Source organism: Fistularia commersonii, chromosome 29 (assembly GCF_037954325.1).
Source record: "Fistularia commersonii isolate RoL2024-O1a breed Wild chromosome 29, RoL_Fcom_v1.0, whole genome shotgun sequence".
Taxonomy (NCBI): domain Eukaryota; kingdom Metazoa; phylum Chordata; class Actinopteri; order Syngnathiformes; family Fistulariidae; genus Fistularia; species Fistularia commersonii.
In genome coordinates, this window is record NC_141312.1 from 6,837,561 (window position 1) to 6,958,375 (window position 120,815).

At 43.5% G+C, this 120,815-nt stretch overlaps 9 protein-coding genes and 2 non-coding genes across 15 annotated transcripts; 5 read left to right on the forward strand and 6 right to left on the reverse strand.

Moving 5' to 3' along the window:
* Positions 1-9,443: 9,443 nt before the first annotated feature.
* On the forward strand, positions 9,444-13,723 carry LOC147216862 (uncharacterized). The gene is made up of 2 exons (XM_086177349.1): positions 9,444-10,388; positions 11,795-13,723. The coding sequence occupies exons 1-2, from the start codon at positions 9,920-9,922 to the stop codon at positions 13,492-13,494; spliced, it is 2,169 nt and encodes a 722-aa protein (XP_086033475.1). The 5' UTR covers positions 9,444-9,919; the 3' UTR covers positions 13,495-13,723.
* A 102-nt stretch (positions 13,724-13,825) lies between these two features.
* trnas-gcu (transfer RNA serine (anticodon GCU)) lies at positions 13,826-13,907 on the reverse strand. Its single transcript has one exon. It is a non-coding gene; the product is annotated as a tRNA-Ser (tRNA).
* Positions 13,908-14,103: 196 nt separating this feature from the next.
* On the forward strand, positions 14,104-21,899 carry LOC147216864 (dipeptidyl peptidase 3-like). The gene is made up of 19 exons (XM_086177498.1): positions 14,104-14,204; positions 14,748-14,893; positions 15,450-15,594; positions 15,826-15,915; positions 16,138-16,275; positions 16,420-16,494; positions 16,601-16,691; positions 16,887-17,017; positions 17,229-17,359; positions 17,654-17,712; positions 18,106-18,300; positions 18,409-18,521; positions 18,605-18,697; positions 18,841-18,903; positions 19,016-19,140; positions 19,711-19,831; positions 20,103-20,282; positions 20,801-20,963; positions 21,190-21,899. The coding sequence occupies exons 2-19, from the start codon at positions 14,769-14,771 to the stop codon at positions 21,330-21,332; spliced, it is 2,181 nt and encodes a 726-aa protein (XP_086033624.1). The 5' UTR covers positions 14,104-14,204; positions 14,748-14,768; the 3' UTR covers positions 21,333-21,899.
* Positions 21,900-25,864: 3,965 nt separating this feature from the next.
* trnas-gcu (transfer RNA serine (anticodon GCU)) lies at positions 25,865-25,946 on the reverse strand. Its single transcript has one exon. It is a non-coding gene; the product is annotated as a tRNA-Ser (tRNA).
* Positions 25,947-26,854: 908 nt separating this feature from the next.
* On the forward strand, positions 26,855-34,558 carry LOC147216866 (dipeptidyl peptidase 3-like). The gene is made up of 19 exons (XM_086177499.1): positions 26,855-26,945; positions 27,487-27,632; positions 27,888-28,032; positions 28,136-28,225; positions 28,463-28,600; positions 28,755-28,829; positions 28,936-29,026; positions 29,220-29,350; positions 29,562-29,692; positions 29,858-29,916; positions 30,309-30,503; positions 30,612-30,724; positions 30,810-30,902; positions 31,044-31,106; positions 31,219-31,343; positions 31,893-32,013; positions 32,286-32,465; positions 33,216-33,378; positions 33,600-34,558. Exons 2-19 carry the CDS (start codon positions 27,508-27,510, stop codon positions 33,740-33,742), a joined length of 2,181 nt encoding a protein of 726 aa, XP_086033625.1. The 5' UTR covers positions 26,855-26,945; positions 27,487-27,507; the 3' UTR covers positions 33,743-34,558.
* On the reverse strand, positions 33,989-38,457 carry LOC147216867 (uncharacterized). Its single transcript, XM_086177500.1, has 6 exons — positions 38,278-38,457; positions 37,577-37,780; positions 37,333-37,447; positions 36,660-36,732; positions 36,388-36,479; positions 33,989-35,950 (listed from the first exon to the last, which is right to left on the reverse strand). The coding sequence occupies exons 2-6, from the start codon at positions 37,778-37,780 to the stop codon at positions 34,728-34,730; spliced, it is 1,707 nt and encodes a 568-aa protein (XP_086033626.1). The 5' UTR covers positions 38,278-38,457; the 3' UTR covers positions 33,989-34,727.
* Positions 38,458-38,837: 380 nt separating this feature from the next.
* On the forward strand, positions 38,838-46,918 carry LOC147216868 (uncharacterized). Of its 3 annotated transcripts, XM_086177506.1 has the most exons (9): positions 38,887-39,011; positions 39,569-39,751; positions 40,571-40,755; positions 41,545-41,724; positions 41,842-41,951; positions 42,186-42,467; positions 42,552-42,775; positions 43,649-44,059; positions 46,778-46,918. In XM_086177506.1, the coding sequence occupies exons 1-9, from the start codon at positions 38,998-39,000 to the stop codon at positions 46,779-46,781; spliced, it is 1,593 nt and encodes a 530-aa protein (XP_086033632.1). In that variant the 5' UTR covers positions 38,887-38,997; the 3' UTR covers positions 46,782-46,918. The 3 variants fall into 3 exon arrangements, with proteins under 3 accessions (XP_086033631.1, XP_086033632.1, XP_086033629.1); XM_086177505.1 differs by lacking the exon at positions 46,778-46,918 and having other exon boundaries at positions 38,838-38,912; positions 43,649-46,534; XM_086177503.1 differs by lacking the exon at positions 46,778-46,918 and having other exon boundaries at positions 43,649-46,534.
* A 5,149-nt stretch (positions 46,919-52,067) lies between these two features.
* On the reverse strand, positions 52,068-83,429 carry LOC147216869 (phosphatidylinositol-binding clathrin assembly protein-like). 2 transcript variants are annotated; one of them, XM_086177501.1, is made up of 19 exons: positions 82,938-83,344; positions 73,821-73,963; positions 69,450-69,525; positions 68,996-69,098; positions 68,485-68,578; positions 68,271-68,382; positions 67,202-67,308; positions 65,749-65,790; positions 63,742-63,827; positions 62,993-63,095; positions 60,362-60,495; positions 59,386-59,483; positions 59,081-59,194; positions 58,952-58,982; positions 58,698-58,839; positions 54,341-54,364; positions 53,892-53,948; positions 53,676-53,795; positions 52,068-52,592 (listed from the first exon to the last, which is right to left on the reverse strand). In XM_086177501.1, the coding sequence occupies exons 1-19, from the start codon at positions 83,065-83,067 to the stop codon at positions 52,578-52,580; spliced, it is 1,731 nt and encodes a 576-aa protein (XP_086033627.1). In that variant the 5' UTR covers positions 83,068-83,344; the 3' UTR covers positions 52,068-52,577. The 2 variants fall into 2 exon arrangements, with proteins under 2 accessions (XP_086033627.1, XP_086033628.1); XM_086177502.1 differs by lacking the exon at positions 65,749-65,790 and having other exon boundaries at positions 82,938-83,429.
* Positions 83,430-85,900: 2,471 nt separating this feature from the next.
* On the reverse strand, positions 85,901-90,682 carry LOC147216870 (ras-related protein Rab-38-like). The gene is made up of 4 exons (XM_086177510.1): positions 90,190-90,682; positions 89,599-89,729; positions 88,971-89,108; positions 85,901-87,704 (listed from the first exon to the last, which is right to left on the reverse strand). Exons 1-4 carry the CDS (start codon positions 90,380-90,382, stop codon positions 87,543-87,545), a joined length of 624 nt encoding a protein of 207 aa, XP_086033636.1. The 5' UTR covers positions 90,383-90,682; the 3' UTR covers positions 85,901-87,542.
* Positions 90,683-91,771: 1,089 nt separating this feature from the next.
* On the forward strand, positions 91,772-96,642 carry LOC147216871 (ras-related protein Rab-39B-like). 2 transcript variants are annotated; one of them, XM_086177509.1, is made up of 4 exons: positions 91,772-91,863; positions 93,906-94,132; positions 94,688-94,958; positions 95,100-96,642. In XM_086177509.1, the coding sequence occupies exons 2-4, from the start codon at positions 93,918-93,920 to the stop codon at positions 95,253-95,255; spliced, it is 642 nt and encodes a 213-aa protein (XP_086033635.1). In that variant the 5' UTR covers positions 91,772-91,863; positions 93,906-93,917; the 3' UTR covers positions 95,256-96,642. The 2 variants fall into 2 exon arrangements, with proteins under 2 accessions (XP_086033635.1, XP_086033634.1); XM_086177508.1 differs by lacking the exon at positions 91,772-91,863 and adding an exon at positions 92,259-92,536.
* Positions 96,643-98,701: 2,059 nt separating this feature from the next.
* Positions 98,702-114,927, reverse strand: slc7a3a (solute carrier family 7 member 3a). Its single transcript, XM_086177507.1, has 12 exons — positions 114,844-114,927; positions 107,092-107,707; positions 106,833-106,994; positions 106,136-106,313; positions 105,900-106,015; positions 105,098-105,320; positions 104,855-104,994; positions 104,343-104,445; positions 103,836-104,065; positions 103,551-103,717; positions 102,848-102,956; positions 98,702-102,731 (listed from the first exon to the last, which is right to left on the reverse strand). The coding sequence occupies exons 2-12, from the start codon at positions 107,456-107,458 to the stop codon at positions 102,580-102,582; spliced, it is 1,947 nt and encodes a 648-aa protein (XP_086033633.1). The 5' UTR covers positions 107,459-107,707; positions 114,844-114,927; the 3' UTR covers positions 98,702-102,579.
* Positions 114,928-120,815: the final 5,888 nt, after the last annotated feature.

Genomic DNA, 120,815 nt, shown 5'->3' on the forward strand with positions numbered 1-120,815 from the left:
TTCCACAGGAGGAAGCGGGAATTAAACCAGGAATATTCAGTTCCAAGGATGATCCATCAAACCCCCTGGGACTTGCAACCATTCACCTTCTCATTCACACGTCAAATAGAGATAAACAACCATTAACCCTGTCATTCATCATATAGAGACGTATCACCATCCATCTTCTCATTCAGTCTGAATGAGAACCTATTGCATGTTTTGGGATTTTTGGAGGAAACTATTCGTGCAGGCAGAAGGAGAACATGCAGGCATAAAAAAAAAAAAAAACCCACCCCCTCCGTTAGAATCAAACCTGGGACAAGCTTGCCGTGAGGTGGAAGCCACTGGCCTCAACGTCTAGTCAATCTAGTGTTGTTCAACGTCTCACCGGTCCAAAAAAAAAGAGGTGAGGCGATGTTTTGTTGTAAAGTGCAACTCCTTGTCTCTTGTGTAAATTTGCTCTTGTCAGTTACCTCGCCTTAGGTTACTAACTGATAATGAGTTCAGGGTTCAGCCTGGGCGACCGATCGGTTTAACTGTAAATCTTCAAAAAAAAAAAAAACATATTTTCTTCTGTTTCAGTTTCCAAGTATCTTAAAACCAAAAACAGCTGGACCCACCATCGGGAGAAACCATTTTAAGGGGAGAAATCCTTTCCACGTGTGGGTCAAAGGTCAGAAGTGAAAGGGCTCTGTGAATGGGCTGCTCAGGTGAAGTCAGGATCACCAAGTCACACTAACCATTCTGCTCATCTTTTTAACCTGTTTAGGTTAGTTATCTGAATATTTTTGTTTTTTTTTCTGCCGAAACCATCTCAAATAGCAGCTTAAAGGCGACATTATTATAGATCATAATATTCTGCAGTGTATGTTCCTTATTTTGCTCTCTTTTTTTCATTATCATGCGCAAACACAGTTTATTGCTATTTGTTCTAGCACCCGTCCAATGATTAACCACGCCAAGAATCTGTATATTCCATCATCTAATGGTCTATTTCACAACGTTGGCGGAATGCGAGACATAAAACTCGTGCGGTCCTTCATCATCTGTCTGTATTACCCCCAAAAAAAAGCACCACACTCATTCCAAACGGCCGAGCACAACAGAGAACAGTGTAACGTTGTGTGTTTTGGGCGCCGTTGGTTGCAAAACGTACCCGCTTTACCGTCGAGAAACAACATCTTTCCGCACTTCATTGGAATAAACTATTAATTACGGTAGGTGTTTCTGGATGCTGTGACAGGTCAAGTTTCGGCCTTGAGGTAATTCCTCCTGAAGTGCAGTTTAGCTTACAAACCAGACGGCGGCGCCAAAAACAAACTCCCACAGCCGCCGTACGTCTTGTTTAATTACACCCCCCCCAAAAAATGATGACTTTAATTATTGGATGCCTTTACCTTCCCATATTTCAAATACTCGAGTATCTTTATTTACCTCATAAATAATAGGAAAGCCCGTGTTTCAGGTGTTCCTCTTCCCCATGATGGACATCTTCCTCTGTAGCGCTAATCCCATCTGCTCCCCATCTTGTCCTCCGGGGATCCACGCACCAAATTAAAACCGAGCGACCTCGGTCCTGTTTTTTGGGGGAATTTCATAATAAATTTCCATTTTTCAAAGCGAATAGCCGTCAAGGAGACGTCCGCGCCGCTCGAACAGCGCAGACATTTCCTGCTATATTCCCAGCTGTATTGTAACTCAACACCCGGCACAAACACGGCGGAGACACGAGCCGATAAAAAAGCGTAAGAGCTTCTAAATAGCCGGCAAAAGGAAATGAAGTGGAGATGAGAAAGGGGTAAAGAAAGTTGGTTTTATTTCACCGCATGACAACGGAGCGGTGCGGGGAAATGGCAACCCGAAGCGAGCGGCGAGATAAAACAGCAGAGGGAACCGAAGGATCAGAGGGGAACATTTGGGCATCCAGTGGTTTGGTATGAATGCGGGTGAGGAGAGGAAAGGAGGGGTCACTCTGGGTCAACATTCGGGGGTCTCTGAGTCCAGATTAATGAGCTCTTTATCAAAACATCATTCTGAGCAGCCCCCGCCCCGAGGGGCAGTTAAGCGAACGACCCCTGCTGATAGAAACAGATGTCAAACTTACTCGCTGTTACTCTTGTGCCTCCTTCCTGCTCCCTGGCTTTCCACGCGAGCGCACATTACAGATGTTTTGTCTAGTCGATAAAGTCTTACGCTAAGATTTTTTTAAGAAAATGAGGGAAGGACTTGAACTTATTATATCTGTAATTATCCGTCGATGCCCAATGGGTTTTTATTGAGGGAAGGGGAATACTCCTCCGCAATTACCTGGAAATGCTTAACATTAGATTATGCCCTGTTTCCATGAAGTAACGGTTAAAACATTTTAACGGTAAAGGTTATCGTGGCCAGTGCTTCCACCTCACAAGGAGTCCGACTGAGGGCCTTTCTGCTTGGAGTCTGCATGTTCTCCTCGGAGTCCCAGATAGCCCAGATATGTGAATGAGAGGGTGAATGGTTGTATGTTTGTGTCATTTGTAAATTAATTTTTGTATGGTATGTGTTCTATACCAGTGGTCCCCAACGTTTTCACCAACGCTGACTGGTCAACACTTGACAGTTTCACTGCGGCGCTCTGACTCTTGACAGGTTGCTATCATAACATTTAAATCTTCTTTTGGCCTTTCCCTTCAGGGGTCGCCACAGCGAATCGACTTTCTCCATCTAACCCTATTCTCTGTATCCTTCTCTCTCACACCAACTACCTTCATATCTTCTCTCACGAACACGCCTTCCTCCTCTCCTTCTTTGACCTACAGTAGCCCAGTTTGTATTGGTACTTTGCAGATCCAATGGCGGTCGCTGTTAACCCGGGCCTTGACCAATCCGGTATGATCTGATCATCATGGTTGATTCGCATGTTTGGTTTTGGCAAAAGTTTTACGCCAGATTCCCTTCCTGACGCAATTTATCGGCCCGGGGAGACTTCGGCCAGTGCCGCCCCGAGGCTGCATTGCTATCGTAATGTTTAAATATCCCTTCAAAATAAGATTCAGAAATGCTGCAAATACATTTATAAAGATAATTGTATTTTCATGAACATTTCAAACATTTCAGATTATGGAGTCAATGTCAAGAAACCTTAATGGTGCATTCACATTTACTGATGTGGCCCTCAGTAATGTCTTCTGTCCTTTGTGTTCCTTTTTTTTCTTTCAAAATACTCCGGGGGTTTGTCTTTTAATCCCGGGTGCTTGGTCTCTAAGTGACAAAGCAGTTTTGACGTCTTCACCGCCTTGTTAGAGAGCCGGTCGCCGCATTTTATGCAGAGTGGGCTTGGTATGTGGGGATCATCTACCGGGATAAAACCATATTTCAAGTGGAATTCCTGGTATTATTATTAAAAGCTGTCTTTTTCTTGGAAGTAGGCCCTTCTCTCACTTGTAAAGCGTCTTTGAGTATCATGAAAAGCGCTATAGAAAACCTATGTATTATTATTATTATGACTATTCTCCTGTCTCTTCACTGGGTCTTTTCCCCTTTGCAAAGAGACTCTCCAAAGACGTCTGTTTCGGACTCATTTTGCTAGCTTGTGGGTTCAATTTTGGCGCACAAGTGACCCAGGCATCACCGGGAGAGTCATTTTTCAAAATAAAAGAACGTCCAGACTCAGATTATACATAAGCGGATATAATGAATTATTTCTTGTGCGGCCCGATACTAATCGATCCACGGACCGGTGCCGTTCCGCGGCCCGGGTGTTGGGGACCACGACGCGTGAATGACAGGGCGAATGGTTGCTTATCTCCGTGTGATGGATGAATAGTTGTATGTCTCTGTATAACGTAGGTGTCAAACTCAACAAATAATTTATATTTGGCCCGCGAAGCCCCACCATATAACAATACCACAAATCCCAGAATGCTCTGCTGTTTTTACTGCCGCAAAAATTACGGCAGAACTCATAAACGCCCTTTCCTCTGTTGACAGTAGTCGGCACGACCTTATGCTAACACTGGCGCTGTGATACCCCTCCAAAATATACGAAAGGCAGAAAACAGGAATAAATATCAATGTTGGCCCGCGACTTAGTCCCAGTTTTTAATTTGGGCCCACTGTGTATTTGAGTTTGACATCCCTGCTATATGACATGTGAATGCGATGGTGAATTTGTTGTTTGTCTCTATAAAACATGTGAGTGAGAGGATAAATGGTTGTGTATCTGTATATGTGCCCCCCCCTACACAAACACACACACACACCCTGAGTGCATGACAAATAGTATGGATAATGAATGAATGTTATCGTTTGATTCAAAGCCAAACTAAATAAGCTATTTTAATCAATCAATGATTAGTACAGTATGAGTAATGGATAATAAGCACGAAACACTGTTGCTTTACTTAGAAACTTGCATTTGCAGTAACAACAATTCCAGCCACGGGTCAAGATGTTAACATGAATTCCTGCATGATTACAGAAAGGCATTCGCAAACACCCCCCCCCCCCTCCATCCCTTAAAAAAAAACACAGACCTGGATCAAGATTATCACTGTTATTATCACAAATGTAATTTCCTAAACTGTTCGCACAATTAATAGCAAAACTGTCTGTTAAACAATTAATTGTACCGTACCGATTGACCGACGGCCGCACCTTTTTCGCAAAGTGACACACACGGTGCAATGAGCTGTTATTTATTTAAAAAAAAAAAAAAGTTTTAGTTTCAGTTTGCATTGTGGAAAGATCTTTGTTATCACTCCCCCTCTGCATCCCTGTCTTGAGCGATTCAGTCATAGCTGGAATCCCTCCAAGTCTCGGGCTACTGATTTTCTCCACTGGATCAAGTTGGTGGCAGATCTCGCAAGAAGCTTCCATATGACAAAAATGTACATCCTCTGTTTTTTTTTTTTTTATAATTTTTTGATTTTGTTTTTCTAATCACCCGGCCGTCCAAAAGCGCAGTCACTTTCCGAAGCTAGCGTGGGCATTTCAGATGAAGACAGCAGAATAAGAGAAGGGAAAGAAAAACACGTTATGTGAGTTTCCTGCACATTAACATTGTGGTCCGGGTTCCATATCCCTGTTGCTGATGCTGACTCAGAGAGTGCGATAATAATAACCAGTTTTAGAGCTGCAGTAAGTCTCAACGACGTTCAGACATGGGATATGAAGTTTTCAGTGCAGAATATGAGGAAATGGTGAAGATGATTTTTAGGCTTGTGTGGCAGCGCCTGCTTGTCTCTTCCTTTTTGTCAAGGCTTTGTGTCCCGTCTATTTTTTTTCGCCATCCTCTCCCTTCTCGCAAACCCCTGCGCCGTAAAAACATTTACCACATGAACAAATGCACCCACACACACACACACACACACATACATGGCTTTATCCCTGGAGAAGCATGAGTGTCATGAAACACACTACAAAAAAAATACAAAAAAAAAAAAGGATGATGTGTCTGCTTGTGTGCATGGCTCTGCTTCTGGAAAAGCTGATCCTATCATCTGGTAAAGGAATAATCTGTGCAGGAGTTATCCTCTCAGAGCTCTTTCCATCTCTCTTTCTCCCTCTCAGCACTTTTCGGGCCGTGACAGTTTTTCTGGTGTTTTTTTCTTTTTTTTTAAGCAGCGTTTCTCTTTGTCTGAGGTTTGTTTATACATGTGCAATGCTTTATGTGCGGCAAACACGCAGGAGTACAGCCAATCGTACCATCTTGTCACCTGATCCTTTTTTTTTCCCCCCGTTATTTCCACTCACTCACTCACTCACTCACTCGTGCAGTTTCCATCAAAATAAGATTTTTCCATATGGCTCCTCGCTGGAAATTCCGCAGCAGCTGTTCTCCCATCGCATTCAAAGTATCGATACTATCGTTTCCTGTCTTGTCGAAAAAGACGGGCATTTGAGCGGATGTGTCGATGTGGTCGGAATCGTAATCACCTCACGGTGTTTTACCGGTTTGCCGACAAACAAAACTTAATTTAGGAAAAAAAAATTCAAGAATTTTTCCACTGGAAGCGGCATCGGCGGATAATAGGAGGTTTTGTTTATGTTGGGCAGCTCCCACATGTGAACACGGGTGAAAATGAGCACGGAGGACCGGGGGCACGGCCAGGAGGCACACTCGACTTAGCTTTTCGTAGTTTACGAGGCTGAAGAAAACAGACACGATGAGATCAGATGAGATCTCTCCTCCGGCGAGCTCACAGTGAGAAAATGCCAAAAAAATTCAGTTTCTGAAACCGTAGACTTCAACTGGCCGGGACACCTTCTTTCTCGATTCGTCGTTTTGGACGGTCTCGCCGTCCAAAACGTAGCGAATATTTGTTGATAGTCTGGGTGTGGAAGGGCCTTCGCGGCTCCTTTGAAAGACGAAGCATATGGACCTTGTAGAAGAAGTGGATAAAAGTATCGTCTTTTTCCTCCACTCTTCAGAAATCACCAGGAATGCCTACATTTGACCACAAGGCCACAGCTAATTGCTTCAGTGTGTGTGTGTGTGCACGCGAGTGTGTGTGTGTGTGTGTGTATCAGACATAGGACACCGGTGGTCGGGAGAAACGAACAGCTGACGTGTCCCGCTGTATTTGATATGGCACAAACACCTCAAAAGGCCTGTGAGTCTGTACAGGATGGAACCAGTCTGCGATAAAGTCTGACCGCGGGGCTCGCGGCAGCCTCAAATACCTCCTCAAAACTCAAAACAAGATTTCTTTTAATATCAAAAACAGAGCACGGTTAGTCACAAATAACATCAGGACGGCTGTGGATTCCACTCACCGCCTGCATCTTTCATTGGAAATAGTAATAATTATGTCTGACTTATAAGTTTACACCAAGACAACCATCCTAACTATCATGAAGCCCGAGGGAGCGGTCAAGATTTGATGCATGACTTTTGCAGCGGCATTTAAAATAAAAGGAAGGACGCAGGTAAATCGGGATCTTTTTAAACCTCGCATCGCATCTCAAAGGGTGCGTTCCCCGTTGGGAGCGGCTCTCCGACGAAACCGATCAAGAAATGGCACGGTTGTGTTGAGCAGATGCTCGGAATGCGTGCGCTCGGGTCATTCCGTCTAACTCCGATGCGTTTTCCTTTCGAATCCCATCGTTTTGCCTGACGAGGCGGGAGCCGGCGATTAACCCGGCGGCGGCGTGCGAAGTGCTCAGATCTTATTTGCAAAGTCAAGGACAGCCGGCATGTTTCTAAAAACAGACTCTGCGGTTTCAGGCGGAATGGGGAGGAAGGTCCATTATTTTTTTTATTTATTTTTTTTTTGAGCGGGGGTTGGGGGGTTGGAAACTGAGCGTCAAAAATGCATGGGAGACGGCGACATGTGGCAATAGGTAGGAATCTAGAAAATAGACAGTGACCGATGACCAAGGTGAAATATAAAGTGAGGACCTCTGTGTATTCCATCAGACCGCTGCGGGTAACTGAAGAGAGTGACTTGAAGGAACTATAAGTAGATTAATGTCAAATGGGGAATTTAGGAGTGCGGGACAATGAAAAGGAGAAGTTTCGTCTGTTCTATCAATTGCATTCCTGGAATGTGTCTCTGGGGGGGCGGGGCTGCCCGGGCAGGAGGAGGGGTCAACCCGACTCGGTGATAGAATAAACAGCCCGAGTGTAGGAGGTTTGGGGTAAAAAGCGAGGGGTCTGGGAGACAGATTTTTTTGGACACGGGAGATAAAATAATGAGGCTTAAAGAGAAGCAGGGTGGAGGAGAGGAGCGGCGCGGATAAGATAAGGAAGAGGAGGGCAGAAAAAAAGCATACAGTGAGGGAGAGTAGGATAGAATAAGGGGAGGGGGGGTTAACGTGACAAGGAAAATGAGCAGGCAAGTGGAGAGAGAAGGATGGAGGTTTAGTCCAAGAAAAAGAAAGGAAGAAGTAGGAGGGATTGGGGGAGAGGAGAAGGTGGGGAGCAAGACCAGAAGGCTCTTTAGGTTCTCTGGGATCCTGAGGTTTTCTTTTTGTCCTCTCTATAGTTCTGATGGCTGTTACATAATTGGAAATTCTGCAGAATAGCATGATTGTATATATTCTATCTGCCAAGAGCAATAGGCCAAGGCTGCCTCTGACTCGTCTGCTGTGCAAAGACAGAACACAGATTAAGACGCGGCCGCAGGCTCTGATTAAAAAAAGAAAAAGAAAAAAAAATCCCTTGGACTTTCTTTGCTTATTATGGCAAAGATTCTATATGTCGCTGCAGCAGGAGGAGGGGGTCATCCCACTTGTTTTAATTTTGCATCGAAAAGTCGTCCCCCGCCAGAGGAGAAGGTACAGATGTGATGATAACGAAGCCAAGCCGGGTTGAAGAGGGACACACGCTGAGGAGGGGAGTGCTTTCGACTCCCGTCGCCTGGTTCGACAATCATCTCAGCATCTCAGCCTGTATTTATGTGGTGGGCCTTAATTTCTCATGCAGCTGTGGGTCCCCTTCAAATTGAAAGCATTCTCTCCATTAAGGCTTCAGGGTTTGATTGATCATTTTTGCCTCGTGCCACATTTTTCCATGGAAAAAAAAAAAAAAGAAAAAAAAAAACTAAACACTGGCTCAATGTGTCCCTGGCGAATGGATCATGCGATCGCTATGGGGGTACCCCAAGTGTACTCCTGAACCCCTGCTACTGAGAGGTCAGGCTGATGCACATCTGGCATTTCCTGTTTCCTCAAGTGGTAGCCTTATCCTCTCTCTCTCTCACACACACACACACACACACACACACACACACAAACTGAGGAGGCTCTACAGTCATATGTGCCCATGCAAAACTATTCATCAACAGCCAAACAATTAAGGACGCTCACACATTCATTCATAGTTCAGGTATTTCTTATGCTAAGGACTGTTAAACACTTCCAGGTGGTATAGGTTTGGAAGAAATCTGGGCAAAAAATTGGGGGGGGGGGGGGGGGGGGGGGTCAGAGGGTTGGAAAAAAAAAACATCTGTATATTTGCAGTTTAAAATGCAAACAAAGGATAGTTGGATAATAACGGGGTGGGGTGAGGAAAGAAGAGCAGGAAGATAGAAGGTGGAGGACAAAAAGATAGAATAAGATCAGCTGAAATCTTTGCATCGCACAGAGCTGACAAACACTTTCCACTCCTGTGGATGCTGTGCAGCTATTTGAAGCCTGTGTATGTGTGTGTGTGTGTGTGTGTCCAGAGCCATAGGCAAGATGGAGGACAGAATGGTGCCGTATGGTTTTCATAACTCTCTGAGGGATTTTGGTTCTGCACCCCCCCCTCGCACTCACCCACCCCCACACACACCCCTCACCCTCGCACACTCCCTCGCCCGTCAGCCTCTCCAGCTTTCCCTTATACACTCACACATTTTAACCAGCCCCCTCTTCCAAAAACACACTATTCTTTTTCCTCTACGTAGCATCCCCCCACTCCCATCCAACCCTTCCCCATCTTACTCTCTCTCTCTCTGTCGCTCTCTCTCTCTCTTTCGCTCTCCCTCTCTCAGTTGGAAACCCAGCTTTGCAGAGGCGAGATGAGATAAAGGAGAGACTTACCACCACTGTAATTCCCAACATTCATTTTACGGAATCTATTCAACCCTTTTGGACTCAGCTAAAAATTGCAGATTGCTCATTTCAACAATACTTACTTCTGGTCTTTACAGGAGCATTGGTGCACTTTATCATTGGACTTTGGACACATCTGGACTTTATAAGGGACTCCACTGGACTGTGGTGGTCACTGGGTTTGTTGGGCGTCTGACAGTGACACCTTGCCGATGAATGGAGTTGTGATTCGCCACTTCAGGATTAGTTTCGGGATGACACGCTTTTGAAAATCTAGACAAATGCGAGGTTATTTATTTAAAACAGGGCGGACAAGTTTGCTTACTAAGTAGCCGAACTAAGTGAATTCAGGTCAAACGGGAAGAGTTTATCTAGACAGTGGGGGTCTAAAATTGTTTTTTTTTGTTTTCGAAATTGAATGTGGACAGGTGGGTTTGAGCATTGGACTAGTCTGAATCTGATGTCTTGGTGGACAATGAAAGCCCTCAGGGTCAGAAGCAAATGCAGCATGAGTTTTCTGTGTGTTGTGTGGATGCTGATGGTGTTTCTGGCTCCTGGAAGTCAAGGCCAGAGACTGTCAGACACAGAGGGGGAGAAGTCAGTCAGTCCCCACATTTCAGACAAAGATGCAGTTTGCCATGAGGAGGGTTGCTATGCTGTCTTCCTCCAGAAGAGAACCTTCAGGGAAGCTGGGCGGAGCTGCCGGGAGCGAGGTGGCACCCTGGCAACCATGTATAACAGTGAGGCGGCGGGTGTGGTCCATGATCTGCTGTGGGCCATTGAGGCACAGGGGGGCAGACAACGGCTCCGAATCTGGATCGGGCTGCACAGGATGCCGCGCCAGTGTTCGTCCAGCAGACCGCTCCGAGGATTCGTCTGGGTCACAGGCAATTGCTCGCATCCTCACATTTGACCCTTGGCTAGTCGTAAAATTAAACATCATTATGTCATCCATGATGAACAAAGAGAAAAAAAAGACCCCCAACACTGATACCATCAGGCATTTCTTCGGTGAACTTCTAAATTAACTGTCTTTTTCGGTTAGTTTTAGCATAAAATACAGTGACAGATTACAATTGCGGGACATTTTAGTCTCAATGCTGAATTTGATCAAATCAGTGTCAATCGGTCCGTTCTGTTCATCTGTTTCAACTCGCAAGCCATATTGAAAATACCTAGCTCCTCACTGACATTCCAGGGGTATTTGATCAAAATGTGTTTAATAAGTAGAAACATAAAACCTGCACAGGCACGGGAGGAGCCACACTGGCATGATCGGATTATGGTACAAACGCCGTGCTGCTCCACAACGCCGTCTGACTTTCATTCGGGTTTCAGTCTCCAGAGACTGCACAGACTTGATGGTTATTACAGTGACTCCTTTTGTTTCAACGAGACAGGGCCGGCATGTCAAGGGAAGTTCAAACCCCTTTTCTACTTTGCTACTATTCAAAGTCTGGTTAAGTCATTACACAGATCTAACCTACTCAAAACCAGGTGGATTTTATCCACCGAGAATCTGGCTCGGCCGTATCACAACAATTTATTGTATTCTGGCAAACTAGAAGTAAAAGATTAGAAAAAAAAAAAGGTTATGTTTCAGTTGTAATTCCTGCCATTCTGATTTTACATTTAAACAAACAAAAATATCAGTATAAAGTCATGGTTTCTAAAACAACTTAAGGCTGTTTCTGTTAAAATAATCAGACAAACAATGAATTCAGTTTGTTGTGGAGAGGATGGAATTTACTGAGGAGAAAAATATTTTGGTTATTGTCAGCCAGAATATCCCAAAAGAACACCAAACTATAAAATTATACCATGTAATTACAACCCACATATATCAATGTAATAGAAATAGCCTAGTTTAGGGTGTTACACATAAACAGCTTTCAAATGGATGTCATCATTTTGATGATCATAAACTGCTAATTTTATTGCTACAAATGACTGAACTTTTGCTGAGGGAAGTAACAAAAGAGACAGCAGAATTGTTTTTCTTCAAAAAACAGACTTTGGCGACTACTAGTGGCCGCCCGGAGAAAGAAAGGTGTCCACGAGGCTGATTTCCATACATACCGTTTCATATTTATGTTCTCGAGAACTTTTGGCATCAGAATGATCGGTGATGATAACATAACAAGTTTAAATTTATATTGAAAAGCATTGCAATCGGCATGTAAAATGCTATTTCGGATTAGAACTCGAAGCAACAACAAGACCATTGCGCTTTTCATTTATCTTGTCCTTCTTTTCTCCCTCTTTCTTTCTTTCTTTCTTTGCCTTTCAACAGGAGACCAGGATGGCCAGTTCACCAACTGGCTCCGAGAGGACTTCCCCGGGTCTTGCGCGGCCCCCCGGTGCGTGGCCATGACTGTGCACACTTCTTTGAGCACGCAAGAGGGCAACAATTTCAAGTGGATCGATGGCTCCTGCGGGCTGGCTTTAGACGGATACGTGTGCCAATACAATTTTAAAGGCATCTGCCCGCCACTGAAGGATGAAGGTGGAGGCCCCCCCATTTATACAACCCCATTTCACCTCGTGAGCACCCAGCTGACTCACGTGCCCTATGGATCTGTAGCCGTTGTAAGATGCCCGGGGTATGGCTCAGAACTTGAGAACTCCGCCGAGCAGACGGTCATCTGCATGGAGAGAGATGACCAGACGGTGGGCTGGTCCAGAGACGGACCGCTATGCTCGGCCAACGCGGATACACAGAGCCAGGACTGGTGCAGCGGGAACCACAGATGTGAGCAGTTCTGTCAGAGCACGGACACTGACTACTACTGCTACTGCGCGGAGGGATTTACGCTTGGCGAGGACGGATACATGTGCAAGCCCGACCCCCTGAGCCAAACAGAACGTCCTGAGCTGTCCTCCGACTCCGCCGGCCCCCCCAATCAGCCCGAGGTCAAAAACGTCTGCGTGGAGATGGGCTGCGAGTACGACTGCGTGGAGACCACTCGGGGAATCCGCTGCACTTGTCCGCCCGGCTACCAAATGAGCCGAGACGGCCGCAAATGTTCCGACGTGGACGAATGTCAACAGCAACCGTGTCCGCAAGTCTGCGTCAACATCCCGGGCACCTTCCACTGTACGTGCCATCCGGGGTACCAGCCGGATAATGAAGGGGAGTGCGTGGACATTGATGAATGCCTAGACGAGGGCAGCTGTGAGGGTATCTGTGAAAACACAGTGGGGTCTTTCAGATGTCTTTGCAACCACGGGTACGAGCCGGGCTCCGGTGGCGAGTGCGTGGATGTCGACGAGTGTGTGGGGGAGTCGCCCTGCCAGCAGCAGTGTCTCAACTACAGGGGGGGTTACCAGTGTTACTGTGACAACGGCTACGACCTGCAAACCGATGGGCTCACCTGCCAGCCGTCGCATGACGATGAAGAGTATTCCACCCTGACTCCCGACCTCAGTGACCACATACCTGACTTGGACCCCGACCATGATAAACCCTGGTCCGGCTCATTCACCCCTCAACCAAACTATGAGCATGACACCAACTTTAACACGGACTGGATTACAGAAGCCCCTGAAGCCTATGGCCCGGGCAAAGGCGACGGCTCAGATAATCACCTCAACCAATGGGATGTCCAGTTACCCAGGCGATATCAGACCGCGCCGTCCCCGACCAAAAACGAAAGCACGGGTAACGAGATCGATCACGAGGCCGATCCTGAAACGCGGGAAACTGATGCGGCCAACGGGTCAGCGGCTGGAACAGGAGACGGATCTTCAGGTGGAGCCGAGGATGACGGCACCGCAGCGGAGGCGGGAGCCGGTAAACGGAAACATGACAAGAGCTGGCTGCTGGTGGCCCTTCTGGTGCCTCTGTGTGTGTTCCTCGTGGTGATGTTGGCTCTCGGGATCGTCTACTGCACTAGCTGTGCAGTTGACAAGACCCTGAGCTTTGCGGACTGTTATCGCTGGATACTCCCCACAACGCCTCCCGACAGAAGGAACAGCAAAACCGGAGCATGAACTCTTAAAGAAATAGCATTGCGCAGACATTTTTGTGCTAACAATTTTCCCTGTGGTGCTTTAGTGGTTTCTAAAAGTATTTGATTTTTTTTCCTGCCTAGCTCTGCCACTCATCAACCCAAACCCAGTACTTTCTGTTGTACGCCATTTGTAAATAATTCACTCTTGCGTCATATTTTTAAAAATTCAATAAAACCAATAAACTAACAAATGAGTTGTGGTTGTAAGACTAGTGTGTGGTGCACATATCAGTTGGTTTAATTAAGGGATGATGGGAAGGTCAATTTATAGATGTGTGTCTCATCTATTGAGTCTCTAATGAAAAGGACACCGACGAGGATGGGATTCGAACCCACGCGTGCAGAGCACAATGGATTAGCAGTCCATCGCCTTAACCACTCGGCCACCTCGTCTCCTCCTGCGCCCCGAGGAGCATCAGATCTCAATATCGCCATCGTCATGTTTCGTGTAAGAGAAACAAAAGTTTTGCATTTCAAATTTTTCTCTTCATCCCGAGGAGATGTGTCTGGACCGTCTGCCATTGAGGTTCACGATTGGTCGGTTTTTCTATTGGGCCAGGATATCTGATCTCTGATTGGCTGAGGGGCGGGTTTCGAGTGCGTATGCCGGAAGTGTTCAGCGTGAGGTGAGACTGCAATTTGACGTTCGCCGGTCACCCGAGTTGTTGACTATTTTCAGGTGTTAAGCCGGTAAGTTGACGTTCGCCTTTACAACCATTGGCAATGAAGGAACTGTGTATGACCTCATATTGGGTTCATATGCTCAATTTCAGTGAATCCTTACTGAAGCCGCGAGAAAATTTCAAAATGCTCCATTCAGTCATCCGTCGCCGGCTTAGCATGCCCGCTAGGAGCTAACGTTTCATCATACATTGAACTGAACAGTTTCAGTTTCTCCTGATCGTGCCTGAAAGTTGCCTTTCAACGACTGTAAGACTGAATGTTATCAGGCTGATAGATTGGCCAGTCATTAGGGCTGTACAGAGATTAATTTAGTTGTAAGATTAAGTCTAAGACTGCCTCCTCTGTTCAGAGAATTTTCCGAGTGCATAAACTATTTTCCTTTTTCATTTGTAACTGACACAGGTGTACATATACTGCACGACAATTAAACTTTATTTAAGTAGTAGTTAATTTTTTTCTGTTACCTGGGTTTCTTATTAACATCACTCATCTTTATTAATTCACTGATTCTCTTTGCTTTACTCTGTTAATTCAATTTCTTACCCGTAGGGCTAAACTTTCATAGTAAAGATGGTGGACTCACAGTACTACCTGCCTAATGACATTGGCATCTCTGCACTGGACTGTGGTGAAGCCTTCCGTTTGCTCACACCTAAAGAGAAGATGTACGCCCACTACCTGTCACGGGCTGCCTGGTATGTACCTTCTATAAGGAGCGGTAAAGATCATGAGCCATGCCAAGATGTTGAAGGTTAAACTAAATGCTTGTTGAAACGTTGCAGCTGATTTGGTCTCAGATTGTTTATTGAGAGGAAATTTCCTTGAACAATTTTTGTTTTTTCTCTGATACAATTTCTGATACCACCAAAGAGCTCCACTGAACGCCAACTGATACCACCAAAGAGCTCCACTGAACGCCACAGGAGGTCTTTCCTACCTGAGGCTATCAGACTTTTTAATTCCTCTTCCCTCAGCCGCAGGGAATCTTCAATCTTTGTAGTTACTGCTAACAGCTAAGACAATTTATATTTCATTATATTTCTTATTCTTCCTCCTTTCCACTATTGTCTATTACTGTTATGTTTTTACTTGAAACTCTGGCACAACAATTTCCTTCGGGATTAATAAAGTTGTTCTCATCTCATCTCTCATTTCACCTAAAATCCAGGATAATTATTGGAAATACACTCTTAGAGAGGCTTGATTTAAGTCGTAAAACCCTGCCGATCAATGTCAACTTGCGTCCCTTAGGTACGGAGGTCTTGCAGTACTGCTGCAGACATCACCAGAGTCAGCAAACATCTTTGTCTTGCTGCAGAGGATCTTCAGGAAGCAGACGCCTGCACAGCTGGAGCAAGTTGCCAAAGCAGCTGGACTGGACTCTGAGGAGTATCAGGTAGGTGAAATCATACTTAATCTGCTTTTGAATGCTGTTTGTGCCCCAACCTTTTGTGCACACACACACCCATAAGCTGAACATATTCTTTGCTGTGCGTGTGTGTGTGCGTGTGTGTATGCGCGTGAGTGTGCTTGTTTGTGTGCTTGTGTGTGTGCCTGTGTGCGTGCATGCACGCGCGCGTGCGCACGTGCGTGCGTGCGTGCGTGCGTGTGTGTGTGTGTCATATAGGCTTTCTTGGTATATACTGCCGGTCTATATGCCAACATGGGAAACTACAAGTCTTTTGGAGACACAAAGTTTATCCCAAATCTACCAAAGGTAAGAAGACTGCCCGTTTCACGAATTACAAATCCATTTTCACATGCATTATTAACCTGTTCTTGCCTTCATTTTATGAATAACAGAAAAATGTTTTATATGTAGAATAACAAAATTAGAATGAATAAAGATTCACCAAAATGGAAGTTATCCAAGTATATCTGTTTACGACAAATCCCCCACTATTAAAAGGTGTGAACATCTTCATCTTACATGATTTAGGACAAGTTTAAAGCTCTGGTTTGGGCCAGCCAGGCGTTTCAGGAGCAGCCCGCTGAGATGGAGGCTCTTTGGGACAGCTGCTCGTGTCCCCTCTACTCCCTGGATGAGAGGCAGAAACAGCTTGGTTTAGGTGACAAGGTGGGAGCTTGCAAACTTTCTTCATATTAGCTGCCTACTACACCAATGTGTCTTTGAGGAAGTCACAAGCCATCAAACCTGTCTCATCAAATGAGATCCTCCATTGCATTGCTTATGACATGTTTTGACTTTACTTTTCTTTAGGGAATTACTACCTACTTCTCAGGAAACTGCTGTCTTGAGGATGCAGAGCTGGCCCAGAAGTTTCTCGACTCCAAAGTAAGCCCATTCCAGTTTGATGGCTATACTCATATCTTTTTTTTTTACATTCATCTGCTTCCATCTGAGTCTCCTCGTTCTCAGCTGTGCTCATTTTACTTTCCAGAAAATGTCTGCTTACAACACCCGCCTGTTTAAGCGCAACATTGGAGACAAAACCTGCTATGAGGTGCGCTTAGCCTCAGCAGTTCAAAAAGGTAAGCATATGCATCAAAACATTTTTTAAATTAATACCAAATTAACAACTGTTTTGCATCACATGGTCATAATTTACGCCTTTTGGAATCACACATCGTAGTTTACTGTAAATAGATGTGAAGACAGATTTTATGCTGTTTTGTTTTTTTTATTACCCATGATGTCGTCAATTAAAGTGCACTGCTGCTCTCCAGACTGTGCTGCAGACGGGGAATGTGAATCACACTGTGGCTGCTTCCACTTTGATGACAAAGAATTCACGGTGAAAAGAGGAGACTATGCCCCTCTAATGGAGAAAGTCTGCTATTACCTCCAAAAGGCCAAGGTGAGAAAACCAGGCTGACAGCAGAGCATGTGAGCCAGTCTGTGTTCCTGCAGCAGCTTGAAAGCAGTACATGATCAAACACAAAGTAGTGTGAAGGTTCTGGTTTTCATTAAAATATCACAAAGACTACTGAAAACCTGTATACTCTCTGAGCCTTGAACAAATCTCTTTATCCCGAATAAATGTCTTGAAATGCCTCTATTTTACGCAGGCCTATGCTGCTAATGAGAACCAGGGGAAGATGCTGGAGGAGTACACGCGCAGCTTCACCTTTGGCTCAATTGAAGCCCATAAAGAGGGCTCACGTTATTGGATTAAAGACAAGGGACCAGTAGTTGAAAGGTAACTCAGTCATAATGTTGAGGTCATTCTTATGGCAGAATCCCTTCGTAAAAGCCAAGATTAACACATTATAAGGCGATCTAAACAATGTTATGTCTAAAACCAAAGTATTCATGACTTACCAGATCAGGTTATTCCACACATGTAATATCCCATCACATTTGCATCTTGACTTTGTTCTAATAAATCATCATTTCAAGACTTTGACCCATATCAACATGTTCTCATGTGAAACTGAGTGGTTGGTACTGTTGTATTGTTTGTAACTAACACCAACATTTCTCCATTCCTTAGTTATATAGGTTTCATTGAAAGCTACAGGGACCCCTTTGGCTCCAGAGGGGAATTCGAAGGTAAAATTAAAATGTTTTCATTTGCCTCTTACAGGTTTATGTATTTATTTCGAAAGAAGTTGCAAGAATGGACTGCATGTCCCACTCCAACAAAAGTAGTGCCACTTGTCTGAGACTGTCAGTTGTGCATGGATTGGTTGTGCGCTATTCGGCTGCGCTCATGTGTACAAATCATCCAGCTGCCACCCAAGCATATTACTCTCTCAAATTCATCTTCCTGCTTCCACATTTCACTTTACTTCTTTATTACACATATCAGTGAACACTACATATTTTGAGACTGTAATCAGTGCTTTCCTCTGCCATTCATGGTATTATGTTACTGCTTGTTAGTTACTTGTTAGTGTTATATCTTCTCAATGCCAGTCACGTATTGCATGGTGTCATCCCCAGGTTTTGTGGCAGTGGTGAACAAAGCAATGAGCGAGCGTTTTGCCAAGCTGGTGAACTCAGCAGAGGTCCTGCTTCCAGAGCTTCCTTGGCCAAATGAGTTTGAGAAGGACATTTTCCTCAAACCGGACTTCACATCCCTAGATGTCCTCACCTTTGCTGGGAGTGGAATTCCAGCTGGCATCAACATCCCCAATTGTATGTGGCCTAATCTGTGGATATCAAAAGCACAATCCAGTTGATTTGCTGTGGGTTGTCTACTTGGCTGTATTACATTGGATTACAATATGAGTGCTGTTTTTGCAGATGATGACATCAGGCAGTCAGAGGGCTTTAAGAATGTGTCTCTGGGAAATGTGCTGGCTGTAGCTTATGCGACACAAAAAGACAAACTTACTTTCCTGAAGGAAGAGGACAAAGTGAGTTGTGCAGGTCCTCCATAGCATTTTTGTCCTCCCTTTTGACAGGCTGCCATTAATTGTTTTGTGTGTTTTTGTTCAAGGATTCATTCATCAAGTGGAAGGGCCCATCGTTTGAGGTGCAGGTTGGACTCCATGAACTGTTGGGCCACGGCAGCGGCAAGCTGTTCATCCAGGTCAGTGAAACATCCCGCTGTTCTCATAGACATTTAGGTTGAAAATTACTTTAAGGGATTTTTAAATGTTGCTGATAGGTCCTCATTACACACTTATTTTAATAACAATGTATGCATGTTTCCATCTGTCATCTTAACCACAGGACGAAAACGGCAAGTTTAATTTTGACCAAAGCAAAGTGACCAACCCAGAAACTGGCGAGCTGGTGAGCCTGTGCAAAGTGTTGCTCTCAGGGTCCTGAATTGATGGTGACCTTTTAACGGCGTGTTCGATTGGTGAAGAAAACACTCTATTTATGGCATGAATGTGTCTTCTAGGTGTCCAGTTGGTACAAGGCCAATGAGACGTGGGACAGTAAGTTCACCACGATCGCCTCCTCATATGAAGAATGCCGCGCCGAGTGTGTTGGACTGAATCTTTGTCTCAGCAAGGAAGTACTTCGGTGGGTCACATATTGCTCTCCAACGCTATTGTGTTTTAAAGTTTCAGAAACATTATTTGTTTAACCCTTGTGTTTTCTACATAGAGGAACTCCTGTTTTAACATTCGCTGTGTTCCATTAACGTCATCTCATACAGTGCTTCAAAGGAAAACATTTGTCTTGCCATATTCTTCTGTCACCTTAGAGCATTGTGTAATTTTCTTCATATTAAAATTATCATGATGTTCAACAATAACAGCACACTTTTTAGATTGATATAAGCAATCGTGAAACAACTTGGGTAAAAAGAACCATTCCAGGTTCAATTAAGAAGGTGGTAAAATCAACTGAGCAACAATTAAATGGATTGGAAGTCATAATTTTATCTCCTGAGAGGAATCAAACAAAAATGACCTTGTTTAAGTCTGATTTTTTTTTTCTTTTTAATTGAAAATAATTTGTTTACTTAAATGGTAGAAGTGCAGTGTCCTGGAATCGCTTCAAATTGAAAATGGATAAAAGGTTTAGTTTATAGTCCCCTGTGCTTTATGTACTCAACTGGACACAGCGGTCGGTGTGCTTGTGTTTCAGTATTTTTGGACACGAGGGACAGGATGCTGAGGAGGTGGTGTATGTGAACTGGCTCAGCATGGTCCGAGCTGGCCTATTGGGCCTGGAGTTCTACACACCAGAAACCAAGAGCTGGAGACAGGTAATGTGTCATGGCCACAGCATTGGCTCTCAGAGAAGCGGTCGCTTTCTCTTTATTTGGACTGCGTCGTAACATGCAGTGATGAAACATAGCTATGGTTCAAATAGAAATATGGAGATACAAAGTGTTGTGTGCAGAGTGTTCAGCCAACACATCTTAGCTTCACAGTTGCACTTTGTCACCCTGTCGAGTTGTTTACATGAAAGCGAGTGTACATGTAAAGCATAATACAATTCCTGTCCTCATGTATTTATCTCTCTGTCTATCTCAGGCTCACATGCAGGCTCGTTTTGTGATCCTTCGCGTGCTGCTGGAGGCAGGGGAGGGTCTGGTCGGCCTGGAAGAAGAGACCGGACGTGACGGCAAGCCTGATGCCAGAATCACAGTAGACCGAAGCAAGATCCAAACTGTCGGCCAGAAGGCCATTCACAGATTCCTTTGTAAACTGCAGGTACATACTGTATACTTTCTTTATACAGTAAGAAAATATACAAATTATATATAATCTTTAACATACTGAATTGTTTGTACAACTGTAAAACATTTTCAAAATCCAATAACCTTGAAATGAACCTTCATAGTAAGTATCAAAAAAGAACAAAATGGATTTGATTTGAAAAAAAAAAAAAAATCTCAGAAAGATATATAATCCTTTGGCATTATGGATTGCATTTCCAAAATTGTAAATGTTATCTTACATATGTTGAAAAACATTTATATTGCTGCTGAGGGCAGGTGTCTGATGTCTCCAAACTGATTTACACTTAAAGAACACGGGTGCTGTGCAGCACTGAGCACATCGGCTCTCCCCTTTCCCTTCTGGAAAGAAAATTCTATGCTCCGACTCTTTTATATTTCAGGCAATTCCAACAGACCATAATAGTTTTGGTTATTCTCGTAAAACACTGTAGACATTTATTTTAGGTATCAATTCTCACCTGTTGCGGACCTGATTTTGCTCATTCCTAGGTGTTCAAGTCGACCGCAGATGTGGAAGGAGGCAGAGCTCTCTATGATGGCTACTCCACTGTCTCTGAAAATGGCCCTCACAACTTCCTGCGTCTCCGTGAGACGGTGCTGCTGCGAAAGGAAGCTCGCAAGATGTTCGTTCAGGCCAATACCAGAGTTGCAGGTCAGTCTTCATTCCTAAACTGACTTTTATAGCAACAGGAAACAGTCGCTAAAATACTCATTTGACAAAGTAATCAAATAAATAAGCGTCATGCATGTTGAGATTCCATAGACTGTAACTGTACATACACACGTGTTTAGATGTATGTACCGGTATATATACCACGAGAAGACATTTGCAATTATGGAGCTCATATTTGTTGTCCCTCTGATTCCTTGGTTTCCAGGGGAGAATGTTGAACTTGTGGAATATGAGGGCAGCGCGGCAGGTTTGATTCACTCCTTCACTGAGCGCTTCCAAGATGACTCAGAGCAGCTGGAGGCTGAACTTTTGAAGCTGAGCAAAGCAGATTCTCCCTGTTGGTGTTGACAGACATCTGCTCCTCTTGCTTCACGTGATGTCAAAATTCACACACACACACACACACACCCCCAGCAGAATCTCCCAGAACCTTTCCGATTTCATCTCTGTCTTTGATACTACTTGTTCTATCCTGCCTGACCTCGCTGCTGCACACACTGAACATCCCCACTCCCACTGTGGGACTCATGAAGGACAATCATACCTTCTCTTTTCTTTTCTGTGTTATCTTAAGTGGAGACAAATCACAGAGATCATCCCCACACTTACTAAAGGAAAATGTCTTTTTGACCATAGCTGCTAAAGGTTCCTGGGCAGAACACATCTATAAACTATTGATCAAAGAATCAAAGTTGTTGATTTTGTTTTTGTTTTCGACCGTTCAATAACTGCCATGTTGTCTTGACTTTGAGTCAAAAGCAAAATTGAATCCCCTTCTACTGTATTTCCATGTCCCAAATGTGTTATTGTCATTTTGCATCCTCTGTAGTGTAATCAATGTATCACAAAGACAGCTCCTCTGTTGGATAGTCTTATTTCACACTTCACCAGAAGATAAAACTACATTCAACACAACCCTTCGTTTACTTGTTTGTTGTTTATCTTTAAACATGTAAAAAAAACAAACAGACAAATAGTTTATATATTTTTATTTATAGGATCCTGCTTACCAATCCATTAATTACTTTTTTCCATTTAATTATTTCTATGAAAACAAATGTCCTTTTTACAAAACCTCTGCAATAGAAACAAATAAATAACTAAATACAATAGTATATTATACAACACATGCACAGGCCGGTTGTAAGTTGGGCCCGTTTCAGCTGAGAGTCGGACTCCGATTCACCGATTCTGTTCATAACTTTTATTGACAGAATTTCTTGGCATAGGTAGGGCGTCGAAGGGTACCGGTTTGGTGGCCACAGGATCGAGTCTCTGGTTTTTGCAGATGATGTGGTTCTATTGGCTTCATCAGGCCACGATCTCCAGCTCTCACTGAAACGGTCCGCAGCTCGGTGTGAAGCGGCCGGGATGAGGATCAGCACCTCCAAATCCAAGACCATGATGCTCAACCTGAAATGGGTTGAATGCCCAAACCGAGTCCGGGAAGAGGTCCTGCCCCAAGTGGAGGAGTTCAAATGTCTTGGGGTCTTGCTCACGAGTGAAGGAAGGATGGAGCAGGGGATCGACAGGTGGATCGGTGTGGTGTCAGCACCGATGTCGACTTTGTACCGGTCTGTCGTGGTAAAGAGGGAGCTGAGCCAAAAGGTGAAGCTCTCAATTTACAGATCTATCTACGCTCCCATCCTCACCTATGGTCACGAGCTGTGGGTAGTGACCAACAGAACAAGATCGTGGATACAAGCGGAATTTCCTCTGCAGGGTGGCCGGATTCTCCCTTAGAGGTAGGGTGAGAAGTTGGGTCATCTGGGAGGAGAAAAAAATATTTTTGTACATTTGTATGCAAATGTACGCACATTCAGATAATTTTAATTTAAATTTCCCCTTGAATTGTACCCCATTCCATCTCCAGTGAATAATTTCTGAATATTAATTGGAAACAAATGGTTTTATTTGTCTTTACTATTCTAATGCAGTTTGAAATCTAACTGGATCTGTGAGTTTTAGTATTTTTGATTGATGATCCTGATGCCCCACCATTATGAATGTATCATACGGTCCACTTTTGAAGAATGAATAATGAGTGTGACCTAGTTTCACAATTTCTGCCCCAGACTTCTGCACAGTAAGGATATAGGACATAATGATAGGATGGGATAAGAACTATTGAACGGAAAACTATATGGAGTGCTCGGTTTATGAATTTCAATTTTTGTCCACATGAACAGCAACACCTCCACTTGTTGCTCCTCCACTTTTGTTTCTCCAAATATATAAAGTAATATCCTTCCAGGTCAAAATCGTCCTTGTCTTGGTTGATCTGATTTTCAAATGTTGTGGATGGTTGAGAAAAAATGATTTAAGTACTGGTAGTCCTTGATGTGTGGTGACACTGTTCAGTCCTTTTTGATGTGGTGATACCGTCCCTCTGTGTAATGATGGCGGTCATTGCTGATATAGTTTTTGCCTGGGTCAATACATACTGTCAGCCGTGTATGGAAGTGAAAGCAGTTCCTGATTTTCATATTGACTAATCCACTCTGGATCAACTCTGGAGTTGTTCTTGTCACTATACATAGATGAGTGAGTTCCTTCAGTGTTCCCAGATGTTCAGTGCATTTTACTGTATTTTAAAATACCGACCTGATCATATTGATTTTTGTTACTTCTCCAGTTACCCATGCATCTCACTGCCAACACCTTTGCCTTGTCGGGTGTTTGCAGATTGCATTCCATGTACTCTGGTTTTTGCTTTATGTTTTCAAAATCTCACAATAACAGCAGAATTTTCATTGCTATTTCTCCTTGGTAAAGAGTCAAGCTTCAATATCATTACTCTGTAGTCAGGCAAGCCGCCAGACAAAGTGCTTTCACCCTCTCAACCAATGCCAGAATGTGTCCTTTTGGTACTTCTCATGGCAGAAACATCTTCAGTGAGAAGGGCAAGTGACTCCCTGTGGCGATGTGTGAGTCATGAATGAACTATTCAAAACTTGAGTCATTTTACTGACTCATGTCATGATTCCTTCATCTCTATTCACTTATTCACTTTCTGCTATTGCTACCAACCTAGGTTACTAGAAAAAACAAGAGACTAGATAGGTTGTCGCTGTTGTACGACAGCAATTCTAACTGCATTTGCATAAATCTTGTTTTCCTTTCAGCTTTTCCCTTCAGGGGTTGCAACAGTGAATCAACCTTGTCCATCTAACCCTATTACTATCTTCATATCCTCTCTCACTATGTCCATAAATCTTATCTTGAGTCTTCCTCTAGACCTCCTGCCTGGCAGCAGCTCCAATTCCAGCATCTGTCTACCAATATATTCACCTTCCCTCCTCTGTACATGACCCAACCATCTCAGTGTGTCTTCTCTGACCTTCTCTCCAAAACATCTAACATGTGCTGTCCTTCTGATGGACTCATTCCTGATCCCGGTCACTCCCAAAAAGAACCTCTACATCTTCATCTCTGCGACCTCCAGCTCTGCCTCCTGTCTCTATGTCATTGTCACTGTTTCTAGTCCATACAGTGGTGAGACCATCACTAGTCTCACTACTGTCTTGTACACCTTTCTTTTCTTTCTGGTTGATAGTCTTCAAACGTATAGTACCCCTGACACCTTTCTCAACCCAATTCCAACCTGCTTGATCCTGTTTCTTTACCTCTATTCCACACTCTCCAATGCTCTGGACTGTTGACCCTAAGTACTTGAAATTCTCCAATGTCTTGATCTCCACTCCCTGTAGCCTCACTGTTCCTACTGGGTTCCTCTCATTCACACTCATATATTCTGTCTTGCTGCAACTAACCTTCATTCCTCTCCTTTCTAGCACATACCTCCACCTCTCTAGATGTTCCTCCCCCTGTTCTCTGCTCTCACTGCAGATCACAATGTCATCTGCAAATATCATGGTCCATGCAGATTCCTGTCTAACCTCATCTGACAGCCTGTCCATCACCATTGCAAACAAGCAGGGGATCATAGCTGATCCCCACCATTGTATTGCCCAGTAGAAAGAGGAACAGCAATGTTTTGTTGTTTCAACTCATGTCCCCCTTTTCCTCTGTGCTATAACCTGTAAAAGAAAGAGTCAGAGTGCTCTCAGCTGTTCTTCCTATCAACAAAACAAATGATTCACTTGGTAGCTCGATTAACAAATTACTCAATAGCTCACTGAAGCTGTGTCCGCTCACAAAACAAACAAGTCACTCAATAGCTCAATGAACGATTCACTCAGTAGCCCAGAGTAGTCGCCCTAATAACGGGTGACTGACTCGGATGACTCAAAAACTGTATTCTCTTGGTGAACGATTTGTATAGATTCAAGTCCGTAAAGGGAATCAAGTTTCCCATCGGTTGGTAATGTCTTTAGCCTCTGATCAGATGAGAGGTGCCACCACCTTACAGGTGGGCCAGGCGATTGCTTTGGGGGCCTCAGGGCAGAACCTCGCCGTGCCCTTCCCGTTATGGCCGACCAACTTTGAACGACTGTGACACTGACAGTGTGAGATTTTTGTAATGAACTGTCATTGCATTGCAATAGGCAGACCAGAAGGTTGGTGCAGAACCCCCTAAAGGGGACCTCTGCCCGCCCCTTCAGTGTGCTATAGGTAAGCAAACAAGAGAGAGTGTTTATGCCAAAATGAAGAGGAGTTGTCTTTCGGGCAGTAAGAAAAGAAAAACAGGTGGAAGGTAAAAATTAAGACCGTGGTAAGTATCCCGGATAATACTGTAGTTAATTTAGCACAGAGCAGTGCTGTGTGTCCCACTGGTGTATTAAACAGACAAAGTGAGTTTCACATACTTTTTTCTAATAGTGGGGTACATTACAATTTCATAAAGGTCAATGTAGTTAACACGTGATGGGAAGGTCAAAGGTCTGTCTTATGTGTGGGGTGTCGTTTGAAAAGGACACCGACGAGGATGGGATTCGAACCCACGCGTGCAGAGCACAATGGATTAGCAGTCCATCGCCTTAACCACTCGGCCACCTCGTCTCCTCCTGCACCCCATAACCCCACATGAGTGTGCTATCCAAATGTATGGATCTTTTTTCTCTTACATTCAGCTTTCCCCGTGAAGGGTCGCAACAGCGAATCAACCTGCTCCATCCAACACTATTCTCTGTTTCTCCTCTCTCACACCAACTATCTTCATATCCTCTCTCACTATGTCCGTAAATCTGCTCTTTGGTCTTCTTCTAGATCTCCTCCCTGGCAGCAGCTCCAATTCCAGCATCCGTCTACCAATATATTCACTATCCCTCCTCTGTACATGACCCAACCATCGCAGTGTGTCTTCTCTGACCTTCTCTCCAAAACATCTAACATGTACTGTCTTGATGGATTCATTCCTGAACCACAACATCTTCATCTCTGCGACCTCCAGCTCTGCCTCCTGTCTTGTTGTCAATGTAACTGTTTCTAGTCCATACAGCATCGCTGGTCTCACCACTGTCTTGTACTTCTTTCCTTTCATTCTGGCTGATAGTCTTCTATCTCATAGTAGCCCAGACACTTTTCTCCACCTATTCCAACCTGCTTGAACCCGTCTCTTCACCTCTTTTCCGAACTCTCCACTGCTCTGCACTGTTGACCCCAAGTACCTGAAATTCTCCAACTTCTTGATCTGCTCTCCCTGTGGCCTCACTGTTCTTACTGGGTTCCTCCCATCCACACACATATATTCTGTCTTTCTGAGACAGAATATATCTGTCTAGATCTTCCAATTATCCGGATCATCATGTTTTATTTAAGACGAACAAAATGTTTAATTTTCATATAATTCTCTTAACCATCCCGAGGAGATGTGTCTGGACCATCTGGAATTGAGGTTCACGATTGGTCAGTTTTTCTATTGGGCCAGGATATCTGATCTCTGATTGGCTGTGGGGCGGGTCTCGAGCGCGTATGCAGGAAGTGTTCAGCGTGAGGTGAGACTGCAATTTGACGTTCGCCGGTCACCCGAGTTGTTGACTATTTCCAGGTGTTAAGCTGGTAAGTTGACGTTCGCCTTTACAACCATTGGCGATGAAGGAACTGTGTATGACCTCAAATTGGGTTAATTTGCTCAATTTCAGTGAATCCTTCCTGAAGCCGCGAGAAAATTTCAAAATGCTCCATTCAGTCCCCCGTCGCCGGTTTAGCTTGCCCGCTAGGAGCTAACGTTCCATCATACGTTGAACTGAACAGTTTAAGTTTCTCTTAATCGTGCCTGAAAGTTGTTTTCAATGACTGTAAGACTGAATGTTATCAGGCTTATAGATTGGCCAGCCATTAAGGCTGTACAGAGATTAATTTAGTTGTAAGATTAAGTCTAAGACTGCCTCCTCTGTTCAGAGAATTTTCCTAGTACATAAACTATTTTCCTTTTTTACTTGTAACTGAGACAGGTGTACATATACTGCACGACAACTACTCTTTATTTAAGTAGTAGTTATTCTTTTCTGTTGCCTCGGTTTCTTATTAACATCACTCATCTTTATTAATTCACTGATTCTCTTTGCTTGACTCTGTTAATTCAATTTCTCACCCGCAGGGCTAAATTTTCATCGTAAAAATGGTGGACTCGCAGTACTACCTGCCTAATGACATTGGCATCTCTGCACTGGACTGTGGTGAAGCCTTCCGTTTGCTCACACCTAAAGAGAAGATGTACGCCCACTACCTGTCACGGGCTGCCTGGTATGTGACATCTATAAGAAGCGGTAAAGGTCATAAGCTTCGCCAGCATCTAAGAGGTTATAGGTTATATTTATAGGTAAATGCTTATTAAAATAATGCAGCTGATTGCGTCTATAGATTGTTAATTAAGAGAAAATACCCTTGAACATTTTAGTTTTCATCAAAAATCCAGGATAGTTATTGGAAATACACTCAAAGAGAGGCTTGTTTCAAGTCATAAAACCCTGCCGATCAATGTCAACTTGTGTCCCTTAGGTACGGAGGTCTTGCAGTACTGCTGCAGACATCACCAGAGTCAGCAAACATCTTTGTCTTGCTGCAGAGGATCTTCAGGAAGCAGACGCCTGCACAGCTGGAGCAAGTTGCCAAAGCAGCTGGACTGGACTCTGAGGAGTACCAGGTAGGTGAAATCCTACTTGATCTGCTTTCGAATGCTGTTTATGCTCACATGTTTCATGCACACTCAAAAACACCTGTAAACTGACCATTTTCTTTGCTGACAGGCTTTCTTGGTATATACTGCTGGTCTATATGCCAACATGGGAAACTACAAATCGTTTGGAGACACAAAGTTTATCCCAAATCTACCAAAGGTAAGAAAGCTTCCCGTTTCACAAATGACAAATTCATTTTCACATGCATTGTTACGGTTGTTGTTCTTGACTTCATTTTATGAATGACAGAAAATGCCTGTTAAGCGGAGTAACAAAATTGAAATGAATAGATTTACCAAAATGGTTGTTGTCCAAGTATATTGTTTAAGATGTATGTTTAAGATGAATCCCCCTCTATTAAAAGGCGTGAACTTCTTCATCCATTGCATGATTTAGGACAAGTTTAAAGCTCTGGTTTGGGCCAGCCAAGCATTTCAGGAGCAGCCCGCTGAGATGGAGGCTCTTTGGGACAGCTGCTCGTGTCCCCTCTACTCCCTGGATGAGAGGCAGAAACAGCTTGGTTTAGGTGACAAGGTGGGAGCTTGCAAACTTTCTTCATATTAGCTACCTACTACACCAATGTGTCTTTGAGGAAGTCACAAGCCATCAAACCTGTTCCATCAAAGAAAGCAAAATGAGATCCTCCATTGCACTGCTTATGACATGTTGTGACTTTGCTTTTCTTTAGGGAATTACTACCTACTTCTCAGGAAACTGCTGTCTTGAGGATGCAGAGCTGGCCCAGAAGTTTCTCGACTCCAAAGTAAGCCCATTCCTGTTTGATGGCTATGATTGTATCTTTTTTTTTTACATTCATCTGCTTCCATCTGAGTCTCCTCATTCTCAGCTGTGCTCGTTTTACTTTCCAGAAAATGTCTGCTTACAACACCCGCCTGTTTAAGCGCAACATTGGAGACAAAACCTGCTATGAGGTGCGCTTAGCCTCAGCAGTTCAAAAAGGTAAGTATATGCGTCAAAACATTTTTTAAATTAATACCAAATTAACAACTGTTTTGCATCACATGGTCATCATTCACACCTTTTGGAATCACACATCATAGTTTACTGTAAATAGATGTGAAGACAGACTTTATGTTGTTTTGTTTTTTATTACCCATGATGTCGTCAACCAAAGTGCACTGCTGCTTTCCAGACTGTGCTGCAGACGGGGAATGTGAATCACACTGTGGCTGCTTCCACTTTGAAGACAAAGAATTCACGGTGAAAAGAGGAGACTATGCCCCTCTAATGGAGAAAGTCTGCTATTACCTCCAAAAGGCCAAGGTGAGAAAACCAGGCTGACAGCAGAGCATGTGAGCCAGTCTGTGTTCCTGCAGCAGCTTGAAAGCAGTACATGATCAAACACAAAGTAGTGTGAAGGTTCTGGTTTTCATTAAAATATCACAAAGACTACTGAAAACCTGTATACTCTCTGAGCCTTGAACAAATCTCTTTATCCCGAATAAATGTCTTGAAATGCCTCTATTTTACGCAGGCCTATGCTGCTAATGAGAACCAGGGGAAGATGCTGGAGGAGTACACGCGCAGCTTCACCTTTGGCTCAGTTGAAGCCCATAAAGAGGGCTCACGTTATTGGATTAAAGACAAGGGACCAGTAGTTGAAAGGTAACTCAGTCATAATGTTGAGGTCATTTTAGTCGCTTAATTAAGTGGTTGACACTCAGCATCCTCACACTGAAATGCACTAAAACAATGATCAACAGCTAGGTGCCTGCTATTACTATAAATAGCTTCACATGTTAACCCCCCCCCCCCCCCCCCCCCTCTCAGTTATATAGGTTTCATTGAGAGCTACAGGGACCCCTTTGGCTCCAGAGGGGAATTCGAAGGTAAGAACTCTTTTCTTTGGCCCTTTACAGGATTATGTATTCTCATGAAAACACAGTAATTATTCAACCCACATAACTAAGACAGTACAAAATGTCATCATGGTAATTTCCTCTCGTGTCAGAATGTATTCAGTGCCTAATTGTAACAACAGTAGTACTACTTGTCTGAGACTGTCAGTTTTGCATGGGTTGGTTTTACACTTACCAATACCCAGTGTACAAATCATCCAGCTTTCATTCTAATCAATTTATCTGTCGGCTTGTACATTTCACTGAACCATATATTCTACTTCTTTTTGTATTTTGCTGAGTAGCAGGGATCCAGTCAATGAATGCACATCATGTATACGTCTTATCAATGCAAGTCACGTCACATGTGGTGTCATCCCCAGGTTTCGTGGCAGTGGTGAACAAAGCAATGAGCGAGCGTTTCGCCAAGCTTGTGAACTCAGCAGAGGTCCTGCTTCCAGAGCTTCCTTGGCCAAATGAGTTTGAGAAGGACATTTTCCTCAAACCTGACTTCACATCCCTAGATGTCCTCACCTTTGCTGGGAGTGGAATTCCAGCTGGCATCAACATCCCCAATTGTATGTGGCCTAATCTGTGGATATCAAAAGCACAATCCAGCTGATTTGCTTTGGTTCTCTTCTTGGTTGTATTACATTGGATTACAATATGTGTGCTTCTTTGTGCAGATGACGACATCAGGCAATCAGAGGGCTTTAAGAATGTGTCTCTGGGAAATGTGCTGGCTGTAGCTTATGCGACACAAAAAGACAAACTTACTTTCCTGAAGGAAGAGGACAAAGTGAGTTGTGCAGCTCCTCCATAGCATTTTTGTCCTCCCTTTTGACAGGCTGCCATTTATTCTTTTGTGTGTTTTTTTGTTCAAGGATTCATTCATCAAGTGGAAGGGCCCATCGTTTGAGGTGCAGGTTGGACTCCATGAACTGTTGGGCCACGGCAGCGGCAAGCTGTTCATCCAGGTCAGTGAAACATCCCGCTGTTCTCATAGACATTTAGGTTGAAAATTACTTTAAGGGATTTTTAAATGTTGCTGATAGGTCCTCATTACACACTTATTTTAATAACAATGTATGTGTTTCCGTCTGTCATCTTAACCACAGGACGAAAACGGCAAGTTTAATTTTGACCAAAGCAAAGTGACCAACCCAGAAACTGGCGAGCTGGTGAGCCTGTGCAAAGTGTTGCTCTCAGGGTCCTGAATTGATGGTGACCTTTTAACGGAGTGTTCGATTGGTGAAGAAAACACTCTATTTATGGCATGAATGTGTCTTCTAGGTGTCCAGTTGGTACAAGGCCAATGAGACGTGGGACAGTAAGTTCACCACGATCGCCTCCTCATATGAAGAATGCCGCGCCGAGTGTGTCGGACTGAATCTGTGTCTCAGCAAGGAAGTACTTCGGTGGGTCACATATTGCTCTCCAACGCTATTGTGTTTTAAAGTTTTAGAAACATTTTTGTTTAACCCTTGTGTCTTCTACATAGAAGAATTCCTGTTTTAACATGCTCTGTGTTCCATCAACGTCATCTCACATACAGTACTCAGAAACATACATTCGTCTTGCCATATTCTTCTGGAACATTGTGTAATTTTAGATTTCTTCACATTAAAATTATCATGATGTTCAGCAATAACGGCAGACTGACACCTTTTAGATTAAAATAACCAATCATAAAGCAACCTGGGTAAAAAGAACCATTCCAGGTTCAAATAAGAAGGTAGCAAAATCAACTGAGCGACAACATAAAAAGGGGGCTTTTGAGTCATAACCTGTATCTACTGCTTTATCTACAAGGAGAAAATAGACAATGTTATGACTTTGTTAAAGTCGGCGACTTTTTTTATTGAAAATAATTTGTCTACTAAAATGGTAGAAGCGCAGTGTCCTTGGTTTATAGTCCCCTGTGCTTTATGTACTCTACTGGAAACAGCGGTGTGCTTGTGTTTCAGTATTTTTGGACACGAGGGACAGGATGCTGAGGAGGTGGTGTATGTGAACTGGCTCAGCATGGTCCGGGCTGGCCTATTGGGCCTGGAGTTCTACACACCAGAAACCAAGAGCTGGAGACAGGTAATGTGTCATGGCCACTGCATCGGCTCTCAGAGAAGCGGTCTCTTTCTCTTTATTTGGACTGCGCTGCAACATGCACTGATGAACCTGTAATTCAAACAGAACTTTCGGAGATACAAAGTGTTGTGTGCAGAGTGTTCAGCCAACAAATCTTAGCTTCACTGTTGCACTTTGTCACCCTGTCTCGCTGTTTACATGACAGCAAGTATACGTGTTAAGCATCATAAAATCCTTGTCCTCACGTATTTATGTCTCTGTCTTTGTCATCTCAGGCTCACATGCAGGCTCGTTTTGTGATCCTTCGTGTGCTGCTGGAGGCAGGGGAGGGTCTGGTGAGCCTGGAAGAAGAGATAGGACATGACAGCAAGCCTGATGCCAGAATCACAGTAGACCGAAGCAAGATCCAAACTGTCGGCAAGAAGGCCATCCAAAGATTCCTTTGTAAACTGCAGGTACATACTGTATATTTTCTAAAATATTGAACTGTGTGTACAAGCACACTATATTTGAAAAATAAAATACAGTAAGTTCTGGAAAATAACAAAATTGATGTCAATCCAAAATAAAATCCTGTGTCAAAATAGTTAGGAATTTAGAAATATAATGCAATATACCGTAATTTCCGGATGATAAGCTGCGGCTTTTTTCACGTAAACAACGATGCAGCTAATATATGGACTTTTTCGGGTGGGGGACACGAACGAGCTTCACACCGCTAAAATGTTTATCCTCGTCACATCAGACTGATGAAATGACCGGGAAATTCTGAGTCCGTTCAACTCCGACTCCGAGGAAGATGACTTTGACTGTTTCAGTGCGCAGCAGGAAGCCCGAGATAGCGATCGGCTAGCTGGTGCGGCTTATATTGAGGTGCGCTCAATAGCCCAGAAAGTACGGTATATCAATGTATTAGTTTCTGCAGAAGGCAGGTGACTGATGTCTACAAATTGATCGGCACTGCGCACCTTCCCCGCTCCCAACTTGGGAAAAAAAACACTCTGAAACATTGGAGCCAGCTCGAGCTTGCATCACAGGCACCAAGTAACTAGATAAAATAGATTACTTCTAAGCAGGGGACTGGTTTACATCTCAGGAAATTCCAACAGACTGTAATAGTTTGGCTACTTCTTGTAAAACACTGTAGACATTTATTTCAGGTATCAATTCTCACCTGTTGCGGACCTGATTTCGCTCATTCCTAGGTGTTCAAGTCGACCGCAGATGTGGAAGGAGGCAGAGCTCTCTATGATGGCTACTCCACTGTCTCTGAAAACGGCCCTCACAACTTCCTGCGTCTCCGTGAGACGGTGCTGCTGCGGAAGGAAGCTCGCAAGATGTTCGTTCAGGCCAATACCAGAGTTGCAGGTCAGTCTTCATTCCCAAAACTGACTTTTATAGCAACAGGAAACAGTCGCTAAAATACTCATTTGACAAAGTAATCAAATAAATATGCGTCATGCATGTTGAGGTTCCATAGACTGTAACTGTACATACGCACATCTTTAGATGAATGTATTTATCCCAAGAGGAGACATTTGCAGTGATGGAGCTCATTTTTGTTGTCCCTCTGATTCCTTGGTTTCCAGGGGAGAATGTTGAACTTGTGGAATATGAGGGCAGCGCGGCAGGTTTGATTCACTCCTTCACTGAGCGCTTCCAAGATGACTCAGAGCAGCTGGAGGCTGAACTTTTTAAGCTGAGCAAAGCAGATTCTGCCTGCTGGTGCTAATGGACATCTACTCCCCCTGCTTCAGCAACAGGAACTTAAGTTTCTTACTCACATGATGTCAAAATACACGCATACAAACCAGCAGGATCTCCCAGAACCTTTCCGATTTCAATTGTGTCTATGATAAAAGGATACAAATCAAGGGGTTGATAATCACTAGTCTTACTGGAGAAAAGACCATAGCAGCTAAAGGTTCCTAGGCACAACATACCTATAAACAAAATGTATATTTGAACTTAACCAGGATTGATCGACACAGCACAGTTGTTTATTTTTGTTTTCTGCCATGGTGTCTTGACTCTGAGTGAAAGGCAATTTTAATGCCACTGTGCTAGAAAACTTACTTTCACCAAATGTGTTATTGTGACACTGTATACTTGGCAGCGTAATCGATATATTGCAAAGATAGCTCTTCCATTACATCATGTTACCTCACTACTCACCAGAAGATGAAAAACAAAAATTCTTATACTAGATACGTATTAATTGACAGTATACCACAACGTTGCATGGAAACAATTTGATTTTGCATAAATGTGTTTGATAGCTTAAATTTCATTGGAATTAAATTTAGTGATTCAACCTTATTGATTTCATTTTAGCAAAGCAAAAATAGAATCTCGGAAGACTTGTACTCATTCATACTCATCCATACCTTTATTCATTCACTGAGTTCAGTGACTTGAAATTCTATACAATGTACTATGATTGTGGAACAACACTGCCCAAAGAACACTTGTAAATGAAATTGCAATAAAACCAGACCACGTTATTGCTGAATGAAGTGCTGAAATTCTCATTAAAAAAAACAAACGCTATAATCATTGGTGAGTGGTTTTTCCCCTGTTTAATTCAAATAATGTTCTTTTTAAAAAAAAATTTAAAAAAACATTCGGGGGGAGAACTTGTAACTACCACAATATCTGCAGCGCTGATCAAAATATATAATTTCAAATGGGGTTTCCACCAAAGTCCTGTTGGTACGTTAAGCAAGTGGAGTCTCTGTGTCCTTAAGAGAGGCAGTATCAATCTGCAAAACCAGATCTTCTACCCCCTGTTCTGACTCTTTGAGTTGCTTGTCAGTTTTATTATCTTCGTCCATATTTTCATCCTTACTTCTTCCCGTCGCTCCCAATTCGCTCATTGACGTGGCTTTATCCGGTCTCGAGAGAGGAGCTGGTGTGTGGTAGGTCTCCTCTGTCAGCTGGGGCCAGGGTGCAGACGGGAGGGGAGTAAAGGGGACTTTAGGAGAAGGTGATGGTGACTGATATGGGGAGTTGGTGGGTGAGGCATGTGGGGAAAGAAAAATGGGGGCCTTGGGTGTAAGAGAGGGCGAGTCGTAGGGCGAGATGGATGGTGAAGGACAGGGGGAGTCATGAGGGGAGAGAGTTTGAGACACTTTAGGGAAAAGGGAAGGTGGTATAGGAGACAGAGATCCAGGAAAGAGCGAGGGAGAAGGTTGCATGTAGTCCGATTCTTCTGGGAGGTGCTCCGTCACTGTCGGCAGCTGAGCTGTAAACTCCACTCCCTGGACCTGAGCCTGCATTGCAGGACGGAGCTGAAAGTTTGCTGATGGCTGCACCTGGCTCTCGCTGAAAGGTTCCTGAGTCGGTGGCTCGAGCTTGGCATTTTGAGATGAGGGCAAGATATCAGTGGCTTGACTTGGGTTCTGACAGTGTAGAAGGCCCGGGTCTTTTTGACCGTGTTGGGAAGCTCCCTGTTTCTGAGGTTTGCATTTCCCCTTGGTTTTTGGCATAAGGGGTGGTGGAGGAGGTGGAGCAAGCGGGGGTGAAAGCAGGGTTGACGTCTCTGTGGATAAACGGACCTTGAGGCTATGTTTTAACATACGCCGTCTGGACAAGACGCTCTGAGACTGCAAGAAAAGAGGGTTGATGAAGCAAAGGGCGCCCAGGCCCGATCCACAATCCAGCTCTCTCGGACTCCGTGTGGTGATCGGACAGAACTCGTGGAACAGGGTGGGGGTGGAGGCGGGAGTGGGACCGAGGCCGGACTGTGTGCAGTCTGATCCAGGAGCTGTAGCAGGCTTGCTGTCCAAATCAGGTTGGCGTGTTGAACCGAGCTGACCTGCAGTGCTTGACTGTGGGCCAGGAGGGGGTGCGGCTGAAGTTGCAGTTTCGGGCCTCTTCTCCTTCTGGGGCTTGGGGGGCTCCCGAGGACCCCGGACATTTAGGTGTGAACTCCAGAATTCTATAAAATGTTCAGATTGTTATATACTTTGCAGGTAATGATAACAACATGGGCGTTTATGGGCTTACAAAATAAAATCGAGTGAACATTCAGTGCTTTCAGCTTAAATTGCTTAAACCTGAAGGCCTTTTGTAAACTCCTTTAAAACTAAGTGTATTATCATTTTAGATAATACAAAATGTCATAATTCCAGTGCTTGTTTTTTTCATTTTATAATCTTTCTAAAGGTGAATAAATGGGACATGAGTATGCTAATGATTCTGCAATGTATCAATAATATATCAACGCCAATAAAACGACTCTGTGTGCTTGTTTACAAAGCAGGTAGGGAATAATTTGCCTACTGTTCATATATGTGACCTCTTTGATCGAATACAATCTTAAAGACCCAAGAATTTGAAGTTATAGGAAGAAAATCTGTTAAACTGTTTACCTACCAATACCCATATGTGATATGGACTCCAGCTCTTTGTGTGACGTTGCTTTTGCAATGGCTTCCGGAAGTTCCAAGGGGAACGGTAGTACATCTCTGCCAAAAATCCAATAACAACACTAGCTCTTGCAGGTTGGTGACAGTAGTCAAGGTTAAAATATTATGGGGAAAAAATGATGGCCATAAGAAAAGCAAAGGCACTGAAAAGAAACAAAATATCACGGAGAAACAAGTGACGGGATAGAAGCTTTAAGGGTGATGAAGTAGAGCGTTTACCTGCTCACGCAGTAGAAGGAAATTAGTCTAGGGAGGTCCGGGAAGCTGATGGCTGAAGTCACCAAAGACAGTGCTGGGAGGGAAGGGGGAGAGTGTTATTTGGTCTTATTCATCGCCATATCTATAATTTGAGCATATGAATCTTTAAACATATTTTAAAAGTTTAATGTTTTTTTTTCTTTTTTTTTTTTATTCTCAAGCAAGCTCTTGTTAATTTCTATTAACTTATTTTATTATTTTTTTAAGCTGCTGATAATTTCATGTTGTTTCCTCAGAATAATTATTCAAACAATATTAGTGTTAGTTTCTTTTCATCCATTTTTGGGTCTATTTCAGGCAACCTTCTTGATTATTTTTTGGGAACAGTCAAATAGATTTCCAATGATTTTGTTGTTCATTTTCATGTCTTTTACACAGACTTCAGGGCTCCTTACCTATTTTGAAATTAGCATAGATGTGCTGTACAAATCAAAGCAAATTAGCTGCTCTTTTATGGCTTTTCAGTAAGTGCACATTGTATGTTTGCCAAATGATTACATCCAATTTACATTGTGGTTTGCTGCACATTTTATATCTGAATGCACTGCTATATTTTGATTCAGCCTTTACAGCTGAGTGACATACGTCAGTGAAATCACAAAAACCAGCTGATGTCAGAGTGTAAGAATCATACTTGAATGCTCCTCCCTGATGTCAAACTGCTGAACAAAGGACGGCACGCTGTCATCCACCAAACGAACACACAGCACGTTCCTCTTGGATGTGCTGGACTTGCGCACTATGAACGTCTGCAGAGACCACATGTAATATTATTGGCCCTGTGAGTGAGTATTTCATGTAAAAATGCAGCAACTGAGTGAAACTGAATATGTCAAGCTGTGGGTTCTTTAATTTTAAATTATGCATTCGTGTCTGACCCCAGGAGGCTCCCTCTGTAGTATGTGGAGAGCGGTGGCAGGGTTGATTGACAGGTGGAGCCACACAGGAACGGTGAGCAGGAGACGGTCCAGAACGCTGATGCTCTTCAGAGAACCCTGTCCTCTCTGATGTCCCGAGAACTTCTGCTCGGATGGTTGGCTGGGCTCCGGAAAGTCATACAGTGGTTCCTCTTGCTGTGCCATCTAGGCCCAAGAGCACACAACACCAAAAATAAAATGTACATACAGTACAATAAAATAAATTTGTCTTTCATCTCACGATAATCCTTTTGGTTTTGTGCAGTTCCATTCCATGTGCTATAAAGGGTTGCAGTAGCACAAATCCATCAAAGGGGAGGTAAGATTGCTTCACACACACACCTGTGCAATAAATCCTGGATTGTGACAGCAAGTTCAGACTTGGTGAAATGTAGGACCACATGCATAGCTAAAATAAAGTAGGAAGCTCTGGGGGGGTAGGGAGAACATTTAAACATACACGCATTATCCAAAAAACAGATTTCTTTGCTCTTTTTCAAGCTGACTGTATTTCCACAATTCAACATCTGGAGCCGCTGCATTCCAGAGAGAAACTTTTTCCATTTCCTCCTCGAAGTCCGACCCGCGGTCGTCCTGCTTTACCGGACCACACGTACTCGCCCTCCCGTCCAGCAACCAACTTTACCCAGGCTGGTCTTTACCTCTTCGTCCCGCGTTTATCTCATTCGCGTCCGCTTCGAAGTCCCTCGGCATGTTCGTGTTTCGACCCGTCAACTCTTCCACGACGAAAACTCGCATTCTTTTCCACGCCGGCCTGTCATAACGTGTGGACTCCGATCACAAGCTTCTCTCTCCTTCTCCCTCCCCGCTGCTGCTGCTGTGGCGGCGGCGGCGGCGGCTGCGACGGCGGCTCCTCCCCTCCCACCTCGTCTCACCTGGAAGCCAACGCGGTCTGTCAATAACAGTTAATATCTCATGTTCTCAGAAGAAACTGCACAATTTGAAAGTGTTTTAATCACTAAAAGATATGAATAATTAAACGACCCTTAATTCTCACTAAATTTGAGGTCTCAGCTCGCTGGACAGGTTATAAAGATACATAAAGTGGTGGCGGATTGATGAATCGTTAAAAGCCAAGAAATTATTTTCACACACACACACCTATACATATATATGTGTGTGAAATGTGCCCCTGCTTTGTCCATGGTTTTTCTCTGCGTCGAGTTCATTGTGTTAAAAATTAAGCCGTATGAATCGACGTGCGCCTCTGTAGCACCTCCAAGAGGAAACCGGAGCCGGATGTGAGGTTTGAAATATAGACCCAGGACCGCGTTGGGTAAGAAATCTGTGTTATGCTAGCAAAGCGCAAACCGTTTTAGTATTTCCTGGCTGCGCTTTTAAGTACGGCGAGGTTAGCCGTTATGTTCACTAGCAGGTAATGTCAGTTTTAAGTACCTTTCGAAGCTAAACATTCTTAGTAACATGAATTAAACCATAAGCGTTGGGTTAGCTTTAGCTTACTCTGCTAATGTTAGCTATATAGCCGCTACAACGCTAGGGTTGGTATTTAACAAAATGGCTTGCACTGCCCTGTACCTATAGCTAGCTACCCTATTGTGCACGCAATTTAAACTGTAAATCGAAGTTTGATGTGCTATTTGAAGATGCAATTGTTTTGCAGACCGCTCGTAAGATTTTAGAATTCATGTGCCGGGAAAGTTAGGCTAACGGGGTCAATTACCAGGCTAGTAAAACCATGCCAGCTAACGTCATACGTTTTTAATCGATTAAAAAAGGTTGTCGCCCTGGTCCCATGTTTTTAATAACACGATCGTGTCAAGAATGGAATAGATACAATCAAGTAGTGCTACTCAATTTTCAACGTTTTATATCGTCAAGACAACGACCGTTGTTTCTCAAATAACTGAAGTTGTCATGTTCCCGACTCGACAGCGTAAACCGATGCCCTCATGCTACATGTTTATTCTGCAGCAGGTGCCTGGTTGACACGATGATGAGCAGTGATAACGTGAAGTTATTCGTGGGGAATCTACCATTAGACGCAACGCACGAAGAACTGACCAAGCTCTTTGCACCATATGGGGAGATCAACACATGCTCCTTGCTCAGACAGTATGCCTTCGTTACCCTGAAAGGAGAAGGGGCAGCGGACAGGTACTCCACAGCACCAACTGTCGTTTGCGAGTGAATATGGGTGACTAGAAAACACGTCGAGAGTAGCAAATCTTGCAGGATACTTCTGGGATGACATATTTTGCTTTTATCCACAGCTTATAATTAGCTGTGCTTGCGTCCAACAAATGTGTCCAACCAGTTTTTGATTCAAGCAATCAAAAGAAGTCATTCAGTTATTCCAGCATATCCCCTGTTTATATTGAACTAATAAAGCCAGAAACCCATACTTGTTGAAATTGAGCTTGAGCATTGTCTTGCTGCCAGCAGTTATTCTAGTGCAGCAGCCTTTGTGCAACTGCAAAATCCCATTCTGTCTGAAGTGCTGTCCTAAGGAATTGCAAAAATGAAATAAGTGCCACAAAACTATGGCCTAGGAGCTGTACATTAAAAATTGTTAGTACCTACATTTGGTACAAATAGTATGGTCTCTCTGATTGAAAATAGTCTTTGTACCTGCTCCTGGGATTTATACTTTAAAATTAACATCAACATACATCTTGCGCTCTCCTGCAGAATACTGTTGGTAACAGTTACCAAATGAAGCATCCAATATGAATATACTAATATGTGTAATTAATGCATAAACTATATGTATATTAATAAACCTATAGTTAGTAGTCTCTATAACATGACTGACTTTGATATGCTTCTTGTAAAAACATCTTAAAACACATACAGACACAGTTATAATGTTTATGAAGGCATTGTACAAAGTTGTGTAAGAACCACTTGGAAGCCCTGGGGATGTCATACTACTGCTTATAATGATAATATATTTTTATTGCCTTCTTTTCACAGGGCTATTCGGCATCTTGACGGGAAAGAGTACAGAGGCAGGCCCCTCGTGGTCGAGGAGTCACGTGCACGCCCACCAAACTCCACCAAAGTGTTTGTGGGGAACCTCAGTGCAACATGTTCAGCGGACGACTTGCATGGATTGTTCTCATCCTTCGGAAGAGTTTTAGATTGTGATAAAGTTAAAGGTTAGATAACATGTCAACCCAGACAACGATACCACATATGTCAAAGAATTAAATTTTGTGTTGCATCTAAAATTTAAAGTCCTGATTTCTGGAGCCACAATGAGCTGACCTTGTTTGTCTTAAAATAGTCAGCGAGCTCTCCAGATTGATCTATTATGTTCTTGCAGAGGAACAAAAAATAGTGAAAAATAAATTACTATAAAGCAGTGTTACACAGTTTTAGCACCAGTCTCCTACCATACAGCCTGTGAAATACCTGTTAGTCAACCTGGTAACTGAGTAGAGATTTGAAATATTGTTACTCGAAGAGAAACAAACTGTGGGGAAGAAGGTATTGAACACACTTTAAAAAGAAGTAAAAAGTCTTGGCTCTGCCTCCACCCTTTTCATACTTTTGTTTGAAACCTATAGCATTTGATAAAAGCGGTTTAACACTGATCACATACCTGTCATTGTGTAAGGCTCATGGGTTTCTCTCTTTACTTTTCACCATTAACATTGTTATTGGTATTGAGCTCGCTACCTAAACATGATAGCAGCATTATGCTATTAGTTAGCAGGAGGTCTTTTTGCAGTCAGTTTACATTTAAATATGTAGACATAGCCAAACAGCTGCAAAGATGAATGAAAGCTCTGCAATTCCAATAATGTTAAAAAGTTTTTTTTTTTAGTGTAATAGTCCTGCGTGATGTTTTGCTATAATGCAGTGAAATATTTGTAAAATCTTCATTTTGTTTTGAACTAAGTTTGTCATACTGACATTATCCGTATTTTCTACACACTCCATAGCCAGGTTATGCTCAAATGTTGGCTACGCATTTGTGCATATGGAAAGAAAGGAAGAAGCCATGCAAGCTATTGAAGCACTCAACGGGACCATGTTTAAGGGGCGTCAGCTGGCAGTAGAGCTCTCCAAAGCCCAACCTTTGATCAACCAGCTTGGATCAGCCGGGAATTCAAATAACGCAGGTGGAGAAGAATCATCCATCAGCTATATACAGAATTCATCAGAGCAAGCCTTCCATGCTCAATTTTTTGGATTTCCCTGCTCTTTATTATTTTTTTCTAAATATTCTTTTTTAACAGGTGGAAGAGAGGGTCTTCTCCCACGACCACCTCCCTCATTAGAGCATCATCAGAGTCAAGCAGCTGTGCTTGCAGCGGCTGCTGCAGCTGCTGCTGGGCTTCCCATTCAAGTAAGTAATATTTCTACATTGTAATTCATCCATTGACACCCAAAAATGTGAGGAAAAATAAAACAATGGCTGTGGAACTGACAAAATATTGAAAATGGCCTTGACTTTATAGAGCACTTGTTTAAAGGGAAAATTAGATACAAAACACAATCACAAGTTTGTTGATAAGGTATGATCAAGTACAATAGAAAAACCGTATATTCCCATCTTTTAAAAGCCATCTTCCTTTTCCAGGTTCAACAGAGTGTCCACAACTCATTCTACAACACCACGTCCTTTGACCCAACCTACGCTGCGTTAAAGGGCATAACAAGTTCCAAAGGTGCGGATGGGGTTATATATGGTGCTCTTGCTAGCCAAGTGTATGGCTCTGTGGCTGACCAGGTGTACCAGGATCTGGCCAACCACACTGTTGGGCCCAGTACAACGGTTGACGAAGTTGACACCCAGACCACCCCAGATCCAACAACACTTTTTGAAGCGGCAAGAGCCAAGTTCTTTCAGGAGGGACAAAAGGTTCTTAACACATATTTTATATGCATGGATAATGCTTTTGCCTGGTTGTCTGTGCATTGCTAAGATTATGCTTTTGAACTGAAGGTTCTAGCTGAGCAGCAGGCGGGGAGGAAGGCAGCAGCTTCAGAAAATGAGCGAGACCGCAGCCCAATCCGAGGAAACCGAGCCCCCTTACTCCCAGATCCTGTTCCAGGATCATTTGCTCAGGTTAGAAACAAGCGGCGTGCCCTGCTGCCAACACCACCCGGAGCCCCTGAAGATGCTCCACCGCCCCCCACAACTCCTGAAGGGTCAGATCCTGTTGCGAGGTATACCTTCATCATACCTAAAGCCTTACACCTTAATTTAGCCATACTGGGTTAGTTCCAAACAGCAGATTGTTTGAAGCATTTGAAGTCTATTTAATATAGTGTAGAAAATCTCAGTGCAAGAGAAATAAAGAATATGTTTTGCTACATTATCAAATTAGAACCAATTAGAGCAAAACACAATTAAAAATGCTGTCAGGTTCAGTGAGCAAGGTCAAACTGCTGCATGTTTTTTCTCTTAAGAGAATTAGAAAGAAAACGCTGTTTAGTATTAGACAGAAAATACTGTTGCAACTTTATTTGTGTTTTAGGGCAAGAAAAATAAATTGTAATGTGGTCATTGAGCACTTTTTTTTTTTAATGGTTTTAGTGCATAATCTAATAAATTTTGACATTCAAATTCAGAACAACTCCATGAACACTGTCATTCCATTTATAGACCTTGCAAGTTTTTTTTTTTGCCAGTGGATGAAAATCATTGAAAGATCCCACTTTAAACTTTTAAATCCTATTGAAAGTTGTTTTCTTTTCTCTCTCACTCTTTTTTTAACTTATAAATACAAGGTCCACAAAGAAAATTGCCTTTTTCCCTCAATTCCATAAAAAAATTCAATACCTTTTCTTCTTGCCAAAGAAATTATGGTGCGTCCCATTTGTATTAGGTCTTATTCTTATATATGCTATTAATAATACAGGTTTATCATTAGTATTTTATGAGTATCGATAATAAAAAAAAATATCATGGTGTCATCTCTAAAATATATTCTATTTGAGCATTAATCAAACTCAGTTGTCAGTGCTGCATGTACAAATACTCCATGATATGTTATTCTATCTTCCCTTTTTCCTCCCCTTTGGGCACATGTACTCTAGGTCTTACTCTGAGTACTACCAGCAAATGCATCAATACCAACAGTATCAACAGTATCAGCAACAGTACCAGTACCTCCAATATGCCTACACCAATCCTCCACCACCGCCACCACCACCCCCGGCCACCACACAGGCTCAGGCCTCCGCAAACCCCGCACCCCCAGGAACATACTCAGCACCCCCAGCATATGTCACTTCAGGAGCCTACGGACCACCGGGAACATATGACACTTCAGGAAGTTATGATGCGTCTTCAGAGGGCTATGATGCTACGTCAGCGGGCTACCACACTTCATCTGGAAGCTACGATGCCTCAGCGGGTTATGATGCATCAGGAGGCTACGGGGCAACAGGAGGATATGATTCATCTGGAGCTTATGCAGCAGCGGGAAGCTACTCCACATCCACACCGTATGAGCAGACAGCCGTACACGGGCAACCCACGGCCCAGCGCCATGATTACCCTTACCACACGCCAGAACCCCCTTATCGATAGGCCCAATCCCCCTCCCCCCACACAATCGTTTTCACACTGCAGATGTGTGCGTGCGTGCGTGTGTGATTGTAGGTGCATGTGTTCTTAGAAAAGGGACAGTTTGAGTAAAATAAGAGGGAACCAGGCTGCAATTTCGAATGTCCTTTTTAACATGAAGCATCTTCCCTTTTTGTCCACCTTGGCAAACATGGTCTCTTCGTGGGTTGTCAGTTGCGTCATGGCGTAGTGCGTTAAATAGCTGATGATACACATTAAAAATGTTTTTTTGGACTCAAATTGAACTACACATATTGGTAATTTGTCCACCATTAGCAGCTGGCAGTTAAATACAATGATCCTTTTTCAATGTCGTCAAGACACAGCTTGCGTTGTGGATTGTTAAAGGCTCAGTTTAGACTCGGGCTCGGGTAACCCTCCTTGGATGCAGATTAATAGTTGATGTTGAATCAGGCAAGGTCTTTTACTTACTGTATGTTTGCAACAGAGTCTGCATTCCTAAATTTAGTATACATTTTAATGTCATTGTCACAGGTAGGGTTCAAGTGAAGTATAATACTCACTGACTCAATTTACAAACGATGGACTGAATCTCGATTAACAGAAACAAGGAGCCGCGACTGGTTAGCGGGAGTGTTGGATGCAAATTTTTACATGTACACTGTTGTCCAAGACGATTGTTTGAATAGATGTCTATTTATCGCGGTAAATTGTGGAGCCCACCTGTTTGTGGTGCCATACAATTCCCCTATGTGGAATTCAGCGGGCCATTATTTAAATTCAGCTGCGATGATTGTGCGTTGAGGAGCACTCAAGGGAAATCAGGCTGGTTTTTCTTGCTTTTACAGGGGATCCTTCATCTGATGGAGACTGGCTTAGTTAATTGTCTGGATGGTGTTGTTGTTCTGTCTCGGAGTGATTTCGCTGGCATGGCAGATTCAGTGTAAGTCAAGATATTCACACTCAAAAAACGGTGCATTTCACCCGCCCCTTTCAGTTTTGGTTGTGAAATTCTTTTGAAGTGGCAGAAATTGAATTTATATATTGACTTGTTTGACTTGAAGGGCCAGCACTGCATCTGGCCTGTTGGCGTTAAAGACTTTCTTAAGCCTGTTACTTTTACGGTGCAGAAATGGAGAAAGATTCCCAACTTTGCTGGCTCTTTGCATTCAGGAGAGACTGCTGCTGGGAACTTTTGACATGGCTTTGGAAACAGTGTTACAAATAGAATGGGTTTCATTTTCACTGATTTGATTGAAGTACAAGACTTGGATATATGCTTTTGAGCCAATTGAGTCGAGTACCATTTTGTCTCCTGTTCCACCCAAAAAAATTAATAATATTAATAAAAAAGCAAATAGAAATTCTCCTCCAATGAGGTAAATAGCCCTTTTTTTTCATTCAGTGGTGTTTGCTTCTAAAGCATTGGAACAAAATTTCTCAACTAGTTTTGTACTCTAGAAACATATTTCCGGTGTCTGTTTTGTGTCCAGTAGCTTTTTCATAGCTCTACGCCGTAAAAGCAAGATGATTACATCCACACCTTTCTCTCATTTTTAGGTAATGCTCTTTTTGAAATCAGATTTTGATATTTTCTCAAACAACAGATCAGGTTTTATGTTTTGTATGTACATAATTGAATTTTTAAAGGCCAGGAAATCGGCAACAGGTTTTGGTTGTTGTTTTTTTTTTTTGTAGCCTATGATGATAATTTTTACAGTAATTCTATTGGATTGGTCATTTATTTGCTAGATTTTGTCACAATCTCAACTTCAGTCAGTCCTTTGCTGTCATGGAAACTAGCAGTGGAAAGTGGAGCTAATGTCCATTTTGGACCATGCTAAATTCCGTACTCGTGGAGAAGCTTATTCCAAGTCGTTTCATGCCTGCCAACCGACAGTGACTTGTAACATCCAGACAGAATGATCCTTTTTTTGTTGGTTTGTTTGTTTTTTTTTCCCCTAAACAACTGGAGAGCAAGAGATGTTGTTGTGTAAGTCTGCTTTTTGACAGAGGAGGGGCTGCAGAAAATCAGCAGGAGAGGAAAACTTTTCTCAATTTCAACAGAGAACAGGAAAACAAAAACAAAACAACGCAAGGCAGTGGCATGTTGATGTGTGTGTGGCATGTCAGGTTACTGTCTCAGTGCTGCAAGTTGCTGGATATGAGGAGGACCAGCGGTTTTCCTCTTAGCGGCAGTAAGACGGGCCGACGAGCCCGTCATTTTCGCCTTCTCATCCCGCCAGTAGCACACGACTCACGTTGACACGGCTTCCCTTGTGTTCACATCAGACCGGGCAACTCCTGAGCTGCACACATTTAGATGTATTTGTACCCGGGAACACGCATCAGACACGAGCAGGATCTCTCTCAGAAAAAAAAAAAAAAATGCATCACTGCACACTCAATTCCACACAATCGATAGGTATAACCTTCAGTACTTGTTCCCTCTGCGATCGTACCTCACACTCATCCAAATTTCTTACTCACTACCTAAAGGGGTCGTGGCGTATGTGACAAAAACAAAGCCTTTCTGCATTTCCACATAATTCCACCTTCTCCATGTAAACTGTTAGTTGCATGCCTTGTTGTTGCTGCTGCTCCAGCCACCTTCTTCCTCTTGCTGATTATTGCAGCTAGAGTGGGAGGGAGCCAAACTGAGCCCTTGCCCTGGACGTACGCCACACGCAGCTGTAGCGTGGGATGGGGAAAACAGCAGCGTTAGGCCTGAAACTGCTGTGGACGATGGGGTGTCCCCCACTAAGGTAAACACTCAGACCACACACTCCCGCCCCTCCCCGAAACACGTGTACACACTTACAGACATTCTGAGACACACACAGAGGTACCCCAATGTCCAAACCTTGTATTCCTCACCCGTCTTTAGGGATGGATGTCTGTTAGTCTGGATTTCAGGTTTTCGGACATTGTTTTTCCACGGGGAATTTTTGCTGTACCCTTCCCCAACACACTGTGCTCATACATTCCTGGCCCTGACACAGTGACCGCTCATACACGCAATCTTTTTGGGGGTAACATCACCTTCTGGTAGTTTAAAATCCTAAAATGCTTACAAAGCAGGCGTGTTGCTGTCAGTACATCCTGTTTTCAGTGGCCTGTCAGTCTAGACAAACATGCGCCAACAGCCAGAGTTGGGTGTGGACCGTGTAGGTAGGATGATTGCTTTAGTTTTCGTATTTGCGACCCTGCAGCCAGTTCGGGGTTCAGTGCCTTGCGTTAAGAGCACATCGGTAGGTCGTTTCTTCAGAGTTGACGAAGCTGGCTCAGGATTGGTTGCTGGTTCAACGCTCGACTCCACCCCCCCCCTCCCCACGACGATTTTCAATGCCACATTCAAACTGTATGGATGACGATGAACACAAATATTATCACTTTTGTTTTAAAATTTCGTTTTGTTCTATGTTCTTTGAAATGTTTAATTATCAATAAACAAATTTCAACCGACGGAGAGCTTTTTCCTGTGTGAAAGTTCGAATGATTTCCTCACAGAACTGAGCCAGTCAAAGATAATTCGTGTCATTCCCTCTGGTAAGTATATTAGCGTTTCTGCCTGTGTTTGTGAGTGTGTCATCAAAAAAACGCAATAAGCTCAGCATCAGATGACATTTTATTCCATTTTCTTCAAAAAACATCAACCTATGCTTCTCAAATAAAACCATTAACTTGATAACATTGGAAACCTGTTGATAAGTCTATTACTTTTAAAATACAAAGGAAAATTAAAATGAAGTAATGGAAACTCCTTCCCTGCTATCAAGATTTCTCATGGACGCTGTTGTGTTGTTAAACTCCTACAAAAAAAAAATCAAAACCGTTTACAGACGAACAAGAGAACGGACCGGGTGGGCTGAACGCAGTGGACCATAGTAGTAAAGGTACACTGATGTCGAATGGAGGATAGCTGATTTCGTACATGGCCAAAGAGTTGTCATGAAACTGCATAGACAACGTGTGCCTTTCACTGGCATTATGGCGTGAAGATGCAGTTTCTTAAGTCTGGCTTCCAGCGGCCAAATACGTCTGAAGTAGCTGCAATGACAAATACAAAGGAGCATTTTGTGGACACTGATGTTAAGTATTGCAGACACTAAGGCCTTTTATGAATACTGGACTTGATAGTCTTCCACTGTGGAAAATTAAGGATTCACACACACATGCACACACACACTCACTCTCACAAAAGCCTTTTTAATCTGAAGCACATCTTTTTGAAATTCTGTATTGGAAAAGTATAAATCTTGTTTTACTCCCTCTCGCTATCGGATTCATACGTTAGAGAACTCAGTGTTTAAAGAGGGATATAATGAACTCTCAAACTCAAATCATTGAATGCGTGTTTTCCCAAACTATTAACATCTGAGAAAACCCTGTAGCTTTTGTCGTGTCCCTTTGACTAAGGGAGGGGGATTGTGGTAGTTTAGCTATGAAACAAATTGTACAAAGACATCACTGACACTGACACCGATACCACCTTTCACCTTTCTAAAAAAGATGTTTGAAAGCAACGTAATCTTAAAACGTGTCTCTAATCCTGACCTGGGTTGTTCTTTAAAAAAAAAAAAAAAAAGTGACGTGTCAGGGGTATCTCATCCTGGTTTCAGGGGAACCAGGCTCTTGGGAAGATGACGGGGGAACATTTAATATCAGCTTATGGCAACAGGCAAGACAAGACTTGGGCAAACACGTAGAACACCACACATGTAGACCGGACCAAACACATAGTACAGTACTTTGACTTTTCAATCGCAACCTCCCATGATACTGCTGGCATAGTATGAAAAAGGAGTGAGCATTCAGACAGGTATTGAAAATAGCGACGCTTTAATAAAGAGCGATTATTTTTTTTTGTTTGTTTTTGTTTTTTACAAGACTGCAATGTTGAGCTAGCTAGGTGATAACTGACGGCGACATTCATGTCTGGTTTTACAAATAATGCTGTTCCAGTAACAGGGTTTGAAGTTGGATGGGTTTCTTGCGATGTTTGCATTTCTGCATGCGTTGGCAGACTTCAAACCGTTACGGACCTCCATATTGTAAAACAGTCAATTATGAATGTCAGTGAATGTTTATGTCAAGAGGTAAGTTGAAAAAAAAAAAGAGAGAAGAAAGAAAAAGAAATCTCATTTTCCAAACACACTGGTGAGAGTTCACACAATGGTCATGCTTTTACCGGGCACACGAGCCAATCAAAAGACGACACTTAATCATGCAAAAAATAGAAAATAAAATTTCAAAAAATGAAAAAAAAACAAAACAAAACGAGTTTTCCGTGTTTGGAAAACGTAACTAAAATCCTTTTTGAGTTCTGATTAACATCCATCCGAAGTGACCTTGAATAAGAAGAAGCTGCGCGTTGATGATGACTTTGGTGCAAAAAATGTTCCTGTTTCAAAGAGGACAGACCCTGTCCTGTCCACTTCCTTGATGAAGACACTCTTGGTATAGACCATTTGTGATAGTTTTAACCGTTGACACCCCACCCACCCCCCCCCGCCTTCCTCCTCCTCCTCTTCCTCTAGGTGGACACAAACATCACCGACATCAACCCCGAAGACCCCCCCCCCCCCCAGTCCCCCTAAACCACCCGCCCCCCATTCCCTGGATGATGATAACCTTCAAAACACAACCATTCAAACACAGATACAGCAATAAATTGTCCAACATACAGTACGTCATCCAACAGGGCTTCAATCACTTTACAGAGAGCACATCTAAAAACACGTGAACGGCATTACCTATATACAGAGGACAAAGTAACAGTCAGAGGTCGGCCCAGCGTGGATTGAGCTGCTTTGTGGGCTTGAAGTGCACGATGACGAGAAAGGGGGTCGGGGGGGGGGGGGGGTCGGCGGGTCGGGGAGCGGGGGCACTCGGCTGACTGATTAAAAAAAAAAGACGAACCCCTGGATCGAAGTTAACTGAAGAGTGAAACGGCGGCGCTCCCTTCCAAAAAACGTCAGCCGGCCTTCTTGTCTGGATGTTCAAAAAGTTGGAGACCTCGGGGGGGGGGAAGGGAGGGGCTGAAGCGTCTCGGCTGGTTGGGTCCCGTACTTGTAAAATGTTTCGGATTCAAAATTAAAAAAAAAAAAAAAAAGAAAGAAAAGAAAAAAGCCCACCGCCGTGGAAACTTTTATTCACCGTCGATTTCCGATCGAGGTCGGCGGCCCCTGTCGACGGAGCCGTCCGGGGAGTTTAATGTTTGAGATTTCCAGGTCTTTGAGGATTTTTGGGCCTTTCTTTTTTTTTTTTTTTTTTTTTGAACTGATGAGTGATTACAGAGACGCCTAAAACTGAAGGGTTTGGTGTGCAGATTTGAGATTGAGATTTGAGACGCGGTCGCAGTTTAAGACTTGCTGCTAAGTTTGTACACGCTTTCCCGCCTGCCTGCCGGAGACTCCTGGCCTCTCGGCGAGGAGCATGACCCTGTTCATCTCAAGGGAAGGCATGTGCACACAAACACTCATACAGTACATGTACATAGAACAGACACAGTCGATAGAAAACAACTCCATCCCCCGTCGATTATTGCCCCTTTCATCTGTACATCCCAGCAATGATTTTAGTTTTTTTTTGTGCAGCAGAGCATCGGCCCATCATTGAACATTTGTGCTCTCTATATATTTAAATATATATATATAAATAAATATATATATTGTCTGTCTGGGTCTACCTCAACCTTGGATTCTGCCAGAAAAAAAAGCACATTAACATTTAATGTCTCGTTGAAGCCTCTCGTATCTGCCGTCTGAAATGGTTACGAGGCTCTTGAGTGACAGACATTACACTTGGTTACTTTTCCCGCAGTCTGCCACCACCCAATCCCCCATTGGCTCCTCTGATTGACCTTTAAAATGTCCTATGCATAAATGTTAACACTACATTAACAGACCCCTAATTGGCATTCATTTCTTTTAAGTGGAGGTGAAAGATTCTGTGATGCGTGTCCAGTTTTTTTTTTTTTTCTTTTGTTTTTCTGGGGTGTAAAGGACTTCGCCAGAAAACTAATTTTCGACCGAAAGAGCGTTCAAGGACAGGGAGGGAATGTCGTACAATTGAGTTTTTACCATTTCATCAAGCGTATTATCGGGCTCCCAGTGCATTTTTTGTTTTCCTCTCCATGTTTTTAGAGCGAAACGGTGTACAACGGAAAGAGGAGTTTAAAACAAAAGAAAAAATAAAACAAAAGAAAAAAAAAAAAAAAAAAAAAAAAACAACATTCTGTACACAATCCCGATGTAGACACAATTAAGTACAACACTACAACAGGAACAGCTTGTTAAGAGTCAACGGACGGGGTGGCAAAGACGATAACATGGTTTGCATGATATTGCACGGCCGCAGAGGAGGAAAGAACAAAATACACTGTGTGTGTACGTCACATCCCCAAGTAGCAAAGTTAGTCTAAGAGGTTTTGTTTACATCCAAATGCGATGCCTGGGTCTGGCTCAGTGCTTTCGTCGGTAGTTCCAGTGCATTAACACATCGGCACCCGGGGACGCAGTCATGACATCAGGTACCGAAAAAGAGAAAAAAAAAAAAAAACGTAGGGTACGTACCCAAACGCAAGCCCCCCCACCCCCCCCGTTCCCATTTAACTGTCGCATATCTGATTCTCCGCGTCAAGTTGGCAAGTAAGAACGAATTGGGCTCCAAAAAAAAAAAAAATTCCAACAGCAATGTTGATGCACTACACTGAGTTGTTTCCAAAATAAAAAAATAGATAGAGACGTAGAAAAATCAATAACATCTGACATCAGATGACGGATGATTCGATCAAAAAAAAAAAAAAAAAAAAAAAAAAAAGCTAAAATTCACCGACACAGACACACACCCTTGGCGAAGTCACACTGAGTAAAGTGCCAGCAAATGATCCGATCCGAGTGGAGAAGGTAGTGGGTAAGTTAGAGGAGGAGGAGGAGGAGGAGGATTTCTACTGAAAATGATGGGAACGATGAAGGTCAGAAGGTGGCGATGGAAGCTCCTACTTTCTCGATCGGAGCCGTCAGTCTCGGTCGCGTCGTTACGAGTCGTAATCGCCCGACTGGCAAATGAAACGGGATAAGTGGGATTGATGTAGAGCCTCTGGAGCCCCGGCCTTTTAGATTTGAAGACGGAGAGATCAGTCGCCACGCAAAGAGAAGAGAGGAGGCCAGAGGGCCGGAGGGCCCGACGGAAAACAGACATCCGCATTTCATTTTTCCTCCTCTGGTCCTTTCTCCTTCCTCTCCCATGTCTCTTCTTTCACACCCTTCCTGTTCTCCTCTTTCTTCCTCCACCGGGGTCGGTTTTGTTTCGACTCTTTCTCTCCCATCTCCATCTTTCTCTCTCTCTCTCTCTCTCTCTCTCTCTCGCTCTCTATTTCTTTCTCTCTCTCCCTCCCTCTCAGCTTTTGCTGCCATGGTGACAACATCATCCCTACATGAAGTGCATCTGCAGAAGAAGGGGAGGGGTGGGTGGTTGGGGGAACAGAGAGTAATTTAATTCAACAAAACACCTCAAGTGTGCAGGCATCTATTGACAGGAGTATCACGGCGCCGATTGTTTTCCTCCGCCATGTTTGGAATACAGTATTTGGCCACAATAACGCAATATCGCCATCCTGACAGCCTTTCAGCTGTGCTGATGAATACACTCTGGGAAACAAAAAAATACACACTTGCAAGTCTGATCCTTGGTCCCAATTTGTGAATGCGCCTTTTGGAATATGAGAAAAGGAGGAATATTCACCGTATTAAAAAAACAAACGGTAATTAGTTTATTTTACATTTAGGACTTGTGGGTGGCTGTGATCAAATATTATTTAGTCTCAATATTTTCCTCCAAGATTCCTCTTGCTGACTGTGAACGGATGTGTATGTTAAGATGCACTAATGCACAAATATTAACCTTATCATTTAATGTTAATTATTCCACTTTCTGAGAGGGAAAAACACTTGCATCATTTCATTACCCATTAAAAGGATGGAGTTTTGACAACCGTCCCCCTGACCGATGTGGCATCTTAGCTCCATCTGGTCCGCGACAAAGGTGTCGTCCCCTGCAGCCCGCTAACTTGACTGTCAGACAACATTATTGATCGGGAGGCTGCAGCCCTCTGCCGATCAAATCTATATCGCACGGTCCCGGCGACCTCTACGAGAGTTAACTTTGGCCAAAGTTAGTGGCAAAGTGTCTAATGCGTTTTCGGCCATTGTCACATCAAGGACGATGGAAAAGTTAGCCTTTGCATAGCCCGAGTTACCATCTGGGGGTTTTGTGACGCCGTGAACGGGCCGTAAAGTGTTTTGCGTAAACTTGAGGGGAAAATTATTCATCATCAGACTTAAAAAAGAAAAAAAAAAGAATTAAAAATCTGTGTTTTGTGAGGTCTTTGTTTGGAAGAAACTTCTTGTTCTCGGACTTTACATTAATGTGAACAACAGATGAATAGCAGATAAAAAAAAGAGATATTTAACTGTGGGACAGTATGTGTGTGTGTGTGTGTGTGTGTGTGTGTGTGTGTGTGTGTGTTACCTGCGTCCCCGGGATGGGTCCGAAGGGATTGGTGGGTCTCAAGACAGGCTGGTTGTACATGACAGGCTGTGGGGGCATCATGGGAACGCCCCCCATCTGATGGCTCATCTGAGGAGGGAGCTGGCCGGCGGAGGGGTGGAGATAAGAAATGTATGTGTATTTCTATATATCTATATATACGGAACATTTCGGAAAATGTGATGTAATGGATCGTACCATTCCATACACAGGCACTTGGGGTGTCGTCATAGGAAAAGCCACTGGTGCTGGAGCCTGTGAAGAAAATACAAAGAGACCCATAATAGTCTCCTCTGGCTGAGGTGCAAAGACTTAATATGAGCATAAAGACCGCTTACAAACTTAATCCCGGCGCTGGCAGCGTCTTATCTAACCTGTCAAACACTTCCCCCGGAATAGCTTTCTTAAACATTTGCATTTGCTGCCATAATCTGGATCGATATGAGGAAGTGAACTGAGGCGGGAGACCAATAACGAAAAAAATTGCCGTCGCAGTGATATCAGCCGGAGGTTCCCCCCCCCCTCCCGCCCTTCCAGACGTGATTTTGTGTCTTATCAAGGACATGGAACAACCTCACGATGGGAAAGTAACAAAGGAGCGGATGAGAGAAGAGGGATGGTGAAGTCAAGAAACATCAGGTACTTACATATCCAGTATAGATCACCCCGTTCTTTGGAAAGTTTAGAAAGAAAGAAAGAGAGAAACGGTTTTATTTTCACACAATATAGAAAATGTCGCTTTTTCCTGTCATGGGGAGAGAATACGAATACCGGGGCTCCGTGGATAAACATCGGGGGTCGACTTTGGGTTTTAAAAAAAGCCGATCGACCGCTAAAACCATTTAAACGGGGTACAACCAACATGTCTTAGACCTAAACTCATTGGAAAGCCCTCGATGTGACGTCAGGCTTTTTTAGATGAATCGTAACAAATCCAACGTGCGACAATATTAATGTCAAAAAAAAATTACGGCAAAGATTTTTTTCTTCGTCCCCATGTGCTTCATGGGTAACAAATAAAACATAGGAAGGGACTGTTCTGGCAACCAGGAGGCACAAACAGGCCTCCTCAGGGTGCCTGATGATTTATTTCCATTCAAACAACCTGGTAAATTAATTTCATTTTATTTCCTCTGCAAATCACATTACAGGGAGGTTGTTTTTTTTTTTTAATAAGGTGTTTAGCGATTGGTAAATTAGCCTCCGCGTCAGGTTAGACCCGGATCTACTAAATTAAAGGAAATACCAGATGTCATTCTGCCACATGAAGCGATTAGTAATAAGCGCTTCATTTAAGCGTTATCGTTAAAATGTTAAATTTGATCTCACATCTCTAAAAGCGTCCAGAGACGCTGCCTTATTGGCACGTGGGATACTTTTCATTTAAGGGAGGCAAAAGGCCGCGTTTACATTTTCCCGTCCTGATTCCGCTGTTTTCTGTCAAACAGGCCGATCCTCCGTGGGGTTTAACGGCTGCCAATTCTAAACAAATACATAAATCATTTGCAACAACCCACATGCGCGTCCTCAGACTTCTCAGCTCCCGACCCAGAAAAAGGAAACAAACACGCAGACGGTATGATGGGAGTTTACGGTCGGCCAGCACCGACGCAACAATAACATGGGCCTGCAGGCTCCTGTTTCCTGAGGGGATGTTTAGCATCTTGTAGCATTTTGAAGTAGAAGCTAGAGAAAAATGTTTGCGTAGAGTCCCCTGAAGATGCTATTACATCATTCATTCATCCTCTATACCGATCATCCTGCAGTTGGATCCTGCCGGTGGATCACATATAGAGATATACAACCATTCATTCTCCCGTTCACTCGTCATAACGAACCATACAACCGTTCGCTCTTTCATTCACGTGTCATATACATACAACCATTCACCTTGTCATTTAACCGCCATAAAGAGAAACAAACATTCACTCTATCATTCTGATGTCATCCATCCTCTAAATCACCCATCATATAGAGACACACCATCCGACAACATATAAAAGACATACTTCTTCTTCTTCTCCTTTTGGCTTTTCCCTTCAGAGGTCGCCACAGCAAATCAACTTTCTCCATCTAGTCCTGATCTCTTTATCCTCCTCTCTTACACCAACTAGCTTCATCTTTCATTACGTCCATAAATCTTTTCTTTGGTCTTCCTCTAGACCTCCTGCCAGGCAGCAGCTCCAATTCCAGCATCCGTCTACCAATATATTCACTATCCCTCCTCTGTACATGACCCAACCATCTCAGTCTGGCTTCTCTGACTTTCTCTCCCAAACATCTAACATGTGTTGTTCCTCTGATAGACTCATTCCTGATCCTATCCATCCTGGTCACTCCCAACAAGAACCTCAACATCTTCATCTCTGCAACCTCCAGCCTCCTGTCTTTTCGTCATTGTAACAGTTTCTAGTCCATACAGCATCACTGGTCTCACCGTTGTCTTGTACACCTTTCCTTTCATTCTGGCTGCAAAGTACCCCTGACACTTTTCTCCAACCTGGGTGAACCCGTCTCTTCACCTCTTTTCCACACTCTCCCTTGACCCCAAGTGCCTGAAATCCTCAAACTTCTTGATCTCCACTCCCTGTAGCCTCCCCGTTCCCCCCCGGGTTGCTCTCATTCACACACATATATTCTGTCTTGCTACAACTAGCCTTAATTACAGTGATCCCTCGCTATAACGCGATTTACTTTTCACGGTTTCGCTACTTCCTGGATTTGCATCGTGCATTGTGTTCTGCATTCTGATTGGCTAAAAAGTCACTCTGCTTCTTCTCTACCTGTGTGCCAATAACGTTGCAGTTTAATATGTACACGTACGTAAAACAGCTTGCCAAATTTACATGACGTACGTGCAAATTCTCTTGCAATTTCGAGTTTCTCTAAAACCCATAATGTCGACAAAACGCTCTGGACTGTCAAAAGCACCTGCGGCAGGGCCCAAAAGGCAGCGGAAGATGCTATCTATCGCAAATAAAGTTAAACTTCTGGACATGCTAAGGAAAGGTAAAAGCTATGCGGCTATAGGTCGGCATTACGGAATTAATGAATCTTCCGTTCGTTCCATAAAGAAGGAAGAAAAAAAACATAAGGACGACAGCAGCAATGTATAATAGAGTATTTAATTGTATAATAATTGTAAAAAAAATAAAGGTTTCTACTTCACGGATTTTACCTATCATGGGTTCTTTTTGGAACGTCACCCCAGCGAAAAACATGGGTTTACTGTACTCTCCTTTCCAGCGAATACCTCCACCTCTCTAGACTTTCCTCAACCTGTTCCCTGCTCTCACTACAGATCACAGTGTCATCTGCAAACAGCATGACCCATGCAAACAAGAAGGGGCTCAGCGCTGACCTCTGATGGACTCTCTGTTACTCATCATCATATAAAGAGACATATAGAGACATACAAGCATTCACCCCTTCATTCACACATTTGGGCAATTAAGGATTTCCAATAAACCTACTGTTTTGGACGGCGGGAGGAAACTGAGCAACCCACTCGGACGACATGCCACCGTCAGAATCAAACAAGAGACAGGTGAGCCAGAAGCTCGCCGCACTGCCCTATTTCATCATTAAAATGCAAAATACCTGCACATGCAGCAGACTAGTTCATTTTTTTTAACAGAGCGCTTTTGACCAGGTCAATCGCACACATCAGAGGGAGGGAAAACAAGTGTGTGTAATTTGAACTGGGTTGGATCACGGGGTCCAAAGATGTACGTCGAAATGAGCGCTGAAATGGAGCGGCCCCGGTTTCCGTGTGCATCGATAATCGGTCTGTGTCTCTCTGGGGACTCATGCTATAATGAAATTATAACCACAGGTTTTTGAAGTGCACCATAAAATACTAAGAGCGCGGGAGGCGAGCGGGCGATATAGCGCAATACCCTAATATAGACACATATACACACAAGTTCCATATTCACATCAGACAAGTGTCAACATGGTGTAGATGTGAGGCAAAAAAGAATTTAAAAAAGGAAGGCTAGCGGCATTTTTTTTCTCTTTTTGTAAACCTGTATTCTATTTGGAATCAAATATTTTGCTGTTATCCCGAAGCAGCGCAGGTGTTCCAGCGTCTGTCTTGCAACAGGGAATTCCCAACGACGACATCGATGTAGCTACAATATCGCATTATTTGTTTTCTTTGTATCCATCCCTATGCAAAGCTTGTGACCCCGAGGTGAGGGAGGCTCAGGAAGTAAAATTGTGGTCGATTACCATGCGTTGCCTTAAATAGCACCTTCTTCTTCAGATTGAGACCCTGATATTTTCAGGGCAGTTCATAAGTCACAGGTGAAGTGCATTTAAAGCAAAAGAATGTTAACATGATGCTGTTATTAAACAAAAACCTGTAAGAAAAACTTTGTTCTGCACAAGCGGGAGGGGGGGTTGTTTCTGTGTTTCCACTTAAATTATTATATTTTAACCATCTGTTTATTTGTTTGTTTTCAAAGACAGAAGTACACTAAAGGGTAGAAATGTTGTTTTATTTTTCTACTGGATTCCCTGAACAGACGGTGTACTTAAAAAAAGTTTTAAATGCTTTATAATATTTGTTGTTTGACTTATAATTTAATATTTAAGGGGAAAAAAAATAGAATAAGAACATTTCAATCTAATTTTTGTATTATAGTTTCTGACCACTACTTGAAAAAAATGTTTGTTACTGTTGTATTGTCTGTGAAAAAACAAAACAAATTTAAGAATTATTTTGATAATAAAGTATTTCCTATTTACCAATAAACTTTCTGTCCTGGGCTTTCGCAATTTAAAAAAAAAAAAAAAAAAAGGAAACACCACCTTTGACACTTATAGATCATGAAAATGAACTGAGATTGAGCATTCTGACGATGCATCTAACTTAATCATTGAAAAATACCGGTATCGGCAACTACCTTAAAAAAATAAAATAAAAAAATCCTGGTTCCTCCAGGGGTGAGACAGCTGAGCGATTCCATCACAAGACGAGTTGCTCAACATTTGACTCACCATCTGAGGGACAGGCATCGGTGCGGGCGCCATCGGGTGGGTGGTGTGAGTCCAATTGGTGCTGGTGCACATGGCCTTCGTCTGCCAGCCGCTCCCTCCTGTGGGCTTCTTTTCTACCAGCTGACTCCACTGGAGCTCTGGCCTGACGTGCGCGTCGGGCGGGTACAAGGAGAAAGAGAATAACGGATGTGAAAGGTTGGATTCGGAATTAAAAAAAGTCGACGGGCGGAAGAATTTCTGGCAATCCCTCTTACTTTTTAGCTGGCATCCCACCAAACTGCAGGTCTGATGGACGAAAAAAAAAAAAAAAAAAAAGTCTGTTAACCGCGAGGACGAAACCCGGGAGAAGGAGAGGAGAGAGGAGACGTGCGCATCGTACTTACTACCGACAAGGTTGGCTAATGAAGAATCTAAATCACTGGGCAACATTTTCCCAGAATGTAGAGGAGCTCCGGGGCTGTGAATCTGAGCGGGCGGGGCCGGTTTGAGCAAGTCACCTGGCATCCAAAGGTTACCATGGTTACATCAAAATAGAAAAGAAGGGAAATAAGTCAAAAAAAACAAAAAAAAAAACACATCCAGACCTTCCTGTCACAGCACATCCCGGCTGGTTGTGTACAAGCATGCGTTCTGCTTTCGCGCTCGCTCGTACATTTGCATAATTGTGTATGTAATTGTGTACTCCTACCTCCCCAGGCGTTGTTATTATTGGGCACAGTGTGTGTGGTCTGGATGGGGGTGAAGTTAGGCTGCAGGGTAAACAGCTCACTGGTCAGGTTCGGAACACTGCGGGATAGAAAAAAACGGAGAATAAATCGCAGTTTTGGGCAGAAGCCAATGGGGTTGTAATGGCGAATTGATCGATCTTCCCCGGCGCGTCTATATAATGAATATGGTTTGAGGGATCTCTCACGCTTCCGTCACCTGGATCCCTTGTGAAACACGCTTTGACTCCACAGGAGGCGACTTGCTGTTTGAACATGTTTACCGATCAGAGCCTGGCTTGCAGGGCAGGCGTTCATGACTCTTTCTTTGACGGACGCGTACGCAACGGTCGTCTAGGCGACTGATTTTTTCGTGCATCGTTCAGAAGCCGCTCGCACTTATCTTAACTGTGTTTGACATTTAAGAAAAATAAAATCAAACAGACTCCTGGAACGAAAGCGGTAGGTGAGATGGTGGGCGAGGGTCGCGGCGAAAAGCGAAGTACAAACGGCTCTGGTTGTTGGTGTCGCCACGACGCGCAACTCAGGCTCCCGAGACCCTGAAAATAAGTGACTCTTTTGAACTGGCGTCGTCTTTTTTTCCATTGAAGCGACAATCGTCTTTTTTCTCACATTGGAAAACATCGGAACACTTGGGATTGGCGTAGCGATGAGCTACAATGACAATAAAGGGAAAGAAAATTATTAAAATGGTAAATAAATCCGATATTGACTGCCATCTTGATTATTCACAACGGAGCGTTTTTGCAAATTCTTTTTTCTCCGGCCAATGTCATTTCCACGGTAACTTGACACTGTGCCAATGTGTACGTCCCTCGGACTGGTGCACAGGAGCGGTAGTCTTGTAGATGTACCTTGTATAAATTAAAATACATACATGTACTGTGTGACGCTTTCTCTTGTGTTGTTTTTAAAACGGCGTGCAGGTTTGACACTCACTGGTTGTTGACGGGTAAAACGGGTGAGTTTGAGAAAAGATCCGTGGCCCCACCACTGCTGTTGGCGCTGCCCACTGATTGGGTGCCGGGCGACACATTGGGCGTCTGAATGTCAATCACCTTGTGACCTTCCTCCTGGGTGAAGATCACACACACGGATAATTATTATGTCTGACTTTCTTTGGTGTGATATTTTCCAAGCCATCCCTTCGGGTATTGCTTCCATGTGACATTTAAGGTCCCATCAAATGGAGCCACAAATGAGCTGCAAGTCGCCTCCGCCCAAATACACCTGACGGGTTTCACCTCTTTTTCTTTTCTTCCTTGCAGCTACTCCCTCCAAGGGTCGCCACAGCAAATCAACCTCCTCCAACTAATTTCACGTCGTCTTTCATGACGTCCATATATCTTCTCTTTGGTCGTCCTCTAGGCCTCCTGCCTGGCAGTTCTAACCCCAGCATGCTTCTACCAATTTATTGTACACGACTGAACCACCGACAAATCCAATGTCGGCCGGCCCTCCAATGCAGCGGTCGGGAACCTACGGCTCGCTAGCCATACGTAGCTCTTCCGGTGACGGCGTACGGCTATCAGATAGCCAACTAGTTTATCCGCGTTAACCCTCATAATGGAAAAGATGGCAAAAAGAAAAAAAAAAAAGACTATGATTACCGTGAACTCCGGGCTACGTGGACAGAGGAATTTGCATTTGGATGGCTCTCCTGGTCAAAAAGGCTCCTGACCCCTGCTCTAATGGATTGATTAAACCTCGACATCTTCATCTCTGCTAACTCAAGCTCTGATTCCTGTCTTTTACTCAGTGCCACTTTTTCCAAACCATACCGTATCACCGGTCTCACCACTTCTGGCTGATAGTCTTTTATCCCACGTCACCTCTGACATTTTTCTCCATTCGTTCCAACCTGCTTGAACCCATTTCTTCACCTTTTTTCCACACTCTCCATTGCTCTGGACTGTTGACCCCGAGTACTTAAAATCCTCCACTTTCTTGATCTCCACTCCCTGGAGGCTCACCTCACATGGGTCCCTCTCATTCACACATGTATTCTGTCTTGCTGCGGCTAACCTTCAGTCCTCTCCTTTCCAGAGCATACCTCCACCTCTCTGCCCCCACTACAGATCACAATTTCATCAGCAAACATCATGGTCCATAGAGATTCCTTTCTAACCTCATCTGTCCATCACCACTGCTGACAAGAGGAGGCTCCGAGCCGACCCCTGATGTAGTCCCACCTCCACTTCCACACCTACAGCACATCTCAACACTGTCTCACAGTTTGCATACATGTCCTGCACCAGCCTCCCTTATACGATACCATACTTCCTCTCTCTGCACTCAGTTGTATGCTTTTTCTAGGTCTCTACAGGCACAACGCAGTTCCCTCTGACCTTCTCTGTACATCCCTGCCAGCTTCCTCAAAGCTAGTACTGTATTTGTAGTACTCTTTCTTTTTAGACATGAGATCATACTGCTGCTCACAAATGCTGACGTCTGCTCCCTGTCTAGTTTTTCACTATTCTTTCCCAAAAAGTGTCTAACCCTCAATCTCAATTCTCATCTCTCACGGGCTTCACCCTTTCATGCAAAATTACTTCCAATATTCAATCAAAGTCGTTAAATACCATTTGTCAGGTGTCATCTCAGGTATCTACATGTCTCTGGACCTCCAAAACCACCACCTTTTGTGGGATCGTCTGATACACCCAAAGCTTATTTTTATGTCCAGAGATCCTCTGCCACACACACACACACACACACACACACACACACACACACACACAGGATCACAGCACCCACGGAAAAACATAATAACCTCAGAATAGCTGCCAGTCGCCATGTCAACATCAGCCAACTCCCACTCTCTTCGCTCGCATTTGGATTCTGGATTTTTTTTTTTTCCGGGTTCTATTCCACCGTTGTGTTACGAAGATTAACGTTACTACAGGCCTGCAACCCCGACTCTCCTTCTCTATAAATTTATGATCACCAGTTCTTTTTTAATGTTGTGTTGTGTATTTTGTTTTCTGGAACAGATAGCATCATTTATTTTGCTTACATAAATGTCCTTGATGTTTCTTTGTGTTTCTTCAGCTGTCGCCACGGTGAACCAGCTTCCTCCTTCTAACCCTCTCCTCTTCGTCCTCCTCCTCTCTCACACCGATCAACTTCCCGTCCTCTTTCCCTCCACCTTTAAATCTCCCCTCTGGTCTTCCTCTAGTCCTCCAGTCTCAGCATCCTTCCACCCAGATCTTCACCCTCCCTCCTCTGTCCATTTCCAAACAATCCCAGTCGGACTTTATCTCCAGAACATCTAACACATGCTGTCTCTCCTGATTAACTCATTCCCTTGTCCTGTCCATCGTCAACATCATCTCTGCTTCCAGTCTTTTCCAGCGTCTCCAACCACCGTCTTCTACACCCTTCCTGACACTTTTCCCCACCTGGACCAACCTGTTCTCAACCTTGACCCTAAGTACTTAACATCTCCCACCTTCTTTACATCTAATATCATAGAAAAAGAAAAAAAAAAAAAATTGATTGACATTTTCTGTGACATTTTTTTTTTTTTTTTTGCAGCCATCAGCCCAGAGATGGAGAAAATGAGATCACCTTGTGCTGCTGCAGTCTGTTGTCGTCCGTCTTGTCGTCCATCCGGCTGAGAGAGATCCCGGTGCTGGAGAGAGAGGACACCGCGCTGGAGAGAGTGCTGGATCTTAAGGGGTGAGACACACACACACACACACACACACACACACACACACACACACAGGATTTACACCGTTGCTGCGGTGGATCCCTCTTGTATTAACTTTGCCGTATTTGCTGAGCAGAACTTTGAAGTGTTCTGTAAGTCTGACTTTATTAAAACTAGAACAAAAGAGACACGGAAAAGCCAGCCGAGAGAGACGGACTGGACTCGACTATTAAAACGAAAACACTTGGGAGTCAAGTGGAGAAAAAGGAAAATAAATTTCAACTGTAACACAGGTTGCCATGACGATTCGCCCGGCTATTCATGGGAAATCTAATGAGCGATCGCATCCGGGCGTTTCTTCCATCGCCGCCTGTGTATGTTTTATTCGGTGATGGAATGACACGTAGCCCGGTACACGTGTAGTACACTTGCGTGGCCGTGTGATAAAACAAAACAAACACGGGTTCTGATTGAAAAATGCCAATGGAACGCCCCGGCCGATCGGGACGGCTCAAGAAATATATCAATCCTCGTAGCAGCGCTCATGTTGTCGTACAGAGAAGCCGCCAACATTCCCCGTGTTTGACCGAATCCCCATTTCGGGGCTGGATATTGATGACGTGAACGAAAAAATGTGGGCCTTTGGGAGGTTTGGGGGGAGTACCTGCTGGCGGTGGAGAGGTCCTTGAGCTTCCTGCCCTCCAGGGAGGCTAGATGCTGCTCCAGAGCCTCCAGGAGAGAACTGGGAGCCTGAGAGGGGTGGGGGTGGGGTTGGGGGGGCAAGGGGAAGGGGAAGGCGGAGGAGTTCTATTAGAGCGGCGCCCGGGTGGATAAAGTGGGACACACTGCTTCCTCTCACTCCGCGCTCCTCACCTCCTCTTTCCGTCTCACACGTTTCCTCACTCACAGACACACACAAAGCAGCAGCGAAAATAAAAAGATCACCCTCGGATTCGTGTCGGCTTATCTTCACTACGACGGTTTTCGTTTGTTTGTTTTTTAAATAAAGCATTTGGTTTCATCAGGTTTGGTTGACCGTCATGCACGGATCAGCCGGGTCATGCAAGCGAGTCCGCAACAAAGACAGACAGCAGACAAGAGCGGTGCGTCATTTGCTGTGGGCCTCCAGAGGAGAAACACAACGCTCCTCCGTAATCATCCAGAAGAGCCCATGCATGCACAGAGCAGCAGGCACTCTCGATTAAAAAAAATACAAAAACAAAAAAACACACGCACACACCTGCGCGCATACATGTAAAGAAAAAAAAATCACAACCCATAACACTGAGAGTTAACCCGTGGATTCCAATTTATGGTACGATCCCCGCGGCCACGACTGAATTTAGCTTCCGGATTGGACAGATAGCTGTCAAAGAAGCCGAGGGCCGCGTTTTCTTGATTTATTTTCATTTTTATTTTGCACGACTGGAAACCAGGGAGGTTAACTCGGTTCGAAATGAGAACATCTGTTAAAAACCAGGTATGCACATCGAGCGCACTTTGCTCCAAAAAAAAAAAAAAAAACCAAGACACAAAACGAAAAGAAAAAACGATGGATGGGTTCTTTTTTTTTTGTTTTTTTTTTTTGTTTTTTTTTTGAAACCACATGTGATACCCCGGTTTTTGATCCAGACTGTTACATTTCAGCGTCGGAGGAACGCGGTGCAAACACGACAAGCAAAAAGAAAAGATTTCTCGTATACTTATTTTTAAGGGGGGTGGGGGGACAGAGAGTTAAAAAAAGTGCGAATTCTGGATATCCTTCTTCAGAGAAATCTAGAATATGCTAAAAAGTTTAAAAAAGTAAAAACAGACACATATCTACAGCTCAGTATAGGCGTGGGTCGCTGTCTCGTTGAATAAGGGCACATAAGGTCGCCATAAGCACTGCAAACATGGCGCTAAATTTAAAACACTCCCTTCAAATCGTCACCCGCTTCATTTATAAACGTCCAATTGTGCGTTCGTCGGAAAGGATGAATCATGTATCGGGCTCCACAGCATGATGTGCAGTACTTTTGATGAAATTATGTACACCTATCCAAGTTCGATTTGCAGAGACCTGTTTAATTAAAAACCATTCGCTGCTCTCCCCACAGCTAATGCAAAGGGATGTGATCCTTTTTTTTTTTTTTTTTTTCCTTTTTTTTTTCATATTTCAACACTGCTTTTATGGGTTTAAAAACTACTTCACAGTTCTGACTTATGTGTGCAAAAAAGCCTTTTAACCAAAAAAAAAAAAAAAAAAAAAAACACTTTGCGGAGCCCCGCAAAAATATGAAACAGGTTGGAAAACATTTTTTTTTTTTCCTCAAAATCTAAGAATAAAGCACAGTAAAAATAATAATAATAATAAAAAAAATAAATAAATGATATATACATGTATTGCATTTTTCTTGTGTAAAAACAAAATGAGGCTCAGAGGCTAAACGGCGTCCTACTTTTAGCGGCTTCTCCTTATTTGAGACTCGAGAAAAGTAGAATAAGCGGAGGAGTCTGAGGAGAGTGAAGAAGAGAGGAGGAGGACGGGGCAGCCGCAGTGTGGGCAGGTCTGTAGGGTGAGTAGGGAACGGGAGCATTTAGAACGAAGCATTATGGGATTGACTGGACGGATTTATATACTGGTTGACTGACTGGTTGATTGACTGATTGAGATGAGATGTAGACTGACCTGTGTGAGATCGGGGCTGTCGCCCTGATCTATCCCAACTCGCTGTGTCACAAAAAAGGAGGGAGGGGGAGGGAAAGGGGAGGGAGGAGGGAGGCAAAATAAAAAGAAACCAAATGTAATAATAACAAAACAAGGAGTAAAACAAAAAAAAAAAAAAAAAAAAAAAAAACAGACCACAGAGTCAAAACAAAGGGAAGAGGCGTGTGAAAGAGGAAGAGGAGGAGGGAGAAAGAAGAATCAAACCCAAGCATTCAATACTTCATGCAGTGGCTGAAAAGGAAAAGACAACAGAGGAGGAGGGGAGGGGGGCACATGCACACACATACAAACACCTATATATACACTTTATGCACACACACACACACATACACACGCATAAATACACACACGCAGATCTGAAAATGAACGCCGAGCACACTGACTGACTGATCAGGCAGAGGGGCGGACAACAGGTCACGTGACCGCGAGGTCGGAAACATCCAAAAAGGAAGACACTCAACTAATGTTGACTTTGAACAGAAGTAGGAGGGAGGGGGGGGACACACACAGATGACACACAAACAGACAAACACACATTTTGTTAGACAGGTAAAATGAGTGGGTCCTTAAAGTCAACGTTAGTGTGCTGTTTATTTTTTATTTTTTTTTTTGTTTTTTTTTTTTCTTTGGATGGACTGGCTGCATCCCAAACCTTCTTCCAAATGGGAACAAAACCAAGCAGTGAGAAAGCCTTCGGACGACGGCGCATGGGTTAATGCAACTGCTACGGAGAGGAGAAACACATTTCTCGTGAATCCTACGGAGGACGACTGCGACTATTAATTTGAAAACAGCCATTTCGTCTTTTTTTTTTTTTTTTTTTTTAAGAAATACATATTCTAAGATTAGGGAGAAAATTAAATTAAAATAAAAAAATGTGAGGAAACAGTTTCAAGAGGGCTTGCTTGAGCATGCAGTGCAGGCATGTGAACAGGCAGCGCGCGAGGGGGGGGGTCCCTCGACTCGAGGCTCAGACGTTCGTCACCGTCTGGGGGTATCCCCCTCCCCAGGCCAGAGTGAGAGAAGGACAGAAAAAGAGGAAACTCTAGAGGCAAAAAAATTTAAAAAAAAAAAAAAATGTAAAAAAATATTGGGAATAAAGAGAAGAAAAACCCCTGGATGCTGATATACAGTCAGTTTTAGGTTCCTCGCTAAGGAGGTTAGAAAAACCTGACGGTAGATCAGATGGCGGAGACGGCGCGGACCCCGGAGCAAATCTAAACGGGTTTGTGTCGGCGTTTCCCGCAAGGGCCGGGTTTTTCTGGAAAAATTTTAGAGGAGCGTGTGTTTGTGCGACGCCAGATGAGTTGATGCCGTTGAGGTTTGCTCCGGATGCACGCCGCCGCCTCCTCTCCGGTGGCGTTCTAACCCTTCCCCTCCGAGGAGGGCCGTCAGCGGGAAGAGCGGACGTTACCTCAGCCACTTTGAGAAACTCAGAGAGCTTGGTCATCCTGTTCAGGAACGTCTTGTAGATTTCCAAGGCTTCTTTGCACTGGTTCTTCTTCATGTCAAAGTATTTCTCTGCGTAACCGGAGGACGAGAAGGGGATTATTTCACGTCGGGCCGGGAAACATCCGGACGAAATCCATTGAAATAAAAGTAGTCGTCGGTCACTCAGGGATGTTTTGTTCTCAGACGTGCAGAAGCCGTGAGATGTTCTAGGTTTCAGAGCCTTTTTTGGATCCAGTATATTTTTCTCCAATACTATTTGGATGCAAGTTATATCTGCATAATTCACCTCATAGGAACTTCACGTTGTCACGATTTCCATCCAAGATGATCCCACGCCGGCTTAAAAAAAGAACACTCCCAAAACCAATTGGGGGCTTTTTAAATATATACGTCTAGTTTTATAAATAGCAAAGCTATTATCGTATCACGTTGGCTATTAGCATGTATCTATTAGTGCCAAGTGCTGGAATGTTGGGTTTTGGTTTTAAAGCGTCCAGATCTTCTCTACATGGAAGATGTCATCAGAAAACTGTGTTGGCTTTTGGCGCCGTGGGAATAAAATCTCAAAGATTTGGCTTTCAAAAAACAACTGCGCTTCTATTAAGAAGCCAGCACATTGTTGACGTGATCATTCGCGTCAGCCGGAGGAGACCGTTCACACTGTAATATTCTGTGACGACGCTTTAATTAAGAAGACTTTGGTTCTATTATGTAATAACTCCTTTTACGGGGGAGAAAAAAAAAAAAAAAACGTCACTTGCCTCTCAGGCATTTTCCACAGATGAAAAGGAAAACAAGGGGGAGGAAATAATTATCTAAAGTGCCTTGTGAATCTGTTTTTTTATGATAGCCAAAAAAAAAAAAAAAAGCATTGCTGCAGCAACCTATTAGAAATATCTAGCTTCAAAATAAAAAGGCAATTTACCTCTCGGGGCTTCCACACAAATCGAATTATTGAAAAAAAAATTCAAATTCAGCTCTGAGAGAACAGGAAGATGCGCGTTGATGAAGATGAGGAGCGGAGGGTTTACCCAGCATGTTGATGACCCCTTCATTGTACGCGGCAAACAACCGTATGGAGTCTTTGAACAGCAGCATGAACGCCGTGTTGATAACGCCGTTGGTCAACTCGTTGGAATTTGGCTGCCGGGCGAAGAGAAAAGACAGCGGAGATCGGCGGTTGCTCCGAGACAAATATGTTGAAGTGATTTTTCTTTTTTTTTCTTTTTTTTTTTGTTGGAAAACCTGGAAATCCAGCAGTGCGTCCAGCTGGTTCTGGATGACGGGAAGGGTCTTAATCAACTTCTCCGTGTTCATGGTTCTCATCACGCCATCGGCCCTAGTCAAACACAAGAGTGCACGTGTACCTGAACAACAGGCCTCTCGACAGGAAGTACATATATGGACCGCTAATGCGTGGCTAACACCTCTGTGTGTACTTCATGCTAGCTTGTCGAGCGCGGTTAATAGCGGTGACTCTGCGAATGCTACCTAGCATGACGCACCTTGAAACCGCCTGGCGTTGAAAGCGCTCTAACAGTTAAGGCTATTTTTAATTCTCATTCTTATGACGTGGTGAACGCATAGATGACAAAATATAAGTGTGAGGGTTTCCTGGCAGAGGTAAGTCACTGTAGGCTACCCTTGATACCCTTGCGCTAAGCTAAGTGCAAATGCAGCATGCAGAGAAATCTGTCAGTTGGCCAGAATATAAATAATGCCATCGTTTGAAGTAGTAAGCTAAAAGGTATCTTACCCTCTCTTCATCTTGGTGAAATCCACCGCTCCTAATCGGTACGACATGGCTTTTTCGTTCAGGTAGCGGCTGTAGCGTCTGATGAAGGTCGACATGCTGTACCCTGGGGAGCAGAGGGGGGCGCTACAGTCGGAGGGCGCTCAATTTGTTCTACTTTCAACACAAATCTAGGGGCTAACGCCGGCTAAATATGAAATGAAGACTTCTCTGGACGTCTTAACATCAAACTTTTGCGATCTATCGATTCTTTGTGTCTTTTATTATTCATTTGTTTAACTGCTAACGCTAATTTCTACCGACATTCGGCGAACCAAAGAGGAGGCCTCTTGTGAAAACGGGCTTTGGAAATAGACTTATTGATACCGTTACAGTGCCAGGGGAGAGTCTGACATAAAGTCATTGGGTTAGATGAACAGCTCTGCTGAGTACAGACAGCCAGATGGTTTTAAATCACCTTGTAGTGCGGCCTTATCTAGAAAGTTGTTGAGGTTGAAGAGCGTGTTTCTGGAGGCAAGGTACTGCATCAATCTCTGATGAAACAGGAAGAGAAAACAGAGAAAACGGTTATCTGACGCGCTTCCCTGACAATATCACATCACGTCCACGCAAACAGGCCACAGAGATGCACACGTCAAGCCTTTCTGATTTTTTTTTTTTTTTTTTTTTTAAGCCATCTTGTCAACGCGTTTCATGGAGAAATAGATTGTTGACGGCGGTGGGCCGAGCTGTTTGTTTAAATTCCGTGTTGGACGTGTTGCGTGTATTTTTAACACGCTACATACAGCACCCACCTGGATGAAGTATATTTGGGAGCGCTACCCTTGAAACAGGGAAAATGTGACATTGCTCTTTTTGCAGAAATATATGTGAGTACTGATTGAAGTGCATATATTGTTTTATATAATACTTATACAGTTCATTATACTGTTATTGCGCTGTTAATAGTTTATAGATGATACATCACGGTAACGATGTAGTCGTATCATCCTCTGCGAATCCAGCTGTCAGGAGACGGAAATCTCCTGGATCTCCTTTTAAAATTTCGGTGGATGTGATCATAAACCCTCAGTTGCGGAAGCAGTAAAATTCACCATTAATATTGTTTAAGTTGTGAATCTTGAGCTTTTAGGATGCAGAGAAAATGCTGGTGATGGAAAAAATAAAAATAACGAGCGTCTCATAATAGCAATCTACAAATAACTTTGAGTTAATAAGAATATCTATTCATTGAGCTTTAAACCGCCAAGATTAGACGATGCCCACTAAATTGTCACTGTTTTTGTGTGTAAAAGCTTCACAGAGATGTGTGTGTGCGCGTGTGTGTGGGAGGGTGCACGGTGTGCTGTAGCCAATGTCACCGCCACCTCCGGTCAGAGAAACATTTTGACTTCTAGTGATCTGAGGAAAAGTGGTGATAAGTCACGGCGCCCATTGAAATGTCAGCGCAATACTTGACTGCGTCGCTGTTGCACACCGGGGGGGAGGCAGCGTCAAAGAGACCGGTGAGCGCGGGATAGAAATTGCATCAAAGGTCATCAGAACGAAAGATGGGGGCAGAGCATCCAATGTCATGCACTGAATGCATATTTTGGTACGTCCCTCTTGGATATAATAAATATATACCCGACCCCTCCTGGTGAAAACTACAGCTGGGTGATGCAGATCGCTGTTAACACCAACCCTCCAGGAGCACTTTCTGCCCACTAATACGAGAGCATGGCCTTGAAAAGTGTTAAATATTGCCAATGAGGTTTTTCTTTTTTTTTAATTACTATGATTAGATTACATTTCAATTATACAGTAAACCCTTGTTTTTCGCGGGGGGTTGCGTTCCAAAAAGAACCCGTGATAGGCAAAGTCCGTGAAGTAGAAACCTTTTTTTTTTTTTTTTTACAATTATTATACAATTAAATACTCTAGTATACATTGCTGCTTTCGTCCTCATTTTTTTTTCTTCCTTCTTTATGGAACGAACGGAAGATTCATTAATTCCGTAATGCCGACCTACAGCCGCATAGCTTTTACCTTCCCTTAGCATGTCCAGAAGTTTAACTTTATCTGCGATAGATAGCATCTTCCGCTGCCTTTTGGGCCCTGCTGCAGGTGCTTTTGTCGGTCCAGAGCGTTTTGTCAACATTATGGGTTTTAGAGAAACTCGAAATTGCAAGAGGATTTGTAAGTACGTCATGGAAATTTGGCAAGCTGTTTTACGTACGTGTACATATTAAACTGCAACGTTATTGACGCACAGGTGGAGAAGAAGCGGAGTGACTTTTTAGCCAATCAGAATGCAGAACACAATGCACGATGCAAATCCGTGAAGTAGCGAAACCGTGAAAAGTAAACCGCGTTGCAGCGAGGGATCGCTGTATACCGAAAGGAGGTCAGATGCAGTGCTTCCAACGGTTTCCGAATAAATTTAAAAGGAATTCAACCTCCTCGTACGCCTGCTCGGGTAATGAATCGATGAAATGTAACTGGTGTGTTTCTGAATTTAAACAGGCCGCGTTTTAAATACACCGACCAACCAAAATGCGGTGAACGCTCGCTCGGTACCGAGTAGGTCCTGGTTTTGCCGCCAATATTTATCCAGGACTGCGGCAACAACCGGAGGGTCCGTGGATTCCTGAAAGTTTTGGGGCCGGGGGCATCGTTTGTCTGGCACGTCACGCAGATGCTAAATTGGACCGAGATATTTGGGAATCCGGAGGCCGAATCATCACCTCCATGGTATATTCCTCCGACTGTTATACTGCTGAAAGAGGCCGCCGCTGCCTTCGGGGAAAACGCGTTTTCCTGACGGAGCGGGTTTGTTCAGTCTGTCTTTGTGGCATTACTTTTTCCGGGTGAAGGACACACACAGACACAACGTTGTTGACGTTTTTCAGGGAAACAAACCGAACCGTACGTTGAAAACATCACACCAGGCCGCCTTCCTACGCCGCACCGTCATCGGCTCGAGCCAGACCTCCGTCGCCCTGGCGCATCAGTGATCCTTAGCCCGACCCGTGATCCTTCTATCCCTGACCGGACCAGGCGCCGACCCCCCTCCAACCCCTCCTTCCAGACATGAAACACTCAGCAAGAGCCGGAGTTTAAGGAGATGCCCTGACCTACTTCTCCGAGCCATCGCGTTTCAGAGCCCTCGTCAAAGTCGATCACATCCTTACGCTTGCCTGTTTCTTTTCCGGCCTCCAGCGCACCGCCGCTGAAGATAAAATATGCATTTGCTGCGTGATACGACCCCCCCGTCCCCCGAACTGACAGGTGCCATCGTAAACCGGATCTTCTTCTTCTTTCCCTATGAGCCGCTCCCTTCGGGGAATCATCCGCCTCCTCTGCATTCTCTTCTCTCACACCGACTAATGCCGGGCTTACATCTCACGATTTTCACAATCGCACAATTAAAATTGAAAATTGGAAGGAAATCTTAGGCTTACCGGAGTCTTACTGCAGTGACACTGCGCTCCCGTCATCTCAATCGTTAAGTGTGAGGTGGTAATCTGAGCGGTCTTAGATCGGTCTTTTCCAAGACTTGGAGCTTGCAACAATATCAAACACGTTCGATTATCACAAGTCTTTACGGTGACGTAACTCATTAACAACCAATAGATGAACTCTAACAAAACAGTATCGGCGACAAACGGTATTTGTTCAGAAAGAGAAGCGGATGGAACAGCCCAACGCGTACCATGTCAAATCGCCGACGTATCACGACCAAGTGGAGAAGGAAAAGCGAGGGGGTGAAACAGCAGAGGCTCTGCAAATACCCGATTAAAACATTGCATGGTCGGAAAAAAATACTTTTAAATAGCTACCCTGTAGATAGGAATAAGATAGAATAGGCTGAGACTTAAAACTCCAAAAACTAGACTTTAGATGTAAGCGGGCGCAAGATGGTGGTTTTCTACAAGTCTTTCCCAAATCTTTACAGTCTCCAGATGTACGGGTGGTATAACTTCACATCTTCCATAATTCTCTCCTCTGTCCACGACAAAAATCTCACTATCCCCAGCCGACCTCAACATCTTCGTCTCTACTGCCTCCCACTCTGCTTCCTGTCGCCACCATCTTCTGCACCTTTCATTTCATTCTTGTTGCCACGCACCTCTAATCAATATTACTCACTTCAACAGTCAGCAGCCATGATGTTACAGCTCATAGGTGTCAAACTCCGGCCCGCGGGCCAAATTTGGTCCGCACTGCAATCATATTTGGCCCGCAAAGCCATACCATGACTATTAGAGCTGGCCCACCGGTATAGTCTACAGTGCATGTATCGCTAATTCTAAAAATCCCAGTATTTTCTGCTGGTGTTTTGGCACAAAAATCACAACAGGACCCATAAACGCCCTCTCCTCTATTGACAGTAGTCATAGCGACCTTATGCTAATACTAGCACCCTGCTACTTGGGCAGAAAACAGGATTTTGCGTGTGTGCAACATTAAGTTATGTATTGTACAGTATTAAGCTATGATTGTTCCATATTTAGTTTTTAAGCAAAACTTGTTTGGGTCCAGATGAAAAGGTTCATTGTTATATCTGGAGGAAGATTTTTTTCAATGAATATCAATGTTGACCCATGACTTTGTCCCAGTTTTAAATTTAGGCCCACTGTGTATTCATAATTGTGATGCTTTTTTTTTTCCCACGCTTTTTCACTTTCTGTTTTTTTTTGGTACTTTCGTAGAAATCGGTGCTCATCATATATCAAAAGGCTAAACGCCATTTAAAGAAAACCGCTAAAAATAAGACGATAAACTCTCATATAAGAAAATGCTTTGTATTTGCGTATGTGTGTGTGTGTGTGTGTGTGTGTCTCACCTCGTTGCCATACATCATGAGGTGATGCGTGGTGATGAGCGCTTTGAACACCACGATCCAGCTGTTGCTGGCCGTGCGCTCCAGCAGCGTGTCCGCCAGGTGAGGGATGCTGATGTTCAGCTCATTGGTGCAATGGATCAGGTCTGGATGACGCAAAAAAAAAAAAAAAAAAACATCCAGCTCGGTTAGAGGTCGTGCACGGCGAACCCTCGCTGCTTTAACTTGAAGCGAGCGGCCGCGTGCAAAAACCGTGATTTATAATCGGGGGGAGTTCAGTCACATGGAGTCGATGGAATGAGCCACAGTATGCAAGGACATCGAGCGGCGCATTAATTCGACCAAATCAGTGTCGGAACACAAATCAATGAACAAATGATTATTTCATGATAGAGAGCGCATTGACAAATGCATCAGACGGGGCTATAGCATGACAAAATCTATTTCTTCTATTTTTGTCTGAAATTCTGCCGGGAGCTAACATCCTCACCAAAATGTCAAAAAAAAAAACTGAGGAGGAGAAGAATCTTATTATTATATTCCAGGATGATCAAACACAAGCAAATGTGCTAAAACTGAAACGCCAATGTTTTGCTGTGTGTTTGTTCGTGTGTTGAATGAAAACTGAAAAAGATACCGAGAGCAGCGAAGACAAAGAAATGTTACAATGTCCCTAAAAATGAAAAATAAGGAATAGACGAGGCAAAGGAGGTGGTTACAGCAAAATGGACTGGCTTGAATTTGCGGAATTTGCTCCTACAGTGCAAAAACATGCACTGGAAACCTTCAAATGTTCCAGACATGTGAATATTTGTGTCTTCATATGACACGTGAATGAGAGAGCAAATTATATGTTTACGTCTGAATGTGTGAATGAAGGGTTTTATATCTATAAAATGACTCATTGACAATATGAATGGATGTGTGAATGAAAGAGTGAATGTACGTCTCTGTGAGTGAGAGGGTGAATGGTTGCATTAAACTACCACCTGCTTCTACCACCTACTTCTATTGTACTCCAATGTGCATATAATATGTCTAATTGTGCATATTATGAATATTGTATATACCAGGGGTCGGCAACCCGTGCTTCTGGAGCCACATGTGGCTCTTTGAGCCCTTTGGAGCTGGAAATAATTCACGTGTATTTAATTGAAATGTATTTTATTTCAGTTCGTTCATTTTGGATGTCATTTTAAACTTGAAGATGATGGCGATGTTATAACATCTAAATAAAATGTGTTCAAATATTTGGGTCGCTCTTAAGCGACTGCACGCGCCAGTAAAAGGATGACAACACATGGAGAGAGCACGCCATTTTTGGTTTGCCGCCAGTGGATAATTTAATTTTGGCTTTTTTTTCATAAATACAAGGATTCAAACAGACATGATTTCGCGTAAAAACCTTTAACCCGACGTCTTTTTTTCCGAGTTCAAAATATTTCGTCGCATGCAAAAATGTCATTTCGTTTTCTCTGCAGTTGTTCATTGCTTTAAAAAAAAATGCAACATGTTATGTTTATCCATAGAATAAATGCAAAACAAACAACTGTATATGCTGATTAATTTTTTTTGCTAATTAGTTAATTCAATTTAAATTTCAAAAAGGTTATGCGGCTCACTGTGTTTTCTTTACTGTGTGGAAAAGGGTCCAAATGACTCTTTGACTGTTAAAGGTTGCCAAACCCTGGTATTTACTGTGTCTATTGTACAAAGCATGTCCACCCCTATGTACATATCATGCTTATTTTCACTTTTGTGCTTCTTTTATACATACGCCGAGCCGGGAGCTCTCAACGCAATTCCATTATGCCCTCATAATGACAATTAAAAAAATCTTGAGCCTTGTATGTTTTCTACATGTGGCCAACTTATCCACTGGCAGCCCGGACAGCTGGGATAGGCCTTAACATCCACACTACACTTACTGCAGGATAAGAAATATAGATAATGAATGAATGAATGAATGAATGAATGAATGAATGAATGAATGAAGCAATTCCAAACTGAGCTGCACATACAGTGAGGACACACTGTAGACACAACGCTCTGAATATTTCTCATAAAACCAAAAAGTAAAAGCGTTTGCGTTTTGTCTGTTGGATGTTACATAATGAATATTCCAAAGAGAATCCATGCATGCCCTGTATTTAGTGTGAAATTATTCAGCCAAGACTTATAATTAGCTTTTTTTTTTTTTTTTTTTTTTTTGGCAGTGGAATTCCTCACATAAACGGAGAGTAAATCCTCTCCATAATTTAGCAGCAAGTCGAGTTTGGGTCTCTTGAGGGCCTCGGACGGCCCTCTCCTCGGGAGCAGAGATTGAGCAAATGGTTTGAAACACATTCGGGGGGTTTTTGGGCTCGAATCGCACTCGCAGTGATGTGACCGACAAAAAAAAAAAAAAAAAAAAAAAAAGGGGGGGGGGGGTGTTATGTAACACGCTGGAAGAAAACGCTGGATGTTCGGCGAGACGGCATTAAGAACAGCGAATCACTTCCGACTTCAAAACGTCCAGGTGAAATCGCTACCTTAGCGGTTAAGAATAACCCGACCGAATCAACGAAACTCCTACACAAAAGAGGAGAATTAATAAAAAAAAAAAAAAAAAAAGCTCCCGACGCAGTGGAAACCGCATGGGACTGCGAGAGAGGGGGAGACGGGGGCTCGTATTCAAAGCCAGACAGAATATGTGAGTTACTGGGAGAGAAAAACTTCAAGCATTTTTTTTTTTTCAGAGTGCGAAGCAGATTCTCTGCCCCCTCCCCCTTCTTCCCCCCCCCCTCCCCCCTTTTTCACAGGATCAGAGGTTATCTGGGTTTATTTGAAAGCTCTCTGATGTTTGCTGGGCGCCGCTGAAACGCAGGATACCAAAGAGTCCCTGTTGATGCCACAGTTAAATGTTTAATGCATGTCAAAAGCACCCACAGCACTGGCGTCTCACCACAGCTGCTGTGTCAGTCCCCTTCATCTTCGGTATGTTCCTACTTATTTTTTTTTTTCTTTTCTTTCTTTTTCAGGGGGAGCTGTAGCAGCACACATAATGATGGCGACGGCGCTAATTATACGATATGATTCGCGCCAGCCTGCCCCACCCCCATCCCCCTCCCCGCCGTTACCTGCTGCACAGATATCTGCAGGGAAAAAATATGATTTAAAGATTAGCCTGGCATCCGAAATATCATCCGACCGACATATTTTTAGATAAACAGATTAGCGGGCAAAGCCTTGAACGCTTGATGAGATCTCTATTCGCTACGTCTTATAAACAAATCATTCATTTGAAATTATTCTTCCGTCTGAGCCGCAAAGTCCGACGAAGAATAACCAGAAACCAGCAAGATTTATTTTATTTTATCTCACTTTATTTTTTTATTTATTCTAATCTAAATCTACTCCTCGGGTTATGCGCACACTGTTAATCTGTGACTTTCTACCTTTCCAAAACAAAGATTGCAGATCACGGCATCCTGACTTTCAACTGGTTGACTCACTAACTTTTATCGTTTGGATAAATATGTATATATATATGCATTAACACACACAGATAAATACAATCAAGACCAAAATTATTCATAATCCCTAGCGCAGTGGTCCCCAAACTACGGCCCGGGGGCCAAATACGGCCCGCCTCCACATTTTGCCCGGCCCCTGAACAATACCAGAGATGCATTATGATTTATTTTTTTTCATTCTGGCCATGTAATCGTGACTTATACATGCATAGAACGTAACGTTTTGTTCCACCCTTCTGCAGTACGTGCCTTATCTAGTCTTTTTTTCTGTGAAAAACTTGAAAAGGGTTATTTGGTTATTATTTATTTCATAAATAGTGTTATTTATTTCATTAATAATGTTATTATTTATTTTCTGATTTTTTTTTTCCTGTCAAGATTCCAGTAAGGGTTGATTTTTGGTTATCTGTGGCTTTTTGGAAAACGATAAAAGTTTATGTTTAGACACCTCTGCGATCGTCACACTTTTTGTTATAAACTTGCCCGGCCCCCCGTCAGAGAAGGGAAAAGTTATTAAGCCCTCGCAGGAAAAAATTCAGGGGACCCCTGTATATGCCCCTAAAATACCCAGGTGTGTGAAAGAAAGAGTGACTGGTTGTACATTTCTATATGACGCGAATGAGAGGGTGAATAGTTGTACGCGTCCATTTGCGTCCCTGGGATCCACGGGCGATTAATCCGGGGCGAACCTCGCCTTTCGCCCAATGACAGCTGGGATAGGCTCGGGCGCACCTCACGACGACGACCCGATGGATGAATGAATGAATAAATAGGTACGTCTTTGGAATATTCTCTTTTCCTCCCCGCTCTGAGGCCATTGTATCCTCATCCTACTGATGAAATCTTGGCGCACTAACATCAAACCCCTTACATGGTAATGGTGGCGTTCAGTCATGCTTTACACATTGTTAATGGTTTGTTTGTGCATTTCCTCCCCGGCTCGGTAATTAATTGGATCATATTGATTGAAACTAATTAATGTTTCTTGTCAAAAGGTGAAAACGCACAAACACACCGGGCCGAGGTAGAAATGCGGCGTTAACAATGCGGCCGGGCCTCGCGGGTCCCGGCTCAGATTTTACAGTGCCTTGAAAAAAAAAAATCAGGATCCCCCCGAGAGGATTCATCCTTCAGACTGCCGTGCGTTTCCGGAGGAGCCGCGTTCAAAAGCGTGCGCACGCTCGGCGGCGCGGGGGCCACGTTGAAACGATCGGAAACTAACCCGGGACCCGTACCCTCGTCTGGGGGTGAATCACGTGAACAAAAGACCCCGCGTTAATGAGATTTCCCCGCTCATTATTTTCAGCTCTTTGTGTGAAGGAAGGGCTCCACGCCGCTCGGATGAAGTAACCTCGCTAAAATCCAGACCGCGTTCACCCAAAACCTGATTTACCTCGCGTTCAAGATACTCACATACACATTAGTAAAAGTAATAAATAAAATAACACTTTATTTAACACTTGTAACAAAAAAATGAGCAATCGCCTTACTTGACTCTCTGTCGTCATACTTTTGTGACACCTCAGCATAATCCTAATGTCGTATTTTTACCGGCGGTAATACAGATTCGGTAGAGAAACAGACTTTTCAAATAGATGATATTTTGTCGGTGCGGTTTTCCTAATTGTTTTCGGAGCGACAAAAAAAAAAAAAAAAACAGGCCGGCAGCCAGATTTGAACCAGACTTGAAGAAACGGCGATTAGAATATGAAAATGACTCTTCATAGCAAATTATTGGTGTCGCCACACGACTTGCACGGAGATGCCAGTGTTTACGCATCTTTATAAGATAATATTACATTCTATTCATTTTTTTGTTTCCTGTATAGCCTTTTGTAATGTATATAGGACCTGTATGAGGACAAAAATGGGAACAAGGCCATTTCATTTCATACGGATTACAGTACAGATTGTCCTGTTAGCACCTTGCAGCTCTGCCGCCATCGGTGTGTGAGTGTGTGTGTGTGTGTGATCATGTAAACGCTATCTAGCGTAAGAGGGCTTTGAAACCGCAAGATGCAATCCAACCATAACAACAAAGATACATAAATAAATGAAAACTTTGGAGAATTTCCAGCACCCCGTATTTCAACGCTCTCTGTGATTCTCGGTATCTACACGGTATTCAATGCAACCCGATAGTAAAAGTTTTTTCGGTTAAATATTACCCGTAAGTCTGTGTGTGTGTCTCTGATTTGTGCTTAGACGTCAAGCCAGGGCTAGACGGCTGATATGTGACTGTAGATAACAACCAGGAGGGGGATGCGATAATTGCGTGATTGTCTAATGATTACCGATAAGACGCAGTCCATTAGGGAAACAATGCATATCATTGACGAATCTCCGGCTACGATTTAAGACACAACAGCACAACAAACTACGCTGGTATAAAAATATGATGCCATTAAGTGTGAGACGTTAAAGGTGAAATATGAGATCATTAGCGCAAACTCTTGGATTTCTTGCCGCTATAATCTCAGGACTTTCCAGCGATTCTCCCACCCCCCCAAAAAAAAAAAAAAAATTAAAAAAAAAGACTCATTAGCTGAGAATTTAAAGTATAAAAATAAATCAAACAAAAAAACAAAACAAATCTATCTAAAATAAGAGCAATAATCGTTTGGACATAGGCGGTAAAATGCATATCACATTACTCAATATTATCAGTCTATATATAAAGCTTTAATGTCTATATATATATATATATATATATATATATATGTATACACACACACACACACACACATATATACATATATAAATGTATATATATATAGAGAGAGAGAGAGAGCCTTTAAGCAGATGCAACAGGACAGGGAAATGTGCAGAATGAACCCATGAGATACAGCTGTAGACTTACAAAGGAAAAAATGTAATTAAAAATAAATAAATACGCATGAAATAAAAAACAAACAAAAAAAAAAGATAATTAATATAAAATGAAATCAATTAAATTTAAAAAATAAATAAAATAACTGACGTACTTTAAGGGGTCAGAGGGTCATTAATAGGCTGATTATGTTTCTATACGTGACCAACCTGCTCTCACATCATTGCTCACCCCTATCTTAGCCACGCAGAATGTTGCTGCGTGAAATCCCATTATCTGTCTGTCAAGCTCATCGTTCGCTATGGATCGTAAATAGTCTGCATTGGCTTTTTTTTTTTCTTTTACGTCACTCTCTCAAGGTCATGGCATCAAAAGGGAGATAAGTAATATATAAGGCATGCGGTGATGGTGACCACTTTTAATGGCCGGATGGAGAAATGGCATGACAATTAATCTTTCTTTCTTTCCACTGTGCCTGACAGGGATAGATCAATAACATCTTGAGTATATTTTAAAGGTAATTGAAATGTTGCGTTTATTTATCAAGCCTGGAACATGGAGGGCAAATTGATCCCGAATCACGACACAGGTGCCTTCCGACGCTATTTCATTCTGATGTGTTCGCCTTTATGATTTGTGATTTACCCGTTTAAGATCTATGCCGAGGGCGGAAACGGCGGCGGGATTTACTTGCGCCGAGGTCACCGGCCGAGTCCGTCGCCTTTTCGCGACCCCGTTTGACCGAGGAAGTTCACCGGCGGGACTATTAAATCCGAAAAGCTGCCGCATGTCTGACCTCTGACCCCGGGACGACCCTTCAGACACGTGCAGTTAAGTCCATTACCAACTGTCATTACCTCGTCGCTTTCAAGCCAGGGATTAGATCCAAACACGTCTTCCTTCCTGCATCCTTTTTAAATGCAGATGTCTCCCATTTCAGTAAATACTACAATCCCTTGTACGCTACGATAGTAAGAGCTTCCCTGCGAAAAAAAACACATCGCAAAAAAACTTGCTTCGTCCAAAAGCGGAGCTGCATTCAATCAGCTTGTTTTAGCCGTAAAACAAAGGGTTCTGTCAAAAATTCAATTCCCGCTCGAGTTAGACGGAACGGTTCCCCTTTCAGAACTGGAGCCTATTTAAAAAAAAAAAAAGTGAAATAAAAAAAATCCTCCTGACCACAGAACTCCCGTCCCTCCACCCCCTTTTAAAAAATGTCATCGTCCTTGAGCTCGGCGATATAAATCTCTTTATGCTCCATTTGACTGATGAAATTTCGCCATGTAAATGTTCCCCCTATCTGCTTCTATTTTCAGACTAAACGCTCCTGTGACGTTCACCGGCTTCAGACTCTGACTCATGCTGTTGCTCAAGGTGGATCACCTGTTTTTTTTTTATTTATTTTTTTTATAATAACCAGCAGTTTACTTTGGCCTAACACACATACGATCAGCCAATATTGGCCGATCTGGCTCGATAAGGCAAATAAAAGCCCGGCCTTAGTTTTTCCGATTTCCGACTCCTCCCTTAAATTCCGCCCAGTGTAGCCGGCGATCCCATATTGAGCAACTTTGTGAGATCGGGAGGTGCGTACGTACTTATGTGTGTGTGTGATGGCACATTGGATCTAAATTCAGATTTTTTTCGCACCTGCTCCTGAAACCTTTCGGGCAGTTTAGGGTGATCCAGGTACACACTCGGACACCTGACGTCCTTAGAGGGAGCACGGCATCCTCCGTGTCATCTTTCAGCTAACTAAGTCACCGCCGAGCTGTCCGGCTGAGTGGACCACTAGCTTTTTTTTTTTTTTTCTTGCCTCTCTCGCATCAAGCTGTCTGTCTGGGCGATGGAGTAACTGCCTGCGAGTGTGACGAGCAGCTGCATCGATTACCCGTGCTGCCTATTGATCATGTCGGGTCATTATTGAGAGTCCGAAAAACCGAGTAACCTAATAATCACTAGTAAAAATCTGCATGTGACGAATCCCCACCACCATTAACCCTCCCTACGCTTTAATTGCTGCAGTTTACACACACACACACACACATACACAGGTAATTAGCACAGGGGTAGATAAGGAATCAGCACTGACACCAGCACTGCCCTTCTCAAAACGCCTCCCCGTAACACAAGCACTGTTACAATGCACACACACACACACACACACACAGTGACACTCCAGCCCGGGGGACTGACAGCAGTAACACATTCATAAATGATAATAATGCACCAGCGGACATGACAGCGAACTTGACATGAATGTGAAATTGCAGGAATGAAGGAGGAGTGGTATATGTGAGTGTGTGTGTGTGTGTGGAGGTGATGGGGGGGGGGGGGTAAAGAAGAGAAAAAAAAATTGCTGCAGGAATAATAAACATTCCGTGGTGAAGTGTCTCCGGAGGATACAGTGCTGCTGCTGATAGTGGCGTTAATAATGGATAGGCCTACACTGTAAAGCGGATGGTTGCAATGTGATTAGTCCACAGCAGAGTGGCCTATTTCCCCTGAATGACATGCATAGATAATATCTGGCTGACTGCCCCTCGCCGTACAATAAAAATGTACCCCTTGCATGACTGGCCACATACACTGGAGCCTTTCCTGCGTAAATCACATTTTAATCCAAGGGAATGTAATGAATTCTAATTAACAGGGTGCAAACATTAGAAGAGGAGGTGGAGGCGGAAAGAGGGGGGGGGGGGTGCTATCCTTTGTGAGGAAGGATGCTGGTCGCTTCATGCATGCAGGGTATCTAGAGGAGGATGCTTAACCTACAGTCAAGGTGTTTCTTCTTGGGTCCGCTGACTTCATGCGTCGTGGCCTTGCAGACGGCTTTGCTGACGGCCGAGCCGGTCATGCTGTGCTGCGCGGCGGCGATCCGGTCCGTCAAAGACTGTCCCGACATGGTGCGGCGGAGGCGGGCGGGCTGGCGGTCGAGTCGGGGCGGGGGGGACCGGAGAGGACGATCAAAATGTCTTTAACGGCGGGGAGGAGGGGAGTGCCCTCTGCGAGGATCGGCCGTCTGAGCAGGAGGAGGTGGGGGAGGAAGAGGAGGAGGAGGAGGAGGACAGCAGCGTACACCGGCCACGATCCGGTGGGGGAATTCATGCGTCGGGCAGAAACGCGGAGAAGAAACGCTCACATCCACGGGGGGGGGGGGGGGGGGGGACCGGTTAGTATTCAGGCGGTGGCATCCGGAGGGGGGAGCCGGCTGCAGGAGGGAGGAAGAGCCCGCACCGATGATGTGTGTTAAAAAAAAAAAAAAAAGAGAGAGATAAGGGGGGGGGGGGCGCGGGAGAAGGAGTGGACGTCGTCTCCCGAGCAGGAGAACACGTCCCTGAAAGGAGACGCTGTCAACAGCGGGATGCGCCCCGAACGAATCCGCGTAACGGAGGCGAAAACCGGGGGAGGGAGGGGGGGGTTGAGAGAGGGACGGAGGGAGGGAGGGAGAGAAAAAAAAAGAGATACCGGCACCGGTCGTCAAAACCCTACGGCTCCTTGTCGAAGGCGTAGTGAGAGTGCATTGTCCTCCTCCCTGGTCCCCTGGTCCCCTGGCCCTCTGGTCCCCTGGTCCCCCTGGCTCTGCGCGCACAGCCCCCTCTGCTCCCGCACGGCTCCCTGCGCCGCCCGCATCCAGCCGCAGCCGCTTTGATTTCTGCCCCCACTCTCTCTCTCTCTCTCTCTCTCTCTTTTTTTTTTTTTCCAATCCTCCTTACAAAAGGCCGTATTCCTCCGTCGAGGTTGCCGATAGGCCAATCCACCCCCCTCTTTTTTTTTTTTTTTTTTTTTGTCAAACTTGTGTGTAAAATGGCAGTACATGAATCAGGTGACTAGGAAAGGAGGGCGATTGGGCCACTTCTCGGGTCCGGGGAGGGCATCTTAAAGCAGAAGGCTGCTTTGGGTGGTTTTCCCTTTTTCCTCTTTTTCCTTTTACTTACAGAAGGGAGAGCTCTCATCACCCACCTGTCCATCGCATGATCGATACTGTGATCGGTTCTGTGACATCCAGCTGGCAGGGGCTGACCCGTGTTCCGGTAAACTTGTGCGCGCCTAAACTGGTAACCTGTGGGATTAGACTGGATTGAGAGAGGATTCCGTCCACTTGTGATGGGAGGTGAAAAATCCACGCGTAAATCAATATAAATGCATTAGAGGATACTGCATCTGTGGTACAGTGAATTGTTTCTGTTCTGAGTGTACTTCATTTGGTTCACATACAGCAGGCAGATGTTTAAGATGCAAAGAGGCCTCCTAGATTTATACTAACAAGAAACATCGGGTTTTTATGGCAAATGCAGTTGTGAATGTATGCATATTTTTAAATAATCTGCAGAAAAACATAGACCTTTACAAAATATGCGCTGCTGCTGGTTTATGTTCAGTCTTTCCTGAAACATGCGGTTTGCAGGTTAGAAAATGTAAAAATAGATCTGTCAAGTTTGACAAAGTAAAGACACCACTGTAAGGGAACAAAACAGGACTCACTTTTACCCGCAAAGTTTAAAGAATTAGAAGTTATATAATGGAGTTGTAGTTTGTAAAGATCTCATTTTTCTTTAACATTGTATTTTCAATCATAAACTAAGAATAGTAGCATAGTAGTATAATCAAAAATTGATTTTTGGAGAATGCAAAAACACTAGAGGAGGGGATGCCGGCACGGAGCGGGGCGATGATGTGAGAACTCAAACCATCTGAACGATGTAATCCGTAGGGAAAATTGTTAGAAAATAAAAATAAATCACCATACCGATGCTGCGTTCGGTCTCCTCTGGGGGTTTATAGCAAAGTCTGGATGGTCAAAGTCACTAAAATTTGGATTCGGCAATAAGCCACAATTGAACTACACTGGAAAGAGTGAAGGATAATACATTATATGAAGCATAATTCCACAGGGAGGGAGAAGGGGAGCGTGATGCATGATAGTGCAGGGCTTTTACTTGGATGTACGAGCAGTAATACGCACCATAGACTCCTCATTTGAATACACGGGAAGAGAGGAGCTGTGGAGGGTGGCCGGCCTCTTCGGGGCACGGGAAATAAAAACACCTGCTTTTATTTCGGTTCAACTTCGAGTTTATTAAACCACTTTGTTTTGGAGATGAAATTACAACAGAAGATTTTTCCATGGCTCTGCTATATAATACACTGACAGGATAATAACACTGTGCTACCTAATTAGAGACCTATTGGTTTTTGTAAACAAGCTGAATTTGTCCAGTTAATGAACAAAATTAGCTGAACTGCATCTCTTCCATTAGTACAAAGACAAGAGTGGTTGCCTTGTTACTGCAAAAGGATTGTTGTGGATTTCTTGTCTGCGACAAACATATTTCCAGTACATCAGCTCCTGATCCAGTGTGTGTGCAGAGCGGGGCTTTACACATTAACAAGCCACAAATCAATGCATGGGATGAACTTAAGTCTTTGTATTCACGTTACATAAAAATATCACTCTCGCATCGAGCGAACCCTTGAATCTTGGGCCGACAAGATTGTGGACTGTCTTCTGGCCCAGTTTCATTTACTGGCACCATCAAGTCATTCAATGCTTCAGCTTCCAAAATAAAATAAAAAAACAGCACAAATAGACACAGAGCTTCACACACATACCTTATATTACAGGCAAGAGTTAAATGTACGGTTTGACAACCAGCAAAGTTATAGCTTTAGCTTGCCACAAAGCCTGGCAGCAGCAGGAAACCTCTGCTGCCAGGCTTTGTGGCAAGCTTCCTGTGCACGCAATTCTAACTGACCGTGAATCAGACATTTGGGGGGGGGGGGGGGGTTGCCAATAACCATTTCCTTGAGTTAGTCGTGGTCGCTAAACATGGCCTGACAGTGCTGCCTATGCAGAGTATGCCAAGAAAAAAAGCTGTTGCGTGAGGCTGACTTGAGACATTTCTGGAATGATGAATCTTCAAATTAAACCCTTAAAAATGCAGTAAGGACACATTTAGCACCCTACATAAAAAAAGCCTGCGAGCCGCCTTCACTGAAGTCTTTATGGTTGACCATCAGTTCTGTGTTCAGGGGAGCGTCTCTTCAAGAGGAAATGGAAAATACTGCGATGGATTCTTTGTTTTCCCACCAATATGGGTGAAAAATGGCGGCTTTGCTCTGCTGACCCCTCAGGTAATCAGGTTCACCATAGAATCAACATGAAAGTCCTTGGTCTTTGTGTCCTCCGATTGGTCAAAAAGTGTAGGAGCGTCCAAGAATTGGTGTCGCGGTTTGTCATACGAGTGGCATCATGCTGCCCCCTATAGATCGGAATACGCACTATCAAAGATACTGATGAAAAGCCGGCAGACCCTGGGATGCCCGGGCAGGTTTCACATTCTGCGAGTCAAATGGCTTTTTCCTGCATCCATTCTGGGATGATGCCTTCTCTGGTGAGGATTCTGGAATTAGCTTTTCCACTCTAAAGTTTGTGAGAGTCTAACTCACTTCCTAGGGTTTCCACATCTTGCCTGACAACTTCTTGGAGAAATAAAAAAACATCACTTATGATCTCATGACACCAACTTTTTTACACTTCTGCGTTTGCATTACTTATGCGGAAGCACGTAGGTATGTATGAAGTCTGGTTTCATTGGTAAGGCTAGCCACATCCTGTTTTCAGTTTCTGCAGGCAGTATTCAGCACTCAGAGAATACCAGGGAGTGACATCCATGCGGAAGATTGAGTTCTGAACAAAAATTCTTTACATTTCAAGGCCCCGGATCAGCGAGGGCCAAAATAAACTTGTGCTTCATTATCGTGCCTCTGCAGAGGAAGTTCCAAAACACAGCAGTCTTTGAATTCTGACAAAACTTTGATAAAAATATGCGCTATATATTTTGCGCTTCGTGGTTGGCATGCATAGTTCTTGTGTGTTAAGTTGGTGGATTGGCCACCTTGTAAAAGGAGGGTTGCTGGTTCAATCCCCTGCTCCAGCAGTGGAGGTAAAGTGTTCAGATTAATACTGAACTTTTGAAAATCACTCTTACGGCTGCCATTACTTAATAATCAAGAGTGATTTAAGTAAAAGCAAATTGAAATCAAGTGACCAATTACGTGATTGTACTTTGCAGTATTGAAAGTTTAGACGTTTTTTGTAATTGGTCCAAATATCCTCCGCTCTGTTCATATACTAGCATGATTGCAGCAGAAATTAAGAGCTGGCTTTTCAGTTTATATCTCAACAACGAAAAATCCCTGTCATCAAGGTTTGCTAACTGATAGAAAAGTTGGCACGTTGACACGCGGTAATTGATTTACTTCAGACAATGTTCTGAACAATAGGCGTTTCCTCCACCAGTGCTTGAAACAGACTTATCTCTGCAGCCTCACTGTGGCCGGCCGGCTGCCCGTGTGTGTGTGTGTGTGTGTGGGGCGTCACCACTTCCAACATGACGAGCAGTTGAGATGCTCCTTGGCGGTGTTGGCGTATCCAGACAGAATGATGGAACTGGGGTCACGTTCCGTCGCCGGGTTCTCCTCATTGTTCAAGATGTGCTCTACCAGGCAGCGTGCCGCCTCCTCAATGTTTGTGTTTTCCTAATGCAGACAAAGGAAAAACCCGGCTACTAATAAATCCTGCTGATGACGGCAGAGCAAGTTTGTTTATACAGTAAATTTAATCTTTTTTTTTTTTTTTTTTTTTTTTTTTAAAGAGTGGAATTGAAACATGGTTGCATGTCTCTGTGGCCCTGTGACTGACTGGCGACTGCTCCAGGATGAACCTCCGCCCCGTGACCCTGACTGCAGGGGAAGTGGTGAAGATAAAGTATGATAAACACTTGGAAGGACAGTAACCACTTTAAAAGCCGTTTTATTGGTAAGATGCAAAATTATACTGAACGAATACGATTTGGACCCACTGGGTGTGGTGGGTCCAGAACACATAGGTTAGATATGCTGGAGTTACAGTTTCTTCCTTTCCAACGGTTTTGTATTTCAGCTCTGTCAGATCTAATAGGGCACGAGTTGCGGTACGGAATTGCGGGCTGATGTTTCACTGGACAGTAACACAGTGCTGCCTTTGTGGTCACTTACTGACACCAATTACTTCCACTGATTCTGAAATGGAAAACAGTGAACTGTGGGTGGGATGGTCTCTGAATGCAAGAGAGAAACTCAACCTTATTACTAATGACTGTTCCATCTTGGTGTGTGTGTCCCCCCCCCCCCCCTTCCGTTAGAAAAGTATGTGACCCCTTAGAAGGGAACTAGTTTCCAGTGAGATGACTGCATGGCCTCGTGCGGTCGTTAGAACCGCCATTCAACCGCAAACACGGAGATACAGCTGCTATCATACAGTAGTTGGACTAAAAACAAAGCAGTACATCAAACTCTGGCCTCCATTTACACCCGTGACATCATGCCTCAAACTAACAAGCAGCAAAGATTGAGTCACTCTCTTTGTTCCAACCTGTCAGCGCAGCCTCTCTCCCACTAACTAAACCACCATCACTGACTTGCGGCCCAGCGTGCAACTCATTGGGCAGTCAGTGAAGCTGTGAGCTAAAAGAAATCACACCCGACTGCAAATATTCCGCCGTTTGCCTCTCGAGCACAGCAAATTACATCCTAGAACTTGGAAACAGCCGACGGCAGTTTTCAAATTCTACTCATTAAAAAAAAATAAAATGAAAGGCTTCAGTTAGAACAAGAATCCTGTTTCAGCTGGTCAGTTTACCTAATTTACATGGTTTCTTTCAGTCCAGGATCTGCCAGGACTCCATTTGGTTTGCTTTGCTACCCTGGAGCGGTGTGGAATTTCATTTTAAGGTACATCTGCAGAGGCTCATATGCGCCACGTACCTTGGCTGAGGTCTCGAACCAGCCGACGAAGCCGTTCTCTTTGCAGAACGCGTCCAACTTGGGCTGCTGGGCAACAGACTGGTCGGCTTTGTTGGCCAAGAGAACGGCTGGAACCGGCCTCCCGTGGTTCAGAGTCACCTTAGAAACAGAGGCAGATGGAAGGTGTGAATTCTCTGCATCCCCCCACCCCGCTTAGTCAATTCAAACATCCTTTCTTCATAACACACTGTCGATTTGTGGAGTTAATATATGGGTTTAAGAATTTTAATGTTGACTGATCCGAGGGATCATGAGACTCTAAAGTATAAAGCTGATGATGCAACGTGGACTAAATTGATTTCTTTTTTTAACTTCACTGAGATTGTCAAACATTTAAAAGTCATCCCATTGCTGCTCATTTAGCTGTCTGATGAAGCCAGGCATTAAGTTATCAGGAAAACCTCAATCCAGTGTCAAAGATTTTTCTACAGAGGAGTTACCGAATGAATGAGTTCGAGAGAGAACGTTACATTTCAGTGGAAAACGACACCAGCTGACGAAAGACCGATAATAATGCCTCAGCAAGTTGGTGCCAATATGAATCCAAAGGGGCGTCACGCCGACTGAGCCCCGCCACATTTCACCTGACCTTGGAGTCCAGGTCATCCTTCCACTTCAGCACGGCTTCAAAGGTGGACGCTCTGGTCACGTCAAACACCACCATGGCTCCTACCGCCTCCCGGTAATAGACCCGTGTCATGTTCCCATAGCGCTCCTGTCCTGGGATCAGACGGCACTGATTTATCTCCAGGTGCTTCTCGAGCCCGTGGCATTGAAGCGACTCGCGTCACGGCTCATTGAAGCGTGTGAGTGTTGGCATGTTTATCCTACAGTAGCCATCATGTGACTGATGCGAGCATGAGTCACAGTCAAGCACAAGATCTACATTCCTCAACCAGACATCAAGTGGTCTGACAGGGAGGGACCCAGGTACACATTTTGTACTCAAATGCCCAAATACAGTAAGCTATACTGTTCTTTGAGAAAAAAATGTTAATGTTACAGGAACTGATCAACTCCGAACGCTTTGGAAAACTAAATTTTAGCTTTCATAGCTGATCTTTTTCAGCTTTTAAACGTTCTCACACACGCTCTTCTCAAACAATGACGGGATTGAAAATGTTACTTTAACGAAAAACACTGGTGAGGCATTTTAGTCACTGATGTGATGTTTACGAACCTGCTATGTCCCACAGCTGCAGCCGGATCACGGTATCGTGGTCCCATTGCAGCACTTTCAGGGCAAAGTCCACACCGATGGTCGCTCTGTAGTGCTGAGAGAAGATCTGATGGACGTACCGCTTGATGATGGACGTCTTCCCTACCCCCAGATCCCCGATCACTAACACTTTAAAAAGTAACTCTTGCTGCATGGCTGCAGAAAAAAAAAACTGAAAAGACGACTTTGCCTTTCCAGGCGAAGTTTAAATACAGATGCGTTCAAGTACCGCGCCAAAAAAAGAGAAAGACACGCATGAAACTACATTTCACGGAGAATTAAACGGAAACTTTACTACTCGGAACTAAAACGCCGATAAAACAAAAACTCCCAGGGGTTTTCCCCCTTCTTTAATTCAAATAAAATGTCTAAACTTTAAGTGTATCAGCGTTTACGGTCCACCCTGCCGGTCCAAAACGAACAACCGGACCTCCACCGATTCCACTCGAATTACTGGTGCGTTCAGGTGCTGTCAGTGAACGTGGGATTTTGCGCTATCCCGAGAGCGGTAGCGTAGCACTAGTTTTGCTGCTCTGCCAAAAATGCCAGCTGGAGGCTTCAGTCATATCGCATTAGTTTATCTATCGACCGAACATCGTTATGAAAACCAATAAAGTGATAAGTCTAAGCTCAGCGTCACAAGTAATCACATTTTAAGGTTCGCATTTTCTCACAATTTGGAGGAGAATCGATTACCTTCGGTAGTTCATCGGGTCACAGCTATGTAATTCGGTTGTGTCCAGAGAAGGCGTTGTCACAAGGAACACCGTTCAGATAAACCCACAATATGAAAATACATTTATGTAACCATTTGAAGAAGTACTTTGAAATTTGATAGTTTTATAACCCAACAGCTGAAAATTATCCATGGTTGGGAAAATAAACGGATAATCGATGCACCTGTATGCTGACGAATGAGCACACCTGGGCCTGATTGGCCAAGCAGGGTCATGTGACCCGGAAGTCACGTGATTTCTCCCTCCATCCATTCTCCCCAATGGGATAGGAACAGCAGGCGGGGAACCCTGGAGGAAAGGTGCGTTTAAGTGCATTTCACGGTTTACATAAGGATTCTCTTAGCGCTCGGTTTTAACCCTCAATGGTCCGGAGGTTCCCCCCCATCTCTCCCAACAGGAAGTAGAATTATCTAATTTGCATCCTTTTCGGTCCCTCTATCGCTAATGGAAGGTTGGGGGGGTACAAATGATGAAATGTACCCCAGATGTGATCTGTCTCCACCCCAGTAGGTCAGCCATGTCGGAGGATGTGCATCCAACTGGCTTCCTGAGAGCTAGCCCTTCTCTTCCCTAGAAAACGAGTTCTGTGACGACTGACCCATCTTCGCCACGTCACTCGCCGCCGTGGGACTTTCCAGGTTTTCAAAGCGAAGACCTAAAATGAAAGAAAACTTGACGATCCCCGTTGTAGGTCACGGGTGGCTGTCCAGGCCCAGACGTGCAACACTTCCCCCTTCTAAAACTGAGCCGATCACGGGTACAAAAAGAAAGAAAAACTTGGTTTGTCGAGTGAAACTCCTGCCGACTGACTGGACAGGAGATCACCGGGTCCCGCTGACCTGTCGTGTCCATCTTTTCCGTTTTACGAGGAGGTCAAAGGATTCGTCACGGCGAACAAGTGAGAGTTCTTCATCACACACTCCCAACCGAGAAGGGAAGGAAGTTTCACGCGCAGAGGCCGGGAACCTGTAAATAAACTCGGATAATCAGATCACCTGCGCTCTCCAATCTGCACACCTGAGCCCGATTGCTCAAATAGTACCATGTGAGTCTCGGCGGCGGCGGGTCATGTGACAACCCTGCCGGATCGAACCGTTTTTAAATACTTAAAACGAGACCGACGGTTTAAATGTAAAGTTTGTAAATTGGGGTTAAATTTAGGTTAAGAATCCTCTGTTCATTTGAGAAAGAAATTATTATTTTAGGAGGATTTGAGTGGAGAGTTGTACTTTTTCCCAGCTGGCCATGAACGCGGCTGCCTGCAGAAAGACGCTGCGCGCATCGGTGCGCTTTTACGGTAATGGTGCTGATGAGGGCGAGGAGTGTGTGTGATGCTGCCGCCGCTGCTGCTGCGTCCTGCTGCCATTTCACCAGAAATAACAACAGTCCTTCCCCGAAAGAAACGATCACACAATTCCAGCCTCGATGATGGCCCCAGGGTCGGTTTTTCACCATGTCATCGGTTGGTAGGCCATCACACCCGCCGCTTTTTAGTCAGGAGGATTCATTTTGGAAGACAACATCATGGATGCAGGGTTTGTTTTTTCAAGGATTTAAGCTTTAACACCAAGGTAGGTAATTATTTGGTTTTTTTTTTTTTTTTTAGATAATATTTTGATGCGGATGTATTTATCGGCGGTTGAAATGTTGGCCGGGCCTCATCATCGTGAAGTTACCACAGTGTCCAACATGCTTAGTGCTAACCAAGCTACATCCTCCGGTCGAGTTTTATTTTGAGTTCAGCCGGCTGGTCTCACCGAGGAATAACAGCCACGGTGTAGTTTTCATACAAGAGCCGACCACGACCATGTCTGCTGCGTCTGAGAGGAGTGGCCTCGCCCTCCCTCAGATTAGATCACCCCACCATAAATCACATGGATGCTGCTGAAATGAGCCGCGCTTATTTCTCTTCTCCGCACGATGTCAGCGTTAATCTAAGAACGGATCCAAGGCGGCGTTTACTTTGTGCGAATTTTAATCCTCCCTCGAATTGTTTTTACACCTTAAGCCAAGATTTGATCTGTAAATAAATGATATTTTGCATTTCGCCTACTTTTTCTTGGGAACTGTGAGCACTAGGCCCCCTGACGGGACCCAGTGTCCTTTGATTTATTGTTTTTAATAACAGTAGTAATAATAATAATTATGATAATAGATGGCACGGTGGCGCAGTGACCAGCACTTGCTTCTGCCTCACAGCAAGAGGGTCCCTAGTTTGATTCTTACCGGCCTGTCTTTTTGTATGGCGTTCGCATGTTCTCCCCATGTCTGCGTGGGTTTTCGGTTCTCTGGTTTCCTTCCACAGTCTAAAAACCTGCAAGAGATTCCCTGGAGAACCTAAATCACCCAGGCGTGTGAAGGAGCGAATGGTTGTGTGACTATGACATGGGAATGCAAGAGCGAATGGCTGCACGTCTCTATATGAGCCGGGAATGAGAGCGTGAATACCATTATGTCTCTATGTGATGTGTGAATGAGAGGGTGAATGGTTTTATGTCACTATATGATGTAAATGATTGTAATTCTCCATTTGAGGTGTGAATGATTTGATTACTGTATTTGAAATGTGACTGGCATCGTTTCTAGATGTGGTCCTGTGATTAACTGGCGACCGGTTGAGGCTCCAACCTCCGCTACGTTAGTTCAGGATATGGATAATGAATGAATGTGTAGTAGTAGTAGTAGTAGTAGTAATATAAAATGTATTCTCTATGCCTCTGTGACCAACTGCTGAGTTTGATCCATGTTTATATTTTAAGTGCAAAATTGAGCTTCTTAACAAAGCAGCTCCAGCAAAAGTGCTGTTTTTCTTCTTTCATTAATAAAGCCGACCTGTTCACATCAGTTATTAAAAGAAAACCTGTATGAGATCTCAGCATTTTGAAATCTCATCACAGATGATAGATATTTGTTTCTTTTTCACTCCCTCCCCCTGCACAGACTTGATGTGACATGGATACTATATGGCTGTATCAGTTTCGCCTCATCATAATCGGCGACTCCACGGTGGGAAAGTCTTGCCTGATCCGTCGGTTCACGGAGGGCCGCTTCGCCCAGCTGTCGGACCCCACCGTGGGGGTGGACTTCTTTTCCCGCCTGGTGGAGATCGAGCCGGGCAAGAGGATCAAACTTCAAATCTGGGACACCGCGGGGCAGGAGAGGTTCAGGTAAAGGCTGCAGTCATCTGCTAAAAACAATATTAAATGTTGCTCTTTTCGGAGTTACCGTTAGGTCGGGGAACTATTTCAGTCGTGGATTAGGTAGTTTTAGTGGTTTAGGCTTCATAGTTTATAAAGGACAGAAACATCTACTCCGATGGTTTCATCCAGATTTTACTTAATGGCCAATCAGATTCGAGCTTTCCTCTCTTTATTTTGGTTGCAGGTTTAAAACACCACACGTTTTTGATTCTTTCTTCACCAGACTGCATCCGACCTCAAGTATTGTTATAATCATAGATATACAAATATAGGTTTTTGATAAAGATTACCTAATTACTAAGTACATTATTCTCATATTATTTGAAAATTCATTCCCACCGCAACGCAACTGCTCCATAATCCACACATATTGTTTCATGACTCAGGATTTTTTTTTTTGTATGTCATTTTGACAGTTTAATGTATTAATGTATCAGAAGGTTATGATATGAAAGAGTCAGATTTGTTGTTAATAGTGGTGCTTTTGCATTTCATGTTGAATGACACACATACACACGCCAGGTCCATCACCAGAGCCTACTACCGCAACTCTGTGGGCGGCCTGTTGCTCTTCGACATCACAAACCACCGCTCCTTCCAGAACGTCCACAACTGGCTGGAGGAGGCCCGGAGCTACGTCCAGCCCCACAGCATCATCTTCGCGCTGGTTGGGCATAAATGCGACCTGGAGGCTCAGCGGCAGGTCACCCAGCAGGAGGCGGAGAAGCTGGCGGGGGCCTATGGGATGCGTTACGTGGAGACATCGGCACGAGACGCCATCAACGTGGAGAAGGTGAGACGGCGCTGCGGATATGGCGGTCTTTGCAGTGTCAGCCATTTCGCATTGGAAGAACCCGACACAACCTGGACGGTGGGTTGGCTGCGTCACATTACCGAGTGATCCCTTTCCGTGTCCCCTCCTCCTCCTCCTTAGGCTTTTGTGGATCTGACGAAGGACATCTTTGAGCTGGTCCGGAGCGGGGACATCAAGATCCAGGACGGGTGGGAGGGCGTCAAGAGCGGGTTCGTCCCCAACACCGTGCACTCCTCCGAGGAGGTCACCAAAGGGAGCCGGCAGTGCTTCTGCTGATTTTGCGGCACGGGTTGGAATGCGGACCGAGGCCGGACCCGGGGTTTCCCGTCCCTTACCCTGGGTCGTAGGGTCATGCGCGGCTTTCTCCCAAACTCGGGACATTTTCTTATCGTTCCTAGAACGTGCTTAGAAGCACAACAACCGTCTCGCTTGCCTCGCTACTTTGTGTGCCGTCACTGATTCTCCAGCTTCACACCCGGGGCCAGCCAATATATCCATATATATCAAATATCGTCTCGCTGTGATAACCGTGGATTTTTCTTTTTTTTTTTTTTTTTAATATTTGAATGTTACAACGCCTATTTTCACAGTCGGCTTCCAAATTCCTGTCATTGTTTGACAGGGATCCGTCACTAACTAATTCTATTTTTTATGTTTTGTCTCCTCACTTGGATAATAGTCACATAATTCACATGAGTCATCTTATAAAATCAGGAAACCTGAAAACGTCTGGAAATCAGCTGACCGTAAGCGCAAAAATTAGCTTGAATTTTGCTAAATTTTGCAAGAAACCACCCAAAACGGGCAAAAAATTTAAAACAAAAAATCAACAAAGGGATTATAGAGAGATTAGCAGGCACTTGAATGTTGCGTTGCACCGGTGAGAAGACGAGTGAAGACGAGACAAATTTATTTGCCTTAAATCATTTTCCCAGCCATCAAGCAGATGTCCTGATATATATTGATATGGAAAAAAACAAGCCTCTTAATAACAATGTGTTCCTATAATTTCCTGCGTCTCTTCTTTACGCCCTCCGGCCGATTCACCGTTTGCCAGAGAGGGAAAGGTCAGGAAAAGTCTCCCAACTGGTTTTTTTTTGCAACCGCAACACAGAACCTGCTCCAACGCCATACTCTCTCCAGACATCCGCCAATAATCTCATCATGCATATTAATAGATCGATGCATGCCTCCACTTCAAATTCATTTTCCAAAGAAATACATTGTTTATTTTTGATATAATGTAAATAGCCGTTTATCTCGGCACCTGGAGAGACCGAAAAACGGAATGATCTGAAGTTGTCAATATAAGTGATTTAAGCCACCCTGCAATATAACAGAACAATCAGTACAGATTATTGCTGTTGCTATTGACGGTTTGACTTCAACAACTAAGTGGAAGTGTCTGGTTCGAGTGCCTTGTCAAGGAGAGAAGCCTAAGCACACGCAGTCGACTTTTCCGTTCACTGATGTGACGGTTTGCTCACGTTCGAGCCGCAGAAGCACCGACGTGGCGTCACGCCACCTGTAAATAACCTTTTTCAACAGCCGAGCCTGAAACGGGTTTACCGATCGATGTTGTGAGCGTGGGATTATCATCATAGCACACGTGTCATCAATAATAGATGCCTGGAAATATCAATAAAGACTTGCCTTGAGCAAACACTGGAGGTGGGATGCTCTTTTATGGCGAGGCGGTGCTGAAGCACGCTGCCCCCTCGCGAACCGGGTATCTGGGCGGCATGGGTTGACAGACGTGCACAGAAACACACCGTGTGTGTGTGTCTGTGTGTGTGTGTGAGTAGTAACCAACAGATGGAGGTCCAAGAGTTTAGGGCAAAGAAAAAGAGTGGGCTCATTGTGTTTTGCAGTCTTTAAAGCCCACGCACATAACAAGCAAATCGATGGTTAGATCTAAATTTATGCCGGTATTGGCTATTGTGTGTGTGTGTGTGTGTGTGTGTGTGTGTGTGTGTGTGTGTGTGTGTGTGTGTGTGTGTGTGTGTGTGTGTTTTATCAAAAAAGAGATTCCATCATTATATCACCTGCATATATGACATCAGAATTTCTGGCTTAAGCCCTACATGTGTACACTCTGTCATTATAATTATTATTGTTATTATTATTACAATGATATCATTATTATCATGATTATGTACTGCTAGCGTGACCAGCGTTGATGATATATATGTGGGTCAGATCAGAAGTAACCTTTTTACAGAGTTTTGCAATATTTTCTACGCAATGGAAACTGTGCAAACTGCCGGAGTTTCATCAAAGAAGTGTAAGACAGGCGGATGCGAAAAAAAGCAGCAAAAATGATTTTCAAAAGTAGAAAGATCAAAGCTGTAAAGCTAATATCCAGATGGATCATTTAATGGGGAGAAAAAGATATGCGAGTGTATTTTAAAAAATACTGAGTTTAGTAACAGACTATTTATGGGAATTTTAAATCTTCACTTTGAACCAATGATTTCTTTTCACCTGACAAAACACATGATCCACTGCTGGGTGTGTGATCACTCTTAAATTAAAAACATCATAATTGTCAAGGTTAAATTTAAAGGTTGGATGTAAGGATTGAACTTAACGGTTGAACATTAAGAGTAAATTTTAAGATAAAATATAAAAGTTAAGAGTACAGGTTAAAAGTCAGGGGTGAATGTAGAGGCTGAAAGTAAAGATTGAATGTGAAGGCAAATGTAAATTGAAAATGCAAATGTAAAAGGTACTTGTGAGGTGTAAATGTAAAGTTTGACTGTAAATGTGAAGGGTGAATGCAAACTTTGAATGCAAAGGTTGAATATAAGTTTAAATGTAAAGGTTGAATGTTGAGAGTAAATCGAACAATTGAATGTAAAGGTTAAAGGTCAAGGCGGAATAGAAGGGTCGCTGTGATGCTTTCATGTCTAATTGTAGCTCAGAAAAGACAAAAAAAATTCTTTTGGTGGACGTTAAACGACTTACGGTGGTGTTTACGTGGGAGTTCCTCTGGCTTGTGGGAAAGCGACGTGCTCCGTGAGGCCATGGGTAATGTCATGTCAACCGTCTACAACAAAGGAGTAGAATTGAGGTCAGTTTATTATACACATCATTTGAAAAATAGTTTATATATTTATGTACAGAAATAATACTAAACTCACCCAATTTAAGTCAACCGGCATTCATTTCCTATTTACGCCAGCAGAGGACGACGTTGACCAGCAAAACTACTTGACGTCTCCAACTTGTAGCAAAAGCTCCCAGCTCATGAATTTAAAAACAAAAATAAAAGAAAAATAATGTAGAAAGGAAAACGGCAGTCAAGAATTTAGTCTGCTTTTAAAAAATAGTTATTTTACCGCCATTGTGTCAATCATTCAGAATGAATGTCATTTCACAAACTCAGCTGACGGGAGAGCAAGAGGTCTCTTACTTTGCTGTTCTTTAAGAAAAAAAATAAAATTTAAAATCTTCCAAGAAGATCAGATATCAACCTAGACGTGATGTCAATGAGACTACGACGACAACATTGGCCAACTTTTGATTCGGAAAAAAACAAGTGACAAACGGAAGCTGCATTCAGCCGGTGAAGACTCATCTCGACCCAGGGCTTGAAATGCAATGAGTCACCGGTGACTCACTGGAAACATGTAGATGATTTGAAACAAGTCCCAGGGCAATGATACCCGTAATTGTTAGAAAAAAAAAAAAAAAAAAAAAAAAAAAAAATAGGACGCAGATTTTCAAGCTGAGACATGACTCATTTTATTTAAAAAAAACATGAAAATACAGCTTGCTTTTGTTTTTCTCTTACATGACAGCCATATGTACAATACAAAGGAAAAAAAAATAAAGGTTGCTGTTTGCGACCAGCATTAAGAGGGGTTGCAATGATATTTATTTATTTTAGAAAAAGGCACGAGGGCTGAGTTTGAAGAGTTTGAGGACCAAACCTTGAACCCCTTAAAGGAATCCAAGATAATGGATCTGTTTCTTGGGGGGAATCAAGGAGTCACATTCTTCAGGTGCAGACCGTGTGGTCTTTCAGCGTCAGACCCGTGATTTTGAACAAAGTATTAACAGTCTTTTTAGTTGTTGCGAGTTTTCACCAGCTCTTATCTTCTCTGCCGCTTTCCCTGAACTCGGGGTGTGAAAGCCCGAGAAGGGGATTGCAAACGAGAATACTTAATTTCTTCAATGCTGTGTTTATGGGGACGCTTTTGTCTTAAATGACATAAATAGAGTGGGAAATTATTTTCTTTTTTTCAGTTTTGAATTCAGCAGCATCAAGTGTCACATGACCCCCAAGCACAATTTACAGACCATCTCTCCCAAATTATATTTCAGGTCATATTTTAAAACAAACGTTTGTGTAATTTACAGCATTTATACAACTTTTACACAAATACTGTACAATATTAAGAAAAGCACTTTACTAGAACAACATGAATGCTAAGAACAATAAGTTATTACATCGACTCCGGAGGGTTGGTGGGGGTGTGGGGGGTAAAAACCCTTAAAAAATAAAAAGAATTAGAGACCATCTTTTAGTGGTCATTCCTACTTTTCAAAAACGCTTCCGAAATCTATTCATTTGGTCAGGAAGGAGAAGAAAAATACCATTAAAAGTTAATTAATGTATGTCAATAATCTGTGACAAAAAAAGCAAAAAAAGACAAGACTGAAACAAACAAAGAAAGATGAACTAATAATATGTACATGACAATAAAAATACATAAACATCTAAAATGTATATAGATTGAGACTGATATGAAGTTGCCAAGCAAAAACAAAAACAACAGCTATCCCCAAAGATACTTTACACATTGAAATATTAACAAGGCTACTTAGAGAAGAGTAAATCAAAAATAGTAAAAATTAGTTTAAAAAAAGACAGGGGAGGGGAGGGCAGGTAGGGGGGTTCTCAACAGACAGAGCTGCCAAGTTGAAAAAAAAAAAAGAACAAGAACCTTGATGATTTGTTTAAATTTTTCTGACAAAGAAGTTTAAAAACAAACAAACAGAAAAAAAAAACAGGAAGAAGGGTATAGATATTTCATCCGTCCATCCATCTTCTGCCATTTATACTCGGGGCCTGGAGGATGCTGGAGCCGATCCAGCTGTCACTGGGCGAGAGGCTGGGTACACCCTGAACTGGTCGCCAGTCAATCACAGGGGCACATATAGACCAAACAACCATTCACTCACTCATTCATTCAGGACATTTTTTTTATAATGAATTTGCATTTTTTTAGACTGTAGGAGGAAACCGGAGAACCCGGGGGAAACCCATGCAGACACGAGGAGAACATGGAAACCACACAGAAACATCCCCTTGTCGAAATTGAACCAGGGTCCTTCTTGCTGTGAGGTTGAAGTGCTAACCACTGCACCACCGTGCAGCCGGTATAGATATTTATAGTGATGTAAAAGAAAAAGAAATGTAGACAACAAAAAAAAAAAAAGATAAATAAATAAAAACGCAGATACTGGAGCAGGTGGAGGAGAGGTTGGACATCTGTCAGATATCACTGGTGGCATTTTGGTACTTGGTGCATTCTCATGTTTTTAACCTGGATTTCCCTTCGGTTTCTCACGGGTTCATGGGATCATAAAAACGCCACCAGTGACTTTCCCCTCAAACAGCAGTTCTGCAGTAAACCGCTTAAAATGTTAATTTAGTCGTGACTAAAAAAACTACCTAAAACATCAAAATGTTAAAAGGCTCTTGTGAACATATGTTATGGCTGTTCTTTGGGAGCGGGTGAGATACGAGGGGACCGGGGCGTCAAGTTAACTTGTCAAGTTAAAGAACGCCGCCATTTCTCGGTCTCGGCCATGAGACGGGAGGTCTGCAGTAGTAAATGGCCACACGGCTAATGATTTGAAAAAAAATCGAAAAAGGCAGAAAAGAAGGAAAATGGGGGGTTTGTGGAGATAAAAGTGCAGTTCTTCTACCGCAAAGCAAAGATGCTGTCCTTCAGTTGGAAAGCATCCTCTTAGTTGAACAAGGAAATCTAGTAATTACTATAATTTGCCCCCCCCAGAAATTTTTCCAGTGTTATTAAAAAGAAAGAAACTATTGGATTAATTTTGGGGAGCTGAATAGATAAAAACGTCTTTATTTTACCATATTAATGCAGACTGTCTGGGCCATGGCCAAGAACGTGTGGGCTACAGGCCCGTCTACGATAAGCCGGCGTTCAGACAAAATAAAACAAACGTTTGGATTTTTTTTTCTTCCAAGTTTGCGATAATCTGGATTTCGAAAGAGTTACCCAGGCGATTGGGATTTCACCACTAACGATAAAAAAAACAAAACAACCGCCTCAAAATCTTGAATCTCAATCCAGAAAATTATTTAAAAATAAATAAATAAATAAAAATTGGGGATCTATACCAGATCTGCGCTGACAGTCGCGGGAGAACAATCCCACCACCGGGTGCTCCTGGGCCTCACAATGAGAGGAAGAGGAGACATCCCAGGATCAAAAAGTGATGTCGCTGTGAAGGTTTGGCTGCTTCTCCGCCACCTCCACGAACACCGCTCCCACTTGTAACCAGATGATCCAGAGGGATCCCAGCTTCAGGGTGGGCATGGAAGATAAGGTTTTTTTCAGTTTCTTTCTCTTGTAGATTGCTACAAGTGGGAGATATTTTAGAATCATGCTGTGACTAAAAAGAGGTCAGTTGCAATAAAAAAATTAAAAAAATAAAAAAGTCTTATCTGAACTTTTGGAGACTGGGAAAAACGTGTAACTAGACTGTAACAAACACTAAAGATGAAGAATCGGGGCGTTCTCTAACTTTGAAGGTCTGAAGCTCTGCACAGACTGTGTGCTGTTGACCTTGGTACAGAGAAAACAGAACCTGGTTACTACCGTGTTTACAAACACAAATTCCACGAGATGGGGGGGCTAAACGGATCGGCAGTTACTCGGTCGGCAACGAGTTTAACTGGAGTAATATGGTCTCTTCTGCGGTTTGAGTCTAGCTTGGCGGTGAACTGGCGATGGTATAAGCAGCGTCGTGAGTCAAAATTGGTCTGGCTGTCTTTCTTCCTTTGATGCAACTGTCTCGCGCCCGTGTGTGTGTGTGTGTGTGTGTGTGTGTGTGTGTGTGTGTGTGTGTGTGTGTCTGCGTCGCTGGCTGGGAGGCTCCAACTGTCGACTGGTACAACGGAGACAGAGTGCAAAAAGAAAAAAAGACCAACTCCTGACACGTAACATCCCTCCAGTAAACGGCTTCGGATAAGAGATATCAGAACCACAGTGCTGCGAGTTAGATCCGTCAAAGCGTGAATTATAGGCATGTAAATATCTCCCGAGGGCTAAGGCTAAATACAGACAGATTACGAACAAGACACATGGCCAGGAAGTGGCTCTGTCACAGTGTCTAACCATCAAGTTAATCAGCCTCCGAATCAGAGGTAAGATGTGTGTGGCGATTTCTTGCCTCTCCTCCCCCGTCCAGCCCAGGGGGGGGGGGGGGCGTGTTCCAGGCCGCCTACACCGAAGGATGTTTGGCCACCGCTTCGAGTGGGGCCGCTGCAACGAGTGTAGATGCTCCGCAACACTCCCGGGTGGGCTGGAGGGGGAGGGGCCTACGTCAGTCTGTATCAGGGGCTTCCCGCTTCCGCGTCGCTGTCGTCGGGAGCGCCTTTGTAAATGGGGCTCTTGCTCTGCAGCGCCGCTTCATACTTGCGCGGAGACGACCTGTTGGCCGCTTCGTTGCTGTTCTTGATGCCGTAGAAGAAATAGATGGCGAAACCTGGAAGGGGGTAAAGGGGTGTTGGGAAAAAAAAAAAGCAGACAGAAATTAGAACAGTTGGATTAACAGAGACAAATTAAATATCAAAATGACAAAAGGGAAATATTTCGACCTACCGATTACCATCCAGACAGTGAATCGTAGCCATGTGCCCCGGTCTAGCTGCATCATGAGGTAGATGTTTACGAAAACGCTGAACAAGGGCAGCCAGGGAAGCAACGGGACCTGTAGATAGAAGGAGGGGATGAATTCTTTTACTTGTCTATTTACTTTTCACTCGAAAATCTCCTGACAAAATACAGGCCCAAAAGGCCTTTGGGAATACATTTAGCCTCTGCACGTCGGTTGATCGCCTTAGAAGATCCTTTAGCTGTTTGGGCAAATAACTGGACACTGCCGCTTGAGAACTGATATCTAGTTGTTTGAGACTTCAATGTCAATAACAATTGATGAGTTTAGGTTGATTCATAATTCCTTATTGGGGATATTTTCAATAATGTATGTTTGTTTTTTTTGATAGTTGTCCTGCGTCCACAAAACAGGTGATTCCTCAATAGCAGAATTTCTTTTACTACTGAATATTAGCGCTACTTTGGCTGTAATGGTTGCGCTTTGCAAGGTTTATACAAATGCAGATACTGCATATGAATATTTGAATCGAAAAAGACACTGAACACAAATGTTCACAAAAATGAAATCATGAAATTTTTTTTTACAAAATGTTAAACAACAAAAAGCTACAGTTGCAACAGCTAAATATGTATTTGTTATAAAAAAAATGCAATTTTTATGTAGAAGCAGCTGCGCCCCCAAGGTCACCTTGAAGGTGAGAGCCTCCTTGCTCTCCGGCTGCCTGCAGATAATGACAACGCAGATGCCACAGAGGACGGTAAGGATGATGCAGAACGTCACTACCACTGCGTTGCCGGCCAGCAGCGATCCCAGGTAGTTGGCAAGGATGATGCACAACATGGTGATGAGAACGGCTGCAAAGAGAACCAAAGAAAGGAGACGGTATGAGTAAGCGAGCATGAGCTTTCTGACGATGAAGCCTTTTTTTTTTTTTTTTTTAAACATGCCGGCATCCCTGCCGCCCATGCTTACAGATGGTGGCGGTGGTAGCGTAGACTATGTTCCCGGAGGTCTGTGTTGGGAGCTTTCCACTCGGGAAGAAAAGCAGCTTAGTGGTGAATGCCTCCCGGAGTGGCTTTTCCTCTGTCTCCATGCCATATTCATCGCCGCTGTCACCCCCGGTCACGGCCACCTTCTCCCCTTCAACAAGCTCCACCAGCTTCTCGGTCTGGCTGGATGAGGACAAAGTGCCCGGCTGGTACCTGCAGAAGGACGGCAGGGTCAGAAACAACCATGTATACCGTGGTCCCTAGTTTATTGCAGAGGTTACACTGCAAAACCAGCCGGAATAAATGTAAATCCACAAAGTAATGGCCATTATATATATATATATATATATATATATATATATATATATAAGGAACAATGTACATATTGGAAAATTGCCTGATACATTTGTACAGCATCTCTAACCGAAGTAAAACTGAATAAAAAAAATTGAATTAAAAAATGTAAATAAAAATGAAAAAATGTTTATACCTGAGGATGAGAACACAGATGGCCACAAGTGAGTACGCAAGTAGAGTTCCAATAGACATGAGGTCAACCAGGGCAGCAAGGTCAAACAGGAAGGCCATCAGGGCTGTGACGATAACAGACAGATTCCTTAGAAAACTCGAAACTGTACCCGATTGTTTTGAAAACATCAGTCACAATGATACACAGGACACATCAATTGGCGGCCAAAAAGTACAGGAAAAAAAAACATAACACTACAGATAAAGAAGTGGCATGGATGGTATCCCTGGCGTGAAAATAAATATGAGGGATATGCAGACATGGGCTTCGACGAATAACAGGAAAGTCCTGATTAAAAGCATCTAAATACAGAACAGATGGGTTTGAGGCAGATAGCCGGCGACTGCAAATGCCACCTCATGTGAATACCTCTAGAGATCGTGGACCGGCAAACCATCACCGCCGAGACACAAAATAACAGTTTCTGCCCCCTTTTTTGCTTTTGTTGCCAGGAACGCAAAGGGGCCGCCTACCTGCAACAATCCCAGAAACAATGGTAGCCAGCAGGGGCGTTTTTGTGCGAGCGTTCATCCTGGACAGAGCACGGAACAGCAGCCCGTCGCCTGCCATGGCATAAATAACACGGGGCATAGGAAACATGGATCCGAGTAAGCTGGGGGGAGGGGGAGACAACAAAAAAAAAGGGATATATCGTTATTAGATTTGAATTCACATTGCATGTGTGTGAGTCGGGGGTTGGAAACATGTTGTCTTACCTGGTGGACAGGGCACAGAGAGAGCCCACCGCCACAATGTACCTGGCAGGCGCCCAACCAACGTGGCTGAAGGCCTCCGGCAGCGGGCTCTGCGTGTTGAGCTGGTAGTACGGCATCATGAGGGTCAACGCGGCGGAGACACCGAAGTAAGCAAAGAAGCAGATAAGCAGCGAGGCCACGATGCCAACGGGTATCGAGCGCATGGGGTTCTTTGCTTCTTCACCTGTGGGATGAGCAGAAAGGCAAGAGGGGAGGTTAGCACGCAACACACGTGTGAGCAAACGTGCGCCGCAGCTGTTTTCTGAGTGTGAGCCGTGATGCGTCACTCAAGGCTGACAAAAGGGGGGAGGCTTGTGTGTTTGGTGTGGCCAGTCGCGGGAAATTGTAGAATCCAAAATGAACAAAGAAACGCAGAATAGAAAATATATTCAAATAATCGCATTCCAGCGAAAAACAAATTATTCTTGTTTTTATTGTAAATGTAAACATTTCTGCACACTGCCGGCCGATGGGGAAAGGTTGAAAGGCCATCACCGAGGCAAGTTGAGTAAATAGACGCTGGATTTCAAATGGCATTCTACACAGCTTGACATTTCATGTGTACTAAACATACGAGCCCCAAGAGCAGCCTGGACGGCCATATGCGTGAATAGTTGGAATGCACCTTTAGGCGTACGACACAGTAGACAGCAGCTATCCCATGTCGCACAAAGTTACATAACATGGACTCTGAAAATATAGCAGGTGTTTCAGGTCCAGCAGAGCTAAACATAGTGGGATCTCAGGCTGCTAACACACTCACTTGTTGTGGCGATACAGTCGAAGCCCACAAATGCGTAGAAGCAGGTGGCGGCACCGGACAAGACCCCGGTGAGGCCGAACGGAGAGAAGCCTCCAACGCCGAATTCCTCCCTGATTCTGTCAAAACGAGGGAGGGGCGACTCTTAAATCAAAGTCGAACAAAACTCACAAAGACAAAAAGAAGTAGTAGCGAGTCGTTCGGTGTTCAAATGCCAAGGCGAGCGTTCAGATACTAACTTGGAGGTCTTGTTGGTCTCGTTTATAAAACTATAGTAGTCGGCCTCTGTGAGGTTCCAGTTGGCTGTGTCCCCCTTGACAAAGCCTGAGATGATGACGAAGCCCAGAACCACCAGGTTAATGCCAGTGAAGATCTTGTTCACCAGCGCTGACTCGCTCACGCCGAAGGCCAGGAGTCCTACACGTAGACGAAGGAGGGTTGGTTCATTATAACAGAAGAGAATTCATATTTTATCTCCATGAACAGCATGTCCTGCAACATGGGTGGACTGTGTTTGCACTTCATCACTTCCACCACGCTATTTAACAACACCCCTCCTTATTTTCACTCACTCTCGCACCGCTGCTGGTATTCCCTCCCACGCCGGGGCGCAATTATCGCCATGACGACAGTCCTTGCCGCTATAAAAATGTGTTCAATGCGATGCGAATGCGGCTGTGTTTCTCATTTGTGACACTAACCCAATGAGCGGGCGGGAGTTTTCCCATCATTCACCTGTCCGACTTTATGTTCCACTCACTTCGCATACTAACTTTTCTCAGAACATCAGCAACTTAAAGAAACCTGTTAATTTATCCTTTCACACATGAAAGTGTCTGTGTGTGTATGTGTTGGTGTGTTGCTTGTCATGTTCTAGGGCTCATGATGGGGGGGGTCATTCCACGAGATAAATAAGTAAATGTCTCCCTGACTAACCTGTCAGCAAAAGGACCAAAATCAGGGCAAATAGGTCTGGGTATTCTGCCAACACCTGCCCCGGGACTTTCATTGCCATGGAGGTTTTGAAGAAGCCGGAGATCTTCTGCTCCACCAGGCTGTCAAAGGTGGAGCTCCACGCCCTGGCCACGCTCGCAGTACCTGTACGACAGAAAGAAAAAAAAAAAAAACAAACAACGGAAGTTAAGTCAACTGTATGTTGTAAGACAATGGCACAAGGTTTTATGCAAATACTCACCTATCACATACGACAGGATCAGGTTCCAACCTGTGATGAAAGCCCAGATTTCTCCGACCGTCACATAGCTGTAAAGGTAGGCTGAGCCCGTCTTAGGGACGCGAGCACCGAACTCGGCGTAGCACAGGCCGGCCAGCATGGAGGACAGTGCAGCGATGAGGAAGCAGAGAACGATGGCGGGCCCAGCTTTCTCCCGGGCGACCTCGCCAGCGAGGACGTAGACACCGGCGCCGAGTGTGGAGCCCACTCCCAGGGCGATGAGGTCTAGGGTGGACAGGCAGCGGGCGAATCTTGTTTCTTCCCCGGAGAAGTCCAGTGCCCGGCGGCGCAGCAGGATCTTGCCCAAGTTGGACAGCTTGCTGGCCATGTTTGCTGTGACTAGGTGTGGGCGCTCAATCAGCCGGTGTGCTTTTGAAACCCTACGAACGTCTGCGTTGTTGACACAGCTGAACCTTGCGGATGGCGTCGACAAACTTGGTTGTTACTGGTCGACGTAGGTGAGCTTCACTTGCACAACTAGACTGGGCGGAAAAAAATCCCCAAAACAAACAAAAAAAATAAACAGGAAGCAGCAGCCCTACGTTCACAGTATTTTGCAGCAGCACCAGCTTATGACCTGTGAAGAAAGAGAGAGAGGAAAGCTCAAAACAGTGCTTCATTCAGTAATTTGACAAAGCTTACATTTTCATGCCGCTCTGTGTTTGGCACTGCGCGGTGAGGATTAACGCTGCCCAACGGTGAATATTTTCCAGGAGAGGTGTTCCTGTTGTTGCCGGGGCTTCCTGCGTTTATATTGTGCGGGGAGAAAAAAGCCCGCAAACTTACAAAGAGGTGCCCTCGCACTAGGTTATTAAGTTTTAGTTGAGTATCAGGTTAACACCTGCTTTTCTGCTTTTTTGGGGGAAAAAAAAAGTAGTCATCATGCTTCAAGAGAACACGTACAAATACCAGTTACACAACTTCCAGGAATTCATACCTCTACCTTTTTCAGGCCAGCAAACCATCATGTGACACAGTGGGAGGAACAGGGAGTGCTCATAAAGGCAAAAGAAACCTTGGTGAAGTCCAACCGGGGCTGGACTTAATCTGGATTTTGCTTTGGTAAATAAACCCTGCGTTGCACCCCACGCTGGGGAAACAAAGGAACACCTTGCCCAATGCCCTCCTCCTCCCCCCCAGGCCCTCTTGCTACTTGGGTTCTGTTTTCTTAGCGGACGAACTGTCAGGGAGAGGCCTGGGAACACTCGAGGCTGCGAGGGGATGATACCGCGGAGACTTGCGAGCGAATGTCAGCGAGAGGGGGGATAACAGTGTGAGGCGGCAGTTTGATAAGATGGACCAGCTGGACACGGCGGATTGATATATAAATGACTGCCCTGAAGAAAAAAAAACAAAAAGAAAAAACTACTTGAAAGCCAAAAAGCTACATTTGGCCGGGAAAAATAGTAATTTTAAATAACAAAAGCAAGAAAATAAACACTACAATGTTGCCGGTCTGCACCTGCAGCCTTGAATGCATGAAATGCCTGCAATGTGACGTGTTGGATTTTGAATTTAGTTTCATATGAAATTTGAAGGACGACTGAGAGGATGTCCTCTCAGGCCAAAATAACGGTGCTTGTACCGTCTCCTGTACACGTGTGCATGTGGGATCATGCAGAACAGCTCTATCTCTGGTGGTCACATATGACGCGTGTCGAGTCCTTGGACTGTTTGTCTTTGAGAGCAAGGCGGGCGCACAATGGGGATATGACATGCAGGGACGCAGACGAGGGGGTGGGGGGTCAACGTGACTTTGGGTCTCGGCACAAAAAATAATTAACAATTCTGCAGTGTAAAGTTTAAAAGTCTTTTGGGTCAATGGACTTTTATTTGTGTTTGTTCTTGCTGAAGGAATGATAAGGTGGCATGATAAAAACAGTCTTTGGTGTGTGTAAGAGACCTGCGGCAAATTTGTTGAATTAAAAAAAAAATCCTCTACTTCCAGAATACCATTAATTTGCATTGTAACAATACAAGGATATCATGTCGTGCTTTTGGGGGGAAAAAAAAATATTACTATCAGTTTCACATTTAATTGACCAATCTACTAATCAGCCAATCGCAAAAATCAAGAATTGAACGAATTAGTGATATTTATTTAGTTGTAGCTCAAAAATGTTCCTCTCTGTCATTACAATGATCTTGTATTGTTTTATGGTATTAAAAGTTTGGATGACTGTCCAGCTATTATTTTAGCTGGACAGTCATCCAAACTTATTGTTATTTTCATGAGATTTTAAGAAACAAAATTTAAAAAAAAGTTTACTTTTCAAAAGTCTGTGCAGCGCCAAAGAACATGCTGAGAGGAGATCTTTGCACGTTGACATGTACACCAGTTTGAATGAGTGAGTGCGAAAGTCTGTTAGGAACAATCAGACACTTGTGCTGGTTGGACCACACGGGTGCATCCGAAAGCTCTCACTTCGTTTTCAGACAATCTTCTTCACCACAAAAAACAAACAAAAAAAAAAACAGTGATGTTGTTATGAAGCAATCACAATCACCAGGAAGACACCCGTGACTTTATCTTATCTGCAAATACTACACTAATCGGCAAATACTATCACACTCATTTTTTCCTGATAAATATGTAACAATGCTTTAAGGTGGCATGGGATAGTTGATGACTTTGTGTGTGTGTGTGTGTGTGTGTGTAATCATGACACCTGATTCCTTGGCGTGAATGCCAGCGCGCCTATCAGTCTCTTCATAGGTCAGGCAGCAAAAAAGAAACGAAACACTATCCGGCAACACAGAGTGGTGTGTCTGTGAGGGCTAGTCCCAGTCCAGTAAGCGTCTATACTGATCTGAAGGCCAGTAAAGTTTTGCTGCTTAAATTTCCTCTCGAGCCAAGAATTAGACAAAAAGTTGCCCCCCCCCCCCAAAATGCTTCAAAGATTTCTATGTTGTGGCTGCTTGGGAATTTTTGCAATTTTTAAAGGCTGCATTTTGATAGCACGTATAAACAAATGCAATATAATGACGGTTTTCGTGCAATAATTTACTGATGCAATACTACAACTGAGTAATAAACTAACAGCAAGAATAAACGGTGCAGTTCTTTACTATGTTTCCTCAACAATTTTGATGGCAATTGTGAAATGACAGTGGGAGTAACCCTAAGAAGTGGTGCAATGCAACTTAACAGCATCTATGAAAACAGAAAAAAAGGCAGCTTTGACCAATTTGACAACCATAAGATACTTGAAAAAATACAACGGACACAGCAATTTTTTTGGTGACCAACCAGTTTAAAGTATCCTGCCTGCATCCCAGACCCCAGTGCCCTCAGAGCCAGTTGAGGTTCACAAGTTCATTTCATGTCAAGTTTCGGGTCACTGAGTATGTCCCTGTATATCATGTATGGTCTAATTTTGGCAAAACCTTTTCATAATGCACAGGATGCAAATCCTGGCATTTTCCCTCCCTGATACAATAGCAATATTCTATTAATACCATTAAAACAACATACCTTATCAATCAAAGCACTTTTATGCATCAAAAGGAGAGTATCCTGCCCGAGTGTAGAGACAAAAAAAGAAAAGAAAAAACACTGTCAAACAATGAAATAAAAGATCAGCGGTGAGCGACAGACAACCGCAATAACAAACATCCAGCCTTCTGAAGACCTATGGGAAACTGCTACTTGGCGTGACATTCCAGGTGCACGCTGGGAACTGAGATCTGAGAGTGTCAATGTTGTCTCAATAAACATTTCGGGCTTATTGCTAAATGGACTGCCCAGGTGGCTGAGATCTCCTTGGGAGGGGGGGGGGGATTCAACCAACAGAACGTACCTCGCAAAATTAGGACAAAAGTTATTTTATTTTCAAAGCTGCACCACCGGTAATCCACGACCGTGAGTATCGTCAAGGCCCCACCCTTGGCGCGAACCAACCGGCCGGGTGACCCCATTAAGGGGGTGGTCTCATGATTCAGGAGCCACACTTCACCTCAACCGATACCTCTGTCGAGTTGGCGCGTTGCACTAATCTTTTCCTTGTGTTTTTCACGAGGGCCCTCGTCAGCCAAAAGTGGGGCAAATTTGTGCCTCGCTGAGAGGCGTGGCTCAGAAACATGCTGTCCCGTAGCTCTATCATGTAGCAGCAAGAACAACCGCACACATGTGCGAAAAAGACAGGTTTCACCTGTGCCCATTATATGCCTTATTACCTAAGGATTACATAACTGAAGCGGTTTACTTGTTTCCCGGAGTCACCAAAACTAGACCGTGTTCAAATTCTTCAGCCCGGGCCCCACCAAAGCTCCAGTTACAGCGATAATGTTCCTATTACTTGACTTAACATTGTTGCAACTGCTGCCGTGGACTCTAAGAGGATTATTTGGTGAAGTAACAAACATGCCAGCCTCCTTATAGCTTGTTTACTCCTCCTCTTTCTATTCACACAAACACCCCACGTCCTTGTTTTGGTCACCGCTCTCTCCTCGACTACCCCCAACGGTGTGACCCACCGTAATTTTGTTTGCCGTGTTTGCTAAATGGCCACTCACGAACTGCAAGGTTGAAAATCAAGGTCGGAAATAAAAAAATAATAAGGTAATAAAACAAACATGAACGTGACAATCTGTTTTCTTTAATCTGATACTTTCAATTCTGAACTGTTATTTGCTATACAGTAAAAGTTATGCAAACATGCAAACTTTTTTTTTCTTTCTCCCTGCCATTTCATCTGGTCATACCCTGCAGCTTTCCATCCCAGTGGCACATCTCAAAGGAACATCTATAGGAATAACAAAGCTAAACCCCCGCTATAAGAACAACTGTGACCCTACCTGACCCCAAGGGGTACGTCACACCAGGGCCCCGTCAGTATAGTTTTTTTTCTGAACAAATCTGAAGACTTCAAGGGCACTAAACTAGGATGCCAATGAACAGTCAGACTCAAACTACCAATTACCCGTAATCTGCTGCACAGCAGAAATATGATCTGATGCTGGCACGCGTCTCCCACCTTACCTTCAGGCGGCACTGTTTTTTCTAAATCATTAAGCCAAGCCAAAATTAATTTGGGCATTATGTGGCCTGTCAATACAACTCTGCATGGTGCAAATGGACAGATATAGTTTGATGACTGATCCACTCAGGTCAGTATCACCAGGCAACCCTGCTCCGAATTGCATCATGCACAATACAGGAGTCTTTCTTCCCGCGGCTTATATACAGATACACACACACAATGACTTCTCCCAAGTGTTTGAAGTCGGTATGTCTTTTGATCCGTGAACGTATGTTTTACTGTGGGTACAGTATAGTCCCCGACAGGGGCTGTGCATGTTTTTAAAGTGCGTGTGAACGGACCAACCACTGAGGCTGAACTGAAAGACCCAGTAAGTCACCTGGCCGGATACCAACACTGCTGCCAGAAACTGCCGTCTCTGTGAAATGGAATGTGACAAATAAAGAATCGGTGCACTCTCCCACGGCCGGTTCCAAATCCCATCCACCGTGGGTCGGAGGAACCGAAAATCAGGGTATGTACACGCAAGCGCACGAGAAATTATAAACAGTTGGCGAGTCATGCGGCAAGCAAGTGGCATTGTGACAATACTCTGCTCGGGATGCCTTTGAACAGCCTTCATGTGTGCAGGACAATTTGAAAAAGCAAAAGCGGATATGCAAACAAATATGGAGGCATTAAGATGTTTGCAGTCCTATTCTACTGATTTAACCATCTTGTTGAAATTTCACTACAAGCAATCATGCTGGCACAAATAACCATATTACACTTGGGAGGAGGACAAGTCATTGAAGAAGTAACAGATCCAACACAGAGGTGAAACAAGAGAAACAATCCAACTGCCGGTTGTAAGAGACACAGATATCCCCCTGTCCCCATTATTTCTGGTGAAATGGTCAAAATAAGTGGGGTTGCTGGAGCCTGTGTAATAAGCTTGTCGTACCAGGGGTGAAATCAAAACAGTTTAAACCCAGGAAAGCATGTCTCCGGGTGGAAACAGTTCTGTTATTTTGGAGCCAACGTGATATTTTGATACTTTATTTTACATACTAACACATGCAGGTCACCATCAGGTATTACCATAGATAATAATAAAGGCTGATCGATACACAGCAAGAGTGCAATGATGGTGGATGTTTCTGTTTGCAAAGCGCTGATCAAAAACCCTGATGAAATAAGTTATAATGGTTGCATGACGGATTACTATTGCGCTTTTTGCGCATGGGTATTCTGTTTGGACAAGTTGTACCTTTGCAACACAGAAAAGAGTGTACTTACCCACGCGGAACTGTGCATCGATAGTCTTAGGCTATAAAAATAATAATTAGAGAAACACATGCACTAGAATTCTGCAGCACTGTCAACCTGCGCCGCGACCGCTGACAGTCAGTGTTATTATTTATATGGTGTGTCTTTCCCAATTCGAGCTATTGTAACCCCCCCCTCCTCCTTCCCCCGGCCACGCCACGCCAGGATTCGTAAACGCGACAACTAACTACCCTCGTCGGTCGTGCAGTTGTAACCCCTTTACGATCGAAACACTTTACCGCAACTGTTAAGAAAAAAACATTTAGCCGTCTTTCTAAATCCTGCACGTTTTTCAATACGCGGGTTTGTGGAGTTGCTGAAAAACCGGCTGATGCAACACGCGCGTGGATACACCCTGATCCTTGACAGCATGCTAGGGCTCACAAACAGATATTCGGACCTACCGCGGTGGTACGAGTATTTCATTTAAATAATTCTAGGGTTAAGATATAGTCACTTACAGAGACTACATGGCATAGCGGGCAACGTTCAGCGGTCCGTTGGGCTAACAAGCCATCTGTCAGTGACTGCATCGGAGGTTAGCTACGTGGCTTAGCTGGCTCTCACGTGGTGCTAATGTTGCTTTCAGTGTTCATACGAATCGTTTGTTACGGCTATATTAAGTTCGGGAAATATGTTACGACAGTCGAACCGCAAGCTTTTCTGGTTGAAATTAGGCACGCTGTTACGCGCAGAGAGCAATGGAGGGGTAACTAAAACCACTGGACCAGTAAAAATTTTAGGATATGTGACTTCGCGTTGAAAATTTAGTATATACTAAACTGAATAAAAGATTTGAGTTCGCCACGTTTGTATTTACCATGCGTTAATCAATGAATCACTTCAGTAAAAATATATACACCTTACCTTGTAGGTTTATCAAATAGCAATTAATACATAAAGGAAAATAAAATCATTCGATAGTGGAAAAATTGACGCATTAAGTGGTCCGTGAAGTCACATTTCCAATCGCCCCAAGTCTTGGGAGCACTCCCTTAAAACGCGACCAAGACCAAAACAATGAATGGAAGCACGAAGTACAAATTGCACAGGAGTGAAGTTTAGGAAGAAAGTAATACCAAAACAGAACACAGCACCGAGTGGTGTTTACGTCTCAGATTGCCACATTTCTCCGGTTTTCCAACGTTGCTGGGTCTTTCCAACAGCTGATGACCAGCGAGGATGAGGTGTAACTTTACTGTGTCTGACCTCAGCAAGTTTTTTTTTAGATATTTGGATCGAAACACCGCTCTCTTAACTTAAACATATGATTTGAATATGTTCAATTAAATAGAAGACGGTGCTCCAAATCAGATTAAAACACATCGGCGGAAGGATTGTTTCAACACGACGACAATCCGAAGCTATAATCAATATCGTTGTTTTGAAATCAATAGTATTGTTGAAACGTGAATGATATTACCTTCAATTCCCTTTTTTTTCGGGTTGAAGATGTCAAGAGGTTTGGAAGGTTAACCGTTCCCTCGCGTTGCTGATGAAATATCCCGCTCAGTCAATGTTCGCTTTTATCGTCCCGTGGGCGGAGTGTGTACAAACACATTGACGCAATAGGAAGGTGGAGCTTTCCATTCATGAATGGCACAACTTACAAGTCGGTGGGTTTACGACGAAAAAGTATATTTCGTTAAAAGCAGTGTTGTACAAAGCCGAAGTTACGGAGGAGACCCCGGCCAAACGTCGTGTTTATGTCAGTTAGTGGACAGGAAGTGAACGATCGAACGCGCGCGATATGTATGCGCGCGTGTTTTACCGTAGTACCTATGTCCATATATGGAGCGCGTCGTGTGCGAACCCTCCCTTTGATGGCTATGTTTAGGCCCGGCCTCCTTAATACTAAAGCTGCCTTGTCCGACAAATAATTAAAAAAATATATAAATTAAGAAATGTATTTCTTAAATAAAAAAACAAATAAATAATCGAAAAAATTGTTGGTGTCGAACAATATACTTTTGTTTTCCTTCCGCCACGATGCTTTTTCGATTTTTGAATTCTCGCGCGATTTCCCCTCGTCTTCCTCAGATCTCGGCGAACCGAGGCAAGAAGGTCAAGAAGAGTCAAGGGGTCTGCAAGGGCGGTGGGGAAAAAGGGAAACAGTGCCCACCAAAGACTTGTACTTTGATTTAAAAACGTGTAATGTTGCAATTAGATATATTGCAATTGGAATTTGGAAGATGCACCCAACAAGGGGGAGGAAGTGTGCACGTTGTGTTGCGGGGTAAATGCAGGTGATGTGGGTCAACAACTTCCAAGTGTTTGCAAATATTGCAGTATTGCTGCACAGGAAATCAAAGTATTTCTTACAGGGGACGTGAGGTGAAGGCAGAGCAGATAACAATAATGTTAAAAGAAACAAGATCTTGGATGGTGAGGCCGTATACAGAGAGAGGGATAGGAAAAAGGAAATTAGATGCGGTGATTCAAAACACAAGCAGCAGCAGCAGAAAGCAGATAAGGAGCATCAGAGAAAAGCATATTGTGTGTATTGGACTAATGGTGACATGGACAAATTATTGGTTTACATGTATGCAACATACAGTGTAAAAGGTATGGTGCAAAAAAATGGCTGTCCCAGTTTAAGCCAATAAGTAGAAGACTCTGCTTAGGAGCAATGACACCAACTCAGGCTTCAATTTTGGGACCAGGAATAACAAAAAACAGGCATTGGAGCTCAGGAAATACAGGATATATCTATAACACTACATCATAAACACACCCAAAAAACATAGAACAAGAAAAACTTTGGGATGGACCATAATATATACACTAATGTGTAAGAAATAGGAGTAATAATCATTAATGCATTCATTGATTCATTCATTATTTATACCGTTTATCCTGCTCTCAGGGTCCCAGGGTTGTTGGGGCCTATCCCAGCTGTCATTAGGCTATTCATGCTGTCATCCACACTTCATATAGAGAGATACAACCATACACTCTTCTTTCAGATGTCTGGGAAAGCCAGCAGGGAGAACATGCAAACTCCGTCCAGAAAGGCCCCCCGTTGAAATTGACCATGCCACCAAGAGTAATAACATGAAGCACAGATCCCATTGCACTTCTGCGAAATTTGGAAAGACTGATTGTTATTGAATTGTTTGGACTACATTAAGATATATAGCAATCCAATTGCTTTATTTGCCGAAAATGAAATTTAGATCGCGGACCGAGATGTGACAATACACATAGGAACTGTTACCTGTCCTGTCAATACTCAACTGGACAGTGAAGAAGCAACTTTCTGTTGGGTACGGAGAAAAAAATTGATATTTAGACATTACTACAGCAATGGGACTGACCTGGTAGCGCAGTGGTTTGAGCTACAAACTCACAGGAAGGTGGTGTGAATGATCCCCCTGTTGATTTTCTACAGTTTCCTCCCACAGTCCAAAAACATTTACTGGAGACTCTAAATTGCCCAGATATGTGAATTATTGTGAATTGTTATTTTTTCTCTATGTATGGCCCTGTAAGTGACTGATGACTGGTCTAGATCGTTAGATAATGAATACGACAGTATGTAAAGTAAGGTTGAAGAAAAAAGAAAAATAGTACACTCAAAAATGCTCCGTTAAAATGCAGTTGATATTTGGGATTATGTAGTTCGAGGAAACAAGAGGACATTTAATTGTTGCGCACAATATCAGAAAAGACGGATGGCCATATACAGACTGGAGGAGAGCACTTATAAAAGTAGGTCTTGAGACACTGTTGCATTACTGCAGTTTAGTGCTACATTAAAATTTCCAAGAAATATCAAACATAGTACTTTAAACTATATTCATATGAATACGCTATTTCATTTCTCACTCCTTCTCCGGAACTGTTTACAGGATAAGTTTGGTGTCTTTATTTAAGCAGTTATACGTTCCGCTAATGACCTGAAAGGGAGCTACATTCTTCTTCTGCGTGCATTCATCTGTTTTTCGTTATTTTTAACGATTTTGCTATATGGACAGGTCGCCATTGACCATCACGGGAGCGTACTTCCTCCGTGTGACGTGCGATCATGACGAGTGGTGCACAGCCTCAGCATCCCCGTAACTCCCCAGCTTTCCTGCCTCGCCCCGAGTGTTTGTAGTGACATCACGATGTGGTGCTTTTGTCGTTGTGATGTCACAACCCGGGTCATGGGCTTCTCCTTTGTGACCTCAGAACCTCCTCAGTTCCACACCAAAGGCCTCGGTGGACGACAGCTTTTTTTAAGAATAAGAATAAGAACAACTTTATTTATCCCAAAGGAAATTGTTGTGCCAGAGTTTCAAGTAAAACACAGCAATAATAGATAATAGTAGGAAGGAGGGAGGATAAGAAATACAAATAAAATTAAGAGTGTCAAAGTTAAGGCTATAAAGTTTGATAAAGGTTATTTATTTATAAAGTTTATTTATTTAGCCTCCTTCCACAGAACAGGCCCTTCATGTTTATGAGAGTAATGCTGGGTGTACACTGAGTACGCCCAGCGTACGCAGTCGCACACTTAAAACTGAAAGTAAGAAGAAAACGTTAAGAGTATTGCTGGAGTCTTTCTGGAGTCAGCCCCGCTTATACGATGTCAACTCTCCAGCGGAGAGGGAAAACCGACGTACTGAGATAGCAGAGGCTCTGCAAATACCCGGTGACAACATTTCATAGTGGGAAAAAATTTGCTGAAAGAATCTAGCTGGAGTTTTCCACAAGTCTTTTCCAAATCTTGTCAGTCTTTAAATATAAGATCCACCGTCTTTGTAAAATCTCAGTCTCAGACTGAGACCTAAAACTTTAAAAACTGGTCTTTAGATGTGAGCTGGTAGACTTATACGAGTTTTTTCCAAATCTTTCCAGTCTTTAGTTGTATAGGAGGCATCGTACGCACTGTTGTCGAGATCAGGTTCGGTCAGACGACGGTTGACAGGATGACACATTGTAATGGAATTAGTGGTAAGACTGGTGAAACCTGCTTTGGTGTCAGGAAACTAGCGGTTATTTATTAGATTTAACATACAGATTATTGGATCGGCTGTTGTGCCTCATTTTTCATGACAGTTTAATGTGTAGATGAGTTACTTGTCATAACATTACATCGTTACATAACATTGTCATGGGAACATTAGAATTTGCTTAATGAGCTGGAATACAGAGGTACCTTCCTATGTATTCGTGCATAATCAGAGAAACAAAAGAGCAAAACCAACATATCCAAGCCAGAGGGGATGGATATGGCTTGGTGTTATACTTTAAGGAGCAGAGAAACAACTTGTAAATGCCAAGTGTTGAGGCCGATGCGGTCGACCGAAAAGAAAATCTGTTTTCCCACCTGCTTGTAAGTTGCAGCGAGATGACTAGTGTGCATGAAAATCAGAGGCTGGAAAATAAAATTAAATCAGAACAATGATATAACGTGACCGAGGAAAGGTTTACCCAAAAGAGACGCAGTTCGGCATGCAATGATCAGAAGTTACAGGAACTCTAAAGGAGAAGGACTAATAATTGTTTGTCACGACTTATAAGAAAAAAAGAAAAAATCCGTCTTAAGGGTTCTGTATTTTACCAAATAGGGCTATGTGATGACGGCGGTGGCAATAATCTGCTGCAAAAAGAGGAATGAGATCCTTTTCATTCTAGACCAATAAGAGAAACATATATGATATCAAATATCAAACTTGGGCAATTGAAAGATCAGAGTAACTGCTTTGACTAAAAGTGCTTGTTTGCAACAGCACAACGAAATAAGGGATATACTGTGGGATAGTGATGTGCATTGGCTTCATGCAATAACACATTTACTTTTTAATATTAAATTGGCAGCAGAAGTTATTAATACCATTTGTTCTTTATTGTTTTTCCTTTATGTCTCCACCGTCATCGGCCTTGGGGAGTATGTTATGGACCTGTAATGGATCTGCAATATGCTGACTGAACGCATGGAATAGTGACACTCGTGATGAGAAGGACAAAAATATCACAACTTGAAATGAGTTGGCTGTTATTTTGACGCTGTTGCCATGACGTCATGACGATTGCCCCATTCCGGGAGACATTTATGGTGTCCTGTTTTTTAAATAGCGTTTTTCTATTTTTTTTATCTATAGATCTATAAACTCATACACGTTTAAATACTCACAGGCACAAGGATCGGGCCTGGAGGAACTAGCAATGTATCTTTGTGTAACAGTTTTAGCACATTTGGGAGGTAAAACTGTAACTTTTCAGCACATGCAATCACACACACTCACAGCTGAATTAGTGGACGTTTTTTTAAGACCCTACATATGTAATGTGCATAAATTTGAATGTATGCGTTCACATTGGACTTAAGTTCTACTTTTTCAGAAGTGTATCTATATTCCTTTGACTCCTCTTCCTTCAGCCGAAGGGAATATTCAAATCTTTGTACTCTTTAAGACCTTAAAACACTTTATAGCCTTGACTTTGACACTATGGTTTTATTTGTTTTTCTTATTCTCCCTCCTTCCTACTATTATTTATAATTGTTATGTTTTACTTGAAATTCTGACACAACAATTTCCTTCGGGATAAATAGAGTTGTTCTTATTCTTAATATTCTTATTCAATTCTTTCATTACAAACCGACATCTTTGATCATTTTGGAATTTTGCAAGGAAACTAATCTATAGAGCCTCTTAGGGGACAAACCACACCAAAAATTCTCGAGATCTTCTCGAGTCGAACTTTTACTTTCTGTTTGTTCTCACAGCTGTTTATTTTAAAAGTCATCTGACACAAGTGACTGAAAAAAAAAGAGATTTAATATTTTTGTGCTGCCTTTAGTAATTTGGTTGTCGTGTGAATGTGCGTGTGTGTTTATGTGTGTGTTCAAGCCAGACAGTCCCAAGAGACATATGTACCAACTCTCTGGAATGTTGTGTGTGTTTTTTTAATATGTATTTTGTGCCTGTTGGTTATTCCGAATTGTCTTCCGATGGTTCTGCCTTTTTACGATTCTCAGTGCTGAGAAAGACTGATTGTGTTGTTTTTCATACATTAGCGCAATAAGAAGGGGTCATTTTAAAACAAATGAATTTGGAAATTGCATTTTCTTGCACTCAAAGCCAACGGCTCTCCGTCTGATGGCACCATAGTAGCCACCCGTCTCACCTTTTGTCCTTGCTCAGTCACACTGCTTAGGGTTGCTCTTTCAATTTACTTCCACTTTATCAAGCTAACCCAACTGGGTGTCTCTGCAAATACAACAAGCGTCATTGCAGCACACAGGGCTCCAGCGTTAGAACCACTAAAAAAGCATAACCTAATCTCTGCCTTGGCCCGATGTGCCCATCCTGTCTGCCCAATTTCATTACTCAGGACAAAGCCAGCACATCAAAGAACCCTTTTTTTCCTCTTTTTTTATAGCTATTGTAGGTCACAGTATGAACT

Excerpts from the sequence above, each read along its gene's own strand:
- LOC147216862 (XM_086177349.1), top strand. The coding sequence starts at position 9,920 with ATGTGGACAGGTGGGTTTGAGCATTGGACTAGTCTGAATCTGATGTCT. Across the intron at positions 10,389-11,794 it reads AGGATTCGTCTGGGTCACAG|GAGACCAGGATGGCCAGTTC; the intron begins GCAATTGCTCGC and ends GCCTTTCAACAG.
- LOC147216864 (XM_086177498.1), top strand. The coding sequence starts at position 14,769 with ATGGTGGACTCACAGTACTACCTGCCTAATGACATTGGCATCTCTGCA. Across the intron at positions 17,360-17,653 it reads AAGGGACCAGTAGTTGAAAG|TTATATAGGTTTCATTGAAA; the intron begins GTAACTCAGTCA and ends TCCATTCCTTAG. Across the intron at positions 19,141-19,710 it reads CTCAGCAAGGAAGTACTTCG|TATTTTTGGACACGAGGGAC; the intron begins GTGGGTCACATA and ends CTTGTGTTTCAG.
- LOC147216866 (XM_086177499.1), top strand. The coding sequence starts at position 27,508 with ATGGTGGACTCGCAGTACTACCTGCCTAATGACATTGGCATCTCTGCA. Across the intron at positions 28,033-28,135 it reads TGGACTCTGAGGAGTACCAG|GCTTTCTTGGTATATACTGC; the intron begins GTAGGTGAAATC and ends CTTTGCTGACAG. Across the intron at positions 29,027-29,219 it reads AGCCTCAGCAGTTCAAAAAG|ACTGTGCTGCAGACGGGGAA; the intron begins GTAAGTATATGC and ends GCTGCTTTCCAG.
- LOC147216867 (XM_086177500.1), bottom strand. The coding sequence starts at position 37,780 with ATGGCACAGCAAGAGGAACCACTGTATGACTTTCCGGAGCCCAGCCAA. Across the intron at positions 36,733-37,332 it reads CATCAGGGAGGAGCATTCAA|CACTGTCTTTGGTGACTTCA; the intron begins GTATGATTCTTA and ends CTTCCCTCCCAG. Across the intron at positions 36,480-36,659 it reads TCCTTCTACTGCGTGAGCAG|AGATGTACTACCGTTCCCCT; the intron begins GTAAACGCTCTA and ends GATTTTTGGCAG.
- LOC147216868 (XM_086177503.1), top strand. Across the intron at positions 41,725-41,841 it reads CGGGAATTCAAATAACGCAG|GTGGAAGAGAGGGTCTTCTC; the intron begins GTGGAGAAGAAT and ends CTTTTTTAACAG. Across the intron at positions 42,468-42,551 it reads TCTTTCAGGAGGGACAAAAG|GTTCTAGCTGAGCAGCAGGC; the intron begins GTTCTTAACACA and ends TTTGAACTGAAG.
- LOC147216869 (XM_086177501.1), bottom strand. The coding sequence starts at position 83,067 with ATGTCGGGACAGTCTTTGACGGACCGGATCGCCGCCGCGCAGCACAGC. Across the intron at positions 73,964-82,937 it reads CAAGAAGAAACACCTTGACT|ACCTGATCCATTGCACCAAT; the intron begins GTAGGTTAAGCA and ends TGCGTCATCCAG. Across the intron at positions 69,099-69,449 it reads AGATAAGGCCGCACTACAAG|GGTACAGCATGTCGACCTTC; the intron begins GTGATTTAAAAC and ends TCTGCTCCCCAG.
- LOC147216870 (XM_086177510.1), bottom strand. The coding sequence starts at position 90,382 with ATGCAGCAAGAGTTACTTTTTAAAGTGTTAGTGATCGGGGATCTGGGG. Across the intron at positions 89,109-89,598 it reads AGGATGACCTGGACTCCAAG|GTGACTCTGAACCACGGGAG; the intron begins GTCAGGTGAAAT and ends TCTGTTTCTAAG. Across the intron at positions 87,705-88,970 it reads GGTTCGAGACCTCAGCCAAG|GAAAACACAAACATTGAGGA; the intron begins GTACGTGGCGCA and ends TGTCTGCATTAG.
- LOC147216871 (XM_086177509.1), top strand. The coding sequence starts at position 93,918 with ATGGATACTATATGGCTGTATCAGTTTCGCCTCATCATAATCGGCGAC. Across the intron at positions 94,133-94,687 it reads GCGGGGCAGGAGAGGTTCAG|GTCCATCACCAGAGCCTACT; the intron begins GTAAAGGCTGCA and ends TACACACGCCAG. Across the intron at positions 94,959-95,099 it reads ACGCCATCAACGTGGAGAAG|GCTTTTGTGGATCTGACGAA; the intron begins GTGAGACGGCGC and ends CCTCCTCCTTAG.
- slc7a3a (XM_086177507.1), bottom strand. The coding sequence starts at position 107,458 with ATGGCCAGCAAGCTGTCCAACTTGGGCAAGATCCTGCTGCGCCGCCGG. Across the intron at positions 106,995-107,091 it reads GATCCTGTCGTATGTGATAG|GTACTGCGAGCGTGGCCAGG; the intron begins GTGAGTATTTGC and ends TCTGTCGTACAG. Across the intron at positions 102,732-102,847 it reads CACTGTCTGGATGGTAATCG|GTTTCGCCATCTATTTCTTC; the intron begins GTAGGTCGAAAT and ends ACCCCCTTCCAG.